Consider the following 141,148-nt stretch of genomic DNA (forward strand, 5'->3'; position numbering starts at 1 on the left):
CTGCCCGCGGTGGGGTTTCACCCCAACCAGCCCGTCGTTTTGGTGGTAAATCCGGATTTATTTGTTAAGCACGGGGACAAGCAGGCAGCACCAGGCAGGTTGCTCCGTTGTGCTGACTTGGTGCTTTCTGGGCAATGAGTTTGCCAAAGGCCGGACTTTGAACACACAAATGCGAGCAGGCGGCTCTCACAGCCCCGTGGGAGGTTTCGTGCCCAGCGTTAGGATTTTGCTTTTCTGCCTCATGCTCTGGCAGAGGTTTGGTTTCAGGGTCCCTGGGACCCCCGGGCTGGCCCTGCTGGGTGTTTTGCTCTGGCCCCACTGGCTGCAAAGCACAGAGGGCCCTGGGGAACGGGCTTGGGAGATTTATCCGGCCTAGGAAATGAAAGATTTGGGTGCTTCGGAGCCAAGAAGTCACTTTTATTTTAGTGAAGCCTGGCATTTCTCAGGTTCCTCCTCAAATCCTTCCTGACAGATGCGTCTCTCTATCTTATGGCCCTCTAACAATGTATAGAGCAATAAAAATCTGTCTAAAATATACATAATATAAAAATATACTATAAAAATATACAGAATATATTCTGTAATGGACTATATTCTCCATGGTGAGGACAGGATGGCTAATTGCTTTAATTAATGGTAGAGCAGAGATGCACAAACACTTCCTATTCCCTTTGTGCCCCGACACCGCTTCCACCCACGGCCGGGGCTGCTTTTTAGAGGATTTGCTCCTAAAAGAGCAGCGGGGTCACGGCAGGCGCCTGGAGCAGCCGGGGCTGGGAGTGATGGAGCAGGGGACGAGGATCCAGTCGGGTTTCCCAGAACCAAGCCCGTGCTGGGTGCGCTGAGAGGAGGGTAAATTTCATTTGTATTGATCGAGAATCAATCATTTTAAAAGCAAGTAGATGACAAGGTTTGGACAGATTTTTTTTCTTTGATTTTTCCACTAAAATTGAAGCCAAAACCAAAGTCTCTGACTGCGACTCTCCTTGCAGTTTGCTTTGGAGCATGTTTTGTTTGCCCCCACCCATTTTTTTCTTTTCGTTTTTAATCTGGTTCTTGGGTCTCCAGCTCCATGTTATAACTGGCAAATGTTTTTTGTTGTCTGCAGGTTGCGTGTGCCTTTGGGGAGCAGCCTTTCTTGTCACCCTGTGCGCTCGGCAGAAACATCTGGAAGGCAGCGAAGGCTTTCGGAGGCATCCAAAAGCGTTCGGAGCCGAAGGAGCTGCTGGGATCCATCCACGCTCGCAGATGGGGACCTTGGGGCACTCCAACAAGAGGACAATGAGGCTTGATGCCCCTGCCAGACCTGGGGGCTGGGACACGCCGGTGGATTTGGGAATTCACCCGGTGGTGACAAGCCCAGCAGCCCCGTCCCCACCATCCCACCCAGCAGCAGGCAGCGACCAGAGCCACCTGTAGGGCTCCAGGGCCTGATCCTGCCCACCGAGGATTTTTGCCCCATTTCCACTCCGGCTACAGGCAAGGGCACGGCTGTGCCCACCTCTCTCATCCTGCCCTGCATTTTTCCTGGCTGCCTTGCTCCAAGTGCAGGATTTGGGCAGCTGCTGCCACCTAGGGATAAAAACCACCCGCGATGTCCCCAGGACCCTGTCCCTCACCTCCCTGTGCCCACCCGTGTTGGAAGCGGACGAGGGGGGGGGAGATGTGAGAAAGAAATTGCTCCAGTCTGGTGTTTGGTCAGCAAAAGCTGGGCAAATGGGAAAATCCTCTCGCAGAAACCAGCAGTGGTGCTGAGCGGGACCCACGCCTCTACAGAAAACTCTCAGAGCAGCGTCTCCCCTGCGGGACCGAGGGAAAAATTCACTGCCATTCAGTGAAAACAAAACATACGGGGGAAAAAAAAAAACCATTGCTAAATATGCTTCATTGGGCTTCGAGGGGGGTGGCTCAGCACTGAATTTGCTCATTAAGTTTTCTGATCCTTGATTCTCCCTCTGGATGCACCCAACGCCTACGCAGTTAGCCAGCCGCCCCCGTTAGCGGCCCTTCACCTCCGGTGCTCAGCAGATGCGGGCAGCCGGGGCTGTTTTCGCTCGGCGGCTGTGGTTTAATAAGAAAAGCTGTCCCCAGGATTAACGCAGGCTTTTCCTAACTCGGAGACGTGCCCGGCTGCCAAAACAAATACATCAATCTGCTGCGGCTCGGTGCGGCCCCAGACTCTTGCTGTAAAACCCGTAAAAAAACGCAGGGCAGAGGCTCCTCATCGCACTGGGACTCGACCTAAATCAGCACAAAGCAGGGTGCTGCACCACGGTCCGGCCCCTCCTCAGCACCTGGGGACATTTACGGGATCAGATGCTGCACCTGGGCATCAGAAGTGTCGGGGCATCCCCGAAGAGATGCCTTTGAGGTGCTGCTCTTCTCCTTCCCCTGAGTTTAAAAAGATTTCAGAGAAAGGATGTGTCCAGCCCGTCTTCTTCCCGGGCTGCCAGCGGAGCAGATCGGGCTGCTTTATTCTCTTTTCTGTCAGCAGCGCCTCAGAGGGCAGGAAGAAGCAGAGTAGCGATGCTAAAATGACAGCGGGGAAGGTGAAGAGCACTGAAGGAGTGAAAATCTTCGGGAGAAATCCGAGTTTAGATGAGGAGCTGCTGCATTCACCCGGGGGGACGTGGACCTGTAACCCGTGGGTGCTGCTGAGCTAGGTGAGGTGGGACATGGGGGCTGGCAGGGCTGGCAGGGGACAGACCCTCCTGGGTTGATTTTCGGATGGTTTTCCCTCCAGGACCACCATCCGTCTCTCAGCCTGGCTGAATTTTCACACCCCAGGCACATTGCTCTGCTTCCTTCCCGGCTCGACGCTCAGCCTTAACAACGTCCTCTGTTCCTCTGGATGGGAAGTTATTCCCATGACGGTTATTTCCGTAAGTTATTCTTCATAAAGGATGGGAAGTTATTCAGGCCGATGGGTTGCCCCCAAAGGGAGGGGTTCACCCCACAACCCCGTGCTTCCTGGCCATGATTTAAATAGCTCCAAACCTTGGCACCCAGGGCCCCCGAGGCTCTCCGTGGCAGAGCTGAATTTTGGGCACGAATGCACACAAAGACTGGCTGGGGGGGAAGGAGGGGGGTGCTACGGGGGGGGATTTCCCTGTCTTGATCCCATAACTCAGCGGCTTGGTGCAGAAGGGGTTTGTGCACAGCACGCTGCTGTCCCTGCAGGGGTGTCACCAGACACCGTCCCCAGCTGGCCGGGTGGTGAGAGGGCTTGGGCATCTTGTTATCACGTCCAAAGCTTATTTTTAAACTGCTGGCTCCAATTTAAAGCTATCAGCAGCATGTGCTGACTGCAGGACCTCAAAATACTCTTCCCGCCTTCTCCTTCCCTTGTCTTTCTGCCCCATATTTCTGTCTTTTTTTGTTTTGCCCCTCTCCGGGTCTGCAGCATGAGCATGAGCTGAGAAACCTGCTTGCATGAAAGGTTTCATGATTTTTTCTCCTGTTTGGTGCCTGGAGTGCTCCTACACAAAGGTACGGAGCCGGCCAGAGTGTGTGCCATGGGGTGTGATATGGGCTGTCACGGGGGGGCTCAGAAAGGGTGACCCCAAAGCCAGCCCCGTGTGAATGTGCTCCAGAAACCACTGGGAGATGCTGTGCAGAACCCCATCCCATTGCAGCAGGGGGTTTGATAAATGGGAATTTTGTTATTTATGTGTGCTGTTGTGGGGGTACTCAGGACTGCCAGGGGATGCGTGGGGTGTAGGTGAGAGGATGGCCAGTGCCTCGGTGCTTGGAGCCCGGCCACCTCCAGCACACAGTGAGCTGTAAACGCTGAAACACCTGGGCGCAAAGCCCCGAAAACTGATGCGGAAGGAGCTGAAACCCCCACCACAGGAGGAAGGAAACCTGAGGGCATTCACCCTGTCCAGAAAGCTGCCCTTTGGAGGACAACCGCTGCCCCTGCACGCTCTGAGCACCTTTTCCAATGGCCATCGCACGAGCACAGCACGAGGCCCCGCAGTTCTCTCCGGATAGCCCTAGTGCTCTGCAGGGGAAGCAGGAGGAAAGCAGGGCCCCCTCTGCTGCTCCTGTGACCAGCTGGGCTCCTGGGGGGTGCTTTGCCTGGGTGGGCAGCCCTGGTGGCTGCTGGTGGCACTGCCCCAGCCCCTGCCTCCCAAATCGCAGGAGCTCCGCTAGGAAGAAACACCCCCAGCGCCAAGGCAAACCCAGGCAGGCAGCCCAGATCCATACCAATTACCGGCACTGCGGATTATTCGTTCTCACACCGTGCGGGGCCTCTCTGGGAAAAAAAAAAAATCTCAAATTTTATGTCTGGGCAAATGGGATTTTTTTTTTTTTTTTTTGCAGAGCTCAGTGCGTCAGATCCTAACCCGGGGCTTGGGGGGCTGGAGGCAATTATAAAAGGGGTACGGCACCTGCCAGACCCCATAGCAGTACCCAGAGAGAACGGCCTTTTGGGGGGTCTCAGTTATCTCAGATGATCCCAAATCATTTGGAGATGGATTTTCTGGAGGGTAGATCCAATCCTAAATAGGATTTAGGGAATTATTTCAGCTGGGACAGGATCTGAAGGTGGATGGATGGAGGCAAGGCGCTAAACTTCCAGCCACCGCAGGTTTTGCCTGCTCAGGTCTCTTTTATTTCAAATCGCCGAACATCAAAGGACGGATGAGCACTATTTTTTTTTTTTTTTTGGTCCAACCTTGCGGGGATGCACTTCCACTCAGGTGTGACAATGGTGGTGCCCGCAGGGATGGCGGGCGTTGGGTGCAGCCCTGCTCTCCGGCAGGATCCGGCCCGAGCTGTGGCTTTAAGTCCCTCGGAGGCTGGCTGTAAGGTGGCTGAACCTCGCCCCGATTACCCAGGTCTGGCAGCTCTCTCCTCTCCCCGTCCCCTACTATTTATAGTCCGGCGGGCTGTCAGGCTCCGCTGCGCTGCCGCTACGGGCAGCCCCATTTCTGTGCAGGCAGCTTGGTCGCCAGCAAGGCTGCCCTTGCGTAAAAAGAGGAGATTATTTCTTGGCAAAGCACTAAAAAGTGGGAGGGAAGAACAAGGGACTTGTACGCTCATCCCTGCAGTGCATTACCACCCGTGTCCGTCCTCGGCGCATCCAGACCTGAGGCAACACCACCGCTCCTGTCCCAAAAAGGTCTGGATTAGTTTCTTTAAATACTGTTTAAAGCCTTCCTTTTCAAAGCTTCTTTTTACTTTTTCTGGCACTCACTGGAACGCTGCATAAAAGACATCCTCCCTGTCACGTTTCTAAGAAAATACCAGTGAACTCTAACATTCAGAAAAAGGAAGGTCTCCCTTTAAACGTTAATGAGAGGTTAGTACCATTTTAATCTACACGATGTTTAAGTGTTTAACCCTGAGACTATGAACTAACAGTACCTGACTTAGCTGTTAAATTCACTGAAAGATGGTCAAGGCCATGCAATTGGTCTAGACTATTACATAGCTTAATTCAAAATTAGCATTCTTTTGACCTGTATTTGGCTTTGGGACGCAGAAAATTTTGCATTACCTTGTAATTGCACAGCCGACACAGGTATAGATATTCTGACCACGACGTGATATTTTTTAACACAAAGAAAATGTCCTGATAACGCTGAAAGAGATTATTTATGGTTTCCTCGTCCTAGGGCTGGAGCCCCATCCCCTGTTAAATGAAACGACGTTCATAAGCCACAGATTCTCGAGCAAGAGCAATACATATTGCAAGCGCGGGGGCATATTTTGCTCTATTTGTTCCTTGCTTCTCTGTTTGCTCCTGGGCTAATGCGTTTGCACCGAGGCAGAAATGTGGGTCAGTGCCTGCAGGGCTGTGCCCAGGGCCGTGTCCGCCCCGCGTGTGCCCGTGCCGGGACCCCTGCCCACCCCATGCTCGGGGTCAGCCCTCCGGCACAGCTGGCCCCGAGGGGACACAGCGAGGGCTCCTCTCCCCCACCAGTCCCGTAAAATCACCCCCAGGCTGCCACAGGGGGTCCGAGCCCCACTCGGTCTCCATCTGCCCCAGTCCCCCGGATCAGGAGCTCCCTCATTTCCCCTCTCTTCCCAAAAGCCCTTCCTTCCACCTCCCTCTATCCCTCCATCTTCCCCCCTTCCCTCCGTCTCACTCACCCCTCCACCTGCTCCAGCCCTCCACCTCCCATCTTCATCTTCCACCCCTCCAGCTCTCCCCTCTCATCCCTCCGTCTTCCTCCCATCCCACCCCTCTACCTGCCATCCCATCCTTCTCCCTCCTACCCGTCTTCCACCCTTCCATCTTCCCGTCCCTCCATCTCCTGCTCCTCCATTTCCCCATCCCTCTTCCTCCCACCCCTCCATCTTCCCATCCCTCCGTCTCCCTCTCCTCCATCTCTCCTGCATTTCCCCATCCCTCCCTTCCTCCCATCCCTCCATCTTCCCATCCCTGTCTCCCTCTCCTCCATTTCCCCCATCCCTCCCTTCCTCCCACCCCTCCATCTTCCCATCCCTCCGTCTCCCTCTCCTCCATTTCCCCCATCCCTCCCTTCCTCCCACCCCTCCATCTTCCCATCCCTCCGTCTCCCTCTCCTCCACCTCTCCATTTCCCCATCCCTCTCTTCCCCCCATCCATTCTCCAGCCCCCACCCTTCCACCTCCTTCCCTCCCAGACCCCGCTTCTCTCCCTCCTCCTCCTCCTCCTTCTCTTCCTCCTCCTCCTCCCCCCGGCGCGCCTCCTCCTCCTCCTCCTCCTCCTCCCCCGCCCGGTACCGCATTGCCGTAGTGCGGGGGGGGCCGCTGCATTGCGCTGCCGCCGTCGATAGGTGGGCCCCTCCCGGGGAGATAAAGCCGCCGGAGCCCAAGCTGGCAGCCTCTGCCGCCCCGACCGCCGCTCCGGTAAGAGCTCCGGGCCCCCCCCCTCCCCCCCGACCCCGGTAAGAACGGGGGGGGACCGGGCTGCGAGGCGGGGGGGCGGGGGGTGCAGCGCTGCGTGCGCCCGGGGTGCCGCGGGGACCCCCGGGGGGGACCCCCCGAGGGAGGGAGGGGATGGGGCCGGGCCGCTGCTGAGACCCGCAGGTGCCTGATCCCGCAGGTGGGAGGTAACCTGCATCCTCCCCCCCCTCCAAGGCCTTCGGCTCCCGGGGGGGAAAAAAAGAATCTAGAAAGAGCAAAAAAATCTGTATTAAAAAAAAAATTGTTAAAAAATAAAAAATCTGTATAAAAATATTTAAAAATCTATATTAAAAATCTAGGAAAAAAAATCTATATTAAAAATCTAGAAAAAAAAATCTATACCGAAAATATAGGAAAAAATCTAGAAAAAAAAATCTATACCGAAAATATAGGAAAAAATCTAGAAAAAAAAAACTATGTTAAAAATCTAGGAAAAAAATCTATATTAGAAATCCAGAAAAAAATAAAAATCTACACCAAAAATCTAGAAAAAAAATTAAAAAAATCTAGAAAAAATTAAAAATCTATATTAAAGAATCCAGAAAAAAAATACATTGAAAATCTAGAAAAAATCGATATTATTGATCTAGAAAAAATAAAAATCTTTATAAAAAATCTAGAAAAAAATAAAATCTTTAAAGAATAAAAATTCCATAAAGAATAAAGAATCTATAAAGATAATAATTCTATAAATAATTTAAAAATCTATAAAGATAATTCTATAAAGAATAAAAAAATCTATTAAATATCTATTTAATATATGTATATATCAGAAAATAAAAATAAAGCCCTGTTCCCTCAGGGGACCTGAGCCCTGGGTGCCGCAGGGTGCTCAGCGGGCGCTGGGCGCCCGCGGGGAGCTGCGCAATGGCCGCATCCAGCGCTGGGGCTGCTCAAGGGCAGGGGAGGGAGAGCTGGGGGGGGCGGCGGGGCCGTGGCCCCCCGCACGGGTGAATCTCTGGGCGAGCAGCAAGCTGCCGCTGACCTGCTTTGCTTCCACGGGCAGATTCCTAAAATTGGATTTTATTAGACGTCAAAGGAAAGCTCCTAATTGTGCAGGGCTTGGGCAGCGCTGCGGCGCCATGGTAACCCCGGGAGATGCCAGAACAGCTCCCCGGCTCTATCGATTTTCATTTCGAGCCTCCTCCCTCCGTTTTACCCAGATTCAGGGCAGCAGAATTTAACCAAATCCCCCGCCGGGGTCCAATCCTTGTTGCCCCCGCCCCGCTATGCCGCGGACGGGGGCTATTTTTGTCCGCCCCGCTTCGCGGGCACCGTGTTGTCACCCGAACCGTGCGTGGCTTTCGGGGTTGGGGGGGGGGGAGGCGAAGGCACCCGGCAGGGACGGGCGCCCACGGCTCCTCCCAGGACGCCCACGAAACGGAGGAGATGCCCTGGGGCTTGGAAAGACCTAGAAGGCAGCGGCGGAAGGGGGAGAGCCACGCGGGGAGGATTTTCCCCGTGGGAAGGGCACCTTCGAGGCACCGGTGACGCAGCCCTGGGAACCGGGGGGGTCTCCGGGAGGGTGGTGGAGGGCAGACGCCGAAACCGTGGCGTCTTGCTGAGGGTCGGAGGCTGGACGTGGTGGCCAGAAATAGCCCGGCCAGCCTCCTCCAGGGGCGGCTTGGATCCGTCCCAGCACGGACAGAGCCGCCAGACGAAGCCAGGCACCCCCCGGCCGGGTTGGGGCGCGTGGTCCAGCGGGGCGAGGGGAGGAGAGCCTGCCCCCGGCGGGGCTGGGGATGCTGCGGAGGGCAAGGGGGGCTCTGCTGACGCCTGCCTTTTCCCCCCCTGCAGCCTCCCCAAAAACGCAGCTGCGCCCCCACAGCCCCCCCCGCCGCCCGCCCGCCACGCGTAGCCCGCCAGCATGGGGAAGGAGAAGACGCACATCAACATCGTCGTCATTGGGCATGTGGACTCTGGGAAATCCACCACCACCGGGCACCTCATCTACAAATGCGGGGGCATTGACAAAAGGACCATCGAGAAATTTGAGAAGGAGGCTGCCGAGGTGAGGAGCCCGCCCCCTCCCGTGCGCCCCCTCCCCACCCCCAAGGGGTGCCGAGACCCCCCAGCTCCGCGCCGATGCCCCGCAAATATCCCAGGGGCGATGCTCCCCTTCTCCTGGGGCTGCCCTTCTCGTACCTTCTCTTTCTCCCTTTGTTCCCATCACATTTTTCCCCCTCTGTCTCCCCAACTCCCCTGGCTCCTCCAGCCTCCGTAAAAATGGGCCATTTGGGTGCTCGCCCCCCCTCCTCTCTGGAGCTGAGCCCACCACCTGGTGGTCTCCCTGCTGCAAGGTGCTCCTGAAGGGGCTTGGCGAGATTTGGAGGGTGGATTAGGGATTGCAATTCCTAATTCCGGCAGCAATTGCGAGGGTTCTGGGAGAGCCACAAACCCTAGTGCTTCAGGGCATGAAATCCCCTCTAAATTTTGTGCACGAGGAGGAAAAACCAAAGGAAAATCTCCTTCCAGTGCCTGCTGGAGCACGCAGCACCAGCTGGACCCCCTGTTTGATCCAGATTGTTTAAAAAAAAAAACCATTCCCATTCTTCTCTAGCATGGTGTCTGATGTGTGTCTTGATTGGTAGCCTTTAATATAGAAAAGCTTACGTGAATTAGAAGCATTTTAGTTGAATTCTTTTGTTTAACTTGTCTAAAGGAGGCATTTGTAGCAATATAATGCATGCATTTATCAGGCTGTTACACTGTAAAGCACCACCCAACACGTATGGCATGGCAAATGCGGAGATTAAGGAGGAAAAAAATAATCTTGGAGACAGAGGAAAACGCTGTGGATTGGAAACTCCGGGAAATTAATGATGGTAAATTCTAGAGAGGTGGGTGAGGCAGGGAAAGCCGGGCTGTGCTGGTGCTAGGGCAGATCTGGTCTCTCACAAGATGTCTTGTCGTCATCGTTCCGGGAACCTTTAATGCAGACATCCCTTCATTTTTTCTGGCCAAGATCCTATATTAAAAAAAAAAAAAAATGGAAAAAAAAAAAAAGGAGGAAAAAAAAAAAGCTTTTCAGACCTGCCATTCCTGATTAAAATGTTTTGCTGTCTGTCTGTCTCAACCCTTGGAATTTGCCAGTAGCAGCCGAGCTAAACCACCCATTTTCCTGCCTCATTGTCAGCCCCTTTTTGCAGCCCTCCGGAGAAGAGCTTCTTCCTTAGCACAAAATGATTTCTCTTTCCCCCATTTTCAAAGGATTGCTGATGTGCCTCGGTATATTTCCACCCCTTTACCTCCAGCTCAGGTGTGACGTGATGAGGTTGTTGTAGACATGATTGCGGCTATTTTAATTGAACAGACACTTCCCCTGACTTGCCAGAATATGCGGGGACTGGAAGCTGCTATTAATAGCCTATTGACTGAGCTTACAGACTCCATTTTCTGATGCAGGGCTGGGGAAGGGTTTTCTTCCATTAGGTGGCATTCGCAGGAAATGGAGGCCTGCGTGCACCCAAAAAAGCTATCAAAAAAACAGGGTCTGATTTTTTTTTTTTTTCCCCTAAAATAAAAGATTTTTTTTTCCTTTTGACTTCAAGGGCAGGGGTAATAGTATCTCTAAAAGTAGAGCTGTTCTTTAAAAAAAAAATTCATTATTTGTGGTCTCCAAATAGAAAGCTGTCCCTCTGCTGGGGTTTGATCAAGGAAAATCAGGCAGTTTCTGGCACTGAACAGTGAAGGTATTGTGCAAAGCTAGATAATACTGTGTTTTTTCAACAACAGCCCTGGGTAACTGAATATACCCCGTGAAAGGAGGGAAGCTGTTTGCTAAATAAAGGATCTCATTTGTCTTCACGTTACGTCTCTTGGTGCGTTTGCAGAATATAGACAGCTTTTTGTGGGTGCGGATGCCTGCGATTCCTGCACGGGAATCCTGTTTTGCAGGAGCCGGGGTGCGGGGCAGCTGGGTGCCCCCACAACTTGCTGCACCCTGGGGCATGCTCCGTGCCTCAGTTTCCCCACCCATCAGTGAAAAGGCTGCTGATTGCTGAAAGGCCGTGGGGTCTGCTCATTTAGCTCCCGCCTGAGCACTCCCCGTTATTAATGCATTGCGCAAAACGAATTCGTTTTCCTTAGCCCCCCTCCTCAGCTTGGGCAAGAAGCGATCACGCTCGAATGATGCCTTTCATCTCCCCCAGCAAGGGAGGGAGTGGATGCGCGTGCTGCAAAGGGTTAACCTCCCGGCTCCTGCTCTGCCCCCCTTGCTATAGGAGATGCTCAGGAGCAGAGACGTGATTCTGGATTGTTCCACCCCCTCCCCGACCGCCCCTCCTGCAGGCGTGAGAGCTCCGGGCTGGGGCTGCGGCATCGCCCTCTCACCCGCCGTTCCCCCCCCGAGGAGAGGGGAGGCTTGCCCAGGCTTTAGGATTTTGCCTGTAATCCTCCCGAGCGAGCTGCAAAGTCATCGCAGCACTCGGCTGTTACGTAAAGGGACCGATGCCGTTAATTCCCCGTGCTGCACAAGGTACCAGGAACCAGGGCAGAGCGCTGCCCAGCACCCCGCTGTGCGTGGGGTGCGTCCAGGTGTGATGCTGCCTTAGCCTTCCCGGCGAGGAGCAGCACCGGAGCGTTAGCTGCCTGCCGGCAGGATGCGTTTCCCTCCGGAGCGGTGATTTATAATGGCCCGTTAGGAATTTTATGCGTTGATGCTCCAGAAGAAATCCCTGCTACAGAGAACGCGCGGCTCTGGGTGAAGGGGGAGCGTGCTGTAACATCTCTGTCCTTGCGCAGCGGTTACAGCACATTACATCAGCAGCAGGTGACCTATTTCTCTAGCTGAATTCTGTTTGCCATCTTAGAAAACTCCCATCTCAGCCCCAGACCTGAAGATCGATGCCCATTAACCGTCCCTCTGGGCTGCCCCGGAGCACGGCATGGCCAGGGGGGAGCTCGTCCTCCCCCCTGTGAGCAGGACCCCAGCTCAGAGCTGGGGATGTCCGGCCCTTCCCCATGGCACGATGTCGAGGGACACTGAACCACAGGAGAAGCCGGTTCAGAAACGACGTTGTGGTTTTACCAAGACGTGTGCTTTATCACAGGACAGAGATTTTTTTTTGTGGCTAATCTCACCCAGCATGATTTTCTGCACTACAACGTTGGCTGTGATTTTGGCCATTTGGCAATGACAGTTGGTCTGACTGCAGCTCGCAGTAGCTTTCCGTGCGAATTCACACACTCTGTGGCAAAAATCAATCACATTTCTCTTCAGCTCCTAGCAACAGTCTTTGCATTTCATTTTCTTTTAACCCGTTCCCCTGCTGCACCCCTGTCACTTAGGGGTTCCCTCGCTTTGTCGTGCCCTTTCCCTCTGAGCAGATGTCTCACAGGTTGGGATAATAGATTAAAATACAACAATAAGAAGCCTTCCAGCACTGCTGGGTAATTCCGTACCAGGATGATTTCACAGCAGCCATGCAGGGCCCTGACATTTCATGGAGGAGACCTTGAGGAGGCTCCAGCTCCTCCTCATCTGGTCCCACCACAAACCCACGTCACAGCTCTTCCAACGTCTTCTCTATCCCATTAAAGAACGCGTTGAGAACAATATCTGCTTTCACCTGTATTTATTAGTAAACAGATCAGAGCAGCCATTGAATTTAGAGGGTTTTGCCCTCAATGTTTGCAGCGGGACCCTCGGCCTTTGTGGCTATGGGAGCTGGGATGGGTCCTGGTGCCTGCATTGCCCTGGGCTTGCATTTCTCACCAACCTTGCCTTTGTGTTGGCCAGATGGGGAAGGGGTCCTTCAAATACGCCTGGGTGCTGGACAAGCTGAAGGCCGAGCGTGAGCGTGGCATCACCATCGACATCTCGCTGTGGAAGTTCGAGACCACCAAGTACTACATCACCATCATCGACGCGCCCGGCCACAGGGACTTCATCAAGAACATGATCACCGGGACCTCCCAGGTGAGAAACGGTGGCCACGAGCTACTGGAAGAGGGGGAGGCTGGGGCTCTCCAATGAGCCTGGGGTCACGTAGGTGCTGCTGGAGCCCTTCTGGAGGAGGGTATTTGGGCGAGCAGTCAGCCAGAGGTGTTGAGCAGGGTCTATGCTAGAAGCCAGGTGACACTTGGGGACCTTGCTGTGATCCTGCACCTCCTGGATGTCCAGGGAAAGGACCTCCTCAGCACAAAGGATGGTTAATCCACACCATTTACCCTACTTGGATGAGTTGGGGGTGATAGTGACCTCTCTGAGCTACAGGCTGTTATGAGAGGGTGTCTGCCATATTATTTTAGCCTCACACAACTCAGATATACAAGAAAGGTTATGTAGTCCCTTAGCTTCTATTGGCCCAACGAGACTCTGCAGGTCTTTTCTCTTTCCTTTTCCTCAAAACAGCTGTCTTTTTTTCCATAAACCACATGGCCATACTCTATGGTTGATCCTCCCAGGGCAGGGCAGCGTCCCTTCACTGCACTGCGGGGCATTCCTGCCTCCCAGTGCCGCTCCCGGCCCTCACCCAGGGACACTACTGGAAAGACTTCAGTGGGATTTTAGGCTCTACATCCCTGGGTGGATGAGATGAGGTTCTGGTTGGACTCACACAGCCTAAAGAACCCACCCTGATTTCCAACACAGGTTGCAAAACCACACGTGGTTGGCAAGAGTAAAATAACGCAGGTCAGGTTCGAGGTAGATCAGTGGGGTTTTGGGTAGCAGCTGGCAGGGAGCCTGCCCAAGCCGTGCTTTTATCCCACATCCATCTGGGGCGTACTCAGAGCTCTCCGGAGCAGCTCTCTGGGGACAGGAGCAGATCACGAGCTCTCTCCTCCCAGGCTGACTGCGCCGTGCTGATCGTTGCTGCTGGCGTCGGCGAGTTTGAGGCCGGCATCTCCAAAAACGGGCAGACCCGCGAGCACGCCCTGCTGGCTTACACCCTGGGGGTGAAGCAGCTCATCGTCGGCATCAACAAGATGGATTCCACGGAGCCCCCCTACAGCGAGAAGCGCTACGACGAGATCGTCAAGGAGGTCAGCGCCTACATCAAGAAGATCGGCTACAACCCAGCCACGGTTCCCTTCGTGCCCATCTCGGGCTGGCACGGGGACAACATGCTGGAGCCCTCCCCCAATGTAAGTGCGCGCATCGTGGTGGATTTTTTTCCCCCCACCCTCACCCAGGCTGAAGCTGACTTTGGTGCTGTGAAAACCGCAGGCACATTCCGTGCCCCCGTGGTGCGTAATGGCCCACGGTGCCAGCGTAGACGTGTTTGTCACGTAGCTGTGGTGGTGCTGAGCTGGGATGAATGGGCATGCTGTGCCTGGCCACGCTTGTTGCTGTGCCGTGGTCAGATGGCCTAATGACTACCCACGAGCATCTCCAGGAGGTGATCTGCACGGCCGTGCTTCTGGGATGTCAGCTGAGGGTTGCACATCGTCAGCCCCGCGGTGACGTTAGAGCCGTCCGCAGCGATTGTCACGCTCAGCAGGAACACCGTGTGTGTTTTTAGGGCATTGTTTTCCCAGGCAAACAGCACGATCTGGTCGCCAGCTTGGAACAGCTCCCGCGGCACAGCCGGGCTCCTCCGTGCCGAATATCGGGTGCCTTTTCCCATCAGTGTCGTATGCCACCGTGGCAGCAGTGCCCCATGTTCCAGTGCTGCGACCCCGCTCCTTAAGATGAATTTTGCTTGGGAAAGTACCAAATTTCCCACGTGAAAAGCATGGTTTCCTTGAGCACCCATTTAGGGTTGCTCTTTGGCCAGTGGATTCTTAAATGGCCTCTTCCTGCATGCATCAGCGATGGGGATGGTGGGGACACGACAGCAGGGTGCTTTGGGCGGTCCCCTGCCACTACTTTTTATGACAGCAGGGGAGAAAGAAGAGCTTGGAGAGGGATGGGGGCTCCTTGGCACACAAGCTGCCAACAGCAGTTGTTACTTGGGCATTTTTTTTGGAGAAAAAGCTACCCCAGCTTTATTTTTCTAAAGAAATTAGGGGCTAGACAGTTCTGGCCCGAGGAAGGTCCCTGCTCTCCCACTGGTTTCTGATGACCTTGAGCAAGTCGCTCAGAGCAGAAACCCCCAGCAATCCCCTGGAGAACCAAAGGGAAATTTGATGCTTTAGGGGGCATTAGGACTTGTGGGCTAGGGGTCAGAGCTCCATGGCGAGGGAAGCAGCATGTCCGGGTGCGAGGGAGGTCGGGCATTGTGGTCCTGAGCTAGAGGAGAGCTGCAATGCAAGCTCACGGCGACCCAAATTTTAGCTCACGGCCTTGCGCAGGAAAGGCAGCTCCCGGGAATCTTGGTGCTGGCTTGGAACGAGCATTTTTGGGGGTGTTGGGGAGATTCCTGTCCCCTGAGGAACAGGGTTTGGATAAGGTCAGCCGCGGCCATGCCAAACGTGGCCGCACAGTTGCTGGGTGCCTCCGAATCGGGCTCCAAATGTCAGCAGCTGCTGGGCCGGGAAGATGATCCTGAGCAATTCTCCTATTAATAGGCTGCAGAGGGCGGGCATGGAGCAGGATGGGCCCCGCTGGCCCCGTTCTTCCAGACAGGTCTCGGGGCGTGATCTCAACGTGACGTGCTGGCCGGTGGGGCAGGGGCTGGGATAAGCAGCAGAGGAGGAGGCTGGGGGCATCGGGAGGGAAGGAGGGCTGGGCAGGCTGCAGGGGCTGGGTGCTCAGCAGGAGCTTTGCTGGAAGGATGCGGGGACATCCCACGCTGCGGACCCCAGGGGTCCCCCTCCCACTTCTGTGGGGACAGAGCTGGGGACCTAGACCCCCTCCCCACTGCTTCTAGGGAAGTGCAGGCTCGGATCTCTCCCTTCCCATTTCTTGCCTGAAAAATCTCTGATTTTTCTCACTCGCATGCTTCTGGCTGGGTTTCACCGAAGCACAAGGCAGTCGAGTGACGTGTCTGCCCACCAGGGGACTCAGCAGGGAGCCAGGATTAGTGGGGTGGCTGCAGCAGCCCCAGCCCACCAGGGTGCAGGGATCTGGGGCCGGAGCCAGCCCCGCATGGGGGGCTGCAGCCCGTGGCCCCGATGCGCAGCGCCCCAAGGCCAAACGACAGCTGGGCTGCGCTCGCATCCAAGTTTGACATTTACAAGCTTTTTTGGCAAGCAGGGTTTTTGCATCCGGCCAGCTTTCCGCTGCTGCAGCTGACAGAACTGGGCCACTCGGGGTGGGTTTGGGAGGCTCTCCCTCCAGGGGATGCTGCAGCCGAGGGCACCCCGCCTGCGGTGCCAGGAGCGTGGTGGCCCTGCGGCTGCAGCGGCGAGGTCGGGACACGCAGGGGTGCTCAGGGGGTGGCAGGGGGGTTAAAATCAGAGAAATGTGACTGCTTTGTGAAACGAATTTGGGGAGCAGCAGGAGTAAGAGCTCAGCATTAATTAGGGCAGCTTGAGCTTGCAGCACCCGGGGCTGTCAGCGCAGGGCTAACATTTACCCTTTCTGGCTGGGTTAGGTTGGACTCCCCTGCCACGGAGTGGTGGAGTAGGAACAGCTCTTGGGAAGTAGGTATGGGGGTACATGAATAATGTTTAACTTGGGCAGCCCTAGAAGGCAGCACGATCCTATTTTGGTAGATGCTCCTCATCCTCGGGCCACACCGAGGTTTTGCAGATGGGTTTTCCCCTGGGGTGTGTCCAAGTGCTGCCTTAGCCGGCTCTCAGGACATCAGATATTCCCGGGACGTCAGATGTTCTTGGGAGGTCAGATATTCTCAGGATAATGTGTGGAAAGGAGAAGGGATGGCTCCCACAGCCAGGTGCCACGGGGCAGAGGCTGCCGGTCCTCCCTGTCCCCGAGGCGGGCAGGGGATGGGGCGCAGGGGGCACAGGGGTGGCCATGCCCCCCCCGGCAGGGCTGCAGGCAGGTGGCTGCAGGGACAGCTGCTCCCACGGGCGCCTGCTGGCATTTTGGGCCACGTGGCAGCCGGTGGCAGGGAAGCTCTGAGTCAGCGCAGGATGGATGCAAAACAGGGGGGTGCTTCGGGGGACCCACTGCACCCCCGGTCCCGTGCCACTTCCCGCTGGTGATGGTGCCTAAGGGAAAAGCCTCGTCCATAACGCAGGCGGCGTTTTAAATCCACGTGGAAAATACTGTGTAAGCCCCTCTCGGTGGAGGAAGGGGCAGTGGCCTTGCAGGACTCTGATCTCTGGTGTCTCAGGGTGGTTTCAGATCCAGCACCAGATTCTAGCTTGCTGCAAGCCCAGGCATGGCTGCACCTTTCAGATGTGCAGCGTCACTCCAGGAAAGCACCGCGGTTCCCTGCATCAAACCGTGCCCTCTGCTGAGCACATTGCATTACATCTCTGTTCTTTTTTTTTCTCTTTTTTTTTTTTTTCAGCCAGTTTTAGCTTCAAGGATCCAATGTAGGGCAGAACTATTTATGAAAAACAATCCTGCCCCTCATCAGCCTTGAAGAAATTCAGTTCCCAGCCTGAAGGCCGGGCGCTTTGCACCGGGTGAAGGATGGTGTGGGGAGGCAGCATCCATGGGTTAGGAGTGGGGGCTGCAGGTTTGCTGGATTTAACCGTTTCCACCCTTTTTCTTCTGCTCATGGACGTCTTGCTCGTTTCTCGGAGAGAGGGGAGAAGGTGGGTGGAGGTGGAGCAAGGTGTGCAGATGAACCTGCAGGGATGGGGGATTGGAACGAGCACCCCAGCCCCAAATGAAGCCAGGACACATCTGGACTGTGTCCTGGTGGGACACCTCAGTGGGATCATCCCGGGTTGTTGGGGATGGGCACATTCACTGCATGCTGTTGCTGCTCTGTTTCCAGATGCCTTGGTTCAAAGGCTGGAAGGTGGAGCGCAAGGAAGGCAATGCGAGCGGGGTGTCCCTCTTGGAGGCCCTGGACACAATCCTGCCCCCGACCCGCCCCACAGACAAGCCCCTGCGCCTGCCCCTGCAGGACGTCTACAAGATCGGAGGTGAGCAGCAGCCCCACCAGCATCCCTCTTTAACCCCAGCCTTCCTTCCACAGGAATTTGGGAACGATGTTTCCAGGTGTTGGGAAACTGGAGGGGTTGGAATCCTTGAACTTCAGATAAGATGGGGGAGAAGGGTGGTGGCTGCAGGGCAAAGACCCCATTTGAGATTTGGGTTGGAGGTGGACGTGCCCAAAGGTGCCCAAGCAGCAGAGAGGGGCAGCGGCTTTGTGGTCTCACCCCAGGGAACACCCGATGCCAAAACGGCTGCAAATTTGGGTGTCCCAGAGGTCACGGCTGGCGAGGCGAGGTGGAGACCTGCCAGGAATGAGGCCAAGCAGCAAAAAAAGCCCTGGGGCCCGGCTGAGGGACGAGGCCAGCGGGGAGGGCCACCGGTGAAGCCGCTGCGCGTGCCTCCCAAATGCCGGTGTCTGTCACCGGCACCTCCGCCTGCCCAGCTGCGCCGTGGCACCAGCCATGTAGGGAGACACTTCTCCGAGCTATAAATGTCCCCTGGGCTCGCTGACCTGCTGGCACCGCTGGGCAGTCCCGCTGATGGCTGCTGGGCCGCACAAACATGGCCATTTCCAGCTCTTTTCCACATTTTTCTAAGGGCAGGTGTGCTGCAGGAACCAGGCGGGTCGGATGTTGCCCCCGTGGTCTTGGGCATTTTAAAGGTGAGGGGTGGTGGGCAGCTCTGTGTCCTCCCCTAGCTCAGCTGGGGAAAGGCAGGTAGGGTTCTGCCATGGGGTTAGGCAGGTCCTTAGGGAGCAGAGACACTTTGGGACTGGGGGAGGCGGAGGCAATAGGGCTGGTGTGGGGGGACCGGATGGGTCCCACCAGCCTCCCCAGCTGCTTTTCAGGGTTGCTTCTCCCAGTCCTTCTTCACTTGACTCCGAAGGTGAGTTTTTCCAAATTCTCCCGATGATGCAAAGTTCCAAAGGTCCCGTTCATTTAATTAGCCACCCTCGTTCCTTACAGCTGGGATGGTGTGGCCAGCAGGGCTGTGCTGTGGCACACATGCTGTGATGTGCCTGGTCCTCTGTACAGGATGGCCACAGCTGCTGCAAAGGAGGAGTTTTCAGCATGCATGGGTTGCTCAGAGCCTCCTAGCTATGTGCAAGCCCTTTTTTACAAAACATTGGGTAGGAAGGGCTGGTTCATGGTAGTTTTGAAGAACCTGATGCTGATCTTGCGACTAATAACTGTTTTTCGGTTTGGCAAGAGACAAACATAGTCTTTGGTGAAAACCACTGGAGATACCTTGCTTTTATGGCAGCCAGGCTCTGGCCATGCTGCCCAGGGATGTGCCAAGCAGGTTACATTTTATTCTGCTCTATCCTTGCCCCACAGGGATCGGCACGGTCCCTGTGGGCCGAGTGGAGACTGGCATCCTGCGGCCCGGCATGGTGGTCACCTTCGCTCCCGTGAACATCACCACCGAGGTGAAGTCGGTGGAGATGCACCACGAGGCGCTGAGCGAGGCCCTGCCCGGGGACAACGTCGGCTTCAACGTGAAGAACGTCTCCGTCAAGGACATCCGCCGCGGGAACGTCTGCGGGGACAGCAAGTCGGACCCGCCGCAGGAGGCGGCACAGTTCACGTCTCAGGTCAGCTGCGTAGGGTTGAATTCTGTTCTACCCTACTCTACCCTACCCTACTCTACCCTACCCTACTCTACCCTACCCTACCCTACTCTACCCTACCCTACCCTACCCTACCCTACCCTACCCTACCCTACCCTACCCTACCCTACCCTACCCTACCCTACCCTACCCTACCCTACCCTACCCTACCCTACTCTACCCTACCCTACCCTACCCTACCCTACCCTACCCTACCCTACCCTACCCTACCCTACCCTACTCTACCCTACCCTACTCTACCCTACCCTACCCTACTCTACTCCATTCCCATGAGAGGACCCTGGCCACCTCGCACGGCTGAGCTGGAGGGGACAACGTGCTGGGGAGCAGCGGATCTGCCAGGCAAAGCTGAATGTTTTAGATGTGCGTGGCAGGTTGTCCAGGGTTTAGGACTCGGGTTTGCAATCTGCACACCATTGCATGTGAAAAGGGCTCCTTCCTCTCCAAAATTCACTGGGTTCTGGGGTAGAGCAGGACTTGGTAACCTTCAGCAACTGGGTACCTGCACCCACGTACTTCTGCCCACTGAATAAATAAATGATAGCTTAAATGGCATTTTAAACAAAGAGAGGGTTCTGCCATTAAACCAGTTAGCTTTTCTCTGTGTGTGGCATGAGAGAGCATTGATTTCCCCACCCTGCTGGTCCCGAGCTGTGCAAGACCCTGTAGACAAAGTCCCTTTGGGCGGTGGCCCTGACGTTGCTGTGTCCCCCAGGTGATCATCCTGAACCACCCCGGACAGATCAGCGCTGGCTACTCGCCCGTCATCGACTGCCACACCGCACACATCGCCTGCAAGTTCGCCGAGCTGAAGGAGAAGATCGACCGGCGCTCCGGCAAGAAGCTGGAGGACAACCCCAAGTCCCTGAAATCGGGCGATGCGGCCATCGTGGAGATGATTCCTGGCAAGCCGATGTGTGTGGAGAGCTTCTCCCAGTACCCACCCCTCGGTAAGGGAACGGCTCCTTCGTGGTCTCCCGTGGAGGAGCGTGGAGGCTGCATGGGTGCTGACCTCGCTCTGGCCATGCTGAGCCTCTCCCAGTATCCCCGCTGGTCAGACTGGGGAGGCAGGGGGAGCTGAGTGCGTTTCATTGCTCCTCCACGTGCAAAATCTGATGCACAAACGGGGTTAGGGCAGCTGGGCTGGGACAGGCTCTCTGATGAGCTGTTATCAAATGCAGGGATGGGTTTTCCCACTGGGAATAGTGGAGCTTTTCCTCCAAAATTATTGAACCCCAGAAGTGGCTGTGCAGGAACATTTCTCAGCTTCCTTGTCTCTGCCCTAAGAAAACTGGTCGGGAGAAGAAACAGGGAGAGGACACCTTTTAGTGCAGGGATAGTGCTTGCCTTGGTGATGGTGCACATCTGGTTTAGCAACGCAGACAGCAGCTGTGATTTAAATTTAAGAAATAGTCATTTATTTATTTACTTAAAAAATAGTCATTTAAACAGAGAAGGGCACCAGGGCGGTGCTCCTTGGTGGTCAGCACAGGTGCTGGTGGCTCAGGGCTGGTTCCCTCTCTGAGGACAGTGGTAATGAGGGATTCACGAGGTGGGCTCAGCTCCGAGGGGTGCACATCCCACCTGGGGGGGTGGCGCGGCCGCGTGTCGCTCACGTCCCCCCCCTCTCCCCCCAGGCCGCTTCGCTGTCCGTGACATGCGGCAGACCGTGGCCGTGGGCGTCATCAAGAACGTGGAGAAGAAGAGCGGTGGGGCCGGCAAAGTCACCAAGTCCGCCCAGAAGGCCCAGAAGGCTGGCAAATGAATCGTGGGCTCCCAGTGCATAGCGCAGAAACCATCCCTGACACCAGGACGCTGCCACCGTCTCCCCCGGGCGCATGTGTGCACATCAGCTTGTAAGAGTTTATATGTCAACGACTGGATGCTCACCATTAAGGTCCAGTGGAAATTCTTTAAAAGGAAAAGCATGTTCCAGCGTTTGTGAGGCTTCATGTTAATTTTACCAATAAAACTGGTACAACATCCACAGTGGAAAACAAACAAGCAAACAAACAAAAAACCAACCAACCAAAAAAAAAAAAAACAAACAAAAACCACCAAACAAACCAACTGACCCCAAAGGTGTGGAGCTCTGTGTGTGTGTGTGTCATTGAGAGGGGCTGGTTTGCTGGGCTCGTGGAGTCCCGCTTAGGGCAGGTGCTGGTGATGGGCACAGGCAGGGCTGGGACGGGTGGCTGGAGGACGGAGGACCCATGGGCACCCCAGTCAGGGTGGCACCCAGTGCCCAGCCGTTCCCCGGCTCTCACCCCTTGACCAGTGCAGGTGCACGGGCTGATAACCCCTGCATAAAGCAGGGGCTGGTCTTACAGCAGGGGTTTTGCACTCTCCTTAACCCACCCAATCCTCTAATATCAATTATCGGGGACTTTATTATCATTTTTCTACGCAGATTAGGTTTGAGTAAATCCCATGAAGTTAAATTATTTAAAGAGAGAAATAGCATACCCCTATATCCTTGAAGGGCTAGCAATTCCATGTTAAACTATATAATAACCCCCAATTTTGGGAAAAGTGGAAAAAGCTGCCTACCCTTTACACATTTCCTTCCCTCAAGCACGGCAGATCCCCCACTGCGACAGAAACCTTCCTGCCCAGGTGATGCCATGACCCAGAGCCCAGAGGTGCCCGAGGGCTGCCGGGAGCCCCAGACCTCAGGGATCCCACCCAGGACCACGTCTTGACCCCCCTGCAAGCCCAAATGCGGGTGAGGATGCCCTGATCCGTACCCACCCAGCACAGGCTGCTCGAATGCAAAGGCTGCGGGTGCAGGTGCTGAGGGGTGACCGAAGTGGCTCGGAGGGGTAAGGGTGGGATGCCGAGTGCAAGGCTGCAGGAGGCACGAGGGTGCTGCTCACAGTGTGCCACCGTGCCCTGGGGACATTCCCAAGGGCGGTTTCCTCCTCGAAGGTGGGGTTAGCAGCACACCGGGGCACCCTGGGCTCGTGGAGCACTTTTCAGAAGCAATAGCGCCGGGAGCTGCAGGGCAGAGGACGCCACGTGCAGGCTCTGTGAAGGGCGGCACCATGCCAGGTCCTTCCCAGGAGAGCTCCAGAGGCATAAGTATCATTCCTGCTTGTGTTACAGGAGCTCTTAATGGTCCTAATTAACAACTGATGCTCTGCAGCGCTGAGTGCCCCAGGCAGAGCCTCATGCCACAGCTCACCGAGCCGCCTCCCCCAAAACTGCGTGCACAGACCACCGGGGTTCCCCCTCACACCCCCAACACCCACCAGCTTCATCCACAGGGATTTCCAAGCTGGGCAGGAGAACATCTCCACGTGCGTGTTTTCTTCTCCATCCCTCAAGCAGCAGGGACAGGAGCTCCCCTGGGGACGTCCCTGTGCAGGCACCTGCAGCTCGCCGGTCCCCAGCAGGAGCAGGTCCCTGGTGCAGCAGGAATGGGGACACCTTTGGGATCAGATAGATGGCAGAGAAGTGTTGAGGACTGGCTCGCTGCGCGTAATCACATTGATATCATGCAGCTGCAAGATAAGGAAATGGCGGATTACCGCACCCAGCTGGTCTAGAGAAACAAGAGCAAAGACACGTACGCAAGGCTTGTCTGGGAACTCTTGTGAGAGATCCCAGGCAATTAGAAACAATGATAGTAGAGGGCATACTGCCCTGGGAGTTATAGTTAGATTAGAAAGGGGAACTAGCGGATAGAAGAATGCGGAACTAACAGATAGGGCAGTAGATGACGCTTACCAATAAGGAGCTTGGCTTTTGCAATATGTATGAGCTAATTATCCTGTACACAATAAAAGACAATTGAGCTATCCATTAAAGCTGAAGCATACTTAACACTCATATTGAGCGTTTGTGTCTTCCCTCCGTCGACAACAAATGGCGCCCGAACAGGCCTTGCTGGACGAGAACCCTGAACGAGTAAGCTGGTATTAGGCGACGGAGTACAAGGGGAAAGCCGGTTCTGACTACGTAACCTGGAATCCGCGGAACATAAGATTGGGGCGAGCAGAAGGCGACTTGGGAAGAGCGCCCGGGACGAACCCATAGCGGGTCCCGCCGGAACGCCGCGAATGGAAGCTTTCTACGGGGGCAACGGCACCGTGAGTAAGCATGGGGAAACAAGCGGCAATTAATTTACTTAAGTGCTTTTTAGAAAAGCGTAAGACACGCTTTGCACGGGGGCAACGGCACCGTGAGTAAGCATGGAGAAACAGGCGGCAACTGATTTACTTAAGTGCTTTTTAGAAAAGCGTAAGACGCCAGATATAGATTGTCATAAAGAATTACAGGGGTTAGTGGCCTATGGGGTGGCGAAGGGCTGCTTTGTTAACCCTGACACATTGTTTGAGGAGGATGAGTGGCGTAAGTTTGGTGATATATTGTTTGAGGAAATGATTAATGAGAATAAGACGGCTAAGAAGCTGGCAAAACCATGGCGGGCTGTTACGAACGCTTTAACGATATATCGGGTAGAGCAGAAAGTGGCAGCCGCTGCGACACAACGGCTGCGCAAAACGATGAGGGCAGATGAAGAGACCAATCCGTACCCCCTCCCTCCATCAGTCCGGCAATTCACTATGAAAGCCCCCGGGGGAGGGGAGGAGGGAGCACAACCCAGTGCGCCTCCTCTACCCCCGGCCCCCGGGGGAGGGGAGGAGGGAGCACAACCCAGTGCGCCGGAAACTCCCGAGGAAGAGGCGACAGGGGAAGGGAGAAATAAGAATCCATTCTTAGAAGATATGAGGATCGAATCAGGGGGGTCGGAGAGAGCAGGACTCTGGGCGAAAATAGCAGGGGAGGCGTTACGTGAAGGTGATGTGGGGGCAGCGACAGAGCTTGTAGGCGCCTTCCCCGTGGTGTATTCTCCACCAGACGCCCAGGGCCAGATAACTGTTACTATGACAAATCTGGACTGGAAAATACTGACCCAATTGCGTGCCACGGTAAATGAGTCAGGAATACGTGGGGAGCCAACGAAACAGATGTTAGACTATCTGTGGTCCACTAATATACTGCTCCCCGGTGACATTCGTAATATCATGAAGCTAATACTGACGCAGCATCAGATTCTGCTGTTTAATGCTCACTGGCATTCAGCTTGTCAGGAGGCAGTTGCAGTGCAGCGTCAGCCCGGAGATCCGCTACACGGGGTCACGCTGGAAGAGCTCTTGGGGGTCGGTGCATACAATCGCTTGGAGGCCCAGGCTCTAATGGGGCCGGATAAGGCAAAAGCTGCCATGACACTAGCTAGGATGGCATTGGACCAAATTAGGGAGCCTGGAAGAATGCCCTCCTATATGTCCATCAAGCAAGGGCGAGATGAAGCGTTTGGAACCTTTATTGATAGGGTTGCCGCAGCTATACAGGTAGCTGGGTTACCCGAATATCTCAAGGGCCCTATTCTTAAACAATGTGCCCTTCAAAATTGTAATCAAACTTCTCGAAACGTACTAAATACGCTGCCCAGTACTTGGACTATAGAAGAGGCTCTTGATAGATTATCGCAAATACCAATAGGTTCACAGGCCCTTTTGGTCGATGCCATCCGCAAGGTAGGAGAGAGTATCAGCCAGGGATTGCAAGCTAGTCAGTCGCAAGTATTTGCCGCCCTTGCCCCCCTGCAAAGTGGGAAAGGTCCTCGCTCATCAGGGAGACCTGTACTACGTTGCTATCGATGCGGTATCGTGGGCCATATGAGGAGGCAGTGCGGGACAGCGAACGTGTGGTGCCCTCATTGCCAATCCAACTCGCACAACGAGACCGTCTGCCGGAGGAAGGCCCAGGGAAACGGGAAGACCAGCGGGAACCGCCGCCCCGCGATGACACAAAAAGCGGCTTTCCCCTCAACAGCGGCGGCAGCTGCGGAGACTCCAACCGAGACGAATCCTTTCACCTCCAACCAGCCACCAGAGGGAGCCTGGGGATTAGACTTGGCAACCGCAGTAAATGTGACTTTGATGGACAATAAGCCTGTTGGGGTGAAAACAGGCGTTATGGGACCTGTAAAAATTAATAATGAGCCTGTTGGAGCACTTCTGATTGGAAGGTCATCGGCGACATTAAATGGGGCTTTAGTGTTAACAGAACTTATTGATAAGGACTTTACTGGGGAGATACAAATTATGGTATCAGCCATGTTCCCTCCGCTACATATACCGAAGGGAACTCGATTGGCTCAATTCTGCCTGTCTCTTGCCAAAGCGACTGATCCCTTCCGCACCTGTTTGTTCGGGGTCCCAATAGGGAACAAGGAGGAGCTGAAACAACTGTTAGCACCATATTCCGCAAGTACTGATTTGTTCGATCTTTCGTCCAACCTCTCCGACGCCGTTGTGGCGGCGCTAGTGGCTCTGAACACGAGCTTGCCATGGGATCCCCAGGAACTGGATTTGTTGGGATCAGTGGCGGTAGGGAACACCAGTAATAACTGGACACAGACGTGCTTTATGTGGAATAAAGGAAAACAAAGTATGACTCAATGGACTAATGTGACCTCTCACACAAGGGGGTTCGAAGCTAATAGCAGCTATTGCGGGTACAACGACACCACCAACACCACCATGGGGGCATACGGGAACGAGTCAAGCACATGGCCAAGGCAAACTGCTAAGGCCTTACCACCTGGTATATTCCTGATCTGTGGAGATCGAGCCTGGCAGGGGATTCCAGCAAATGCACACGGTGGGCCGTGCTATTTGGGACGCCTGACCCTGTTTGCCCCTGATCTACATAGTCAAGAGCTGCGAAACATTACTCGACAATGGAAACGCCGGACGAGACGCAGTCTAAAAACCTTGGGGAGTGACTGCGATGACCAGGTCGAACTCTGGGGTCCTGCTGAAAGGTTCTTTTCGGCGGCACTTGTGCCTGGAGTGGCTGTGGCTCATGCTATGGCTAGTCTTGGGAAACTAGCTTGTTGGGCTGTAAAACAAGCAAATGTGACTACGCAGATACTCACAGAAATGGCCCAGGACCTGGACAGCCTGCGACACGCTGTATTACAGAACAGAGCGGCGATTGATTTTCTACTGCTGGCACAGGGCCACGGGTGTGAAGAGCTCGAAGGAATGTGCTGTTTTAATCTCTCGGACCATGGCGAGTCGATTCACGAGCAGCTGAAATGGCTGAGAGACCACACCAAGAAGATAGTGGTCCGGAATAATTGGCTTGATAGACTATTTGCAAGTTGGTTTGGGAACATGGGAGGTTGGATATTGGGTCTGATAAAAGAAGGGCTACGCTTACTGCTAATAATTGTCCTAATTATCGTAGCGGCGCGAGTAGTATTTAGTTGCCTAATAAAAAGGCTCGAGCAGTTAACTAGTAAGGTTTTTCTAGCAACAGTAATAGCATGTGTAAAAAAAAAAAAAAAAAAAAAAAAAAAAAAAAAAAAAAACAAAAAAAAACAAAAAACAGAGGGGAGAGAAACTAGCTTGCACATTTTAGGTCTGTGAAATTTTGTGAGAATTTTTTCCTGCACTGGACAGTTGAAAAAAAAAAAAAAAAAAAAAAAAAAAAAAAAAAAAAAAAAAAAGGGAAAGGAAAAACGTGCTCCTTATTGCAATGCATCTCTTTGCTGTCATTATACAAACTATAATAGCATCCTTCCTTGCGCCAGGAGCCGCTCTGCTCGGCTGTGGGATCGACTGTGGAACGGACGCCCCTAGGTGCACCCCGAGCATTTTTTCCTCGGAGGGGTCTCCACTCTCAGCCGCTCACCACGGGAGCAGACAAGGACCTCCTGAAGCTGCACACAAATTATTTTAAGTGATATTGTCTTGTGGTATGAATGAGAAGTGCAAGAGGCCTCTCTGCATGATTGTGTGATTGTGTGATTGTGCTGTGCGAGTAAGAAGCAGTATCGCTGCGAAGCAACATTCCTAGCGCTTAGTGGCTTGTTGACTGATGTAGATTCTAGTAGGCACACTACTTTACAATCGTAGTTCTGCATGAGATTTTTTGACCCTGTTGCTTATTGTACCTTGCTTATTGCAGTGTGTGCGGTGATTGATAGAAAAATCTATAGAAAGCTTTTGGTTCAAAATAAAAACGGGGGAATTGTTGAGGACTGGCTCGCTGCGCGTAATCACATTGATATCATGCAGCTGCAAGATAAGGAAATGGCGGATTACCGCACCCAGCTGGTCTAGAGAAACAAGAGCAAAGACACGTACGCAAGGCTTGTCTGGGAACTCTTGTGAGAAATCCCAGGCAATTAGAAACAATGATAGTAGAGGGCATACTGCCCTGGGAGTTATAGTTAGATTAGAAAGGGGAACTAGCGGATAGAAGAATGCGGAACTAACAGATAGGGCAGTAGATGACGCTTACCAATAAGGAGCTTGGCTTTTGCAATATGTATGAGCTAATTATCCTGTACACAATAAAAGACAATTGAGCTATCCATTAAAGCTGAAGCATACTTAACACTCATATTGAGCGTTTGTGTCTTCCCTCCGTCGACAACAGAGAAGAGCAGGCACAAGGCTGCACCTGGTCCTCTATCGGTATTTTAAAAGCAAAAACAAGCTTGACAAAACCACAGCTACGTTTCCATGGAAATACGCCAGGGGAACTGTGAAGGACGCTTTGGGAGTGATGCACAAGCGGTGTGGTAATTAACGGGGTAGCTGCAGAAAAGGAAAAATTCAAAACCCTGAGGATTTAACTCAACAGCAGGTTCACGTTTTCAGCCCAATTTCTGGGGTTGGTACCCTAGGCAATCTGCAGGGTTTGGAAGAAGAGATGTGGCCTGAAGTGAGACGTCTGCAGTGGCAGCATCCCCTGGTCTGGGACATTTGGGTCGGGCTCTGTAGAAAGCCAGAGTAAACAGAAATGTTCCGATTTAGGCCCATTTCAAAGCACGAGGTTCCAAAATATCAGGTATCCTCAATTTCTAGGAATCTCAAAATGAAATGAAGCCATGACCTGCCTCCACCCGGACCTGGGGTTTGAAGACCTGTCATGGGCTAGGCCTGTTTGTTGTGACCCGATCAGTCACCGATGTGCAGACCTCTGCCCGGCCCCCCAGACGAGGGGGGTGATGCCCCTTTTGGGGCTGGGGGCTGACCCACTTGGGGCTTCTACCCACACCTTGAGCAACCCGACGTCGCTCTGAACTGGGCCGCAGATGGCTTTCGGCAAACCTTGCAGCAAAGTGAAGCTGATTCGAGAGCCATCAACAAAAGCAGGCGGGTGTTGCGTTGCCTGCGGCAGGTGACATGTAGGGCTGTGCTGCTGAGGGGCATCTTAAAACACTTCTCCTCCTGTTCCTGCCATGCTCGGGTGGGCTGGGACCGCGCCGAAAACTCAGGGATACTTTTTTCTAGTGACTTTATTTTATTTTATTATTATTTTATTTTATTTTATTTTATTTTATTTTATTTTATTTTATTTTATTTTATTTTATTTTATTTTATTTATTTTATTTTATTTTATTTTTATTTTATTTTAATTTATGTTACGTTATGTTACGTTACGTTATGTTATTTTTTATTTTTTATTTTTTATTTTACTTTATTTTACCTTATTTTATTTTATTTTATTTTGTTTTATTTTATTTTATTATTTTATTTTATGTTATTTTATTTTATTTTTATTTTATGTTATGTTATTTTTTATTTTTTATTTATTTTACTTTATTTTACCTAATTTTATTTTACCTTTTTTATTTTACCTAATTTTATTTTACCTTTTTTATTTTATTTTATTTTATTTTATTTTATTTTATTTTATTTTATTTTATTTTATTTTATTTTATTTTATTTTATTTTACTTTACTTTACTTTACTTTACTTTACTTTACTTTACTTTATTTTATTTTATTTTATTTTATTTTATTTTATTTTATTTTATTTTATTTTATTTTATTTTATTTTATTTTATTTTATTTTATTTTATTTTAGTTCCTTTTATTTTAGTTCCTTTTATTTTAGTTCCTTTTATTTATTTATTGTATTTCGAGGCGGTTTTTCGTCGCCGTCCTCCCCGCTTCCCCCCCGGCGGCAGCCTCAGCGCTGCCATCTGGTGGGAGCAGCGCCGAAGTCCTCCCGCAGCAGCTGCGGGGGCTGGAGGCGCACCCAAGGGTGCCACCTCTGCAAAACCCGGCCCCGGGCAGGCACGGCACCCACAGCCTGAGCAGGACGCGGCCTCGGGAGCTGCAATGTGCTTGATATTATTTCTCTGGGGACTGGAATTTGTAAATGTGGTTGTATTACCTGGAACGTAAAGCTCAAGGGGGAAAATGCCGGCAACAGGAGGCAGCACGGCCCGTGCACCGCGGAGCTTTGATGCCCCGGTGCGGTTTGCAGACGGGGAAGGGGTGACCCCGTGAGCCGTGGCTGCTTGGCCCCATCCTCGTGGCCCCCGCTGGAGAAGGGGAATGAGTGACGGGCCTGGTGGCTGCCCGTGAGCTGTTAATAATTTAAGGCGAGTTTTGTTAATCCGCCGGAGCCGACCGGGCGGCTCAGCAGGCACTTCGGGCCGCGCTAAAAGATTTATGAGGCTGGTGCAAGGCTGCAAGTGGAACCCGGGCTGCAGGTGCTGAGCGGGGTGAATTGGAGCCGCCCGCTGCCCTTCCACGTTCGGCAGCGGGTTCGAGCAGCGGCTGCAGCCTCCCCAAAGGAGCCCAGCACGGGCAGCGCCGCTCAGGGAGGCTGCCGGCCTCCGGCACGCCCGGCTGGAGGGTTACGTGGCAGCTTGGTCCTGTTCCTGCTCCCTCAGAGGCCGAGGTACGTGTGTGTGCTTGCAGCATCCCCAGGGGACACCACCCAAAATGGCCCTGCCGTTGCTCGCCGGCGGCAGAGGTGCAGAGCCACCGCTGGCAGCTGCTCTGCTCCCAGGCCCACCTCTCCAGGACGTAGAAAATCGCCCCATTCCTGCTTGTGTCTCCTCTCCCTGTCCTTTTTCCACCATGCCCCACTCACAAAGTGCATCACCCCCCCCCCCCTTGGCCAAGCCCTCTCCCGGGGAGGTACAACTCCAGGAGGAAGGAGGCAAGGGCCAGCCCTCCCAGCGTATTTTAACAAGCCTAGGAGGGCACCAGCAGGGACTTTCTGCTCGTTTCCTTTAACCGACTCCCTCTGTATTCCCCCACTGTATTTAAGAGCTGCATTTTCAGCATGAGCCCGGGATGCATTTGCAGCTGGGGTAGCACAGAGCAGCAGCCCTCTGCCAGGGCGCTGCACCGTGCCCAGTCCTCTTGGCCTGTGCTTTCAGCCCCACACAAAGATAATGCTGATCCGAAGGAGAAACCTGAGCTGTAACAGAGCCCAGGGCCAAGCTCCTTCCAGACACCTGCCCCCCACCTCTGGTGACCCCCCCCCGCGAGTGCCCTGAGACCGTTCAGCCAAAACTCGGGTGTTTCACGGAGAGATGCTGCAGCATCTTTCAGATAAATTATTTCAGCTTCGTTCACAAACACTCCTTCCATGTGCCAGCCCGCCTGCAAATTTCGGATGGCCTGGTTTTGCCTAGCCCAAATGATTCCTAATCTGCCCCTCGTCTGGCACTGTCTTCGTGCCTTCTATCTGCTAAATGCTTTTTGCAGTCCTGGCCAGCCGCAGCGAGCGCCTGCCTGCTGAGCACTTAGGAGTGATGAGGCTGGAAGCTGCCAGCCTTCGGGACAGGGCATGCCAGGGGGCTCCAGCAACAAGGGCAAAGAAGGGGGGAATATGACCCCCAAATATCACTGCTGCAGGTTTCTGAGCCCTTGTTTTGGAGCTGGGGGGTTTGCTGCCCTCCCCAGCCCCTGCTCACACGTCAGAGTGACGAGCACGGTGGGGACATCCCCTCCGCCGTGTGCCAGCTCCCAGGGCGCGCAGTTTTGGGGAGAGGCGAAGCCCCCTTCAAGGTGGCCTGGGTAGCTGAGCCCTCGCCAGCTGCCAGCTCGGTCAGGCTACAAACACAGCTCGTTATTTACAACCTCCCTGCCCTGCTCTGCCCGCTGTCTGCACACGCAGGCGAGCGCACGGAGATGCTGAACGAGACATTTTGCAGGCACAGCCAGAGCACGCAGCTGCCCAGAGGACAGGAACATCCTTCGGAGCAGAGCGCGCAGGATGGAGTTGCAGGAACAAAACGGGGGCTGCATGAAAATAAGGCTGGGAGGGAGGAAAAGTCATCCTGCAAACGCAGCACCAGGCTCACCCGGAGGAACCTGCCCCTTGGCACGTCCTGCCTGCCCTGCTGAGCACCCATTTGGCTCGGTGACTCTCCAGTGCTCCCCATTTGGGATCCAAAATGAGCCCACAGATAAAAAGTTTGTGAGCAGCAGGACCAGGGGAGTCCTATGGATTTGTTATGAAAAGACGTGGCTGGGTTCTCTGATGTACAATAATGCTGCATGTTTGCATCGCCATCTCCTTCACGGGAGGGATTTCAGGATTTCCGTCCCCTCTGATCACATTTTCTCACTTGCAGCAACCTGAAATGTCTCCCCCACCTTTAATGAACTCAGACGAAAATTGCCCACAGGCCCCACGGTTATTAAAGGAGGGAAGAAATAGGCAGGTCCAGAGCCGAGCCATGTACACCAGCTTTCCTTAGGACTTCAGGTTAAAAATAAATAAACCATAAGCCCTCCTCCCTTCATGTTCTCTTGATTTCCCAAGTGTCCCGGCTGAAAGACTGAAGCAGGCCTGCAGCAAGGCTCACAGAGCACAGAAACCACAAATTCAGTTCCTTCAGGAGTTTGTCTTTGCATCTGCCAGCTCGTGTGCTGTGACAGGCAGGGCAGGAGCGAGGAGACAGCCGGCGCTGCCTGGGGGCTTCCCAAGGGGATGCGTGGTTAAACCTCGCTGCTACAGGACAGGCCTCTCACCTGGCACTCGGATCAGAAACGACCCTCTTCATTAAAACCACCAGCTAAACTTTGATTTTCAGTATTTTTTTGAAAAGGGAAAGATTAAATGGGAAATGGGAAAGCGAGTTTTTACATTTGGAGTTCTCTTATCTCTCAGTAATGAAAAGATAAAGGATTTAGCTTTAAGCCTTTTCACTGTTGTAGTGATGGGGTCTGGTTGTTTTACTTGTCGAACCTGGAGGTTTTGACATTTCAGCAAGGAAGAGAAAACACTTTGCAGCAGAAACAAAAATAACCTTCCTATGCACAGGCCTGGAGCAGCCCCTGCTCCTCCCCAGGGGCTGAGCTGGGCTCACCTCCGCCAAGCCCCCTCTGAGATCCAGTACCTGGAGCCTCTTCCCTAAGCCCCTCACACGTCCCAGCAAAGCAGGAATTTCTCCTGCCCCCTGTACCAGCCTCTCTTCTCCTACCCCAAGCTCCCTTTCTTTTTTCCCTACAGCAGCTCACCAAGGTTTGGCAGGGCCCAGCTCAGCAAGGTCACTCCCCTCTTAACCCAGGACACCTGGGATCACTTGGAGCCTATTTATTTGGGTTGGCTGGGCTGTTCTCCTTCTTTCTTCACTGCAGAATGAGCAACAGAAGAATCTGGTGTGCTCCTGCGCTTCTCGACTCAGATAAGGTAGATGTGTCAGCATTGTTAGCTATTTCAGTAGATTTTTTTTTTTTTTTTTCTGATGACAGCCTCCAGTCCCTAAATATACATGCAGGTTTCAATTCAGCTTTGAAGTCAGAGGGAGGCAGGTGTTCGAGTGGGATCAAAGCGCTTTGTGGGCTCCGTGAGGCTGGGCCCTTGTGGAGGTGCTGTTACAGCCCCAGGAGGTGCTTGGCTGGGAGCGGGGTCAGTCTGGAGCTGGACCCCGAGCTTGTGGGATCTGGTAGGGCTGGAAGAGCTCCCATGCAAGACCAGGCTCGTTTTATTGCATGAGGCTGTAAGTTGCAAAAAGTAAGGCTCTGGTTTGGAGGAACCTGAAGGGGGCTGCCCATGGGAAGCTTTCCAAGTCACGTCTCTATGGGGTTGTCCCATCAGGAGCTCGTGGTGGCCCCGCGGTGGGGAGATGAGGTCCTGGAGCTGCCTTGTCTCAAGGGGTGAGCTCTCAGAGCCCAGAGGTGATGGCGGTTTGTGCTGCATGGCCTTGGTCCTCGCGGGTGCAGGAGGAGGTAGAAAGCCAAGGAGGCTGAGAGGAACAATGAGAGCGATGTGAGGAACGACTGAGAGCTAAATTTACAGAGCCTGGGAAAAGGAAGGCTCAGGGGCAACATGGTCACAGGCTAAAAATACCCTGAAGGTAACGATGTAAATGAAGAAAGGGAATTGTGTGTGGTCTCAAAGGAGGATAGGGCAAAAGCCAGAGCTGGAGGCTAATGAAGGAGACCTACAGAGGAGAAAAGGGGAAGAAGACCTGGTCGGTGGGGAATTTGTCAGGGGAAGTGGCTGTAGGGGTCGGGCAGGGTGACCACAAGGTGCTGGGGGGAATGGGGAGGACTTGGTCACTCCGTGCAGCCAAGGGGCATCTTTTCAGCTTTGTGCACACCCTGAACCAAACCCAGTTTGATTCAACAGAATTCCCCCCACCTTTGCTTTTCCCCGTTGTCTCCTCCCGTGCACCTAGTCGAGCTGTCGTTCCTTCCAGTCAGGGGTTTCCTTTCCAGTCAAACCTCCACAACACAAATGAATACTGAAACCTCAGCAATTTTAATCACCCGTAGAAAAGAAAAACATGAAAATTCTGGTTAAGAAGAGAGAGCACGTGTGTTCAGTGCAACTTGGAGATTTCTGCCCATGCAGTCAGATGCTCCCTGCTGCAGCTCGAGCCCATCCCACAGAGCATGATTTGTCCTGGCCTTGGCTGCAGCAGCCTCCAACAAGGTAGGTGCTGTCTAAGAACAGGGCAAAGATGGATGATGGCAGAGAATTTTTGCATCCAGTAAATGCGGAATGTAAAATAAGTAGCTCCGTCAGCACCAGATGGAAAGAAACCTGGCTTTTTATCAATGCGTTGACAGCAAATTCGGACTGGAGCATTTTAGTGCCTGGGAGGGGTTTAGTGCCTGGGAGGGGTGGTGTCCTCACGGGCACCTTCTCTGGCGTCTAGCAAAGAGATCACGCTTCAGGATCCCCTTTGAATGGCAAGGGAGGCAGCACTAGGGAGCCTCTCCCTCTCTCTAGGCTTCTAATTGTCATGAAAATTGACGCAAATTTAATTAACCTCAAGGCTCATAACTGTCAAATTTGATTGAAACTGGACAGCCATGTGGTGTCTCGTCATTTTAGGCCGTTAAAAAAAAAAAAAAGAAAACCAGTGGTGATGCTGTGGTTGAATACAAGTGCCAGGAAAGGCTTTTGCTCTGTGCCCAGTTTGGAGCCCCCTTGCTCTCGAGGTGGTCCCTCTGCACAGGTGTCCCCATGGTGGGGGGATTGCTCTTGGTCGCTGCAGCCCCAGGGGCTGACATAACCACAGCAGAAGGCTCAGGCCAAGCCATGGGGAGCTCCAGGAAAGATTTTCAGGTCGGTGAGACAAAGCCTCCACCCCTGTGGTTAACCCCATGACCTTAGTAGCTCTAGATTTATAATGTGCTTTTCGTCCCTTCCTTGATCCCATAAGCAGGGCATAGATCTTCAACCTAATATGAGCCTATTCAGCCAAATTCTCTTACTGAAGGCCCATTTCTTTGTGGCTCAATTAACAGAAGTGATAAGCAGGCTCCCTCCCATTTACTTTAATTTGTCTCATCTAACCACTTTTCCATCATGCTACAAATTTTCTGCAGCTGTGTCCAGCTTTCCCCATCCCAAGGGATGAAACCTCTGCTGAGAGCTGGCTCTTGCTCTATCCAGAAATAAGCATCCCTCTTGACGTGCTCATTTTTCTCCTTTGGAAATCTGCAGATTTCTCCACTTAGGCACACGTATTTATTTTTTTGAAGCATTTCCAAACCATAACGCCAGAGAAGCAGCACCTCCTAGGTTAGCGCACCTGCACCCAAGGAACCAACCTATCCCTCAGGTTCCTGTTTGCAAAATCCAAAATAGTTTGGCACAAGTTGGGAAGACTCCTTGTTATCCAAGAAGCCAAGACATCTGATCAATAACCACGGGCTCCAGAGGGCTGGCTGCTGCTCGGAGGAGAGGATGGGGTGGTGGGAGGTGACACGGGAGGTGCTGCAGCAGAGGACGGAGATGGGTAGATGCAGGCTGCAGAAAGGCCGCCCTGCTTGCAGCTTTGGGTTACTTTTGCTTGGGCAGTGTAGCTGTCTATAGCCCTGTACAGGGAGAGATGGAGCCATCTGCTTTGGGGGTTTGAAAGCAGGCAGCAGGCTGAGGGTGACAAAGCCCAGGCTGCGGCAGTGCAGTTTGCACAAACCACCGGCGGTGGGGCGGGCGTGGAGAAAGGGCTCTGGCTCCGTATTTCGAACAGGAACACATCCCTGGAGTCATTCCATATATTTCACACCAGTCATTTTTTTACTACATCTCAAAAATTGCCAAAGGACAGAACGCTGAACTTTCTGTATCTTCACATAGCTTGATAGATTTCATCTTACCTTCAGGGTCTAAGCTATCCGCCATGGTATTCACATTTTCGAGCCATCAGTCGTGTTGAAAGCAAAGAACTGACTCAGTAATTCTGTTTCTGTGTGGAGACATAATGTCCTTGGATCAGATAAAAGCAGTACTGGGAAGGTGCTTTTATGTACTTCATTAATTCCCATAGTGTTAGTGGCTTGTTAGTGGCTGGCTCTGTCCTTCTGCCCGCCCCCCCCCCCCCCCCCCCCCCCTTCATCTTTTGAAATTACCTGCTGCAGGCTCCGTGGCAGGACATGGCAGCTGATTAGTAGTTATATTCCAGCCGTTCCCAAAAGATGCTGCTCCCATCAGGCTCGGAGCATGTCTGCGTGAGTGCGGCTTGTGGGAATGCCCTGGGAGCAGGGGAGGGCAGCGATGCGCTAGGTGGAGGGGCTGCAGCCCCGCTCGCCTCCTGCCCCAGGAAATTCCCTTTCCACTTGTGCTGCAACTTGAGGTGTCAAGCCATGAGATATTTGTGTAAAAAAAAAAAAAAGAGTTAGAGAGGTCTGTGTAAAAAAAAAAAAGTTAGTGATATTTTAAGGGCCAAAGTTGAAGAGAGGGAAGGAGCAAGGCTAAAGTGGGTTTTCATCCACAATTTGAGGTCTTTTCTACATCCCCAAAACTGCTCTGCCTGTACAAGAGGAGCATCCTCAGTGCCCCTTGCTCGCAAGGTTCTGCTTGCCTTCATCTGAGGCTTCACCTCCCTCTCAAGTGGAGCAGCGAGCCCTGCCAGCTGCCACAAGCACTTTGCGCCTTCCCTGGCATCTCACTCAGCCCCCCAGGGCTTGGGAAGGATGAAATCTCCCCCCCTCCCTGTGCCCACCCCTGCTTTTAGGTAGTCTCGGGGGGAGACGCGTGGCACCCGAAGCTGTGCCGCAGTGTGACGCTGCGGATGACCACCTAATTAAGCAGAGGGGAGTGCGATGAATTTAGATTCTTCTTTAGGGCTCGCAGTCTATTAGTAATCTGGAATTTGTTAATTGCAAATTGCTTCCTCTGTTTGTTGTTGGCCTTTTTGTGGAGGGGGATATTTCCTGCTTTTGGATTGCGTCGCTGGATCTATAATAATGCACTTTGTACATTAGTGCCAGGCACATTTGTAATTGGCTACCCTATTAAAGAACACTAATGATCTTACAAGTGTTCACAAATAATGAATAGGATGGCCCCTCACTGAATTGAGTAATTTATTCACTGACATACTTGCAGATCTGTTTTTCCTTTATTTAACCCAGCTTTAGTTTTCTGCCTGCCTCGCAGAGACGTCTTCTCTTTTAGCCAGGTGTTGGAGAGAATGTGGGTCAGAGGAAACGTACCTAAGGGCAGGGCTGCTCCGTGCTGGCTCGTCTCAATGTACGTGGTGGGATGTGGAGAGCAAACAGCAGCAATTTTAGTCTCGGGGTGCCTCTCGTGCATCACTCGTTGGGATTCTGCTGAGGCACAAAAAGCCAGGACTTGGGGAATGGGCTCTGGAAGACTGCTAATTTTTCTCATTTAAATACGAAAGTCATAAAAAGTCATAAAGACTCCCAACAATAGAGTGGCAGCTGCTGACCCTCACAAGAGAGGGAGCTGGAACACAGCCCTGTGCAGTTCCTGCATGCCATGAAACTTTGGGCAACCATTTTGCTGCTTCCAAGAGAAGCACATCGTGGCAAGGTGCTCTGTGCTGAAAGAAGCAGGTCGTTGGCGCTTGCAGTTCTATCCACGTACAAAAATCCCTGTGCCAAAGCACTATAAACTTGTGAAAACCATGCATAACCATTTTCCAGGAAGGACAATGGTGCAAGGCAGGTATACCTACCTTCTCTCAGGGTTCTCCACGCTGTGTCTCCTCCTGAGTCCTGTGGAGGTGCGTCAGGAGGAAGTATTCCTTAGGGCAGGAGCAAGCCATGCTGAACGGGGGAAAATATTAATGTTCGACTGTAACTACTGGGGTGTCTCAGAGCTGATTTGGGTCAGCACACTCGGAGATGGACATGCTACAGTGGGAGCTTGGTCCTCTGTCTGGCCTGGTGGCCACATCAAGGTGGAGTTTGCCCCCCCCATGAGCCTGGGACCAGGTCAGAGCTCTCCCAGCTCTCCTTGTAGCAAGGGAACAAAACCTCACAGGGCTGTTGCCCGGCCCTTTTTGTGGTTCCTTCCAGAAGGAGCACACCTGCGGTAATTTTTTTTTTTTGGGGGGTGGGGGAGAGGCAGAGTTCGGCTTGGGGGAGTGATGCGGGGGCAGGGGAAGATGCCAGACCGTGTTTTTAAAGGAAGTCACATCCTGATTTCTTGAGACGATGCCAGAGCTTGCTGCTGTGGGGGAGACCAGAACCTGCTTTTTTATTCTTTTTTTTTTTCTTTGAGGGCGGGGACCTCCAGATCCCGATCGGGGCGGGGGGGGGGGGGGCTCTGGATGCTTCCCCCCCCCATGCGGACGAGGGATGCTGAGGGTTAAGGGGGCGGGGGAGCGGGCGGGGCGCGGCGGAGCCGATCGCATCCCGTTCCCTTCCTGCGGCTTCGCCTGCGCCGGGAGCAGCGGCGGGGGAGCGCGGGCGGAGCCCCCGGGGGAGCCCCCGCGGAGCCCCCCCCCCGAGCCCCCCCCGGCCCCCGGGCGGCCGCCACCATGGTGCAGAAATCCCGCAACGGAGGCGTTTACCCGGGGCCGGCCGCCGAGAAGAAGCTCAAGGTGGGCTTCGTGGGCTTGGATCCCGGAGCTCCGGACTCCAGCCGGGACGGGGCGCTCCTCATCGCCGGCTCCGAGAGCACCAAGCGGGGCAGCATCCTCAGCAAGCCCCGCTCCGGGGTGTCGGGGAGCGGCAAGCCCCCCAAAAGGAATGCTTTTTACCGCAAGCTGCAGAATTTCCTCTACAACGTGCTGGAGAGACCGCGGGGCTGGGCTTTCATTTACCACGCATACGTGTGAGTAAGAAAGGGGGTGGGGGGCAGCCCCCCGTGCCCCCCCCCCCCCCCCCGACCCCAAAGCTGCCCTTGCGGCCCACCCCCATCCTATTAAATGCGTGGGGAGGGGGGGGGGGATGCTGCAGGGAAAGGGGGGGATGCTCCTTGGGGAGCCTGGGGGGTGCGAGAGGCTGAGACCCCCCCCCCACCCCCGGGAGCTGCTGCATCCCCGGCCGGTGCCCGGGCTCGGGTATGCAGAGCCTGGGGAAGGGGTGTGTGGGGTGCTGGGCAGGGGGGAGAAGCTGCCCCTGCATTGCTGGGGGGTGGCTCCGCCGGGGAGATGCAATGCACCGGCCCCGGGCACCCCCCCCCCCGCCCCCCCGGCCGCTCCCGCTTGCGGGGGAAGGGGCTGCTCATGCGGTCGGTGCAGGGGGGGCTGGAGCAGCGGGAGCGATGGGTAGGGATTGCTCCTCCGTCTTGCTTGAAATCACCATAGCAATGCTGCGAGCAGAGGAACAAAAAGCTCTGCTCAGGCACTGTCTCTCCTTCCCTCCCCCCCCCCCCCCCCAGCTCCTTCTCCTCCAGCCCCATCTTTGCTGGGTGGCTGCGAAGGGGTCGGGGCCGGGGGTGGTTTTGCAGCCCCGCACCGGGTCCTGGGGGTGTTTCTTGTCCCCCCACCCCGTGGGAAGGAGCAGGATTGGAGATGTGTCTAGAAGGAAATGCTAATCAGTGTCTGGGGCTTCCTGAGCTGGAAGATGGAGCGGTAAACAAAGGAGCAGTCCCAGGGTGCCCGTTTCCCCTCTGCCTCCCCGTTTTTGGCCAGAAATGACCACGTTTGCCCCCATCGCTTGGCGGAGAAATGCCCGGCTCTGAAGGCACTGCTGCAGAAGGCAGGCAGATGACTTCCCGTTGTTTAGAGGATTGCAAAGGGAGGGTCAAGATAAATCGCTGTGTTACTGCAACTCCCTTCCCTCTGGGACTTTCCACGGTCCCACCAGGCTCTTCTGCGGGCCTGGGCTCGGGCACAGCGCAGGTTTGGGCGCTCAGTGTCCCCTCGGTGCTGGTGGCTTTTCTGTTTGCGTGCTTTTCATCGTGGCTAGGGCCTCTGTCAGCCCCAGCAAGAGGATTTTTGGGGCCTTTTGTTATCTTTTTTTCTCCCTCCTTTTGCTGTTAACGCTATTCTCGGGTAAGGTGCTGGGATGCGCTTTTTGGTCCTCAGCCATTTTGTGCGTTGAGGCCTCCGAGGGAGGTGTTGGCGGGACCGCTCGGGGTGGTGAAATGCTGGCTGGGTGCAGGGGGGGGCTTGGTACTGCACTGCAGCGGGCTGGGGTGCTGTCAGCCAGCTCGTCCTCCTGGGAAATGGGAGAGGAGGAGAGGGAGCCTCTGCGGAGCTCCGCTGTGGCTGTGCTGGGCGCAAAGTCCAGCACCAAGGGTCCCGAGCATCCTCCACGCTCAGGGCCGTGCTCTGGAGTTGTAGGTGCTTTGTGTCGCAAAACCCTCCCTAATCTGAGCTGAGCATTCACACGGTGAGCTGGGCGCTTGCCTGCGTGTGCCCCGAGGATGGGGGACGTGTATAACGTTTACCATATGCTGTTAAATACAGGTGAAAGCCCAGCCTGGGGACGCTGGGGCCACAAAAACAGCAGTGGAAGGGGCTGGAAGCCAAATGGCAGGCAGCAGGGGTAACCCCAGCTGTGAGGGCTCTGTAAGCACCTTTGGCTTCTTCAGCTGCTGCCTTAACTCCTGACCCACATTGCTCTCTGCAGTGCCATTTGCTTGGGCAGCCAGCAATCCTTATGGGGCAGGGGCATCCCAAAAAAAAAAAAACCCTTCTGCCAGGGCTCGCCTTCCACTGGAGCCCCCGTTTCCAGCACAATCGCAGGCTGCCAGGCTGGGGTGCCCCTCGGCTCTCCCCATGGAGCCGCATCCCTCCGCAGCCTCGGCAGCTGCATCTCCTCCTGGGCTCGTGACTCCACTCGTACCTGCTGTGCCACCACGTGGAGCCCTGCCCTCCGGTTAGAAACCGCTGGTCTGGGATGCGCTGGGAGCCGGGCTGCCTCCCTGGCTCACCTTGGGGCAGATGCTCCAGCAGCTGGGCAATATAAATGCTCCAAAACCATCCCCTGACCCCCACGCGTGCACCCGCTGGGAAATGGAGGCTGTGCCCAGGGCTGAGGTGGTAACCGCACCGAGGTCTGTGAAGCGTCGTTGATGCGATTAATTTTTTAGTGTGTCGGGATGTTATGTGGATTCCGGTCTTCTGAACTTCACGTATGATGAGGTTAGCCTTGGCAGTTTACTAATATGTTATTTAAAGAGCTGGAGGGTATGATAAACATCATCCAAAGTCACCGGGATAAAGCCCAGCATCACTTTATCCCCTTGTGCTGCCTGGATGAGCCTGGAACCACCCGTGCCAGCTTTGCGTGTGTTTGAATGGGGCTGGCAGGGGGGTTTCTGCACCTAAAAGTCTGTGACCCAGAGAGGACAGACAAAAAGCCTAGTGGCTGCTTATTCAGAGATGTGGGAGAGCGAGGGGACTGGCTCAAGGTCATGAAGTTTGTGTGGAGAGCTGGACTCCCCCTGGTGTCCCCAATGGCCTGATGCTGTGTCCTACCCCCATGGCCAGGTCTCGCTGTCCCCTCCTGCCCCAGACCCCATTTTGTGCCACAGCCTTGGCCACAGAAGCTCCTTTATCCTTTATTTTCCATGCTGCAGGCATGTGAGTGCTGATGGAGGCTGCAGGTGGGGACCCCCATCCTGCCCCTAACTCAGTCCCACCACAACTGACCCCATCCACCAGCACCCCCCATTTCCCTGCTCCTGGGGCTTCCATGTACAAAGGTTTAGGAAATACCTCCAAGAGGAATGAGTTTATGCACTGCCTTGGGATCCAGTGCTGTATTCTAGCTCAAATCCATCTGATTTCTTTTCCTTCTCTCCTTTCTGTTGTTGTCGTTCCTTCCCCTTTGCACCATTTCATGGGAAATTCAGCGCAGTTCCCACCCCTCCAGCCCCAAACTCATTAACTCGGTCTCATCTCAGATGCTGCCTCCGTGAAGGCGCTATTACCTGGGAGCAGAAGCACTATCTTATATTTCTGTATTGTGATTCATTTTTATACTTAGCTCTTCCCACACTGACACAACTGGGTGACCTGCCCATGGTACATGTATTTGTATACAAATTATATATATAATGTTTTGCACAGCCCTATGAATGTCTGAGCCTGATGGGTTCCAGCTCTTGGAGGTCTGGGCCTTTCCTGTATCTCTCAGCTTTTTTTTTTTATATATATATATATATTTTGGCAGAGCCTTAGTGCTGCAGCACGTGGCCTCATTCTGTTCAAGGTTGAGCTGAAACTTGAAAAGTTGAGCCCTGTCTAAATGTCAGGCCAGGCTTTTCGAGGGATGCAGCAGCACTTAGGTCTTGCGGTAGTTCTCTGCACAGGGAGGCATTTTGCTTGCAAAAATTGTTCAGTTTTACTTCTCTTGATAACTCTACATTTTTTTTCTAGTCCTCTTACTTTGGTTATCGTAGCCTGTCCCACGCTCAGTGGTGCTGAGTCTGAAGGGCTGTCATACTTGAGTGATTTTTGTCCCTGCCTTTTTTTGTCACTTAAAGATGTATACCCAGAGCAAATGTGGTTCTTGCATTTCCTACTTTGAATTTACAGCCTTTATGTCTTTTAACTGTGTATAAAAATAGTTTGGGTGCATTTTTTATCTGCATACCGTGCACCGTACATTCAGTTAATTAAGCAAGTGCATGGACTTAAGTTATAATAAGGAAAAATGTTTCCTCCCTGTCTAATTCTATTAAAATTTCCTTGTGCCATCCCCATTCTTTTTGTTCTTCCCTTTTAACCCAGCCAGAAGCCACCTCTGTCTCCAGCAAGTCTCCTCTCTGCACTGCCCGCATCCTGGCACGGCTTGCGGTCGCCGCGGCTATGGCAGCGCTGGGAGGACGGAGCGTTGGTGCAACTGCTTCCCCGAAGGTCTGGGGTTTCTTGGTGCAGAGGTGGCTTCTTTTGTGGCTCCTTCCAGGAGCTAACATGGTTGTTCCATGCAGATCCTTTCTCAGATAATGCTGCCTGGCTTGGGTTTTCGGGCAGCACACGTTTTGTTTTGTTTTTCACACCGCTTAATTTTTTTATACTTGTTTTAAGGGATTGACTAATTAGGAGTAAATTTAGTTTGACTATCTCGTCTATCCATCCCCAATTTGAAGATTGTTTCCTACTAGCAAGTCCATGCTCAGGGGTTTTGCTGGCAGGTATGGAGCCCCCAAACCCAGCCCATCCACCGGTGGTGGGCAGGGACCTTCTGGGTCCCCCTCCCCACGTCCTAGCGTGCGTGGGACGAAGATGCCAGTGTTAAATCTCTTGTTTGTGCTGAGTTTAATGGACCTGCTGGGCTTTGGCCTCTGATGCTGATGCCCTCATCCATGCAGTTTGTCCCCTCTGGAGCTGTGTGGTCCTGGGGACCAGGAGACCTCTGCGCCGCGATGCCTCACGAGCTCCCCTCCAGCTGCTTAGTCAGAGCTTGGTGGGAGCAACCTGATTTCACTCGCTTTAATGTGTCACGTTCCAGCCGTCACGTTCACCCCACACTGACATTATGGAAACGAAAAACAAGCCGATCCCCCAGATGACCTCCTTTCTGTGCTATATCACGCCTCAACCAGACGAGTCTGTTTGTCGTTAGAAGGAATAACCCCAAAAGAAGCCCCAAATCCTCAACTAAAGGGAAGACGGGTGTTGCGTAAACAAAAATGCAGTTTGTGAAGATCAGATTTCCTTTTTTTTTTTTTGCATTGAAGCAGATGGTGGGGACATAGTGGGGTGATACCCTGCAATTTGTTTGGGGCAGGGGGAGAAGGACAGAGGGTTTGCCCATCAGTGAGGCATTAATGGGGCTTCCCAGCATAAAATGCATAGAATTTTGGTATTTGGCATTTAAGGATTTAAGCAGCAAATACTTAACCCCACTTAATCCTTGTTAAGGTAGCCCAGACTTTTAGCTGGGGACAGAAGAGGGATAGATTCCTCTTTAAATTTGTGGTGGCAGGGAGATGTGCTGGTTCCTTTTCCTGATATGTGGCCTCCTGTAGAGTAGACGCAGGAGAGCAGAGAAAGATGGGGAGTGATTCCTACAAAGGATTAAGCTTTGTCTATGGCATGTTTTTGCGCAAACATAAGCCAGTCCCTATTTGTGTGAAATGTCCCCTGTGCATCAGAGAGACGAGTTCTTCAGCGTTGAGCAGGATAAGCCCCTTCTTTCCATGAAGTTCACATTGCTACAGGACAGTGCAATGGCTTTTAGGCCCTAAATGGTCAAAAAGGAATTAATTACACTTCAAAATGTAATTATTGTGGTGGTCTTAAATTAGTTAAATGCACCTAAATGAGTGCATTTAGAGGGAGGCTGTATTGCAAGGTGCTTTGAGTGGCGAGCAGAGGAGAGCAAAGCCAGGTCATGCAGGAGGGAGCTGGGCACGGCTGGTCCTTCACACCCTATGCTTAAACTGATGCCTGCTCTGACATCCTATAGCAAAAGATGGCCCTGCTGCTGCCGCAGGAGCAGGTATTTAAATTGGTTCCTTGGTGGATGTGCCCAGCCACCCAGGCTGAAGGAAAAATGTTGTTTTTCCTCCGTGAAGAACAAACTGTGCAGCACCATCCGCTCACGGAGGCTCCGGGCGCCCTCAGCTTCCCACGCGGTTCTCCCAGCCGCGTTCTGGGCAGGCTGTGAGGGCAGTGGCCTATGGCACACAGGCTGGAGGTGTTTGGGGAGGTCGCTGCATCTATTCTGAAGCACTGCATTACTCACAGCGCTGTCTGTTGGAGTATCCTGAGCAGAAGTCACTGTCTGGGGTGCTGATAGCTGCTTTATTGCAGCCTCTGGGCTTCTTGAGTGTCTAACCGCCACTAAGCGAGGGAAACTGGAGCATTCCTCCATCTATCCGATCTGTCTTCGTACCACTCTGGCCTCTGATGTGCTTTTTAAAAGTGTACGAATCCCTGGTGTTGGTAAACATCCATCCTGTGACTTCTTTTGCCTGGCAGCCAACCCACCCCAAGGGCGACTTTTGTGATGTGCGGGGAGTGGAAGATCTGTGACACCTTCTCACCTCTCCCTCCCTGCTGTAGGGGGATGACTTAAAGCTGCATCAGGGTCACTGGGGCTGCTGGGTGCAGCACCCTCAGCTTTGCAAGCCCAGTGACCGAGCAACCTCTTGGTTTGTTGCAGTGCCTACATTGCCCAGAGATTGTGGGTGGATTTGGCTATTTGGTGATATTTGGGTGTCTCCAGGATGGAATATTATGTTCTGGGCTCCTTGCAGGACATCCCATTCCCCAGGAGCCTCAGTGCAGATCTAAAGTGGGCACATCTGCCTTCTGGAGATGCCCATTTCTATTTTTTGAAGGCAGAGGGAATCTAAGTTTCCTTGTATAGGCTGGGTGGGATGAGTCCAGACCACAAGACAAGAAGACAGAGCCTGGCATCAGTTTGCAAACCAAAAACTGGAGTGGGCTGGGGCGGCGCTGAGCATTTCCCACCTCCTGCCACAGCCAGTAGGAGCTGTGATGTTCAGAGCCAGAACTATGCTGTGGACATCCCAACAGGAAAAGGTAAAGGTGAGAGATGGGTCTGATCCGCACCGAAACGGGATGACCAGCATGTGAGACCCGCATTTGGCCAGCAACTATTGAGAAGTGGATTTGAGAAAGGAGCCTTTACAGCAAACCCCAGTCAACTTGTGGACCTGCAACCCTAGATCCGGAGGAAATCAGATGATAACCGAGCCTTATTAATACCGATTGTAGTTCCTAAGCAGGTTGTGTTCAGGCTCTCAGAGGAGAGTGCCCAGTGGGGTGGTCAGTGTTCATTCGGACACTCTCCTTTCTGAATGTGTCCCCAGGAGGGTGGGACAGGGCCAGGCTCCAGCTGGAGATGCCATCCATCCATCCATCGTGGCTGGCCTCTTTAGGGCAAGGCTGGAGGAGGGTTTGCCTTCGGACGGTCTTTCCCAGGGATTCACAGCTGCTGCATGTGTAAGCAAGCCCTGATGTGCCTGGAAGCCCTGCCTTCTGGTGCGTAGCTCCGCCAGCCCGGGGAGGTGACGGCGATGAAGCAAAATTCGGCCGAGGCGATCGCTGAGCTGCTGCCGCACGCCGCAATGGATGAGCGCAGCAGGACAGGAGATCCTAATGCAGCTGCCACAGATACGCTGTCACTCTCTGTGAAGTTGTTATGGTGCCCAGGGGAAAAGAAAAAAATCCTGACTCAAAGGTGACTCACATACACCTCTCCTCCGTCTCCTGTGGGAATGCAGTAGCTCATGTCTGGGCACCTGCTGGGTGTGTTTGTTACAACTTCTGTTTGATATGCTTGGGGAACTAATAAGCAGTGCAAAAGAAAAAGGAAAACTTCAGTCAAATAACAGTTAAAGTGAATACCGGGGGGGAAAACAATACTCTATTAATATTATAGCAGTGTGCAAGCAGCCCTAATGGAAATAAAGTCTACGAGCCTCTGTTCTGTATATCAGGCCAAAAAGAGCCAGTCCCTGCCGTAACAGCGTACTGTACTGAACAGAAGAGAGGTGAAAGTTGTGAAGCAGTTGCAGGGGAACCACTGGCAAGCGTTAGCTTTGCTCCAGTCATCTTTTTAATGCTGTTTACCTGGCCTCTTATTTGCTTTCGAATTAGTGGGTTGGCTTCTATTTGTGCTCCTTGGGTTTGCAAAAGAAATTGGGGGTAGGCTTTGGCTAGGGCAAAATGTTCAAAGCACGGCCAGCCTGTGGTAGGGGGGAAATGCAATAGATTTAGGAGCTCAGCAGAGTTAACTTAGTCTGGGAGGAGGCAGGCATCTTCCTTGGGAGGTGCTCCCCCGTTGCGGGGCAGTTGGCTGCTTGCTGTGATCTTGCTGCTCATTACGAATGCAGCGTGCGGAGGGCTGTGAGCTGGGCTTATCGGCTTTCTCGCTGTCGGGTGTTATATGTGGCAGCGAAATGACAGCGCTGGGAGGCTTTCTGCCGCGTGTTTATGGGCTTTCACACGACACGGAGTCTCAAAGTGGCCGTTAATTGAGTTTATGCTTGCTCGGAGGTTCGTTACCTGGTCTGAGGAACATAATAAGGGATGTAAGAGCCTTCCGTCTTTCACTCAAGAGGAGAGCAAAGGAGTTAAATATAAATACCTCTGTTATAGCTGGACAAACAGAGTGAGGCTACATTGCCTGCTGCCACTCCAAGCCACATGGTGAAGCCTGAATATTTCCAGAAGTGGCGGAGAAAACCAAAACCTGTCCCCAGTGCTGAGGACCACTTCCTTGGTCTTGAAGCAGGTTCGCTGCATGGAGACCTCAGGCTGGTGTGGCCACTGCTTCGGTGTTGGCCTTTGGTTTAATTCCGCGGCCGTTCGTCCTTCCTCTTGCTGAATGTCTGGAAAGGCTGGAAATGCCATGTGTCGTCCAGTAACCCCCCTTGCTGGGCCTTCCTCCAAGTTTCCTGAGGCTTATTAGCACTGATTTGTGCTTTAAGGACTAGTGAGATTCCTGAGTCATCTCCTTAGGCAGGGAGCTATTTATTTCAGCGTGTGTGTGTTACACTCCATGGGAGTGGGTGTCTCTCTTCCGCTTTTGGATCCTGCCCTGACTCTATATAAAGACTCCAAGCTTGAATGAGCAGCAAAACCAACCCTAAAGCTGGCTCCATGGTTTGGAAGATGCCTGCTGCTGACCCCTTTTTCCCTGGCTGAAGGAGCATGGCCGTTTGGAGCATGGGTAGGAGTTTTTATGGGATGTTTGTCCATCTTGGGGTCTCTAGGACAGCTTGTAGGGACACAGAGCACTGTGTGCTGGTGTCCTGGAGCAGTTTTTGCTCTGCAGTATCTCCTAACCAAGGGGGAAGCATGGTCTGTACCTCCTTTTCTCCCCTGAGGTTGATTTGCTGATGCTTTTGGGTTTTTGACTGGTGTGTTTTTCTTATTTAGCAGAGGTGAGGCATTTCCGAGTGGCTGTAATTTTCGGTTGGTGTTACAGCAGAGACCGGAGGTGCCATGGGCAAATGCAGACGGGCTCCTCTGAGACACTGACAGAGCAGGAGCTGCCAGGCTTGGAGGAATTTCACTGTGTCATTTCTCCTGGGATGGAGAAACGTCTCCCTTTTCAGACGCATCCTGTGCTTGCTCAGTGGCCTCGCAGACAGCTGCCTTGTGTATGAATTTGGGGTACAAGGACAGCCCCTTGCCAGACAGCTCCCCAGGGAGCTGCGAAGAAGCCAGTCTCCGTACGGAGGAAGGGCTAATGGCAGCGTTCGTCCAAAGCTGACTTCACACCCAATTAAACATCACCCTGAGCCAGAGGGACAGCTCCTCATGTCGTCACGTCTTGAACTAAATTGCTGGCACTTCATGAGGGCTCTGTCTCCATAGCCGGAGGGACCAGAGCATTTAATCCGTATCGGCGCTGAAGCAGCTTTGTTAATGTGACCTCGTGGTCTGGTCCTCGTGGCTCCTGGGCGCGCATCGCTGTGGTCTGTTTCTTGCTTATGGCTATTTCTGTAAGGAAGGGAAGAGACTTAGAGGAAAAAGAGGTCGGGAAACTCTCTCTGTGATTTGTCAGACACGATGTGCAGCCGTACAGAATTTTGCACTGAATTGTTCTTGCTTTTCATGTTTTCCCCTCCAACACGTAGATGTTTTTAATGCAATTCTTATTTATCTTCTCCCTCAATATACCAGATAATGAGGGGTAGGGAGAAATCCCACGCTGACCTTTTGTTCCTGCTGTTGTTTTTTCTCTTCTGCACCAGAAATCGGATATAATTTGAAACCTCCTCTGAGCTGCCCCTCCAGGCCCTGAGCGATGAACGTTCGTGGGAGGTGGGAGCATCTCGAGTTGTGCTGGGTGGCCCAGGGCGAGCTGCTGGGGCTCAGTCTGTGAATCAGATCTCCCCTCTGAGCCAGGAGGAAAAAAACACTAAATGCAGGTCTGAGACGTGGTTTTAGGCCAGCGATGGCTTAATCTGCCTCAGTATGGGAGGAATGATTTGAGGAGTGACTATATGGCAAGGTAATGAATGTGCCCGAATAGGTCGGGTGAAAATGAGCTGCCTTCTTACCCGGCCTTGCTCTTTTGGCCCTTCTCCTCACCGGAGCAGCTGCTATTAAAAATACCCCAGGGAAATTCATTAAGCTAATGGATTGCCAGCCCCTGCTCGTGGCCGAGGATGCCCGTCCTCCCCGCAGCCACATCCCTGCGTGATGGGAGTCGGGAGGAGCGGCTGGAGCCGAGCCCAAGCGTGCGCCACGTTCCCAGCCCTGCCAGCACCCCGAGGCCCAGGGGAACAAAACCTGGGGCAGGCAGCGAGGTGCCGGCTCGGTGCAGACCCGGTGGGGTGGCTCAGTTATTGTTCACTTGCTGAAAGCGCAGCAGAAATTAAACAAAAGTTAATTAAACCTATTTTTTTTTCCTCCTGCTTCCTCTTGCCGTTTCTAGGGAAGACCGAAAAAATGTGCTAAAGAGGAAGCGAAGCTCTGAGCACCCTCTGACGAATGCAGAATATGGCCCCCGTGGGACTGCAGGGAAAGGCCCTGTAATTACGGGGAAGGTCCTGCGAGGCTGGGTTACACAACCAGGACGGGGAGCTGCTGCTGCTCCGGCTCAGCAGCAGGCTGGTGATGCTGTAACTCAAAATACTACCTGGCTATTATCCATTCAGTGCTTTTTTATTGCTGTTGGTGTCCTCGGTGCGCGGCGCAGACCACTCGCGAGGCGCCGAGCCAAGGAGGCAGGAAGGAGCGTGCGGGGACCGTGGAAGGGCCGTTCGGTATTTACGGTGACATAATTCCCAGGCAGCTCCAGCCCATCTCGGAGCTGGCTGGCGGTCGTGCTATGAGGCCACCGAGTGAAGGTGACTCCTTCCCGGCTCGGGCAGGAGCAGAGGATGCTCCGATGGAGCGGTCGTGCTGCGGCGGCAGCTCGTGGGCTCCGCACCGGCTGCTGCTGCTGGGTTAGCAGCCAAGTGAGCGGCTGGGAAAGGGGATGTAGCGTTGTAGCAAGTGCCCAGAGATGTCATACGGGGGGAACGCGCACCTCGGCGTGGTTTTGGGCATGCCCTGGTGTCACACGCTGCAGGACGTTGCTCCTGCCTTTGAGCTGCCGTGTGCGATGCTGTTGTTGGCTCTGCTCCGTGCAAGCCCCGGTTACTGTTGTGTGCTGTGCAGTGTCTTTGTGCCAAGCTTTATTCCACTCCAGGAGGATTTATTAATCACTGCTGGCCATGGTTGTGTCTCGAGTTACACATGGGCTTAAACACAGCAGTGCCCCTGTGTCATGGGGGGAATCATTATCCCCATTTTCCCGTCTAGGAGCTGAGGTGTGGAGGAATTCAGCAGCACAGGGTCCCTGCGGCATCATCCAGCATCCCCAGCTACCCCAGCCTCTCCCTCCTCCAGCAGCAATAAGCGTTTCCCACCCAGACAAGGAGACTTCAGTGTGTATCCTTGTCCCGTCAGGCCTTCCTTGGCTTTGAATTATTAAATAATGTCTCTGTTCTGCATCATAAAGGTTGTTAGAACACAGCTACTTATCAGAATAGAAAATAGTCATTTTCCCTGCTTTAGGAGTTGACTTCATCTGCTTGTGGGATTTACAATAAATGCAAGTGTTTTATTTTTTTAATTAAAAAACAAACATGCAGAGGGGCTGAGTTTGGAAGTAGATAAGTAGAAGTATTTTCCGAAAGGATATGCAGTTCTGTGTCCTAGTATCCACATAGTTGGTATCCTTTATCTTCTGACTAACCCAACATCACAGGCAATTGCATTAGCATAAATGGGCTGGAGAGCATTTGCTGCTGTGAATTCCATGATGCTGGACCACAGGTTGCCCTCTGCACTCCGGGGGTGCCCCTTCCCAACCTCCCCATCCTGGGCAGTGACTGTGGATGCTGCTTAAAGCCCCAAGGAGGTGCAGAGGCAGTCGCAGACCCAAGCTCAGTGATGGGTTCCTCGGGTTTCTGGTTATTTCTGAGAGCCCTGCCTGCGGGTTGCTGCTGTTCCCGAGGTCAGATCTTGCCTGCTCCTTGCAAGAAGCTGGGTGGTATCCCCTGCTTCATCAGAGGCTGGATTTGGGCAGCAGTAGCCCGGGCTGTGGCCCTGCTGTTGGTTTTTCTCTTGCTTTAGCAATGCCTTGCCCCATTGCAGGGCACGTCCTCGCCTGGCCGGGCACCATCTGTGCCATGCACCTACAGCATCCCCGAGCAGCGCTGTTTCGTATCACCCAGGCAATCCCCTAAAATTCCCAGGGAATAAATGATGGGAACTCCCTTTAGAGTGAGCTGGGTGTTGGAAATAGGGTCATGCTGCTGCCAGGCTGGGGCTGATTCCCTCTGAGCGGGTGGGAGAGGCCCCGTGCCCTGCTCCCACCCAGAACCGAGCTGCCACAGCTCTCCTGGGAGCAGCGCTCTGATGCGGTGCCTGGGGACTCAGAGCGTGCCTGAGAAAAGCAGGTTAAAAGCAGGTTTTCTCAAGCCTTTGCCTGCCATTTTAAATGGGAAGGATGTTTCCCTGGCAACGAGATGGATGCTTCCCAGCGGAGCATATGGCTTCCATCGACTTTGATTTACCGGCGCGTTGAAATGGCAGCGAGATAATCCCTCCTCAGCTTTCATGTGTCCCTGCGACTTGTGAGCTTTCAAAGACCACGGGTCCCGTCCCTGTGGTGCTGGACTTGCTTCCAGCCCATCCTGGGCTGGGAACCGGCAGGATTCCACATCGGGCTGGGTATGGGGACCTTGGCAAGGAGGGACCAGAGCATCACCCCGAGCAGGGTGGGCAGGAAAACCTCCCGTCCCTGCTGCCTTTCACCGGCTGAGCAGTTCCTCCTCCTTGGGGACTATAACCCGCAGTCCTCTCTTCCTATTCCCCTCCCTATTTTAAATCATTTTTAGATGTTTTCCACCTTTCACCACACAATTGTCTGCCTCCTGCATCTTGCTATTTATTGTTGTGTTTACTGGCACCGGGAAATAAGGAGAGGGAACAAAACCTCTCCTTTGCTGGGCAAGGAGCTGGGGGCTCTGCGGCTCTGCCGAGCTCGTGCATCCTCCTCCTCGCTGCCGCCCAGCGGAGAGGAAGGCTCTGCTTTGGCAAACACGATGCAATTTGGCAAACACGACCAAACGTTAGGTGGAAACGGAGGGAAGCAGCCAGACAGGGCGGTCACATGAGGCTCCTTGCCTTAGGAACGTGGACGAAAATAGCGAGAGCGCTCAGTTCGCCCGGCAGAGTGGTGCTGGGGCTGGTGCTGGGGCCGCTGCTGGCACGTGGCTGCTCCTGCCCAGCCTGTTCGTGGCTGTGGGCCTGGGAAGGGTGGCCCTAAATGGTGCTGGTCTGCGAGCATCTGCACTGCAGGGAACGGGGGAAGATGCTCAACATCCTTCTTTCTCCTGCTGATGCTACACAGGGTTTTGGGGAATCCCTCGCGCTGAACCTGAGCGCGCTGCGCACGCAAATCCCGCGGCCTTGTACAACTTCCCTGGGGGTGTGGAGGGCTGAAGGCGCACAAAAGAGAGGAGTTGTTCCATTTTACTGGAGGCTTTATGTTAAGGAAGAGGGGAATTAGGCCTTTCTGCCTGCAAAACCTCAGGAAATCTGGCTGCAGCCCGGGAAGCCGCTCGTTGCTGTAGTGCGGAGATGGATGGAGAAGGGCTGTGAGGGGCTGCAGCTCCTGGGGTACCCAGAGCGGTTGTGTTATCAGAGAAGTTACACGGAGCTTGGCAAGCAGTTGCTGTGATGCTCTCCCCTCCCTCCATCCCTGAGGTGTAACTGCCTGTTTCAGCAATTTTTTAGGGCTAAAGAGCACTGCCCTTGTAAGCCTGAGCCCTCTGGAGCTCTGGGTTTGTTTTATGGATGGGAAAGGCGCCGAGGGCTGTATCCTGCCACCTCTGCCATGGAGAAGCACGCTGTCCTGCTGACGTGGGGAAGCAACGTGGACCCAGAGCTCCCGAAATGGCCACTGTCCTTTTATTTTTTCCTCTTATTGGACTTTGAGGGGCTTTAATTCTGCTGGCTGTAAAAGTAGCGCAAAGTCAGAGATGGGGGAAGAAAGCTCAAGATGCTCAGAGAGACACAGCTTGTCCTTCGCAGGCAGGGAACCTCAGGCTCAGCTGAAGCTGATTCTGGGGCAGACCTTTGAGAAACTGGCTACTATTCCTGTCTGCAGCAGGAACCAGCCCTGCACATTTTGAGACAATCTTCCTATCTGCAATTAGACCAGAGCCTATTTTTGTATATCCCATTCCCTCGAGGAATGTTTAGATGAGATGCAGCATTACATTTTGCAGGGACATCTTGCTTTTAACCCAATTTGAGAGCACAGTTAAGTCAGGTCAAGTGACTTGCCCAGGTCAGCAAGAGGATTTTTGTTATGCCTGCATGCTCAAACCACACAGTGTAGCCCTTGGCTTTTTTAATTTCCTTTTTTTTTTTTCTTGAGGTAGTGCAGAATAGCAGGGCTTTGCTTTGTAAAAGCAGAGATAACTTAATCGTCATACACAGATAAAGGTCATGTTCGGAAGGCTTGTGTTCCTGTACTCACTGCTAATAATTTCACAGAGGTAGGGAGGAAGCAGAGACTCTTTTCGGGGAATACCCTGTGGAACGAAACATAGGCAGTGCTCAGATTTCAATCTGAATAATACCGGTATTGCATGAGACAGCAACTTTCCCTTGCATTAAAATCAATGAACATGCTCTGAGTAAATGCCTGCGTGGTCGTTTTCAGAATTACTAAAATCTCCAATACTTCATACCGTTAATTTACCTCCTAATGCACCGTAATTGCGCCGTGGTCTTTAGGATTCTGTCCCGCGAACCCTTCCTGGAGCTGCGCGAATTTATTTCTCCCCACCGAGTTTTCACAGCAAACCTCAGGCCAGCAGAGCTGCAGCAGGGACGGGCCCCGCTGGCAGGTGCACCGCCGTGATGAATATTTCGGGTTTTCCTCCAGACATCTGGCTCCTCCGAGGCTGCGTGCACAGCGCGGGGAGACGGCGCAGCCCAGCATTTCCCCGTGATTCATGTTAGAGGAGGACAAAGAGGAACGTTTGTGCTGGAACCGTGTGTGTGTGTGTTGATTGTTTTTAACGTGGCTTTTATTCTGATTTGAGGTGCCTTGAGTATGTTAAATAATCAGAGCCTATAAAACCGAGTGCCGATTCCTGAAATTTAACCCCTTTTCCTGCTGCAAACCTTCAGATCTTGATCTCCATCACCCGCCTTCTCCAGCTGGCTTTGTTCTTTGAGGCTTCCATCCAGGAAAGCTCTTACAGTCAATCTTGCTTGTAAATGTAGAGATGCTTAAGCCTTTGCTGGACGAAGGGCAAGATATGTCATGCAAAATCCCTTTCTGCTCAGATTCCTGCAGTGCATGGGTTCAGCTTGGGTCTCTCCCTGGCTTTGGGCTCTCGGGGCGGACGATGACGTTTCTGCTGTTTGCCTTACAAGCAGGAGGGAAAGGCTGGGGAAGCTCTTCGAGTGGCAACTCTTCAAATGCGATGGATGTTGAAGGAGAAAAAGCCCCAGATCCTGCCCTTGAAGGAGTGTGAGCCCAAATCCTGCCCTTTTTCTAACTGAGAAATGTGATGCCTTCGCAGAGGGAAGGCAGAGGAAGCGAAATTGTGTTGTGAGTTGGTCGTGCTGCTCACAGGATAAAGCTGTGGTGATGTGCAGGTGTTTTGGGGGCAAGCCCCTGTCATGCAGCAAGGAGGGCAGGATGCCGCATCCCTTCACAGCGTCTGGGGACGTGTCCTGGAGCTTGCTGGTGGCAGTGGTGGGACTGGGCTCACTGGGAGAGCAGCACGGGCTGATCGGGAATGCAACCCCTCTGCTTTTCCTTCCCAAAAGGTTGTCTGGGGTCTCTAAGACCTGCTTCTCTGCAGCCTGATGGATTCTGCTATCCTGCCCCGCTGCCTGGGGCTCCCTTTAGGGATGCTGCTGTCCCTGGTATGCTTTATGACTTTGTACAGACAAGGTGCTGTTATCAGGGCTGTTCAGCCACCATCTCAGCGCACCGAGAAGGCGCTGGAGCTATTAACGCTGTCCCAGGGAGGCCTTTGCCAAAGATTTATTTAAATGTGCATACACCACGAGAATCCCAGCCTTGGAGCCAGCCTTCGTGTCACCCATAAACAACGTTTGCTACCGGCATGGGTGCCCAGGGAGCATCCAGCCTCATCCTGCAGGGAGCAAGGTCTCGGCTGGGCCCGGCCGAGCCCCCACTAAGAGCTGCATTTGGAAAGGAGAGCGCCTCTGAAGGCACAGGACCAAAAGGCAGGATCCCCGCTTCTATTTTCAGCTCTGCTAGTGACAGAAGTCGCCTTGGGAGATGGTTTTGGCTGAGACCGAGGGATGTGGAAACCTGGAGCGAGGCATTTAGGCTCGTGTTCGGCCTCATAAATGAATAGCTGGGCTGCAAATCACAGCAGGATTGCTCATGTGAAGAAAGATGAGGGATGCTCCTGGTGAAGGGTGGGGGCAATGCGGCATCTTCGTCAGCCCTTGGAAGTCGTGGCATGGTCAGAGGTTTGCTTCTGGTTCACTGGAGATTCAAATTCTGCAGTGCACACTCCAGTTCTGATCGCAAGGCTTTCTGAGTCTTAAAAGTCGTTTTACGGACTCTGTTTATCCTCAGTCTTTTCACCTTGGTTTACTGTCACTGCTGCATTTCGTGGCCTCTGATTTACACCGCTTTTAGACCCTTGAAAGCCTGCGTTTTGCAGAGACCACAGCAAATGGATTGCTGGGATTACAGGCGGATTGCCCACGAGCATTTTGGTTTTATTTTAGCACAATTATCAATGCCTCGTTTACGTCCCCAAAGTCATTTTAGAGTCTTTTAAATGTTTTAAATTATTTTCTATTGTGCGGCCTTCAGCTGCCTGTAGTAAAATACTCCCTCCCTTCCAGCTTCGCTCCTTCTAATTAAACAAATCATTAATTATTTTCCCACTTCCAGGGGAAGGCAGCGAAGCATGTTACAGACACCGTCACTTGTGCTGCTTCCTTGTGTCCTACCCATCCCCTCGTGTCCAGGAATCCAGCTGCTGCTGATTTATTCTGCTGGTGCTCCACCAGAGGCAGCTCAAAGTCCCTGCATGTCAGCAAATGCTTCCTCAACACAAGTATTTCAGGAATAAATGTATTTTTTTTGATTGTTTTTAAATCTGATGTAAATGAGTGTGTAGATTCCAAGGGGCTTTCTTTGAGGAGCTTCCTTTTGGAAGGAAAATAAGGTGATTAATCTGAAAAGCCTTACAGGGATTTGGTCCTACTTTTATGAGAAAGGGGTGAAAAAAAATCCTGTTTCAAATCATTTTAAATGGTTTATTTTATTTATTTTTTTTGAGATCACTCATTTCTTTTTCTATTGCTAGCATGACATGCAGCGGCTATGAAATCGATGTGCAGATTTTGTGCCAGGATTTATAAGTCGCAAGAAGTTTGCCACGGCTGTTCTAAGTCAAACCTTTGGATGCGAAGCCAGACTTTGGAAGACTTTATCGCTATTAGCAGCGAGATTTTCTCAGCTGAATCTTGGCTGAGCTTAAAGGTGGAGGCACCAGGCGTGAGGTCTGGGTGGTGGGTGAGGAGGCGCGGGGCCACGAGGTGCCGTCCCCATCAGCTCCCCCCGGGGAGCTCGGAGCCAGCCCCAGCCGTGCAGGGCCCAGCTCCCGTCTGCTCGGGAGGAGGACATTGTCTCCTCCAAAGCTCTAAGCAGAATTGGCATCTTTAACGTGGAAATCATTAGGCGGGACATAATTAACGTTCCTTATTGCACATTAACATTACCCAGAGTCAGGCTGCAGACATAATTTGCTTTGATTAGATATGTAGCTAAAAAAATTAGATTCATCCCAACCTCTACGCTATTTATTGGCCTGTTTCCCTTTCACTAGCTATCCGTTATTATCTGGAGCCCTTTTCCTGTGCTGTCTGGGCGGATTAGGTGAAATTAAAGCAGTCAGCCTTCCTGTGCCTCGCTGCCTGCCCTCCACGGGGGCTCAGAGGATGAGCCCCACCACTGGCGTGGATGCAGCTACATGCAGACTCCAACCGCACAATTTCAGTTTCCTTGCAAAAATATTTCATTTTCTTGGTCCTCTTTTAAAGTGTCCTAGAGGTGTGTGGACCGTAGGGTGGAGCAGAGCAGCTGTGCATCACCACGGAGCTATTTTGGGATGCTTGTGCAGCTCACCCTGTGATGAACCAGTGCCTGCATCCCTTGGTGGCAGGACGGTTCCTTACCTGCTGGCCGAACATCCCCACCGGGCCTGAGGCAAAGTGCGTGGGATGGGGGAGCTGCTGGCCCACCTTAGCAAACCAGGGTGTGCAAGGCTGAAGTGCTGATATCAGCACTTCACTTTCAGCACCTCCCTGGGCATTTTATTGTGGCGTTCGGTCACAAAAATACATCCACAATGTCCTACTTCTTCAGGCAGAATATGTAGGGTTTTCCTTTTCCCTCTATCCTTTTCCACGATGTATTTTTATTTTCCTCTTCTCTTTCTTCTTTCATTGATTATTCTTTTGTTTCTCACCCCAGCGTAGGAGTTTGCAACAAAATCTGGGCCAGCCCGAGAGCGGGGCTGCCTGACCCAATTGCAGCTCCTTCCCTTTGTACCAGCAGAGTCTACAAAAACCTCCCTGGGTGAGACAGACGACATCAGGGGCCGTCAGGAGTGGGATTGCAAGGGACATTTCCTTACACTCTGGGGGTTGTTTCAAGTCCCCAAGTACCAGACCGGAGCAGAGGAAATCTGCAGGGAGAAATCAGGGAATTTCCTTACCTGGTCTGTGCTGAATGGGGCTTGGTGCTGATGAAGCTCAGCCCTCGTGGAGATGGCTCTGAAGGTCTGTCCCTTCCCTCCCTGTTTTAGTCTTGCCTGTGGTTGGAATAAATACTGCAAATCCCCCTGCTTTCACTCGTTACCATGATGTTAATGGCCATTGCAAAGCCACAAGCATGACCTGGTGGTGTGAAACTCCTTTTCTTTATATGAAGGAGCTGTGCCCACCAGCTGAACCGTGCCTTATAAATACTTGAAATTCAGTTTGTAGGAATGTGAGACAAAGCCAGACAGATGAATTATTTAACGCTTTTAAAGAATGCAGCTCTTAGCTCCTCCCTGCGCTGGCCTACTTCGTTGTATCAGCAAATCGATTGTCAGGAAATTAATTTCCCTTCTTTTTGTTTGAGTAAGCAGTGGGCAGCGTGGGCTGGTGGAAGCCTTCTCTGGCTGTGAGCAGATGCCAGGACACCTCCGTAGCTGCGGAGCTGGGCATCAAACGTCAGAAGAGGGTCGAGCTCCTGTCACTCATCCGCTGCTTTTTATTTTTTATTTTTATTTAATTATTTTTTGTGGCATGGGCAGCTCGGTGGGGACAGAGCTGGGAATGGTGGCGGGGACGGGGGGTGGCACTGCTGGGGCTGCTGCTGGGACAGCCCGGGGTGGCACTGGGCTTGCAGCACGTCAGTGGGAGCTTAAGTGCATTTTATTTGATGTTCACGTCTGTTAAATCCTTGGGTTTTGGGTAATCTTTGGGCAAGAGGTGCTAGGAAAGCTCCCAGCTGAATTAAATCTGGAAGGATGCCAGCCTTTCTGGGCAGTAAAGAGTTAAAAGGAAAAAAAAAAAGAAAAAAAGTAGAAAATAAAAAAGAAGAGAGTTCTTCCCTGCTTGTCTTGTGCTTGTTGAAAGCAGGCTGCAGTACGAGCTGACACGATGGGGGAACGATCTCAGAGGTTATCGCAGTCCTGTGCTGGAAGGGGAACTGGGTCGGTACTGGCCAAACTGGGACCAGTCCAGCAGGTCCTCCCACACAGTCCTTCTAGCTCACAGAATGAGGGACTTTGCGTTGTCTTTGCACCTCGGTTCTCCCCCGCTGCCCAAGCACGAGACCTGCGACCGATCTGCAGAGCTCAGTGCAGGCAGTGGTGTCCCAGCCCCGGTTGTGAGAGGCCTGGGTGGCCTCGTTACTGTCACCTCTTGTCACTCCAGAGCCAGCGAGAAGCCTCCTTGCAAGGAGGGACAGCATTGTAGCAGCGTGGTAAATACTCCTATAGGAAAACATCCAAAAATGCTCTCTGGACCAGTTTAACCAAGTGCAAAAAAATTCCTTCTCAGAAGACTGACATTCTCTCTCTCCCTCTCTCTCTTTTTTTTTTTTAATTATTATTATTTTTTATTTTTGTGTTCTGTAGTTTCCTACTAGTTTTCTCCTGCCTGGTGCTGTCTGTCTTTTCAACCATCGATGAGTACCAGAACAGCTCGGAAGGGGCCCTTTATATTCTGGTAAGTTGGGATTTGCAAATGAAGTGGTCCATAGCGCATTAAAACAAAGTCAAAAACAACAACAAAAAATTAGGTTGGGAATTTTTAACTTAGGCAAGAACTTAGTGTCACTTGCGAGCCAGCATCTATTGGGACCCACAGCTAAGAAATAGGAAATGGAGAAAAAAAAAAAAAACCTCTTCCTGAAATCTTAAAATTTTTCCTTATTTTTTTGTACTTTTTGAGGTGTTCAGCCTGTATCACCCCCACTCCCAAGGAATTGTCAAGGGAAAATCCAGCAGAAAAAAACTGACCATCTTTCCAAGCTGGGCTCTCCATGTAATGGTCCTGGTGCAGGCAGATCTGCGTTATCATTCCTGGGGTCTGCAGGGTTCGGGCTGTGGTTTTGTCATTAATTCTGGAGCATGTTCTTCACCACACTTCTTTCTAGGCTAATGGCATTGTCCTCTCTGCAGGAAATCGTCACCATCGTGGTGTTTGGGGTCGAGTACTTTGTAAGGATCTGGGCGGCTGGCTGCTGCTGCCGGTACCGGGGCTGGAGGGGGAGGTTAAAATTTGCCCGCAAGCCTTTCTGCGTCATCGGTAAGTCCTGCATGGGATTTCCTGAACTAAAATGGCTTTTACAAGAGCTTGCTTGCACAATGCTCCAATTTCTTGGTTGTGTTTTGGGGATTGATCTTCAGCTGCTTCATGGTCACTTGGAGAAGGGAAAGAGTGTGAAGGCAAAAGTCCTACTTCGCAGCTGTGTTTGTTCTTATTGTACATGAGGCTGCCCTATTTTCTGCAGAGCTGGGAGCCATCCCATTGCCCTGGTACCCCAAGCATCACCAACAGCTGCCCACAGCCGTCAGTGCAGGGTAGGGAGGGGATTTAGCCAGGAGAAGCTGAGTGTAGGAGCTGGCGTCCCATGGCAGGTGTCCAACCCCACATCAAGTCACTCCCAAGTCATTGCAACTCTCCCTGTCTCACTTTGCCTTCCCTTTTGCTGTTGAGCTGCCCCACAAGGGAATTGCGAGATTTAATTAATAGAGGGAGGCTTTCGGGATCCTTGGGTTTGGGATATGTAGAGCAAGGCTTCTTTTCTTGGCCTCTTTCTTGGACTTTCTGTGAGCACCCTAGGATCGTTGTGGTGAACCTGGGGATTCTCATTCCCTGTTTAGATGGGAGTTCACATCTCTGGACAGCGCAGGGTAACAGGCAGCTGCGTTAATATAAAATATATAAAATAAAAATAAAAAAGGCACGTACCTTGCAAGGACTTAGCCCAGTTTAGCCCTGAACCATATCAAAATGCAGTCGTGCAGTATTGGAGGTATTTTCTATGGGAAGGATGACTGTGGAGAAGAAAACTAGAATGGTTGCATCAGGTGTGCAGTTGCTCTTTTTGTCCAGATTAAGATTTCTGCTGTGCCCTTCTAGCACAAGACACAACTCATAAAGTGCCACGTTCATGCACAAACTTCTGCTGCCAGCAGCAGTAGATGCATGCCACCCCATCTGGTAGTGGCTCAGCAGCGCTTCTTCAGCTTTGGATGCCCTCTGTTCCTGCAGACATCATGGTGCTGATCGCGTCCATCGCCGTGCTGGCGGCGGGGTCCCAAGGGAACGTCTTTGCCACCTCGGCGCTCAGGAGTTTGAGGTTCCTGCAGATCCTGCGCATGATCCGCATGGACCGGCGCGGCGGCACCTGGAAGCTGCTGGGCTCCGTGGTCTACGCACACAGCAAGGTGAGCAAGGATACTGCCGTTCTTCACATTTCCCCCGCCAGGGATACCGCCTCGGTTTGGTTCTCCATCCCAAACATCTCCCAGGCTTGGGAGGTTGGGAGGACGCCATGCGGTGATGTGGAGAGCAACGCACGAGGTCTGCATAGGTGTTTGCAAGGAATATCTTGAGCGTGGTGGCCATCTGCACATTTATCTCATTTCAAACAGTTAGCAATTAGCCAGCAGCCTTGTTAAGCGCAGGTGTTGCAAGTGCTTTGTCTAGGATGCCCACTTCAAAGAGGATGTACTTCTGAAAGCATGCCCTGCAAGCAGCAGCCTCCAGCAGGCACAGTTATAGTGCCGGGTTCCTCTGCCCAACGTGAGGCCACGTACCAACCACAGAACTGATCCCTGGTGTTGAGGATTCTTTTTTGTTTTCTCCTGATGGATTTATGACGTTTCTCCTGTTTTCTGCACTTTTTTCTCTTGAAAAGCTTAGATAGGTTATCCAAAACTTTGTAAAAGTCACAGGGAATCTGTGGGTCTCTTTTGTCCACCCTTGTATTAATTTCATCCGAAAATTTTCAATCCTGTGAATTATAAATTAAAACTTCCCTGGAACTGGGGGATATTATTAGAGCAGAGCCTTGCAGCTCCTCCCAGGTAGCAGAAGGGATGTGCGCTATGCAGAGTCCCCAGAGATTTGGGGCTCACATTTCAGTTTTATGCCTGCTTCTTGGTGTGGTCTGGGGAAATCATTTTTTTTCTCCTCATTTCTGTTCCACATCTTTAAATAATGGAGCAACGAATGCGCCTTTTCCTTCTCCTTTTGCTGAGTGTGTTTAGATGATGGGGCCTTCAGGATGGGGGTCACCCCGTGTGCGCTGCAGGGCCACCACCAGCACGTGGTCCCATCTCAGACCTCTCCTTTCTGCACTACATTAAAAACTGGCGCTTCAGATCTCCAGCCAAAGCCTAGACACACACAAATGCAGAGAAAGTTCAGCTCTGAGGCCAACCGCAAGCAAGTAACTCGGCTTTCGGAGATGCACACCAGGATTGCAATTATTCTATTCTGTCCCTTAATGATCTTGCAGGAGCTGATTACTGCCTGGTATATTGGCTTCCTGTGCCTCATTCTGGCCTCTTTCCTGGTATACTTGGCCGAGAAAGGAGAAAATGAGCACTTTGATACATACGCAGATGCACTCTGGTGGGGTCTGGTAAGTAATTTTCATAGAGCAGTTGCTGGTTATTAAAATAAAATGTCCATTAACCCTCCATCTTCTATCACTTATGTGAGGAATCGACTTACAGGCTGCTTAGTTAACATTTTTATTAAATGGCTTCAGGCTACTCCATTTAGCTAAATTCCTTAAATAAAGCTGGTAGAAAATGCTATGGGATCGCGTTTCTTGAATTAGCCGGAGTTGCAAGGCAGGAGGGAACTCGCACGCTTCTCAGCCACAGGCCTCAGCTCCGGCGTGACAGTAGAAGCAGATCTAATAAAGACCCCATGCTACTGGGGGCTTCTATCATCATTTTGAGAAATACAATATTGCTGCCTTTTCATTATTTATAATCGTGCTTGGGCAGCGTGCTGTTAAACGCACCGGGCTATATTTTATAAAATTAATGCGGCCTAAGTACCAGAAAGACTTGAGTGCTGAAAGCGCTCCCTTTTCAAATCTTTGCTGACAAAAGAGGAAAGGGCAATACTCTTAGTTTGCTCTGTGTACGCATGGGAATTATTGGATTACCCGATTAACAAAGAGAATTAATGACGTTCTAATCTTCTTGCATTATTGTTCTTCTGCTCTGACACTGCAGTGCTAGTTTGGCCTTGATTACAAAGCATGTAATGAAAATCCCAGATCTGATCAAACCCCAGTAACAGGCTTGGGGAGGAATCGGCTGATCAAGCAGCTCCTCTCTTTCGACAAAGGGAAAGAAACACTGTTAAGGCAGTAAATTGCTTTTCAAGCCCCTTGGTTGTGACAGAAAATAAAAACAAAGCCCAATTTGACATAACTAGAAAATAAACAATGAGGGAAAATTGACAGCCCGGATCAGAGCTCAGGCTGGGGAAAGCCACGTGCAGATCTGTCCCTGCTTCCTAGGCTGGGAGAGCCTCTTGCAGGGGAGTACATTCCTTATATTCCTTATTTTAGGACATGGAAATACACCAAATTGTGTCGCTCCTGACTGTCTTAGGGTGAAATTTCAGCTTCATTAAAATGAACTGGTTTTGTCATTGTCCAGCTCACAGGTCCAGTATAGACAGATGCTAAGAGAAGGACAAAAAAAGTCAAATTTCACATTCAGAGGTTGTCTCCTGGTCTCACCTCAGTGGTTCCAAATCCTCGTAGTTGTTTACATAAACTATAAAAATTTAAACCCCAACTTTGCAGCGATTAAGGAGAGAACATTGCTTCAACTCGGTGTTTCAGTACGGAATAGCCACACAGATGCATTTTACTAAACGCTTTGTCAAAATGGCATCTAATTGATAGGGCTTTTAGTGGGTCCCATTAAACAGTGCTTTGGGATCGTACTTCCATTTGTTTGCAAGTGATTTTGCTCCAAGTTAAACGCATGAGGTTTGCAACGGCATATCAGCACGATGCAGGGGCTCTGCCAATCCCTGGGGACAGCTCTGTCTATGGGATGGGGACCCTCGGGGTCCTTTGGGCAGAAATCTCCAAAAAGATGTCCCTCATCAGGCCGTCCCTCCCTGCTTTATCCTGTGGGTCTCAGGCTCTCCAAATCCTTTCCACAACCTGAAGGGATGCCTGGAATTTTCCATTTGTGAAGCAGAAAAATCACCTTTTCCTGCAGTTTGAACCTCAGGGGATTCTTTGTCTCCACCACGTCTCTCAGCTCCTTCCCCAAAACACACACACACCAGCTTGCCAGCATCTCTTGGTGCATTACAATAACACCAAGGAGAGGGAAAATATCCCTAAATTAGGTTGTAGGAAGCAGCCATACTTCATCCCGTTGGCTAATGTGCTGTTTTTAAATTGGAAGGGTAGGCTGGCTAATAAACACTGCTGGGAAGAAGAGGAATAAACAGCACCAGCTCTTTATGCATGCAAATAACTCTGCTGTCTGCCGAGACGTCCGGGGTCTGGGGGTCTGGGGTCCCCGGGGTGCACGGGGACCATCCGCTCTGTTATCGGGGAATTTTGGTGGCATTGCTTTATGCTCAGTAAAGAGCTGTGTGACTTGAGGGGTGGTCTCCTTCCCCAGATCACCCTCACCACCATCGGCTACGGGGACAAGTACCCCCAGACCTGGAACGGGCGGCTGCTGGCGGCGACCTTCACCCTCATCGGCGTCTCCTTCTTCGCCCTCCCGGCTGTGAGTAGAGGCTGCAGTGGTGACTGCGAGGGGGCTGAGCTCTTCTTCTGGGGCTGCTGGCAACCCAACGGCTCCATCCCATAGCTTAATGTACCCCAAAAACTCCCAGCTGCTGTTTCTGAGTCAAACAGAGAAGGGAGCAGAGGGGAAACCCCATCTGAATAGCCACAGCGCAGGCACCGTGCCTACGAGCAAATGAGATGGAAAATCTGGATGCGGTTCTGCACAAATGAGATGGGAAATGTTTACTGAAGTGAAACCATATTTCTGCTGCTGTTCCTAGGGGTGGCTGTGCCATTTCAGCAAATTACCCCTGTCCCTTTCGCAGTGCGTTTCAGTGTGTTGCACGGATCTGATTTTTCCCGATGAGGATAATTTGCCAGCATGGTGTGGCTTTTTCATATTCTGTCAGCTGGCTGGAGGTGGTTTGGTAAATGCAGTCGTTTCAGCCAGCACCAGCAAAGTTCCCTTTTGGGGATGCCTCAGATTAGGGCTGCTCCTTCCTTTCCCCATACATCTGAAGCAAAAAAAACGAGACAAAACAAGCCTTTGGAGGGAAAGCTGGCTGCAACTTCTGGGTTAGAGCTTACCTAATGCTCCACTAACTGCAAATTTTCATCCTTTTCCCCAGGGCATTTTAGGCTCAGGGTTTGCTCTGAAGGTTCAAGAGCAGCATCGGCAAAAACACTTCGAGAAGAGGCGGAACCCAGCAGCGGGCCTGATTCAGGTTAGGACCATAGACAGGTTGTATATTCCTGATTTTGGGGTCTTAATGGATGTTTAGAAGCAGGGGAGGAGAAAAATGGGGCCGTGTGTGTAAGGTGTGAGACAGCAGCTGGTGGCTGGTCTTGTCTGGGGATAAATGCCAGGAAGTCAGCCATGGGAAAATAGCATATGTGGTAGGCAATCTGGGGGAGAAAAGGAACGAAATCCAGCCCAGTGCAGTGAGACAAACACACTAGGACAGTCTGTTTTCACCATTTTTTTATTTTTTTTTTAAAGAGAATATTTATACTGATATAAAGTTACAATTGGGAGCATTTTCTTCATGATAACAGATGTCTGCACAGAAGGCTGGCCTTGGTGTCTATCTCGGAGATTTGAAATGAGAGTCATTTTACATTCCCCTGCTCTTCCCTTCACATTTTTTTAACTTCCTAATGTGCAGCAGCACGTGTTTGGTACCCGACCTCCTCCTGACAGCGAGTGCCCGGTACCCACAGCATTTTGGGATCAGCTGTGTCGTGGTAGCACCCCAGATTTCTCATATGTCAAATCAAGGAGAGGGCAAAATGTTGGACCCATCCCACAGACAAGGGGCGAAATCAGTGCTGGCTGAGGTTTATCAAACCGAGGGCACCTCCAGCTGTGCCCACATCCTGCATCCCACCCATCTCCCCCGCAGGCGGCTTGGAGGTTTTACGCCACCAACCTGTCCCGGACGGACCTGCACTCCACCTGGCAGTACTACGAGCGCACCGTCACCGTCCCCATGTACAGGTACCTCCTCCTCGCGCTGCCCGCCTCGTCACGCCGCTGTCTCCATGTTTATTTTTCGTTATCTGGATATACGGTTTGGTTTATTTATTTACTTAAGTTTTTTAAAAATTGATTTCAAGAGCTCCTAAGAGCTGGTATATGCTTTTTCTTTCGGAGTTTTTTTTTCTTTGTTTTGTTTTGTGTTTCTTTTTGACTCGATTTTAATTTCCCTGTTATTTTTTTTTCTTTCCGTCTCTGTGTGTGTGTACGTGCTCTTCTTTTCACCCTTATTTCTCCACGCCCGGGGGTAGTTGCGTTGGGTTGTGACAGTTGCCGTGCCCAGGTGTGAAGACTCCCAAGCTGCCCTGGACCGTAGGTAATCTTCTCCTCGCCCTGTGTGCAGCTCCTCGCGCCCGCTCGGGCTCTCCCTGCTGCTCCAGCCGGTCTCTAATGGTCCTTCTGCCTTTCAGCACACTCCTGTCCCTCTGGGCTGCCCAGGCGCATCTGGCCTCGGTCCCCCTTTCCTTTCCTTTTCCTTTTTTTCTCTAAGAGGAGAAAAACCAAATCAGGATTCAGTGAGCGTTTTCCCATTTCTTGCATTTCATTTATCCATCACCAAGTGTTGACGTGAGTAGGGAAGGGCAGCAGCGCCGTGACGGATGATGCTGATAAAGCACCGCAGTGTTTTACCAGCATCCGTCCTGCTTCCTTCAAGGGGGGGGAACTTGTTGTTGTACCCAGGCAGCTCCATCAATGGAAAGGACCCAGGTTAGAGCAGGGGCTTGGGAGTTCAGAGTCTGATGGATAAGGGAATGTTCGCAGGGTCAGCAGCATCGAGGGGTTTTCCCCAGATGCTACAAAGCAAAACGTGGCCCTTCATTTTCCACTTCACACCGTGCTGCAGCCCGGGCAGGGCTGTGCATCCCTTTCTGGTGTGTTTTGGGGGGCTGCCCGGATCTCTCTGGGTTTGCACAGGAGTTGGCAATGTTGGTTAGATATTCCTGCAGCTTCATAGTCTTTTTGGGGGGTGTGATGGGGCTCCTTGTGGCCCCTACTCCTTGCGGTGCGGAGCTGTTGTCCAGCACCAGGTTGTGCCAGTGCGGGTGTGACTCAAAATCCCCTCTGTGTTTTATCTGTGCGGTGCCTTTTAGCCCTCCAGCAGACGATGTGCATACATTTCCCAGGGTAAGCATTAGCCCATATTTCAAACGCAGCGGCCAGTCTGTTAATCCATCTTAAAAGCCTGTTGGAAGTCACATTGTCGTGGTCAGTAAGTTTTCATTGGATTCATTCCCAGTGTGTGTCTGATCGGTTGTTTTTTTCCCTAAAGAGATTTATGAACTGACTTCAAGATTTTGCTTTAAGAAAAAAAGCAAACAAAAAAACAATCCCAACCACCCAACGAAACAGAACCCAATTGTTTCCCAATAGCATTAAGCCCACTCATCCAACTCTCCCTCTCGGTGTCTGACCTCCTCGCCCTCCGTTCGGGGCGCTGCTTGAGGTCAGCTGCTGGAGAGGACGAGGGTCAGAGCCTGGCCCAAAGTCCACTGCAAAGCTCAAAGCGCCAGGGTTGGCTTCGGTGGGCTTTGTCAGGTGTTATTGCTCTCTGAAAGATTGAACTTACCACGTGGCCAGACATACAGGGACACCCTTTTGCCCAAGAATGAGTGCGTCCTGCACTTCCTGAGCAGGGGTTTCTCTGCTCTCAGCTTCATCCCCAAACCCCAATTCCTGTCTGTGCACAGGCAACAGGAATGACACCCAGGAGGGTGAGCCCCAGCTGCACTGACGGCTTCAGCTATTAGCCATTTTTTATTTTTTTTTAACCAAGAAAGGAGTGAATATCTTTTGAGTCCATTTTGGATGCTAAATTAACTGGAAATATTTTTCTCCTAATTAAAAAAAAGGGGGTAACTGTATGTTCTGGCTGCCGCTTCCATCTCTCTCACACTGTCCATTTACCCTTCCTACCCTCTTCCCTAAGCCAGCTGGTGTGCGCTGACAGCCGTGAGCCCCACACCGGGTTAAGGTGATGGCTGCTGACATGCAGCTGGGGCGCACGCCGTGCTTGGGGTGTGGATAGGAGGGACACGGTGCTCCCCTCTCCCTCCCAGCTGCTGGAGGTGAGCTGCAGTCACCGCTGTCTCGGCACCTTTTCTGCTCAACATCGGGCTGCTTATTCCTCTTGGAAGGAGCCCTGTGACTTGAACTTGTCTTCCCAAGGCACCTCTGAAAAGACTGGCTGCTTGGTATCCCAAAATGGGTGCACGTGCCCTGGAGGAGTTCACGTCTCCACAGAACATCACTCAGATCACTGCGGTAGAGCTGGTCTCACTCCTCTGGGGAAAATATGGTGGTCTCCGAGAGAAGCTCAGATTGGATCTTTCAACTCAAAACGTGGTAGAAGCAAACCCGCAACGTGCGTGCGGCTCCTGTGTATGCAGGTTCCCTTTGGGCTCGTGGTGCACGCACAGCTTGGCGCCCCTGCACATTTTAACCTGATACACATCAGCCACTGGATTTGCTCAGGAAAGAATCTGCTCTTTGTTATCACTTGTGAGAATAAGGCCTTGATCTTAGCTCTGTTGATATATTGGTTTTCACTGGAAAAAAGCTACTGGAATATGACATTGGAGTCATCCGTCTGGCCCAAGGAGACCCTGGCTGATGGGACTGAGGGCTGTGGATGCTTCCCAAAAGGTCTCGGAGGCCCCCATATTTTCCTTGCCCTGTGGTGTCCATCTGCTTTCAGAGCAAGGTGCCAGCAGCCTGTGCCCAAGGGTGACAGCGGCGCGAGGGCTGCAGTGGGGAGCGAGCTCAGCCCACGCTCAGTGCCCACCTGCACGCCTGGTCCCAGCGCATCTGCACCAGGGGATACTCTTCGTTCATATGCTAATTTTCTTTATTCTGTTTCTTTTCTCCCCTCCACTCCCATCCCCCCCTCCCCTCCGAACCTATATTTCTTTCTCTTGTCCCTTTGGTTTTCTTTGGTGAAAACACTTGAAAAGCACGCAAACGCAAACGTACGGTGCCTCCAGGTATGAAGTGCATGTGACTGAAGCTGTGTGTCATGTCACTCCTTGTTCTTCGTTTGGGACTGTAACATGCAAAGCCCTTTTTAATTAAAAAAAAACGAAACCAGAAACCTCTGAAGATCAGTTTTTTTCAAAGGAATGAGTGAAAGTGCAAACCAGGCTCCCCATCCTGCTGCCTGCAAACTAACTTCATGCACCTCCATGCACATTTTAGCTATTGGTACACACAAGTGTTGGGAAACTGTCTGCCAAAATGTCGATTTAAGGAAGGAGAATGCGAGAGTGCTTGATAAGCTTGCTTTTTTTTAAAGGATGATTTCTTGATGGTCTTACCAACCTCCTCCAAATCATAACAACGCTTAACAAGAAACCTTCCCTGTTCATACTTCTATTTCCCTTCTTCCATCACTCAAGCGTGTTCCTCTTCCCCCAACCTTCTTTTCCCATCCATCGGTGTACCATTTATCTCACTTCATGCTGTAGGAGCTGTGCCCACCAGGTAACACCACACCTGCTGCCTTTGTTTTTGTGAAAGGTTGTGGTGGCACCGTGGGACACATCAGTGGTAGTGCAGAATAAAATCACAGCAGTGGCCGTGCCTGCTCTTGAGGAGGAGGGAGAGACTGAATGCAGGTCGAGTATGCTAACTGAAATGATCGCTCAGGATTTCCCCCAGTAATCCAGTCTGAGGTTTGAAAAAGGGATGTTCCACCTCAGCAGGATTATTGTTTTAGTTTTTCCTTCTGAGACCCAGAGCCAAGCAGTTATTAGTCCCAGGTGTTCCTTCTGAGACTTAACTTTTTGGGGATCTGTCCAATCGAAAAGACGTGTAAATGGCTGGGTAAGATTTATTACAAATAACATTATCTCAGGTTCTGCAGAAAAGAGTATATCAAATGATAGGCATATTTTATATGAGGTAGTAGATATCTGAAGGTGTAGTAAAGTCAATATTTGAAGATGTGGAATAAATGCAAGCCATTAATTCCACATCTTCAAGACTGTGGGCCAAGCTCTGTTCCTAGAGCAGTTTAAATCTTCACTGGATGCATTAACACCGTTAAGGCTGATGTGATTTAGTGCCTGATTTCCAAACCTGGTTCCAGTTTTCACAGATGCAAGTTTTACCACCTTAGTAAATCGTACTTACCGCTTTGTCTGTGTGCTTAATTTATAGCAAATTGCATCAGTGATTGCAAGTATAAGATTATGAATGCATGCTATGTTGTGCAGAACAGCAGCCTGCTTTGAGAATTGGGCATTTTTCTACTGCTGAAAGGAAAATAAAACCACAACTCTTCCATTCCAGTTCTTACATTAAAATATTTTATAAGCTTCATAAATGTTCCCAGTTATGAAGAATAGCTTAGGCTGGAGACATAAAGTCATGGTGAGGGTAATAACTGGCTCCTCATAGGAACTCCAGCACAGCATGGAGACTCATTTTAGTTCCCATCCCAGTATCCATCTCCTTGTCACCCTCTGCTTAATCGCTCATACTGGGGCTGTTCAAAAAAATCATCATCGTCTCTGTGTGCGTGTTGTGTGTGTGTCTGTGTTTGCTCCTGCGCACTGTTGTGTGCTGCTGCCCTCTTTGTGTTGTGGGGTTTTGATGATGTCCTGGCCGGAGGCATGATATCCCCACTGTCCCCAAATGCTTGAACGTTATCTGTGCTACCAGGGATAGCAAATTCGCCTTCCCTTTGGCTGGGCGAGCCTATAACTGGAGTTAGTGTGGTGTTTCTCTGTGCGGTTCTGGGGTGGGTGATGGGAAGCAGCTATAGGTACCGCTGAGTCCCCTGCAGCAGCCGGCGATGCAGATGTGCTCTGGTGGGTAGCATGAACTGTGTGTGCTCCTGTGGTGTGCAGATCTTCTCACCTAGCTCCCCTTTAACCGAAACTTGCTTCCCTTGCTAACAACTGACACACGGACTGGGAGGAGAGAGAGAAAACGTGAGCCGCCCCAGCTGGAGGTTCTTTCTCCTTGCCTTTTGAGGACACGATGACACCTGCTCCACCTGTCCCTGCGTGTGTGCACACCAGTGCAGGATGCGCTCTGTCCAGCGTGTTACAGCAAGGCTCAGCTAAAGTGCCTTGCAGAGCCCTTAGTTAACAGTCTTTTCTTTGAGGTTCTGGTGAATTAATGCAATACAATAGCAGTTTTCCAAGCTGCTCTTGTAATGGCAGGTTAGACTGGGTGCTCGGTTCAGATTAAATTTTAGGTCAAGTGTGTGGCTGAATTAACACACTTCTTTAATAACCATATTTTCAGTAAAGCATTCTTTTTTCCATCACACATCTCTCATGCCCACCACCTTACTGCAGAAACAGGGAATTTCCATGTTTGCTTGTGTGTCATCACCTTTGCATAGAAGCTTCTGTGGTGGCCTGAGACCTTGTCACCTTCAGCACAGTGCAGACTTCATGTTATGGGCTTATGCAAAGAAAAGACCCATCTGGGATCCTGAATCCTTCAGCCTAGTGAGCTAATGAGGTCTTGAGCTCTGAGTTGCATCGGAGTCCTGTATTTGTGATCCCAGCTGGAGAAAGTAGGGCTGCTGTCCTGTGTTCTGCTGCGCATGGACTTCTCTGGGAAATTAACTCCCTGAAAAAAATAGTTGTGTCCCCTTCATGCACTTTGTGCATGATTTTATGTACCACCTTCTCCCATCTTGGAATGAAGCTGCAAGCCCTGTGGTGGGTTTGAATGGAGGTGACAGCCCAGCACTCGCACACTGCACCAGTGCACCAAGGTCAGCTTCTTCCTGGCGTCTCGAGTGAAGAGGATCATTAATTCATCGGATCAGGATGTGCTCTTCTCTGGGTGGAAGTGAACAGAGCTGGACTGGGGAGCTGAGCCAAAATTTTCAAGCCTATTTTTATTCTTTTCTCCATACTTAGGGTTGGAAATTTTTTTGATTGCCTCAATTTTGTGAACACCGAAGCTGTTCTGCTGAACAACTGCATTTTGAGTATGTGCTTTGCGCATGCAGAGGAAAGGCTTTTCCAGTTGCTTTTTTTCAGTTAGAAGAAAACTGTAAAACTGCATCTTAATGGCTGGAAAAATGTGGGTATAAATATCCTTGCCTTTATTTTATGGTTAGCAACAGCCCCATTTCTTACAGCACCACAGCCAAGACCAGTCTGCGAGGGGAGTGCAAGCGCTTGCAAACCTTTCCTTCCAGTCCTCAGCTGTGGTTTTGGGGCAGTTTGAGTAGACCCTCCTTGCTTTCATTAAAACCAGCGTAGCTTATTTTCCAGCAGACAGAAGCAGACCTTACCTGGGAGTTGTGGCCCTTTAGGCCATCACCCCAGCCACACAGCACCCCCTCCAGCCTGCATCCCATCCTCCTGCTCGCCTGTCCCAAGCACAACCAGAGGCAACAGCTCTGCTGACTTCGCATCCCCTGGACCAAGTCATGATGTGTGGCACTTCAGCACTTTGACATTGGCATGCTGGTGGCACAGAAAGGAACTTGCAACAAGCCGTGGGCTGGGCCCCATAGGCCTCGACCCCAAATGCAAAGTCCCCGAGCAAGCTCTTAAGTCGGTGCTGCTCTTCCCCGCCATGTGCAGTGTTCTCCATCCTTCCCCAACACCTCCAGCTCACATCGCTCCCAGCTGGGGCCTGACTAAGGATATTTCAATGCAAAATGTTTATGGAGCAAGCCCCAGGCTCCTCAGGCCTGAAGGCCGCAGCACGCCCTCTGCTCTGTGCAGTTAGGCTTCCTCTTCTGAACCAAAGAAAGCAAAGGTGGAAAAGGGAGTTAATTTAGTGGCTTTCAACACAAGATAAGGAAAAGAAAAACAGTGTAGTAAATTGTTTTTATTTTGATTGTTTTAATTGTTCACCAGGATTTCCATTGTCAGTCTCTTTTTAATGAAAAAGAAAAGAAACCCCGCGTTCCTCACAGATCCAGATGGCAATAATATGTGATTATGCCTCTTTTTTGGGGCAAAACCTGACACAGACAGCAGGGAACCAGCTAATCTTCACCCAGAGCACACTGCCTTTTCTCCTGGGGTGCTCCTGGCCTCAGGTCCCTGTCTCCTCTGCCCCTCAGACTGCTCCCTCTCATCCATCTCCCTGCTCCCGAGAGCAGCAGGGTTGAGTTTTCTCATCTGCCCCCAGCACTGGAGCCTCTCTCCACCTGATACACAGCCAAAGCACTGACCTCCAAACAAACCACTGCCCACAGGCAGTAAAACAGCTCTCCTGCCAAAACACCGCGGTGCTGCTCAGAGACCCTGGCAGCCTCTTTGGGAGGTTAAGAGCCCGGTGCAGCAGACAAGTTTCTCTCTCTCTCTTGCTGTCCCTCTCTCTCTTCCTCACCTCTCCGTTGCAGGGCACTGCTGGAAGCAGCAGGCAAACCCCCTCCACCCTTCCCCAGCTGTCCCCAGTTGCAGTCGGTGGCACAAAGCTGTTTCTAGTTGAAAGGATGGGGCAGCGGGCAAAACTTCCAAGGTGGGAGGCTCTGAAATCAGCTCTGCCTGAATATTAACCACCTTTCTTCTCTCCCTCTAGACTCATCCCGCCTCTGAACCAGCTGGAGCTCCTGAGGAACCTGAAGAGCAAATCGGGACTAACGTTCAGGTTAGCAGCAGAGTTAGGAGAGCTTGGAAAGCTCACGCTTCACTACCTTTTTTTTTTTTTCCTTCCTCTTTTTTTTTTTTTTCCCCCTTCCTGCCTTTTGCATATTGACAACCTTGAAGATGTGAGAGGTTTTGGCAGCTGATCCCCATGGGTTGTTCAGCGACCTCCTCCCTATCCCTCTTCCATGCTGCACATGCATTTCTTCAGCCTAATTTGTCTCTGGAGTAATGTTACAGTGCTTGGCTGAAAATGCAAAGTTGTATTTTCAGAGTTTCAGATCAAGGTAGTGTTCCTAGTTTTCCTCTGACCTTTCTGTTCTTCACCACGCTCAGAGGAGACTCAAGCCCACGATGTGCTAATTCATTCCCTGTTCCCTCCAACCTTTCCTCACCTCCCCCTGAGAGGAGGCAAGATGTTAGTGGTGAGAAAAAGAAAAGGGACACCCTCATAGTCTCTTGCCCCAGCCCATACAGCATGTCCTGATTTCCTATGGCTTCATAACCAGGTTAAAAAATCACAGATCCCACCGAGTTGGAACACAGCACATTGTGGCGGTGGGTCAAACACGCAGCGCTGCTGTGAGCATCCTCTGGGAAACCATCTTGGTTTCCAGACCTGCACTGTGAATCCATCAGGCCAAGCCTGACGTGTCCATGTGGCAAAACAGCCACCGCAGCCATGCCCCATGCTCTCTGCTGGTCACACATCATCTCTGTGGGGGGATATCAATCAATGTCAGCCAGAAGCATCACCTCATTTTTGCTAAATTTGCTGTGGTGAGGTATAAATTACTGCCCCGGAAGGCAAGGCATCCTGCAGCTTAAACAAGTACTCAGGAAGGCTCATTTCTTGTGGTTCAAGCAAGCCAGGGTACCCGTTTGGTGAAAGGGGAGTTGTAGACCCCTGGGGACAAAGCAGAGATTCTGGCCTTGCTGCAGCAGGGCTGCTGGGCTGGGACGGGACCTGCCCCAGGGCTGCGTGTCCCTCCAGGGCACAGAGATCTGGAGGCCCATGGGTCTGATGGCAAACTTTAAAGCGTGAGTATCTAAGCTAGTGCCTGGGGCCGGGCTTTGAAGCTGGGCTGAGCACAGAGCAGAGGGCAGGGGGGCGTTTTTTAGTCTCTACAGGCTGCTGCCTTCAGCAGAAGGGACAGGGCTTGGGGTCTGTGCAGATCTCGGGGGTCTAAGCTCAGGGTGAATGCAGGACCAGGGCTTGTAAAGCATCACGCTGCGAGGCAGTCGAGCTCCTCCTGCCCAGCTCTTCTTGCAGTCCAGTTTGTCCCCACCAGAGACAGTCTGTGCCAGGTGCCAGAGGAAGCAGACTTTTCTGTGCTGAGACACACAATCTGTTCCCTCTCTTCTGGAGTTGCAAGGGCAAGGCTGGTTCAGGGCTGTTTTTTGCAGTTTCCTACTGTGAAGGTGTGAATAGTTGAAAGCATAACAAGTTTTCCTCATTGCTGCAGTGAAATGCCATTAAGCTGCCTGGTCAGTAAAAGGGTTTTTTTTTTTTTTAATGTGGCCTTATGTTGGCTTGTGGTGCTATGTCTATCCTTTTGCAGGTGATGATTTTTCAGGACAATCAGGTGGTTCGGGATCTCAGTAGGAGAATGATTGTAAAAATTGTGGCTCCCCACTCACTCCACAGTGCCTTTGCCGACTACTTTGGCAAAGTATCTGCCAAAAGCTTTGGAGGCAGAAAGGATGCTAGGGGTGCCAGGGCCTGGGGTCAGGTGTCTGTACGCCTTCCCACCAACACCCCCCAGTACTATGCATTAGCACCGGGAGCGATGCTGTGCATCAGCAGGTCTGGCATTAGCTCTGTCCTGATGGCCGGGAAGGATAAACAGATACCCCAGGGTCACAGGAGATGTTCAAATCCTTCCCCACGTGCAGAAACCACTCAAGGCCATGCATTTCCAAAGGAAGGGGCCACTCTCTGAGCCCACAGAAGTCCTCCTGTGCTCACACAAATCACACAGCCGTGAGGTGTCTCAGTCCTGTGTAGGCACAAGGGTGGGTTGGGATCAACTCTTCAGCCCTGTGCATTGTATGTGTCTTCTCTGAGGTTGTGTGAGTCTCCAGTGATCTCCTGTCCAGGCCAGAAACTCCAGGAATTAAGCGCTCCTTTCCCTCTCTTCTGTCCACAACTTCCACTTAGTTGTATTGTTTGGTATTGTCTTTTCGTTATGTTTTAACAGTGAAGCAGCAACATCTGTTGCCACCTGACACCATGCTAATGTACTATTGCTTCTGTTTAAAGGAAAGAGCAGCAGCCCGAACCATCGCCAAGGTCTGTATCACTGCCAGCACGCCATCCCCATGCATTACCCGTAGATCTCTATGTACGTGTGTGCGTGTGTGTACCATGTCGTGGCGCCATCGAGGGAAGCATTCTAGGTATTGACGTGCTTTTTCTGTGCTGTGGCAGTCCAATGTACCTACGTGTAACGCTGGACCTTAAATCATATCTTCCTTCCAGTCTGCCTGGGGCTGTGGCTACGAGGATAGCGAGGTTGTAGGGGGAGAGGGACAGCGGTGGGCAGCACGGGGAGAGCTGGCAGACCTTTATCCGGGGCGACAGCAAGGCTCTGGTTTATGCTGCTTTTCTTTTCTGTTGCTGCTGGAGTTGTAGCTGAAACAGTTTAAAGCAGGCTCAGGGAGTGGGTGATGCCTTGCCTGTGTCCCCAGCACCCAGCGCTGTGCCCGGTGGAGGGGATGTGGGAGCATGAAGCCATCACCACCCCACCGAGATGGCAGCTCCCGAACCCTCTGGCTGCACGGCACAGAAGGGCTCTCTGACACAGCACCACGTTGGGTGGCAGAGACACGCCGCCCTGCCCGTCCCTTTGGCCTCCCAGCCTGCGGGTGAAGCACAGCCCCTGCCCTGTCTTTGAGTCCACGTGCAGAGCGTGCTCGGCTGGGCGCCTCTGAGATGTGGCAAGCACCTTCCCAGAGCAGCCACGAATCTGACCTCAGGGAGAGCTTTGTCTATTCACATGTCCCAGGGAAAGCGACGGGTCAGGAGTTTGGGATACTTCAGGGATATTTTTTGTCCTACTAGAACTATTTAATTCTGGAGGTTTTCCTTTATTTTCCCACTTCTTTCAAGAAGCAATTCTGGCATTCAATCTCTTTTTTTTTTTCTTTTTTTTTTTTTTTTCCTCTTAGGAAACAAGTCACAAAACTGATGATCTGTGGAGGTCATCTGCTTGGCTTTCAGATCTTCCATCTCATATCTCAAAACTTAGCTTACAGCTTAAATATTACAGATACTGAATATGTGTTTCAGAAGCGTAACTACAACCCGGCATTTTGCAGATGTAACTTTCTGCTGTGCATTTTAGCTTATCAGAGGACAGAAACTAATTTTTTCCTAGCACAAAATCCAACCAAAGATGTCTGGGCAGATACAGTGCCAACTAAAGGAAAGAAATTTCATCCTTCCTTCCTTGTTTCCCTCCTCCTTCCCTTCCTTCCCCACACCCTATTCTTTTTTCTGTCTTTCATTTGAGCTTTTCTTTGCAAGCAGAACCTCCATAGCACTCCATCCACTCCCTGCCAAATAAATCAAATCACCAAGATCATGTTTCAACTAGCCAGAATTTTTATTTTTTTTTCTTATTTGGGGTGTCTGCTAGTGCAGTGAGAGTGAAGGCAGCCTCCATCCAGCTTTATTAAAACAAGGAGGTGTTCTCTGGGAGCAGAGCGAGGCTGAAATCTTGGCCACTCGCCCTTGGCATCAGGAGGGACAGAATTTTAACCCAAGGGTCTGGCTGCTTTGCTGCCTCATCTCAGCCAGTGCATACACTGGCTGCATCAAAGGGTAAATCCACGTTTCTTGCAGCCACATGACTGCAGTGAGAAGAAATCTCTCTTCAACCCGATCAGCTCCATAGCTGGAGACATCTGGGAACGGATGGTCCCTCCTAGGGTCACACCAGCCTGCGTCCCTGCAGTCTCAGGCACTGGTCTTACTTCTGCGGGCATTTCCCTTTTTATCTCTGCCCTGCCTCACAGGGTTCATTTTCAGCACTGAGTACAATAGGTTAGATGGAATATTTCTTCACAGAAGTTGCAGGTTTTTCCTGTTCATTTTCAAAATTGCTTTCTTAATCTTCTGTCACAGAAAGAAGTAAAAATAACCTTTCACTGCCCTTTTTTCAGAGTATTTCTTACTATGTATAGCTTCTTCATCAGGGTCATTTCCAAACGCTGCTTTCCTGCTCCTGCATTTGTCTCTGGTGACACCGATGGGTGCTGTTGCCCTCCCTTGTAAGATGCTAAACCTGGATCCAGGAGTGCTTAAGCTGAGGTCTGTGGCTGCCGTATATGTGACCATAGAGGACTTTCCAGATTGTTCAGTTCAGCTGACAGAGCAAAGCCAAAGCTCTTTCCTTCTGTGCTTCATTAGGACAACCTCACTTCTACCTGCTCCTGCTGCCCATTTGTTTCTGATAATGTCTCAGACCTCAGGAAAGCATTTTTCACAGAGGTCCTTATATTCAGGTCCCTGTATAAATAGGGGGCCCAGGCCAGCTATTTTCCTGAATAAGTCTCTGAATCTTTTACAGTCCCACCTGCTTTGATTTCCAGCAGCCTCACAGTGATGCTCAGTGTGTCATCCTGCCCGTTTAGAAGAAAACTCACCCTCTTTGCCAGCCCACCCGACAGGGTATGACCCAGCCATGGTCTGTTTCACGTGGTGACCGTTTCATATAGGAAACTCCTCGGGTTGAGTCATCTCTCCTTGCAGACCCCAGCACCATGCTATTACTGCTTTGGCCAGTGAAGGATTTACCACTTTCCATTTCACTAAAGTGGTGAAATGTATATTCTCTCATCTGGGCATAGCTGCATCTTCCTCCGATTGTGCCTATGCGTAGGGAGTGGCTGATTTCCTATATCCACAGCAGACACCCTGCAAAGTCCTTACAGCAAACAGAACAGAAATGGCTTTTCTGCTATGCTGATTCTTACTATATTTGAAGTCAGAACAGAGATGCTGGCCTGGCTCGTGGGAACACGCTGTGCAGAACAAGCATTGCCTCGTCCGATTCGGGAACATCCCCAATGCCCTGCCAGCCCATAGGGTCTTGCCTCTGTGTCAGCAACGATGCTGCCCTCTGACTCCAATGCTGCTGTGGCTGTGCTGATTTCTGTCGAGGCAGCACTGGGAGAGCTGCTGCCTGGGCTGGGAGGACACCGGGAGGTGACCGGGTTAGCGTGGCGGAGGCTCGGGGTCACCTGGAATGACTCCGGTGGCCTTTGGTTGGGTCTTGGCGTACACTGGGGCAGCCTGTCTGGGAGACAGGTTATGACTTTTCTCTGTCATCTCTGTTTTGTTTCCCACCGCAAGCTTGTCTGCATCCATCTCTGACCGAATGCTGGGCAGCCGTGTGCTGACCTGCTCCGGGGGGACAGGAGCTCAGCTCCCATGACGTGGAGCCCAGGCTGCCATGAGCAGAAAAGATGCTGGCATTTTGCTACGGACCCCTTCACCCTTCCTATTTTCCTCCCGCTTTTAAAAACTGCTTACGGAACCTCCCCTGTTGGCAGTCACTTTGGGCGCTGCATCCACCCGGTGCTGTGCATCGGCCGGGAGGAGCAGCCGCCTGCTGCACTAAGTGAGCAATTCGGAGAGGCTGACGGGGTTTTGGTTACTCATATGCTAATCGGGCTGAAAATTTACTGTGGCATCTTGTCTCTGTTTATTTTGTCTTCTGATTGTAATGTCAAAAAGGCAAACGGATGGTTAGCCAGGGCTACGGAGGCTCCTGTATGAAATGTGTGCTCCAGATGCTCCTTCCCAGATGGTTTGGTACACATCTGAAGGCATCCATGACCAGATTTGTTCCTCTCGTGTTTTCCAAAATATGACTGGGCAAAAAGCTAAAAATTAACGAACCAGATGATCACAGTAATACATTCATTTCAGAAAAAAAAAAAAAAAAAAAGAAACAGAAGGATTCCAGGGAACTAGGAAGCTAAAAGTCAGATTACTTTGTCCAGCATGAGTTAAGTTCTATAGGGAATGGGAGGAACCTCTTTCAAAGGTCCTCAGCTGTGGTTTGTCCTCGACCCTAATGAACCCAGCAGGACCGTGGCCGTTACATTGGGTGAATGCTGGACTGGGCTACTTTGTAATGTGTATGTATATCTGTGCGTATATATCTCTATATATCAGTGTATGTATATGTCTGTCTGAGATACACACGACACTAATAGCTCTGCTCAGGGGTGTGATTAAGGCTTTTGTACGCACTGGAGGATGCCTTTGGTTGACTCATTGGGCCCCTGCTCCCCCAGCCTGGGGTGGCACCAACCACTGCTGCCCGTGGGAGCCGGTGTCAACCCTAGGAGCCCGCAGGGCTGTGTTAGCCTGGGTCGGTGTTTGGCCTTTTAACCGATGAAACCGGTGTCAGAGACTCATGCTGGGACTGACAGTAATCTGGAAATAATCAGTTGCCTTTAGGGGAGCGGATTATTTGCACAGAAGGGACCGCATCTTTCTGTAGGGACTGCAGAGGAGGCTGAGAGCCCGGGTAACCCATCCGTCCCCCCCGGGCTCTGCATGCTCAATATCCTGCTCCCACACCGCGATGCCCGGACCCCAGCTCCAGGACAGCCCCGGTAGTGCCACCAGTCCTGGGGACGTGGGGTCCTGTTCTGAGCACCCGAGGAGTGCCCGGGAAGGGGAGAGTGGCATCGCCTGAGCTTGCACCTACCACGAACCAGTAGGAATTTCTACAAATTCCTTCTGTGCATGCCCACGAGCTCTTCCAACTGCTGAATTCAAGCTGAAAACGAGACTGGGTTTTTGTGCCCTTCAGCCTTTTCAGTCTGCCTGTGAATTCAGCAGGGAACACTGGTGGGCGGCTGCGTGCTGGTGGCTGGGGGGGGCAAATTGGGGCCACCCCATCACCCTGCCGCAGGCAGAGGGCTGCTCCGTGGCCTGGAGAACCCTCATGGGTGGCAATCTCTTGGCAGGGCTCACGGAGCCGTGGTGGGGTGTCCACAAAGCCAGGATCACCCCAAAAGTGTTAGGGGCCATCAGACAAGCATGACGAAAACCAAGCGTGTGAACGCTCATGTTCAAATGCCTTCCTGTAAAGGACCGCACCACACTCCATTTTTATGTATGGATTTTTTTTTTAATGCCAGGCTTAATGTAATGCTATTACCTTTATGAGTAGTGCAAATAATTCAGAGATTAACTAGCTCACTTGGTGAGATTTTTTAATTTTTATTTTTTTTAAAGAATAAATTCAAACATTTCAGGTGTTGCTGGAGAATACAAATTAAATTTTTGGCTCTCCGTACTTTAGAAAATTAAAATATGGTCTTTTTAAATCTATTTAGAGGAAGAAGAACATACTTTTTGTTCCCAATGCAGTTGAAAATTGTCTTCCTGCAGGACTCATTCAATTGTAGATGAACTGATGCCACCAATTCAAAGCAGGATGCGTCATTTCTAATAATGACGTTTATTGACCACAGCAAGACAAGTTTCAGACACCCCCTTAATTACGTTTTTTTAAAATTTAATGCTGAAGCATAAAAATCCTGTCATGAACCTGGCCCTCAAATCAGCTGTCTTTTAAACCTAGAGTTAGTAATCAAAAGTTTCCTGTCTGGCATTTGCTTCCAGGTCTAATTTTTACTCTCCCCTCATTTCCAGTAAAAGCAAACCGTGCAGGGAGTCACTTTGCGGATGCTGCTCAGGAAACTCTAGGTACCACGGGAAATGCGTCGCACGGAACTAATCAAAAGCTGCACGGCTCATTCTCCCTCTACCCTGCTACCACCCGTTCTGATCACTTCTCTGCTTAATAGAGGTACTAGATGAGTAAAATAAAAGCGAAAGAGCCTCCCCATTGCCCGCTCAGAAATTAGCGGCTTCCTTGTCTGCTTATCATGCAGAACTCATTGAATCGCAGAGATGAGGATGGGGAATTTGGTCTGGGCTAGCAAGCCAGTGACTGTTCAGCAACAAAGGAGGCGAGGAACCGAAGTTTAACAAATGATGGAAAACTTAAAAGATAGTAATCTTTTTTTAAGAAAAAAAAACCAAGACCCCTTCCTCCCTGTCACTCCATCCCTCCTCAGGGTCCAGAGAATCCTTGCAAACTGAATTGCACTGTACAGCAATACGAAGTTAGTAGCACGAGAAATGCCAGCTTCCCCCTCCACTCAGTCACCATCCCTTTGGCTCTCTGAACACTGCAAATTGACCTTTCCTAGTCGTGTGGCCTTTAGAAGCCACGGCTTGCCTATCTAGCACCTCTACTACGCAGCTAGAGAAGGACTAATCTTAGCCTGTCCCACCAGACGTAGGGGTTACGGGTTCTCCTTAGCTTTGACATTGGCCTTGTGAATGGGTCTGTTTCTAGATTCAGCGGGGAACAGATAGCTAGAGCAGAACGATTCGTATCAGCCCATGTTTTCATCTTTTTCATCGAGTTGACAATTGCTAGGTGGCTTCAGAGAACTCCCAATGAGCATCCCTTAGTGCACCCATCTGATCACCATGAGGGCACACAGATACATGTATTATTTTCCTTGTGTATAAAAATATCTACTTTTGTGCCTGCACTGGAAGAGTCTCTTCCCCTGCCCCAGACATCGCTTTTCGGCAACAGACATGCACCTTCTTGAACTACCAATGCCCAGAGTTTGCATGCTTTGAATGCTGGCAGGTGAACCCCATCAGCTCTTCCCCCGAGGCCAGGCAGGTGAAAGCCCAGGAGGGGCAGGGCACTGAGTGATGCAGCATGTTTGTGAAACCGGATTTTTGCATGCTCTTTCTTGGAGTCCATTTTAATTCTCAAAATCACCAGTCTCTGTCTCCGTCAGAAAGCCGATAAACTGCAGTTATATCAAAAAAAAAAAAATGCATCTCTGATTTTCTCCATTAATTGTTCCAACCTATATCTTTTCCTTCCTTGCTATTTTTTTTTTCCCTTGCTGGTTACTTTTATTACGTGTCAGACTAGAGGCTAAGACTCATATCTGAGACTTGTGTGTACCAGAAGCTCAGAAGTAGTGTGGTAAATCCCATCTCTGAATGGGTAACAAAGAGTCAGGGGGCGTGATCTAGATTTTATGACAGCAGTTCTTGTTTGATAGTCACGATGGCAGGTTTCTGGTAGGAAACTCTGCTGTACCTGGATAAATAGCCTGAATCTTTGAGTTAGCCTCCTGCTAGGTGTTTTAATGGTACTTTAGCACCCCTTGAAATTTATCTTTGAAAGGACTGGTTTAAATATTGGGTAATTATCAATTGCACAGACAACATTTCAATACATTTCCAAAAGGCAAAGATTTATTTAATAGCCGAGTTGGAAAGTTTATCATACCTTCTGTAGTGTTTCCATTTGCCAGGTGAGGTTGCTTATCCTTGGAGGATGAAATGTAATGTGGGCAGGGACTCCTCCCAGAGAAAGGCTCCTTTCATTGCTTAGCATTGAGGTTGGTTTGGGCAGAGTTTAAGACAAGCAGTGATGTTCGTAATGCTCTCCTCTCACCTGTCCGTGTCCAGTTCTGTTTTCTGGAAAATCAGCCACTCTGATCTTAATGTCTTTCTTGCATGTCTTTCTAGGCATGAATTTTTAATTGGTAAAGCCAGTTTTCCTATGTTCTACTGAATTCCTTCCTTCTGTGGTCCTCATTTCATCTCCTCCATCTTGAGTTCTGTGAGGGAAAGGGAGGATGAAACAAATTATTATCTCAAGATCTTCTTAATCCATTGGAGACCTTGCAAAGGGGGATTACGGGCTGTGCTTCTTCATGCCACAAAGGAGTCTTGAATTTTGGAGTAGCTGCAAGGGCATCTTTGTTACCTGCATCCTGAATATAGTTTTGTACACACTGTGCTTTAGTAAAACTGTAGGTCAACCCTAGAGGGATGTAAAAGTAATTCAAATATCTGGATTTCCTGGATCCTTGGTCTACCTGCCTGCAGTCAGCCACTGCACAGACTCGTAGGGGCAGATGCCAGCACTTCGATGCATCTAAGGCTGAGTGCTAAGGAGACTTCATCTAGGATGCATATAATGAAATAACAGTGAACAATGAGGCAATCATTGAAAACTCGGTGTAGGTAAATTAATAGAGAACCTCTTAGGAGCCATGGTTTTGTAACGTACTAAACCAATGATCTCTGGTCAATAAACACAATAATGCATGCATTTTTAGACATCAGTATAATTATACCAAGCCAGATTAGTAAATCTATCATATTCTGCTTTGTAAGAGACATTTGTACCTGATGGCAGGAGGAAATGGCACACAGACAGTTAAGGAAAGGTGTTTGCAGGGCCCTTGACTGGCCTGCAGGTCTGGGTGCAGCATTTCTTAAAGTCCTATTTAAGAAATAATCAGCCAAGCTTGAAGACGCAATCTAGCTGTTTTTCTCTGCTCCTGAAATGCAAACCGGTTGAGCTGGCGAATAGCTAAAGGCTGCTGGAAGACGCAGGACATGTGCAGTGTGGGTTTTAACAGTGCCCAACACCACTTTGGGAAAACCAAAACCAAACCAAACTAAAACAGAAAACCTTCCTGTGTTAGGAAGAGAAGGGTGAGAGCATAACAGAGATGCTGCAAAATACCAAAGACCAGCATTAATGACGTGTCTGGATCTGGTGTTCTTTTGCTTGCCCACGGTCCCACATCTGGCCAGGCTTATGTGGTGGCTGCAGGGACAGTGCCAGTCTTTCCAGCTGTGATTTCAGTGACCTCCTTCAACCCAAGCCCAACACCCTGGTTGTGAGGAATAGGATTACTCACCATGACATTGATCATTGGCTGAATTTTCTTTTTGTTTTTCTTATGCCCAGGTTGTTCTGCTTCTAGAAACTGCATTCGCAGGGCCGAGTTCACCTTTGCAATGGCATTTCTGAAATCGCTGGAGGTAAATCAGGCTTGAGCCTGCTCCTCTGGTGATTTCTGCTCTAGCCATGGCAAGCCTTGCACACACAGACATACTTACCTTGCCTTAATGTCCCCAGTAATTGGTTTCTGCCCAGTGAGTCATAAAGGCTATCATTCACTCCTGGCTCTCCTGCCTGGTTTTAACAAGCTATTCTCATACGCCACGAGCTCAGCACAAGCTCCGGATGGAATAACAGCCTCATTTCCCAGCAAGAGATAACCTGCTTCTCCTGGCCATAGATTTACAGGAGAAGAAACACTTTTCCTGGCTGAGCTTCTATGCAGAGGTGGATCTGAGCCATGACAACCTAACTCAGTTTGGCCTACAAAATAAAAGAAGAGAATGAAACAATTGCTCAAGTGCAGTTTGAAATCAATGGCAAGAAGTTACAGGTGATTGTTCTCATTGATCCAAAATTTCTGCTAACATTGTAATCCACATTTTGAAAAGTGCTGGTTTGATACCACAGAGGACTGTGGAATGAACCCCCGTACAAGAGAGGGGTTCAGATAGGAGCTCAAACCCACAGCATCCTGAGGAGGCTGGGTGGCAGCTCATTAAAAGGTTAATTCTCATGCATTTTCCTGCTGAGTGCTGGGCTGTTGGACCTAACTGAACCTAAATGCAAAGGGCACTATGCAGTGAGCACCCTTCTGTCAACTGCTGGGGCTAGGGATCGGTCCTTACACATTCTTCCCTTGGGGGCTCTCATTTTTCTGCCTGGCCACAGAGAAAAAGTCAATTCAGCTTGTATCCTTTGTAAATTCAAGCCAAAAGCTGAAAGTCTTGTGAACCTTCCCTGAAGTCAGACCGGAAACATCTTTTTTTTTGGTCATTGAATATGCTTTTAATAGCTGCCAACTTAAAGTAGTTACGAAGATCCAGGAAGTAAAGCACATCCTATTATGCTGTTACGGCTTCCCATAATCTCTGATTACAAAGCCATGGCTTACTTTCCCTTCCCTTCCCCCTGGAACGAGCAAGGTGCGGGCAGTGTGCTCACGCTGCTCTCACCACCATGATTGCAAGCTTTGGTTCGTGTTGTGTGTGCCTGGATTACCGCTCTCCTTGTGTTCATCTCACCAACACATGTGCTGTCTGCAGAACTGAAGTCCATTTACCATTGAGTGACACCTGAATACCACTTCTCTGGCACACTCTGTGTCACTTTGCATGGCTTCCTGGTTAAACGAGAACATGATCTTGGATTAGCTGACAACACACAGCTCCCTGTATGTATTTGTTTCTTTTGGACTCTTGCCCGCCAGCTCCTGCAGACCCCAACGGCATCCCCCTCTGCAGGGATTGGACTTGCATGTGAATTCCAGGTGTCGTTTCCAATGAGGGAACTGCATGGCAGAAGGAAAACTGCAGTGAATTGTTCATATTGTCTCATGTTGTCCTTGTTGAAACAACAGAGTGCCGTCAGGTGTCGGGTTTTTGTCTGAGTAGTGAGTGCTCAGGAACAAAACCCACCCAGACCCTAATTGTTCGTCAGATTTCTACGAGAATTTTTAAAACATAAAAGTATTGCACCTCGTGCTATCAGGCTTGAAACCCTTCCCTCAGATTCCTCCCTGAGCCCAATGCTTTCTTTTTGGCCTTTTGTGAGTCTTGCAGTCATCTGCAGCACATTTACTGTGGAAATGGAAAGGGGCCCCAAAGAAAAGGCCCTGCTTTACTCAGTGATAGGCAACTGGGTTTGTGCTGAAATTGGTGATGGGAGCATCAAGGATGAGGCACAAAGAGATTGCTTTGAATTATGAATATTCATGTTTTGCTGATTCTTTTGTGTAAAACTTATTTTTAAAAAGGCTGTATAGTTCAATGCATTAATGCCACTGAAATGCAGCAGATTCCAGGAATATTATTTTTTAAAATCAACTAAAATCAAGAAAAATATCCAAATGGCCTATTCAGGATGAAACGACAAATAAAATTTCACTCTGGCTTCTCACCCAGGAAACGCAGGGTGAGAATTGCTTTTCAACATTTGGTTGCTGTGTATGGTGCTATTGGTAGCATCAGGGCCTAAAGCTTACGTCCAGAAAGGTATTTAGGCACGTGCCTGCTCCTGGAGTCCTGTATGGATTTGTGCCTCCCGTCTGATTTTCAGCTGTGCTGAATGTCTGCTGGCCCCTGGCTTTCAGATGCATTTTGCACTTTGCAGGTGGCCGGTGTGCTGGAAATAAAATCTCCAGCACCTATCTCTGCAGTTTCACTGAACTAAAAATGCCTCGTTAATTGGATGCATTTTTCTAATTTTCCTTTTCTACTTGAAACTTGGTCATGAGCAGATTTTATTTGCATCTGTCAGCCTGCAGTTGTTGCCCAGCCAACGGTCAGAGGCAGCCCCGTCCTGCACTGGGCAATGCCAGCAAATGCTGCCTAAGCACCTTTCTGCCCGTGTAAATGTTCCGTGTCTCACAATGTGAAGTGACTTTGTAAAAATAGCACCTTCTTACTCAACAAATCTGCTCCCCGTGTGTCTTCAAGTCACGCCTTCTTCCTCTCCTGACAAAAACAAATGTCTGGTGCTGTCAGCGCAGCGCGGCTGGTACAGCTGGGAGAAGGGAGCTGCAGTTTGCTTTGCTTCAAACAGCAGCAGCAAAGTCCTGGTTGAGGAACCTCGTGCTGGGTTTGAAGGCAAAGGAGGAGTGTTTGCTTCTGAGTTTTAAGGTGGCACTGCCGAGAGACAGAAAAAAAACCAGGCCTTTGGTTGGTGACCTGGAAAGCTGACATGGAAATCAAAATTCCGGCAGTGTTGTGCCTGCAAACTGAGGCAGAACGTGTGCAGCAGAAGGATAAGAGGCTGCTGCAATGGTGCAGAGTATTGGAAATGAAATCCTTGGTTTTGCTCCGTTTTGATTCGCCTGTTTACAAAATATTAGCTCCACGCACAAGTGCCTTGCAGTGGTTGTCAAACCTCTATTCCTAGATTGTAATAATCAATCAGTGTTCAGAGAATATCAGATTATCCAGAACCCTTTGCAGTTGGGTTCCCCCAAGGCTGTCTGTCAAGAGATGGCCCCTTCATAAAGATTCATACTAGCTTTTTGTTTGCAATTTTGGTGTGAAAATTTGTCGTCTTCATTTGGACGAAAGTTTTTATTTGCAAATTTCAGAATTTGGAAAATAATTAAAGCTGACTGTTTCTCAGTGACCTTCTTTTCAAACCATTATTACACATTATTAAGGAAATTGGATTCTAATAGAAAAACATCAGTAAATTGCCGTATTTTGAAGCTGTAAAATTCTGCTTTGCATATTTATGGAGCCTGTAGCAGACCTGCAGCTAGGTGGTAGTGGGCTTTGAGATGGAATCTTTATAGGATATAAAGGAGTTGTATATTTAAGTGTTCATATTTAAGTATTTAAATATATGACTGGAAAAATACTCTTTGGAAGATCTAAAAGGGGCAGATCATATTTTAGGAGGGCGGAAAGCCAAGGGCAAATGAAGGGGGAAGGACAGGTTTGAGCACCAGAAATGAAGTGTTTCCAAGTGAAGTTAAATATCTAAGGTAAAGGCTTTTTTATTGGTATTTTCTTATCAGATATAGGGTTTTGGAAGGCAGTTGTGAAAGAAAAGCTTCCTTGCTCATGATCGGAGCCGATCAGTGATTTAAGGACTCATAACCTCATCGTTTAACGTCATTCTGTCCCGCCAGCCCTGGCATCCCACGAGGGGCTTCTGTTCAAGTCCTCATTATTTTTTCTCTCTTAATAATCATTTCCATTTCACTCATTATGGCGGAAACATTTCTACAATGCTTTCTTAAAAAAAAAAAATTTAAATTAAATAAATATATATCTTAAAAAAAAAAAAGAAAAGAAAGAAAAGCCAACAGCAAAGCTACATCTCACTGCTGCTTGGAAGTGCTCTTGGTTTCTAATGGCTGGTGGGGAAGGACTGCGTGGTTTCCAGAATGACTCCTCCTGCTGTCTCCTTTTTGTCTTTGTTTCAACGTGTTTCTCTGAACAGTCAGAAGGTCAGTTTGAAAGATCGTGTCTTCTCCAGTCCCCGCGGTGCTGGCACCAAAGGGAAAGGCTCTCCACAGGCTCAGGGCATCCGGAGGTCCCCCAGCGCTGACCAGAGCATCGAGGACAGCCCGAGCAAGGTGCCCAAGAGCTGGAGTTTCGGAGACCGCAGCCGAGCCCGGCAGGCTTTCCGCATCAAGGGAGCTGCGTCACGGCAAAACTCAGAAGGTGTGGGCTTGGGAAGGTGTGGGCTTGGGGTCCTTTGGGACCTTGAAACCCATGGGTAACACTGACACTCTCTTCTCACCGTCTAGGAAGGGCAGAGCTGCAACCTGGGGTGCTTAAATAGGTCCGTGACCCCTTCCAGCCCTTTAGCTGGGTTACAGGAGTGCAGTGAGAGAGGCAACCCCTTGCTGACATCCATGGTAATATTATATTTATGTAGGGCTGAGGAAGGAGGAAGAGTCAAGCATCTAGAGGTGGATGGGTCCTGCATTGCTGGGTGTCGCCTTAACGTGGCTGGGGATGCTCTCACTGGGATGCTCAGCAAAGAGCTCTCTGGTGCTTCCTCCGGGGTTGCTGTTTGCAACCCAATTCCCCCTTCCTTGCCTGGCATGGGGGAATAGTAACATGCTGTCTTTTATTCCTGCCTCTCCCCAACGCAGAAGCGAGCCTCCCCGGAGAAGACATTCCCGACGAGAACAAAAGCTGCAACTGTGAGTTTGTGACGGAAGATTTAACGCCGGGACTGAAAGTCAGCATCAGGGCAGTGTGGTAAGAGAGGGAGGGGGGGAAAATGGTCCAGAAAAAGAAATGATAGGAAAAGAAAAAGAAATGTAAAGTCCATGCAGAGATGGCAAATGCTGAAATGCCTGTGCTGCGGGCTGTTTTTCCCCTGGGTGGCCTGCCCTCCTTTACAGAAAATTCTGCCAGAAAGGGCAATTTTTGCTGAGGGAAGGAATAAATGCAGAAACAGGAAAATCCCCTGCAGGGATGCATCCAAGCGATCGTTCTCACTAGCTCTGAGATTTAATGCTGACATTTATAAAAGTGGCGCAAAGGGGAGACTTGCACAGCTGACAGGCTGGGGGGGCGTCGGTGTCCCCTGGTGCAGACAGGACTTCAGCTACGAGCCCCATCCCTCTCCTCTTGCTGCATCCTCCCCCAAGCTCACAGGGTTGGGATTCATTCCAGTTTCCCTCACCTCCCTGCGTGTTTTTTATTTCCCACTGCGCAGGCCAGGCTCCAGCCCAGGGACTTGATTTTCCCTTTTTTCTCCCTCTCCTGCAGCATTATGCGATTTCTCGTCTCCAAGCGCAAGTTTAAGGAGAGCCTTCGGCCCTACGACGTGATGGACGTCATCGAGCAGTACTCGGCCGGTCACCTGGACATGCTCTCCCGGATTAAAAACCTTCAGTCCAGGCAAGAGACCCCTCTGCTTGCTTCACTTTTTCCCTGCTTTTTTGTTCACCACGGGGATGTTGCCATGAGAGAGAGACACTTTCCTTTGCAGCTAAAACTGAATTATTTTCTTCCTAAGAGGGAGCCTAGAGGAAACATCGCTGTTCATGGCTGAGACCCACGGGGGTGAGCAGGGCAGGGAGAGCACGCAGAGCAAGCGCTCTGGTTATACCAATAAAACTGCCTTGTTGCCCACCCCAGGACAGCCCTGGCAGCTCGTAGCAAGGTTTCTCCCTCTTCCAAAAACCACAGCATTCGCAGCTCATCCCCCTGCAGGCTTTGCTTTAGGAGTTTCATCCAACCACCACTCCCATGTCCTGTGTTGAAGACCAAACCCCGAGCCCAAGCACCCCGAGCTGTGTCAGCTCAGCAGAAGGAGCCCCGGCTCTGCTGAGCACAAGAACACCCAGAGCAGGAGGCAGGGCTTGGCCTCGGGCTGTCTGCGATCAAAATAGTTCACCATTTACTTTTACACTTGGATAACAAAAGTATTTCCCTTGATGGCTGCAGCAGCCAAGCTTCCTCTGGAAGCCATTGGGAAGGTTTTCATTTAATTTCCAGCCCATTTAGGTTCTTGAAAATGTGCAAAAAATAAATGTTTTTAGGTATGCAAGCAGCTAGGTGTGTACCCCAAGAATTGGAAATTTGTCTTATGTAAAAGAGGAATCTCTCTTCTCCTCCTAATCTCTCAGAGACCCTTTTAACGTTGCTCTTTGTGATGTTCAAGCAGTGGAGGCAACTTTCCCAGTGTTGCTGCACCCCATACATTTCTTATTTCCAGCTCTGTTGCCAGAAGGTAAATTCTCCCTTGTGATGAAGACTAAAATATCCCGGAGAATTTCCTCTCTTTGAGCCTCTCACCCCCATTCAGTACAAATTCAGTGATTATGGATCTGAGATGTGCAGCTGAATCTGGAGGGGGAAGAGGAGGAGGAAGAGATTGATATTCCTTATTTTAACAAGCTGCAGCATGAAGCCTCCAGGCAGCCTCTGCAGCTGGGGGCGAGACAGTGGGGTTGGCATCTCCACTGGCTCCAGGGGGTCTCCGGAGTTCTCAGCCCCCCAGGATGGTGCAGCTGGCCTTGCCAGTATCCTATTGACCTACTGAGGTGGTGTGCTGTAAAGGGAAGGTGGTTTGGTCAGTTGTTTTTTTTTTTTTTGGGAGGCAAGGAGTTGAAGCTTTTGAAAGACTGAACTGAATTGTTCCCAAAACTGCACCAGTGGGATTGTGAGGCAGAAATCCCAGGGACAGGACTAGGCTGGGACAGCCACCGACCCCATTGCAGGGACGTTAGGAGGACCAGGAGCTGTTTAAAAGCCACATGTGAAGTACCTGGATTTGGGATCCGGGGCTAGTGGGTAGCATCAGTGGTCTCCCTGTTCCCCCCGAGCACGAGATCAGTGATGGCGATGGGAGCAGAGCCCCTTGGGCTGACCTTTTGAAGCCTGCATCATAGCAGAGATGGACACATCCCCTGGCTGCTCACCAGCCCAGAACAATGGGAAAGGGCCCCCCTGCAGGAGAGGTGTGTGCCTGGGGTGCCCATAGCCAGCACTGGGGCAGGACCAGCTGGTGCTAGAGTGTGGTGTGCCCATATACTGGAGCCCAGGGAGGCTGTCAGGGGGCAGCTCAGAGGAGAACGTATATTTTTATTCCCCTTTCCTTCATCAACCAAAGCGCTGTGCTCTCCCTGCCTGCTCAGCTCTGCGGGGCCAGCTGGGACCTCCCGCAGCCAGGGCTGCGGAGTAAAGCTGCAGTCGAGCAAATTTCCGGCGTGTTGACGTGCACTTTCCTCTAACCATGAACGCCTCTGTCACCGTGGTGTGTCTGTAACGTGCTCTTTTCAGTGTTGTGTTCACACCGTCTCGTGCCTCATCCCGACACCTTGCCAGCCACGGATGTCTCCCATTCATTGAGTTGCACGGTCCCACAGCGTGTCTCGCCGACCCCAACGGCTCGTGCATTTCTGAACTAGCTGAGGATGTGTTATCTAGTGGTGTAACCTAAAGGAGAATGAGTATTTGTTGTTTCTTGTCCAACCATCTCAATGGGATATTGCTGCAAATATATTCCAGAGGGTAAAGCATGTTACCTATAATATCTGGGATGGGGGGGGGGTCTCCTAATCAGCAGTGATGTTTCCGCAGTGCCAAAAATCTCCAAATCTTACCCCAGGGTGGGTAAGATTCTGGTTTTCACCGACGACAGGTGGTAGGAAAGAAACCTCTGTTTCCAGCGGAATATATTTTCAATTTCTCTCTTTCTCTCTCTGTCGTTCTGTTTTTCAGTTGTTTCTTTCTGCAACTTTCTGACCAACTTTTCTCTACATGTTGCTTCATTATGCATTTTGCTGGTGTCTTTTTTCTTATTTACTTTGCCAGGATAGATATGATTGTGGGTCCCCCGCCCCCTTCAACTCCCCGGCATAAGAAGTATCCAACCAAAGGACCCATGTATTCTTCCAAAGAATCTCCCCAATACTCGCCTAGGTTAGGATTCACAAAAATGCCGCTTTCTCTGGATTTTTCATTTGCTTAATGTCAAACCCCTTTCATGCCAGTTATATGACGGCATTTATCACTTAGCAGCTTGCTAAATCGTGACTCAGAAGGGCTCGCTACTCTGGGTGTGCTCCGGTTTACTTTCAGTAATGAGCTTTCACACTAGGCAAGCCAAAGGAAAAAAAAAGGGACATCCATACTGTCATTAATAACCATCAGTTTCTTCAACTAGTGTATTTCCAGTCTTCTTCTAGGTGCTGGTGAAATTTATCTTTTTAAAATCTCATATTTTATCAGACTATCTTCAAATATAAAAAGCGGAATATTTACCCACAAAGCCAATATAAATGAGACCATCTACTTTCCAAAAGAACAAATGCCCTACATTCAAGTGAAGGAGGCTCTGTTTGCAGCTCTTCGGACTGTGAAATGAGTTCATCTCGGTGGGCAAAGTAAGAATGAAGTGTTTCATGCCTGAGAAATGCAGTGGTCTCATTTTGCTGATGCAACTCTAGTGACCACGGAGGTAAAAACCATTAAAAAGTTACCACCATGAGACTCGCATTCAGAAAAAGGTCCTGATTTTGCATGTGAAAAGAAAAGGAGTCTAACAAAGCCCTCAGCCACTCAGTGAGATTTTCTTATTGCCCTTATTAAGCTCTCACTTTAGATAAAACCGTACCCAAAACTGATGCCAAAGCTGAACCACCTCTTTTGAGGCTTTCTCAGGTCGTCTCTACCAGCAGAGAGCTGAGTAGCAATTTCACCACGTATCGAGACCACTGGATCACAGGGCAGGTATAAATACTTGCCAGAAGGTTATTTTCTGTGTACAAATAGTAGGTGATTTTAAATGCAGCAAGCTTAGCCTCAGCTTTTTTTTTTTTCTTTTTCTAAATATACTTGCCCTCCCTAACAGCTAATACATGACAAATCTCTTGATTTTTATTTAAGCTTCTCTGACTAATCTTCACTAGAGGAATGTGAGTAAAAGGAATATTGAAAGCTTACCTTTCCCACTCAGCCAGCTCAAAGATTAAATAAAATAAGTAGAGAATTTTCCAGAAGCCCCAAGCTTTATACTTGGGAAAAAGATGCTTTCAGAAAAGCATTTTTTCAATTTCTTTTCCCCAAATGATGATGCCTCAAACAGGTCTTTAAAAATGAAATAAATTTCTTATTTGTAGAAACATTTTGAAATTAAAATAAAAATACAGATTCAGATGGATGATTGTTTTTTTGATTTACCTATAAGGTTAGGTGGGCAACAGGCCTGCAATAGAGATAAGGTTTCGACGTGAAAGCTAGTGCCTAGCACACAGAAAAGGTGATGGATGGGTACTAGGGGAGGAGATCCAAAATGTCCCAAGCTGAGATATTTATTTTTATTCACTCCAAGCCTGTTGCTTTATCAGCTTAATGTTAATGACTTTCTCCCCCTCTCCCTTTATTTTACAGTGTCTAACACTAACTGTCAGATTAAAGATCTATTTGCAGTTGCCCTCTAGGCTCCTGCGACATTAAGATATTTGGTTTATAACTGCTCCCTTTTTAAAGGAATTTTCCCATTTCTTTACTGAGCTGTGGCTGAGAGGCTCCAGCAGGCAGCAGAGTACAGGAGGCTGCTGAAATCTGTTCCAGCCCATTAAAGGACTGATGCTGTCCTTAATTTCAGGCAGCTGCATCCTCCCACAGACACCAGTGGGAGTTGCGAGGTGCTCCAAGAGTCTGATGGATGTGTCCCAGAGCTCTGAGCAGCCCCAGCCCCAGCCCAAAAACCCTGGGTCAGCTGCTGTGATCGTCTCCATCATCTCAGTGTGATGTGGGGTCCCCAGGGGCTACAGCAGCCTCTCCTTTTTAGCCTGCACATCCCTGCTTTAGCCAAACAGTGCCCAGATTATACGAAAACACCCAGTGAGGGAAGAGAAACCAAATCCGGTGATGTCCCCTGAGCTATCTCAGCCCCATGGATTGCACTGTGGTGCTTTAGTGATGAGGGCTCAGTTCAGCCAAACTATTTCTGCAAATAGCTCCCAGCAAAGGCAGCCGGACCCTATTGGATGTCCGTGGCTGTGGTTTGGCCGCGGGTGTTTGCTCCCTGCTGTGCACACAGAGAATTTGGATTAATTCACCCGGCCTGCTCGTGTAGCATGGACCTGTTCTGAAATAGGTGTAACCTCAGCTGGAGCTTTTAGACAAGAGATGTTGGTCAAAATACGTCTAGAGCAAACTTTAATGAAAAATGAGGAGGTAAGTAGCCAGTCACATGACATGGATGAAGGGGGTTTGGCTTCAATGCCTGGATTGTGTAACAAACTATAAAAGATAAAGAAAACAGAAAATAACTGAATATATATCCCCAAACAATTCATTTTTATCTCATTTGAGCTGTTTGACCTTTTGATGTCTGCTTCTGGCCCGAGGGTGACATATTACACCTCTTTGCATGTACTGTTAGCATGAAGCATAATGAAGCATGAGAAAACCTGCACTGTGGCTGATGCAAGAATTTACATTTTTTTTGTATCATTAGAAAGAAGGAAAGATATCAAAGCTCACTTTAAGGAGCAACCCGCTTCTCTCCCCCTCCCAAGCTAAGACCCAGCAGAGCATATATCGAAGGCAGCAGATGGCATGCTGTCATGCGTCGTCAGAAATCTTTGAATTCTCTTTTGCCATGAAGGGAAAAGCATGGGCATCTTCCAAAGCCCCAGCTGAAGGCTTCCCTCCACACGTTTGTGTTCAACACATCCCAGATAAGTGTTGGGAAGGCACAAGGCTCCCAACGAGGTGTAGTGCAGAAGGGGGATTTGGCTTCTCTGGGAAGATTCGTGGTCCCTTGTCACGCAGTAGGAATATGCACTATTCCTCACTGCTTGCAAAGGTAGAATATGATCTCCCTTCTTCATCTTGTGAGCTTTGCTGCCCAATTTGAACAAGATCCCAGACTCTTTCATAACGGCTAAAAGGGCCTCCTGCTCTTTGCTGATGGCTGTGTCCTTGTGGTGCTCAGATAGGCACAGCTAGGTTGTGAGCTCATGGAGAAATTTCTCTCTTCTCTTTTATCAGACAAGACACAAATGAAATCTCTGCACTTGGCTGAGGGTAGGAGCACTCTCCCCTGGTTTCTAGCCTCTTCCATGGGAAGCAATGAGGTGGGAGACCTCGAGCCTGGTATATCCCCCCCAGGCAGCAAGAGAAGGGCTTGGTCACCTTCATCTGCCCCTCTCTGCCCTGAGGCCAGTGTCCCCCAGCTGCCCACCGCACCGTGCTCGGTGCAGGCCCTGCCTCCAAGGTGAGATCTGGCTCTGGTTTCTCAGAGCTGCACAAGATGACCCCTCAGGGCTGGGTTACAGTACAGCCAGGAAGGGAACGATCCCATCAGGAGGAGTTCCCCTAGGCACTACTATCAAGGGCACATGGGCAAGGGCTTCTGAATGCTTTATGGGTCAGCTCTGTGAAGGGCTTCGGTCCTGCTTTTAAATGACAGCAGGTCTAGGGGCAAGTTGTCTCCATTCTGATGGAAGAAGTCAGTGTTTTTCTACACGATACTGTCAATCCCTCTGCCTGTGAAGTGCACCTTGCCCACCGTGCTTCACGTGGGTCATATGAGCTCAGTACGGAGAGCTCTTCTCTTAAGGACATGATAGAGAGCAGAAGTCCTTCCTGAAATTCTGCAAGGTTAGAAATAGGGTTTCAAGAGGCTCTTTCTGCTATTAGGATACCCAGTAGCATGACTATGTTCAGTTTTCCTCTCTGTTAACAGTCTGTCCTGCCTCCCCTCTACTCAGCACCTGTTGAAGGACATCTCATGTTTGTTAGTACACACGTTTTGGTGGTAGCATTGTGCTAGGTGGGACAGAGCACCCTGATTTTTCTTGGCCTTCCGAATTACTCAGTAGTGATTAGGCTTTGAGCCTCCTAAAATGCATGTTCATTGCTTTACTAGTTTACTTGCTTGTGCATACAGGAGAGGAGTTCGTACAGTGGCTGTACCACGCCTTGACTTGTGATTCCAAACCAAGGTAGCCCGAGGTATCCGATTTCATACCTCTTTGCTTACATGGTAGCAACATTGTCTTAGGATTCCCTGTGCTGTATGTCATGTCAGTAATTGCATCCCTTGTGGGGAGTTCCTGTTCATGTCGATAATTTGCTTCTCCCGTTACAAGAGAGAAATAAGGCATGCATATTCCTCACACTTGTAATTATAGCACTTGGTGCTCCTTGTACTCCTGTGCTTATATTGCTAAGCAAAGGATCAAACATGACTTTTTAAATTGAATGGTATTCTGTCGCATCCCTGCCCAAATGAAGTATCTTCTGGGATCAAAGCTAAACTCCAAAATAATGGTTGGCTTACATTTTCTGTCTTTGGTGTGATGTGCTCACCCACTTCATCTCTTTGAGCCAGACCTTCTGGTGCTGTAAACTGCTGTCGCTTTAATATAAGCCAAGGGAGCCACACTGGTCTATACCCACTGATATCTGTCCCTTTATGTCAACAGCCAACATATGTAGTAAGTCCCTGTCACATGTGAAGAAAACAGATGGCTCTTGTGTTGAAATAGCCTCACGTCTCATTCCTTTCCTTGGTTTTTGTTTGTTCATTTTCCCCTGTCTGTCTGTGTTCAGCTCCTTCCTTTTCCTTCTCCTGGTGCATGGACCCATGGCCCACACGGCAGAACTGCGTAAGAAGCATTTTGAGTTTTCCACTCAAGATACCTCAACTTGGTTTCAGTCAGATTGATTAACCCTTCTTTTCCCCTGCCACCCTTACTTTTGGTGCATTATGCAAGAGTAAATTTTGCCTGGTGTAGAACTGGGTTATAAACTGGGCTGTCATTAACAAGCTATTCCAAAACTGGTTGCTCCCTGGATTTTGGAGGGATCAAGCCTCAGGGCTTACTCTCTAGAAAATTATTCATTTGGTGCCTCAAAAAAATTTGACTTCCAGCTTCCAGACTGGCTCTGCCCTCCTTCTTCCTCTGCACAGGGAGCTGTGTATCAGCTCAGGTGCTTCTAGACTGGGAAGAAAGAACTGCAAATGTAAAATGTGTAAATAACTTGGTGCCAAACATCGTGCCCAGTAGATTTAGCTGCTGATGTTGCAAGAATATCCTCTGCTGTTAGCAGCCTGGAGCCCTGCTAATAGAAAATGTCTGATGATACAGGTGCGAATTGCAGTAGCATTGAGATGAAAACAGTTTGGTACTGTTTGGTGGGTTATGACTAAATTCAGCCACAATGTAATTCCACTAAAACAGTTAGCACCGCGCCTGTTTGTTTGGGTCTTAGGGCAAGCGGCTCATTTTCATGGACACGGGAATTACACACTTACATTTGCATCAACGAGAGGAAACTGCTGCAAAAACTGAACAGAATCCCATTGACATACGCTAGACAGAAAACTTGATCTTCCCCCAAGATAATAAAGCCTCAGTGCAAATAAAAAGTTAATTGATTTGGAAGAAGGCCAGTTACAGAAATTGTTTGCAGTGGGTAAATTTACTGTGCATAATGTGCCAGATTTTATCCGTATAAACAGAAATGGATAATTTCAAACTCCGCTAATACTGCTCTGAATTTTGCATCTGAATTAACACTTCAGTGCCACCGCGTGTCTGTGAGTAATTTGGAGTGCTATTTGGGAGAGAGGCTGTTGCTTTGTCCCCCGGAGGCGCGACAAGCGGAGCCCCCCTTGCCTGCTGCCTCCGACTGACTCCAGTCCTTTTCCGGGGGTGGGGGGATTTTCTGATCCCGGTAGAGTTGACCAGATCGTTGGGAGAGGATCCTCCATGACCGACAAGGATCGGACCAAAGGGCCAGCCGAAGGAGAGATGCCCGAAGACCCCAGCATGATGGGCAGGCTTGGAAAAGTTGAAAAACAGGTATACTGGGGCAAGAGGGGTTCTTATCAGAGGGCATGGTATACATTGTGGGATTATTGTCATTGTTTTTTTTTTTCTGGATGCTTTTCTGTTTATTTTTTTTTGTTCCTGTGGGATATCAACATTCAGAAAAGAAAAAACAACAAGAACAACAAAAAAAGCAACAAAAAACACACACACACACACAAAAATAAGAGCTGAGAATATTTTAAAGAGGAATCAAGATGGATTTTGTGAAAGGTCACTAAATGTCTTAGAAACCCCTGTGCTACATTCAAAGCAGATTTAGACACTTTGGAGTCTGTTCCTTACTGACTTTCTTTTTTGATGAGTCTACCAAAAGTCTACATTATTTTTGAAAATGGCACAGTGCCACTGTGTTAGACATGTTCCAAATGAGTCCGTGAGCCTGGCTTCTGCAGCTGCCAGCCTCGCTGAAGATGAAAATCCTTCCAGAAAAAAAAAGGCCCAGCAATCCCCATGACCAGCTGAGCCCAGGCAAGTGCCAGAGGCAGTAAGGAGCTGAAAGCCACCGGCAGGATGCGAGTGTCCTCCAGCTCTCCTGGAATTTGGTGCATGCCAAAAAGATTATAGGAGCTTAAGGAAAACCTTGTGACAAGGTGGAGAATGAAAGGTTGTTTCAGAATAGGACAATTAAATATTTACTAAAAGTGCCAGTTCGATGTAGGTCAGTGTAGGCAGAGGTCATCTATGAAGTCCAGGCCCACATTTTGACTGGAAATTGCTCATGCTCAGGTTGTTAGATTGCTTCAGCCTGCATGCAGCATGTAGCACTGGATCTGTGGTGTTTTGCAGGTTCAGTCGATGGAGAAGAAGCTGGACTTCCTGGTGAACATCTATATGCAGAGGATGGGCATCCCACCAACGGAGACGGAGGCCTATTTTGGCTCCAAAGAACCCGACCCGGCACCTCCCTACCACAGCCCCGAAGACAGCAGGGAGCACATTGACAAGAACGGCTGCATCATCAAGATCATCAGGTCCACCAGCTCCATGGGTCAGAAGAACTTCTCTGCCCCGCCGGCCCCGACCAACACGTGCCCGCCCTCGACCTCGTGCCAGCAGCAGGCCTACCAGCGGCAGAGCCACGGCTCCTCGCCCGTCGGAGACCCCGGCTTGCTCGTCCGCATCCCGCCGCCGCCCTCCCACGAGCGCTCCTTGTCGGCCTACAGCGGCGGGCACAGGGCGAGCGCGGAGTACCTGCGGAACGAAGACATTACAACCAAACACCACGAGAGTGCCCTGAGAGACAGCGACACCTCCATCTCCATCCCCTCGGTAGACCACGAGGAACTGGAGCGCTCTTTCAGCGGCTTTAGCATTTCCCAGTCCAAAGAGAATTTGGACATCCTTAACAACGGTTGCTATGCAGCCGTGGCCAAAATCAGACCCTACATCGCAGAAGGGGAATCGGACACCGATTCTGACCTCTGCACGCCCTGCGGGCCTCCTCCCAGGTCAGCCACGGGCGAGGGACCCTTCAGTGACATGGGCTGGTCAGCCCCCCGGCAGTGAGGCCTCCTCGCAGCCGCCGAGCCACATCCGAGCACCGGCAGCTGCCCGCTCCGGCTGTCCACGCGTCGAACTTCTCAAGGAGATAGACAGCTAAGGGTTTCCTCCTTCTAGGACACCCTTAGCTGGCGGAGACTTTCTTGCAGCTTACTCTGGGGGGGTTACGAGCAGGTCCAAGCCTGCAGTTGTGGAAGAGGTGACGGTGGTGAGCGAACTGGAGCCGGGAAGTCCGGATTTCTTTCATATGCTCTTTCTGAGATCATTAGGTGAAATAATTTCATGGTGCAGGATAGGCAATTTGCATTTCTTGGGAATTTTCAGAGATGCAGGGCAGGAATAAATCACCCGGTCAGGGCTTTTGGAGGTCGCAGTGACTGGTGGCTGACCAGTGTTATGTGGGAATTGCCATCCCATGGCACTGGTGATGACACCTTTAGGTATTTTGGAGTTGTGGAATGAACATTTGTCTGTTTCTGGCTTAGACTTCAGGTCGCTTGAAAATTACTGGGGTGTTTTTACTCTGTGGTTCCTCACTGACCATCAGGCAGGTGGTATAATTCCAATATAATACATGGAAATGTTGCGTAGGCCTCTGGAGGAGAGGGGTAGGGGCTGGAATATTTGCATGATCAGAAGACACGGCCTCAGAGCGGGACAGGTTCTGAACCAGAATGGTTTGGAAATTGTCCTTGTCAAACAGCTTAGGAAACTGAAAAACTCAGAAATAAGAGCTTGCGTGCTCATATTTCATACATATTTCTGAGAAAACCCAGAGAGCAGAGAAATGAGACAGAGAAAGAGGACAAGAGACTATGTGGCTGGAATTTTGTATTTTAAACCATGTATTATATTTAATTATCTCTCCTCCTGTTGACATGACCTGGAGATGCTTTGGAAGCAAAGGCAAATCAAAGACAACCCCTCAGGAGGGCTGCCGTGATGTGGAGCCGTTCTCATGGCCAGCAGTGCTGTGCTGGAGTCCCAGCAGCACCAGCCCGAAAGGAGAGGGCGGATATGCAAGATGCTGTGGTCCCCGTGTTGCTGCGAGTTACGTGCTGAGCTCCATCCTTTTGAAGCCCTGTTGGCCAGAGTTGGGCCCTTTTCTTAAAGTTTGCATTGTGCCTGAACACTTTTGCACACACTAAGCCCCATGAAAATCTTCCCCGTCCTCTTCTGCCCTGCCACGAATCGCACACCCGTGTCCTCTGGACATCGTTGGGTTGTTTGGATCCCTCAAGCTGAGTTAAGAGGTACTTCTTCATTTCTTCACGATCTTTCAGAAGCCTCTTCTCTGTGTGTGCCCACAAGTTGTGCCAATCCAAGTCTGTCCCATTTTGCTGGTTTTGTTTGTCTTGGAAAGACCATTGTGTTGCTATCAGGAACCTCAGCAGTGCATTCAGCTGGGGGAAGGCAAGGGGAAAAGTGATGCTCAGAGTTGCTTTTGGCACCAAAACAAAGCCACCAAGTGATCTTTTACATGGATAGAGATTTTTTATTTTTTATTTATTTTGCAAGGGGATGGATCAGACAAAGTGTATTGTGGGATCCATCTCCAAGGCTGGGACACCATGGCCAGTGTTGTGCCTCTGAACCCTCCTGTGCACCTACAGCCCAAATCTCATGTGTGTTTTCTGCAAGAGTCAGGGCTGTATCTGCAATTTCAAACCCCATCTCTCCCGTGTGTACCAAAAGCTTGTTAAGGATATTTAGGTGACAGCTTCATTTCTGCATGGCCTTTGAGAGGCTGAACTTGTTTGGGCAGAAGGGAGAATCACAGCCTTCTCTCCTCCCGTTTGTTTAGCAGCAACCAGGGGAGACCCAGGACTATTTTGGCCCTAGAGAAGATATGGGAGCAGTATGAGAGCTTGCAGACAGGAAATAAAACCATCCTTTTGCTAGTGCTCAGGCCTAACACACAGGTCTTCGCATGGGATTGAGGAGTGGGGAAAGGCTCTGCACAATTTTTTCTGCCATTTTTTGTCATTCAGAAGGGAAAAACATTTTTCTTAGAGGGAACTTTGATTTCCAGCCTTGCTATTTCCCTCCCTTCCAACTTGATCCTTTTCCTTCTGCAGTTTTTCCCTCTCTGCTTTTGTTCCCAGACTCCTTTTGGCTCTGGATTTCTTTGTGCAAAGTGAACCCAGTGATGTCCTTGACTTCAGTACTGAGACCTTTCGTCTTTGAGGGCAAAATGGCTGTAAATTGTGCAGATTTGCCCTTGGCATGTTGCAAAATTAGATACCTTCTGATAGAACAAGAAATGTTAGCAGGTCCCACATCAGACTTGGAGGCATGTCTTTTCTAGTGACCACAAGAACGGAAATGGCACTGGGTGAGGCAAAAATCAACATTGGTCCAGCCTGCCTGCTCGCTGTGAATTTTGTCTAAATCAGAGATTACAAACATCTGTTATCTCTTTTTGTTTTATTTTATTTTATTTTATTTTATTTTATTTTATTTTATTTTATTTTATTTTATTTTATTTTATTTTATTTTATTTTATTTTATTTTATTTTATTTTATTTTATTTTATTTTATTTTATTTTATTTTATTTTATTTATTTTTTATATTTTTGCAACTACTTTTTAAGGCCTGCTGGAAATTTGGCACATAAGTGTACAATATAAAGGCAGAAGCTGCAGATGAGGATGAGGATGATGTTGTGCCATCCTATTACCATGAAGGTAAATGCCTTGTCTTTAATATAGGAGGCAAAGTCAACAGGACATGAAGGCACAATATCTGTGGGATATAATTTTCATCGTGTCCGAAATTTGAAGCTTTATTGGCTCTATTTTGAATGTGCATTTCCCAGTTCTTACTGCAAAACCCTTTTCTCTTGCCTAGCTGATGTTACACCCTTGAACACACATAAAGCCAGTGTGTCCTGAGAAGCAGTTCCACTGTGTCCTCCGAGTTTTCCACATGCTGAAATCTGTCTATCTTTTGCCTCCTTTAGGGACTGCATAGGAAGAATTGTGTTTTCCCTCTTCAAGTAAGTTACTACACTAAAGTTTATAAAGATCTCCTGACTTGTAGATTTAAAAAGGTGTTAGATTTGTCCCACATGATAACAGAAAATGGGTTTTACATCTGTGCAGCACAGATTGCATCTTGCTGCTACAAATTGCATAGAGAATCGTTTGGAAGAGATATGCAATATTGCACCCTTATCCACAGCATCATTTCAAAGAAATTCTGACCCCCCCTGCCCCATCCACAGCCATGCCATAAATCACCACCTCTTATTCATCCAGGCAAAAAGGCTTGACCTGGATTTTTGGGTTAAATTATACCAGAATTAATTCGGGCCTGTGTGAATAGGAGCAGAGCCTGCTCTAACTCAAGATTTTGTTCCTTATCAACAAAAATCATTTTATTCCTGTTCTAAATCATAGTCCAATACTCCCTGCAAAGTCTTCAATTTCAGTCCCTCAATTTCCCCATGACCATATCACACACTCCTGGCGATAATCTCCCTCCCAAAAGTCTTAACCACTAGCTTAGAAGCAAACAGTTTGTTTATGTTTTGCTAATAAGGCAGTTCTGGTGATAAAGACCTTTAAAAAGATGTGCAGGCCAACTTTGTCCTTCTGCTGAGCCTCTCTTGGGCTGGTCTTTGCTCCCCTGTTCCTGCCGTGTCTGGTTCCCTATTTTTTGGCAGACACTGAAGGACCGAAACAAGTTTTAGACCATGCCAAGTGTGGACACAGGAGAGCTGAAGAACACGTGAAGGCCAAATTTCCAGCAGGCCGTCTTGAACTGCTCCAGGGGTGTCGGTGCCCACATGTGCACAGAGCCTGCTTTTGAGATGCAGGAGGTGAAGCTGTGGCCTTGAACCAGAGCCCAGAATCTGGTCTCTGAGAAACTTCTGGACTTTTTTTTTTTTTTCCAAAATCTGGGTCTGGGTAAAATACTACAGACTACCCTGCCTGTGGGATGGGGCAACCCCTGAGACCGGGACCTGAAGTCCCAGTCAGTTTTTGGGTGCTTCAAGTCCAAGCGTGAGTTCAAGTGGTCTGAGGAGGTCGTGTCTCTGAAGAGGAGATGTGGCCGGAGATGTTGCAAGCTCTGTGCAGGTGGCCTTTCATAACGTGACCCTGAGACATGAGAACAAAGCACTAGCCATAAGTCCAATTTCCCAACATTTGGGAAGAGACTTTAATGTTACTCAAGTGCAGATTTTGTATGTGAATTTCCTTGTTGACTCATTTTCTTATCAGTAATTTTTAAAACAGATATATCAAGGAACTCATTGAAAAAAAACTCTTGTTCAGCTCAGAAAGCCATTACTTTTCTTTAGACAGACTATGCGACAGATCAGGTTTTCTAAAAATGTATTTTGTTTCAAACGCTGCTTAATAAATCCAATTAAATCCTGCAGGGCCATTGCTATTTACAGATAAATAGGTCTATTTTTACACTTTTAATTGATTTTTAAGATTTTAAATTATGTGAATTTTTAGAACAAGTTTGTATAATCTACCTGAGAAGCCAGAGTATCGCTGCAGATACAAGTGCTCCCCTCCCTAACAGTTACCCAAGAGAAAGGAAAAACATATTTGTTCATATATTTCTCAGGAGGGAGCTATTGCAAACCTCATTTCCCTTATATCCTCAGACCATTATGATCGCAGCAACATTATTGCTAAAAACAAAATGAAAGCATTAAAAGACAAACTGGAGTTTCTGTCCTGAAGAGGCCAGAGGAGGAATCCAGGGTCAGGTTGAACCAGCAGGTACCCACGGGTGCAGTCACCTCGTCGGGGCCAGCCAGGCTCCAGCTGGGTGTTCAGATGGTGGTGTGAAGTAGGATTTTCTTGTTTCTCACCCAGAAAGGCTTCCTCTTGCCTGAACAGCAACTGCTATGGCCTTGTGAAAAATTCATCTTACAGGAGAGCAGGAGATGATACTGGCTTGCTTCAGGACTCCCCTGAGAAGAAATTCCTTGGGAATATATATGAGTTATCCCATATAAATACCTGTAGTGTCGAGAATTTTATCAAGATCCCATTACAAAGCCCAGGAGCAGGCTGAGTCTTTCTGTTTCTCCATCCACGCTCGTGTGAGCCTTCAGGTTGAGCGAGCCACTCGCCTCTGTCCTTTCCTCCTTGTGCCAGCAGTGCTCCAAGCCTCGACCGCGTGCGCTCTTCCTCCCGCACCCGCTCCCTCTTTTGGGTCAGCATTTTCTGTTTTGGTCAGCTTCCTTTCCATGAACCGGGAACAAGGAAATCAGATACAAAAGCTCCTTCACCTGCACGTAACATTGAGGCTGCGACGTGGAGGGATGTGGCATGGCAGTGTAAAAGCAAACTCTTGCTTTTAGCACACAAACTTTTCTGCGTCGCAGCGCAAAAGCTGCTTAGGGCAAGGCTGTGGGTTGGTTGTTTTTTTAAACAATAACAATAGGGTTTTTTAAATAATAATGATAATAATAATGCATAGGAATCTTCTTTAGTATATCCTTAGTGTTTGATGCCCCAGTGACACAATACTGCTTGCCTTATATTAGTGTCTAGAGGGAGAGGGATTACACATGTTTTGATACAGTATTAATCACGCTTGTAATTTAGGTAGCGGCAAGGAGCGGCTGCTGCAGGAGGAGCAGCCGAGTCCTTTTTAATGTACGAATGTGCTTTCCAGACTATCTCACTGACTGTACTCTCAATTTTGCCTGCTACTGCATGCAGCCTGAGATGAGTAGACAGCAATACGCTCCAGCTGTATCTGCACTCCCAGATTGCTGTAGTACCTGAAGAAGTCACATTGCCAAAAGTATCACTTTGGGGAGACGCCATCCTCCCAGAGACCCATCACGTAGGGTGCTGCGGTGCTTCTGTAGGTAACACTGATATACCAAGTGTCTTTCATGCTGCAACCGATCATTGTCCCGTCCCTGTGATACAGCATGCACAAACTCCACTTCTACTACTTGTTAATAAGGGGTGAAAACCACGTTTGTCGCCTGTGGTTCATTGAAATGTGTACATGGGGAGAAAATAAGAAAATAATGTGAGTTGCATTGGCTGCACATAACAAGCTCCTTTCCTCCCAGATGCCTCGGAAGAAGAACATCTCAGATACGCTTTCTTGAGAGGCTGGAGGAGCAGGGAGAGCAGCGCAGGCGATGCCAAGGGCAGAGACCTGGCCTTCATTTAAGAGATGCCATTAGATCCCACACATTTGGGACTTGCCATATTTCTAATTCCCATAGGGCTCTCTCACCTGCACCCAGCTCTGGTGTACGTGTGCATTTGTGCCCACAGCCCAGTCCAAGGGGCAGGGGGATGTGACTCTCAGACTTTGGAAACCCTCTTTGGAGATTTTATCGATGCTTGTCTACAACACTCGGGGATCTTGAGGACCCTGCAGCTGTGCCATATCCGTACTTCATGGAAGCATCTCTTCCTCTCGTGGAGGGGCACTGAGCTGCCTCCCTGTTGCCATAAAAGTTTTGCCACTCTTCTCCCCGCTGTGTTAGCAGAATCACGAGGCCTTCAGGATTTGCCCACATTGCTGTTGTTGCAGTCTTTTGTGTCTCTTGTGCTGCTGCTGCAATCTAGTTTGACACTGGTCCTGTGTCCTCACCTTCCTTGTCCAGACCATGTACAAGCGAACATGTAATGCCAGAACTCTGCTCCGAGGCTTTCTTTCGGGCTGGCATCTCTAGATGCACCAGAGAGTCTTTATGTCTTGTTAGCGTGACAGTTTTGTTTTTTTCTTGGCAATTTATTTGCTTCCCTGTTGAGCCACCATGGCCTCAACACATCCCTGGTTTGTTCTGCTGGAGCCTCCAGCGCAGGGATGGATGGGGTCTGTTTTGCCCCTCTGTACAGTACCTCGTCAGGGTTTGTCCCTTTGGCTAGAGACAATTGCAGTGAAGTAGGGATGGGGGTTGAGTCCTGGTTTTCATGGCAAGTTGAACATTTCAGAGAAGGGCTCACAGACTAACAGTGTCGATGCTTTTGGTCCCTGAAGCAAGAGCTGCCTTCTAGACCCTGGTCTCCTTCAGCAGTGCATGCGTGTGGCTTTGCCTGCCACGCTCCAGCTTGGTGAGAGGGAGACACAGAAAGCAGCTAGTCCAAGCTGTGCTATTTCCAAAGCTGCCAGCGAACCTGAGAGCATCTTCCCTTCTCCTGATTTCTGTAAATACAGCCTCAGATTAATTGTTCAAGCAGCATCTCTTTGCCTAGTCCTGAGAAACTTGAGCTAACTGCAGCTGCAAAGCTTTCAGAAACTCAGTGCCAAGCTCAGGCTAGATTTCACCTGCAGCTATGCCTATAACGTTAGGGCAGGGCTAATGGTTTCAGGTACAAACCATGCCAAACTCTATTTGAGACGGTTCTGGCCCAAAATTAGAGCTGAATGTCACGCTGCCGGTGAAGCCTCCCCTGGAATTTCAGCTCCATTTGACACTGCTGACTGTGGATGCTGGGGTAAGCTCCCTCCTTCCCACTGCACACAAGAAAAGGCTGGCACAAACCTTGCAAGCCCAGATGAGAAAACCCCTCCACATTTTAGCATGCCATGGGCACTTCCCATTAGTAGAAGCAGCATTTCACTGTAACACACAATGACCATGACCCGGTATTTCACATGTGCAGTGATGCTCATGAAGGGCATTTTTTTACAGATGGGAATGCAGAGGGCTCATTCCTCTAACATCTCTGTAGACATTGAGTTCAGTCCTTGCTGATAGCCTGAAAAAGTCATCAAAGCTGGTGCCAGGTCTCTTTTGTCCTGCCTGGCTACCCACACAGGTCCAGCACCTTCCTGGAGCTGAAGTTGCTCCTGTCAGCAGGCAGGACATGGACCATTCTGCACTGGTTACTTTTCCCCACTACCTGACCCCATACACTAAAATCTGAATTAGGAATTTTCTTCCTTTTTTTTTTTTTTTTCCTCCAAAAAATCACATACCTATGTAGAGAACCTGAGACTTTCAGGAACAACAGAGGCAAAACAAGATGCAGCTGGTAATTAATTAACTCAAGAGCAGATTTTAAACATAGTTGCAGTTGCTGCAAGCTATATCAAATGCTTTAGGAGATTCAATAAATTATTCTCATAAATGTTTTATTCTTTTATCAGTAATTCCTATAGGTGGGTGCCACTGTTCTTATACAGCAATGCCCCGTACACTAAAACTATACTCCTGTTTCTCCAGTATAGCCATTGTATTTATAAAATTTATCTTGCTTGGTGTCACTTTGGCACGGTATCCACATATTCTGCACACAGATTGCACATTACATGCCAAATGCTGATAGGTATCCTTACGTGAATGAGCCTATGTGTGTTGAAGAGACACCAAACAAAGCGTTACCTGCCTGTTTAGTGGTGTGACTCAACATAACTGGGACAAGAGGAAAACGAAGGTCCTGTTTTGTGAAGAAACGCACTGCATTTGAATGCTTCTTTAACCAGATTTTACCAGGAAGCTAAAATAAACAAGATTGTTTCTGCAATGTTACTTAAAAACTACCGGAGCAAAACAAAAACACACAGCCCTAAAATACTTAACTGCTGCATTTCTATATATTGTTCATTGCTGTTCATCTGAACTGTAAATTCTGTACAGGTTGAATGAAGTTCACAATTCGCCATAACGCGCAAGATAAAAGGACAACATGACTTTGGCTGCAAAAGCGTGCATGCGGTTTGCACACGTGCACGTGCATATTGCTGTATGTGTAGGTGTGTACAGACACGTGCACATACAAGCCTTAAGGCAGACAATTTTGCATCTAAGATGCACAGGGGAAAAGTTCTTTCTTTGGTGGCGGGAGAGCGGGTAAAACCAAATACAAAATTTTTGATATGTTTGTTTATGAAAAAGGAAGATTCCGATTGCCCCTATACTGAGGTTTCACCCACCTCATCAAAAGATTCTCCCTCTAGGATTTAAATTTGCCCTTATTTTCACAGATACAAGATTGGGTAGAACTTATCCTTCAGTGTTTAACCTAAATCAGACATAAGCAGGAAGAGCTAAATTTTCCAGTTAAATTCTGCTGAATGCCACTCAAAAAATGGTAATCCGATTCTTGCTTTAGCCTGAAATTCATCTCTAGTTCCAAAGTTATCAATTATAAGAGCCATTTAAGTCCTGAATGTTTTTTTTTTTTCCTAAGCAAATAATATGCTCCCTGCTGGAGCGTGGTTCTCTAATACTATCACAGTTTATAGCAGGATCGGGCTCATTTGGCTTTAACTGGGCTAGAAACGGTTCGTGCCCCTGTCCTGATGATGAGCTAAGAGGTGAATTTTGGGCTGGGATGGGCTGTTCTCGTGTGGCGTGAGTGCAGGTGCTGCACGCCCTCGCCTCCCGCTCGTAAAAATCTCAGGCTCAGTTGAGCACTGAAGTTTGGTTGTCCTTTAGAAAGCAAAGGCAGCCGCTGCTTTGCTTCCTTTAATTTGCTCTGTTGCCTTGGCTTTTTTGCACTTTTGTTTCATCTCCAAAGAATCTCTCATAATGCCTTTGGTACTTACGTACGATTTTCAGACATTTTGTATGTATTGAATGGTACACACTTTCTCTTGTAATATAGCAATCGGACTTTTTTTTTTTTTTTTTGGTGAATGTGTAATTTCCTCTGTACATTTCAAACATGACTTTGTGCAATGTACATTTTATAGGGACAGATGCCAAGGGAATGACCTGTAGTTTTCTAAGGGAACAGCTAGGAGCCGAACGACACAGACAGAGATGGTTTTACGTTAGCACTGTGGAAGAGCAACATAGCCCAGACTTTTGCACAGAAGCACTGAGCACGACACAGAGTGTACCTTCACACGAATGACTGTGGCAGCTGCAAAACTGTATATGTGTGATAGAGACAACAGCGACGGTGGCAATCAGAAAGGAAATGGAGGAAAATTAAATAATCACACTCATTAATTTAAGCCTCAAAGCATCAGAATGGAAAATTTGCGTTCAGTAAAAATACTGAATTAATGATTAATGATTTAACCTTCATGAGATGAAATACACATTTATTTTTCTTTGCACTTCTCCAGTTTACTTCATTTGTTTGTTTCTGGTGGTTTTTCAGTGCCTTGGTGACATCTTTAATATAGGAAATATTCAGGAGGTGTGAGATGGTGACCGAGGGTCTTGGCATTAAACCTTCACACTTCGCTCTCTTATTTCTAACTGTAGACAACACTCTTCTTTCTGATGTCTATAATCAAGCTCAGAAATTTCAAGTACCTTCAGAGACAAGGACACCGGCCATTTGGAGTCCTCTAAAATTATTGATTTTCTTAAAGCCTGACATCAGCCATGTTCTGACAGATAAGGGATGGTTCCTGTAGCTGTTCACCCCCCCTGCCAGCCTTTTATCACCATGCTCAAATTGAGGCTGGTGTCATCAAAGTAGGCTCAGAGCCAACGAATGACACCTTTATCTGTCTCATGAGTTATCTTGCTTAGCAGGCATCAGTCCTAAATTAAGAAAGCGCATGCTGGATTTTGGAGTGTTCTCCCTATGGACGCAGTGGATGGATTAATGGTATTTTCCACAGCAAGGTTGGCTGATGAAACAGCAGGTTCCTTTTGCAAGAGAAAAGACAAAAAAAAAATCCATCCCTCCACACTGATGTTTTTCCAGAAAGATGAAGCAGGAGAATCAAGAGGAATGAGTGCTTGGGTTTTAAAAAGCCTGCCAGTCACTTGGACGAGGCAGGGAAAGGAGCTTGGCAGAACAAACAGCTGGCTTCGGGCACGGCAGCCGCTGCTTGCACCAGACGACTTGGCTCCAAGCCTTTAGCAGCGCCCATCCTCCCCGAAGTTATTACAGAAACCCAGGTGCGAGCATTTCTCAGATGATATGGCAAATTAAGGTCTACTTAAATAACATCGCTATATTTTATCTCATCATGTTTCTCACCAGCGAGATATAACAGGAAAATGTTCAGCTTGCTAGATCACATTCCCCTGTCATCTGAACAGGCTTAACGCCAGCCTCTTCCCTGATGCAGTCAAAAAAAAAAAAAAACCCTTGTAATGTATACACAGTGTGCTTCCTGCAGGTTTGCACAAACAATATGCGTCCAGGGGATTTATACCATCCCTTTAAATAATCAGAGAGCACCTGCAGCTGCTCATCACATGCACTGTTCAAAAACCCTGCGGGTTGCTGTGGGCTGGGCTCAGATGCTGCCCCCATCACAGTGAGGAGGGGTGGCTGTGCTAGAACCCACCTTTGGGGAACTTTGGGGAAGGTGGAAAACTCCTCCCTGGAAGAGGGGTGCTGGTGGCACACGTGGTACCTGCGGTGCCAGCTTGTCCTTGCTGCGTGGGGATCTCAGCTGCCACCAGGGCAGTTCTGCTTTGCACCTGGAGCTGGTTTGTGCCCAAAGCAGCAGCAGGGCTGGAGTCCTTGGAGCAGTTCATGCATTCAGCAGACCAACAAGGCAGAGTGTGCAGGAGGAGATATTGCTAGTCCTTGGCTATTGGCATCCAGCACCCTGCTCACCTGGACTGGAGGAAAAAGCAGCCGGATCCTTTCCCATGATGTGGTAAGTGCCACTTGTTGTGGGGCAGAAATAGAAGCTGGGGCCTTAGCAGAAGTTCTCAGGAACATAAACCATCCAAGTTCCTTAGGATTACAATTGTCCTGGCAATCATATGAGCATGTCTACCTGGTCTCCTCACAGCTCCAGTAACACAAAGACATTGCAGTAACTCAGGGGTGCTCCTGTGTGAGTTTACAGCCTGCTGACTCCAAAAGCAGCTGCTTTGAGAAGACAAGTAAAAATCGTTTTTCCAAATGAGCATCGTTATTTAAACACCTGCAGTTACAGGGCATGAAATTCTCCAGGATGAACTCATTGCCATGAACTCAGCCAAGGTTAAAGCTCTGTTCCTAACAAGATCCCAATGCTGCTATCTCTGTGCCTCATTCACTGACTAATTAAACTATATGCTATTCTTAACAGTTAAAGAAAGATTTATTCTTTGCTTACTGAGCAAGTACAACTGCTCACTAGAGGAAGAATCAGGCTGGGCTATGTCAGTCTTAATTTTGGGCACAGAGCTTAAAGCACTTTAAGGTGAAAATGGCATCTTTGGCTTTTGATCCCACTAATGCACCTGAGTCCAGCACTTTGGTTTCCAACCCCAGGCAGAAACCACCGTTATGTGATGGACTCAATTTTCCTTTCTGAAACTGTGCAATAACTCAGTGGCAGAACCATGAATGAAATCTCAGCAGTCCATTTAGCATTACTCCATCACTGCTCTGGAGCACAACTTCCCTCTATCGACTTCTTGGCAGCAATCTCCTATTTCCATCAATAGTAACGTAATGGTGGTTTGGGACATAAAGCATCTTTCTGGAAAGCAAAACCTTCTTAGCAAAGGTGGTTGCTGTTTTCTTCTAGCTGCACTCCCATTTTCTATAAGGAAGTTAATAATGCATAGCTGAACAGAAAGACAGACATCAAATGGAGTGGAAGGAAGAGGAAGAGGGCAAGGGACACACTTTAAAAGCTAATGTAATTTGGCATGAATAAGGATTTCATTGAACGTGATCTTTCACACAAAACTCATCAGCAAGTTTTTATCTCCTTGCCCTTGATAGACACTTAACAGGAGGCAATTCACAGGTGAGATTTGTGGTTATAACTGGATAGCCTGTGTGGCTATGCTTTAAACCAATGAACTTAGCTGTTAAATCAAACAAGGAAATGTTCCCCAGCTCTTCTTTCTTGGTTTTCAGGAATTTGTCAGCTTCACCTGAGTCAGTGCCATTCTTTACAAAACACCAGGTACTCTCCCATGACCAGGCCTCTTAATTATACATATTTTTTAATGTTTTATTGAGCGGATGCTTTAGCTACACTGACTCATTATCACTCCAACTTTTGAGTACCTAAACTGAGTAGGAATACTTGTAGTTTCTTTGTCTCCCTCTGCTCAGCACTGCTGTGAGTCTCTTGTTGCTGAAACAAATTCTGTTCAATTCCTTTTTAATCACAAAAGCAATGTGTAGGTTTGGGGCTGGTTCTCCCCACTAAGATACAAATGAAGTTCCTACATCTCCTCATGTCCTAATTTCTTCTTTAGAAGACAAATGCTAAAATGTGTGGCTTTTTTTTAAACTTGTGACTCAGCTGAAGCTTTTACTGAAATCAGAGCATGAAGGAGCCAGTGAATATTAATGAATTAAGGCAACTTTAATTAAAAGTGGTTAAACAACATGCACCAAATCAGTGTGAAGAAGCCAGGAAAGCGGCGTGCTGAGCAGTCCCAGCTCCCTGCCATGCACAAAAGGAGCTTTGTAAGAGCAAACGCACAGATGCATGCTCTCCTTGGGTGGAAAGGGTTTGAAATAGCAAATAAAAAAAAAGCCACCCTAGACAAAACAGCTCTCTTAGCGATGGAGGTGGTGATGCCTCCCTCTCCCAGCAAGCCAGGCAGTGGCACCACTTCACACCCACCTGCGTTAACTCATCTTGGAGCTGCACACCGGGGTGCGTTGCATGCATCGAGAGCAGTCCTCAGGGCTGGAGTTTGCTCTGCAGTGAGTGCTGGAGCTGGCCGCAGAGCCTGGACCCTAGGTGGCAGAGCGAGCCCGTCCTGCTGCTGCCGCGAGGAGTCGTGGCGCTGAGCCTCCCGTTCCCAGGGGCTGACAGCAGGACGAAGCACTGCGAGTGAGCCTCTTCGCTTGTTTGTTTGAGCAGCCAGAGAAATCACGTTGCTGTTCTGCAGTCTGAATTTCCTCGGGGGATCCCTCAAGGCTGCTAGGAAGCAGCGGCAGAGCTCATCACCTAATTAGGAGCAGACTAATTTGCTGTCTTTGGCAGCTAAACCTCTGTGTCCATCAGAGTCCAGAGACCCGCTGATAGCTGCTAGTTAATGTTAATTAACCACCGGTTGGACAATCACAGGGGAGTTTCCAGGGAGTCTCAGGAAAGCACCTCTTATGACCGTCCACCTCAGAGCTGCTTCTTCTGAGGAGAAGCAGGAGATCGCGCCCAGTTTGTGCTTGCCCCTGCTTTTAGGAGGTCTCCCACCAAATTTACTGTTTGCAGAAGAGAAGCAGCATTGCTGGCAAAAATAAAGGCATTCAGTGAGACTGGGTTCCTAAACGGGGCAAAACGTGTATTCTTGTAATGAAGGGAGTGGGGAAACTACAAAAGACTTGAGTAGTAACACAGTTACAGAATTATGGGATGCTTTGGGCTGGCAGGGCCCTTAAAAGCCCACCCAGTTCCTGCCCCTGCCGTAGGCATGACCCCTCCCAGCAGCCCAGGGGCATGCACAGGTCTGTGCTGACTTTCATGCTAGCTGCTTCTAAAATGAGGGGCTAAGAGCTCCTCGGGCCTGGCTCAGGGGTGGTGTGCGGGCCAGCTGCACGTCACGCCTCGTCCTGCTCCAGCCACATCCCTTTGCTTGCATGGGCTTCAGGTTGGTAACACGGGCATGGGGAGGAGGTCGGGCTGGGGCTCCCCATGGACAGCCCCACACCAAAAGGGTTGCCCCTGGGCTGGTGGCCAGAGACGTCCCCTCAGGAGCCCACCCTGAGCCTGTCCTCATGCATGGCACTGCCTTCAGGGCTCCTTGCTCGCCCGTCTGCAGGATGGGGATTTCTGCAGCATTCTGAAAGCACTCCCTAAAATCTCACAGATGTGAATTACCTGGTAGGTAGTCGGTATTTTCCTGGTAAAACAAGTGTTTCTACGTTCATCTCCTTTGACAGGGTGGCATTGGTGTCAGGGCTGTGCATCCGCGACCCTCTCCCAGCAGAGGGTGCAGGAGCTTTATTTCCAGAGCCGGTAGCACATGGCTTGGTTAATTTGGGATATTCATTAGCGTGGCGGTGGTAAACAGGCCCTGCCTGCTCCCACTTGTGTTGTGCCCTGCAGAGAGCAGGGGCTGTGCTCATCTCATCTGGACCCAAAGACTAGGACAGTCCTGTGAAAAGGGATCAAAGCTCCCACGTGGGTTCAGGTGTGTTTCAGAGGGAGGGAAACATGTACTATTTTCCCCATCTTGCATTATTGCTTCTTTGCCTGCACTGAGTAGAGCTATTTAGCTAATGGACATAGAGAGCTTTGAAGATGTATAGCGCTTCGTAAAGTCCTGGTATGATTACTCTGCATTAGTCATAGGAGACAACGATGCAATTCATCTCCCACCATGGCATGGAAGCCTCTGGGACTGGCTGAGAGCTGATTTACTTCATCTCCTCCTGATGGAGAGAGGGTTGGGAGGCTGGGGCTAGCCCTTGAAAAGATGCTACTCCATGGATATCGGTATGGTGTTTGATGTAAAAATGAGCTGGCTACAAAGTGGGCAAAGTTGCTTTATCTGGAACACCAGAGAAGCAGTTTTAACAGGTTGGAGTTTCCCAAAAATGGGAGTAAATACCCCTTGTTCTGCAGAAAAAGGAGATCCTCACTGGTCCCTTTTCCCCCACTCCTCTGCAGCTCTCAGGCTGCCTCCTCCCGCTGCAGAGCACCCTGCGAGCTTGCACCAAGGCACAGGGACAGCACAGGGATGTGGGAAGGCTCTGATCACTGCCCGGCACAGAAACTTAGCTTGGAGAAGGGAGGAATAAGAGCCAAGTGCTGGATCACTAACACAGAGATCAGCAGCATTTGGGAATTTTATCTGCCATGTGATTTTTTTTTTTAAGAATAAATCTTAAATAGGCTTTTCACTACATTGCCTGTAGAAGAGGAGACTTGATGAAGAAAAAGGAAAGCAAGAACCTTTCCCATTCATTCTTATTTCCAGGACTTCCAGTAATAAGAAAGCAGCCTGTTCCAGCTGATGGGATGAAAACACAGTGCAGGGAGAAAACCCCTTCGAAATGTGGGGAATGGATGTGCCAGGTGCTAAGCTTTATTCGCCACTCACCTTCATGCTGCAGTGGGAGGAAATGAGAGACACTGAAAGAAAGGAGCTGGCTGCAGAAGGGAAGAGAAGTCAGCCTTGGTCTGCAATGATAAACCCCGTATCTAAATAAAATACTGCTGGAGAGCATCATGTTCTTGCCCTGCTTCCAAGTAGTTAAGGTTTGCTTCTCAAAGTCTGTTTTTTCTTTCAGTCTTTACAGATATTGATCTCTATAAAAATGGATTTTTGCAAAGAGGAAGGGAGAAAACAACCCTGTGACCTTCACATTTATTTAACGATCGGAGGCACGTGAAAAATATCTTGATTATAGGCTAGCAATTTTCTCCAGCTGCTGTGGAGCAGAGCAGGAGGGCATTGCCTGCAACAGAACTTGCTGTAACGTGCGGGAAGACTCGTTTCAGAGTGCATGGAGGGGTTTCTTTGTCCTATTCAGCTCTTTGGACATGGAGTTCAGATCTCTGTTTTTGTATTAATAGGTCTCTTGGTTGTCTGCTGCCCAGTGGGTAATCTCTACTGGAGCTGCTTGTGTTTATAAGTGCTGATGAGTCCCTTGTTATCCCCACCCAGATCTGCTCCCTAACCCACACCATGGGGGACACTCGGTGTCCTTTGCAAGTGTCACGTAGCTGGGATGTGCCAAGGGACACTGCAACGCCGCTTGTGGGACGAGGGAAGCACTCCCAAGCACTGCTCACATCCCGATAAATAAACCAGGCACTTCCTTTAGCAGGCTGTGGTACATCAAGGGCATAACAAGAAACCTGAATGGACTTGTGATCTAGTGACCATCACTGAGCATAAGCGTGGTTTGGGGGCTCCTGCAGGTAAGGCACCTGATACAGCCAGCCTGCCAAAGGCAATGCACAGGTTCCTGCTCACCATGTTTTGGAAAAGTCTTAAAACGTTTCTGGTTAAGGAAGTTGTGTTAAAGTGCAGTCAGAAATTTCTAGGCAGCTCACAGATGTGGTTGCTGATGAGATTGATATCAGACAGCTGGAAATTCTTGTTCTTGTGAGTCCTTGAGCTCTAGCTTTTATTTTTGTGCAAGACACTGTTTGTGCTAAGCGGGGAAAAAAAAAGGCACAGCGACTTGTACAGAGGAAAAAAGAGGTTATTTTCTCTTGTCTTTGTCTAAGGTATCTATAATAATGTTGGCAAAATAAAAGAGGAAAAAAAAAAACACTGAAAAACAAGCTTTCTTTTTCATGGACAGGTGGGCAGACAACCAGAGGCTTGTGAAGAAGGCTCCCAAGTGCTGGTGCCCTCTCACTCCTCAGCACAGGGACCTGCCCCTTGTCTGGGGTTGCTGAAGTAGCTGTTTTCTTTGCAAAGCTTTTTGTAAAGCGTTTAATGAGTTCCCTGTGCAGAAGTTGTATGCCAACATAACAGCATCGCAGCTGTGCAGGCCTGCTCTTCACCTCTGAAGAACAACATCTCCAGCACATCACCCTCTCTGGAGCAGTAAGGTGGGGCACAGAAACAAATATCCTAAATACCTGTCAGTTCTGGCTCCCCCAGCCACCAGCTGCATGCAGTCAAGCAAATCTTCCTCAGGGTCTCTGTGGGGACACTTAGTGCAAGAACAGAAAGAAGCATTTTGTTGGAGATGCTCTCATTAATTCCCCACGTATCCAAGACATGCACAAACTCTAATAGCTTCTTCAGATGTCGAAGCTCCCATTTCGTGCCCTCTGTAGAGCTGCAGATGCAAAGCCCTGCCCAGTCGCTGTCGTGCTATGATTTGCCGAGTCAATTAAAAGTCTGTCCTTATCGTGGGCGCACAAAACAAATGTTATCTATGCAATTAGACTGTTAAACCACAGCACAAGCTACAGTTATTCATGATAATAAAATAGTGCATTAACATAAGTCAATCAAGAGCAGATTTTAAAAATAATTGGTTTAGATTTTGAGCTAACATCTGCTTTGGTTATTAGCTCTTGGACACTTTGTTTTTAATTGGACAATTTAAAGAAAATGTTATCCAGTGCCTCCAGGCTTCCTTCAGTAGCAAACTTCTCTTTTAAAAGAGCTCTGTGCAAGTTTGCCTTTCTGTAAAGAAAAGCATGTGGCTAACAATGTGTGCAGCAACAACGGTTGCAGCTATTATTAATTGTAAATGTGGCGAAGGCAGAAAAGTGAAAGAAAGAGGAATTGGGCAGCGGTTCTGAAAGCTTTGAATCCCCCCATCCAGACCTAAGCAGGGTGTCGGGGAGGAGCCCAGCACCCTGCAGCTCTTGGTTCCTCTGTGTGCTGCAGATGCTGCGCCACGTGGGGTTGTGTTTCGCAAAGTGGCACCTGGGGACCTCTCGCAGGACCCAGCCCCTGTGCTCACAGCATCCTGAGCTGAGGGCCCAAGCTGGCAGCAGGGAACCTGTTGTCCCCTGCACAGCCGAAAACCAGAGAGGGAGAGCTGCTAGAAATGGCCCGTGAAGTTTTCTGTTACAGAAAATGGATCACATGGACAGTTCTTCAATTTAGAGAGCTGGAAGCACATGCCAGATGGAAGGGACCCGTTCGTGCCAGAGCAGGACTTGGCAAGTGGCGGCTGAAACTGCTGAGATAACATCAGCTTCTGTTTTATTTGAAAGCTCTGTTTATTTTTCCTTTTAACCTGAAATCCTGTTGAAAAAAAAAAAATCAAGAGATTTTAAAGCACAAGAAGATGAAAGAACAGGTCACAAGCTGAGACAAGACCCTTGGGCCCTCCTCCTCCAAAGCCCCGTGAACGCTGGCCCACCCCTGCTGTTTGTCCTGCTGCTTTTCCAGCCACAGCCTCCCCATGTTCCCAGGCACCTCCTGGTCTCCCACTGCTGCTCAGCAAGTCTGCAGCCCAGCTCTCAAATCATCTTCTTATTGTCTCCATACATTTGGAGCATCCTTTGACCACTTCTGGTGCTGCAGTCCATCCTTGGGAACCCCGTCATCCCCAGCTCAGCCTTGGGGGGTTCCTGCAAGGTCCCTCGTGGGAGGTCAGAGCCCCCCAAGGTCACTGCTCCTGCAGAAGTGACCAGAGACCTCCCAGACAACGTCTCCCTTTCCAGCCCAGGTCCCTGGAAATAGCAGCCTGCCCACGTCTGGACACCTTGCCTGAAAGGAGGCAGATGAAGCCTGTAAAACTCTCTCTGACATTCAGAGCTGCTAATTTTTAATGCAAACTGTTGCCTTGGTATTTGCATTTGAAATGAGTTTGCATTTCCTTAACTCTGTTGCCGCCCCCTCTGCAGCTATATAGACTCTGTAATTTTGCAGGAGCGTACAAGATGCCAGGCTGTCCCTGGGAGCTTTGTCTGCGTCCCAAGATGAGCAGGTCTTGAAGCACCTCAGTAAAAGGATGCTGCTGCCTTCCCCATCGCTGCCAAGATTCATCCCCCCAAGAAAAACTCAGTCCTCATAAACCAGTGGATGGGGAAAGGACCATTTTCTGTCATGCTTTGCATTCCTAATCTCTTTTTTTCCCTTTCTAAGTTTTGTGTAATCAAACCGTTTTGTTTTCTCAAAAGTGCATGAGAACGGCTGGTCATTCAGCATGAATAAACGTCGATCAAGCGTTAGATCGTGCAGTAAGAACAAGTGATAGCATAGCTGATCAAACAGACGTGGTCTCCTCTGCTTGCAAACAGACCACCACAGGAATAAAGCAGAAATGGAAGGTGATAGAGTGGTTCTTCTTCATATCAGGTTCTTCCAACGTTTAAAAAATATTGGAGTTTTAAAGAAATCAGTGATGTAAGGGAAGGTGGGTGCTACTACCAGCTAACAGAAATGTATTTATGCAGAAGGGTGTCATCAGTCTTGAAAGTTTAGATTAAATCTAGACAAAAAAACAAGGAGTCACACACAGTTCAGCGCAGGAACAACCTGGAGTGTGAAGTTTCCAAGGGACAGCTCATCTCCAGGCTTATACGTGCCAGCATTTGCTTGAAAACAGAACCCAGTTTATATATGAAAATAAGGATTTGATTGCACAAAGCCTACCATGTTTGCTCATCGTATGAAGACAGATTTACAAGACTGAAAGTTAAAGGGTATTTCGTCACTCTCTTTTGTAAGGACTTTTACTGCAGTAAGTCTACCAGGGCCCTCTGTTACTACAAACCTGCACAGAAACTCACGTCAATGTCTCACTTTCTTTGGGGAAAAAAAAAGCAACATTTGCATGTGGGTGTTCAGTGCGGGTTGAAAGCGAAGTGAAAGGATTTAGTGCCAAGCATGAGCACATTTCTCATGAAAATGAATCAATTCCAATATACTCAGGGTGAAGAAGGAATTTCATGCGTTGGTAACCTTTCCTGATGTAATTTATATGGGCGCTGTCCCTGTAAGCACTGGATTGCTGACATGAGAGCTTTTCCAGAGGAAAGCACAGCTCCCTTCGCCTCCGTGACACCACCCAGAGAGCCACCGAGGCTGGCAGCACCTTTGGGTGCCTCCTGCTCCATCCTTTGCCCAGGGCAAGGCCGGCTGTGATGTTATGTCCCACTTTGAAGTTAGAGGAGGTTGCTCGAGCTCTTTTGCAAACAATTAGTGAATGTCTCCAGGGATGGAGACTTCACAGCCCTCCCTGGGCGAGGGAACCTGCAGCTGAACAGCAGAAGGGTGGACAAAAAGCTGATTCTGTCAATGACCCCGTGGTGACCATTTTCATCCAAATAGGCATCAGCTCACCAGCTGAAGCAGAGTAGGAAACCTTATATGTGCTTTTATCCCATCGGATGGTGAAATGTGTTTGTTTAAGCTTCTCTCATTAAGTCAATCTAATGCGCTCGTGTTAGCTGGCAACCCGCACCAGTCTATCCCGAAGCAGAGGTTAGGATTATGGAAACAAATCAGCACTCTCCCCTCTGTCCTTCCCTTTTCCTCTCCACACAGAACAAAACGAGACAAGTAATGCAAAAAAAATAATGTAGTTTTGTCAGGTGTCAGGATCATGGGAAAAGTAGGTGCTATTCCCTTTTACAGGATGATAAGCACTGAATATGGCAGAAGTAGATAGCCTGTGGGAAGTAAGCAGTGATTTGGGAGCTTTAATTTACTGCTTTTTGCAAAAGATAGCACAATCCAATCCAGTATGATAGCATCTGGACGCAAATAATATAATTCAGGCAGACTGCTAGGAGAAGAAGATACTTTACTGTCCTGAAAACCACAATATGATGTGATTTCAGACTATGATAATCAGCATGCAGTTATTTTGTCACACCAAGAGTGATTGCATTCGAGCCTTTTACAGCGTTATGGTTGACAGATCTGGTCTCAGAGGGAATCCAAAGGAACTGAGTCAAAGGTCAAAACCCATCCCCTGTGGGTAGAAAACAAAAACTTTTGACAGACAAAAAAAATAACCTCGATAATATCTAACCCCAAAGAACTGAGATTTCAGCTCTACAGGCACTGGCTACTGGGATTGCCACAGCATTTTGGAGCTGGCCAAAGGAACCTGAAAAGCTCTCAGGTGCTTTAAACTCTGCTTTCTTAGCCTAAAGTACATGTCGTGACCTTTTCTGTTAACAATTCAGAATCCTAGACCTAATTTTTAGATTTAAAGAGGAGTCTGTAATGTGTGGCTCCATCTATAAGACTGTCCCTTGTGAGCTTCTGGGGCATCCATCTGTCTGTCCATCTGTCCGTCCGTCCATCCATCCATCCATCTCAACTTTTCAGACCATTTAAACAGCGTCTCCAGGTTTTGGGCTGCTGAGCTGCCTTACAACAGGTTAAACACCAAGAATACCTCTTCCATCTCAATTCTTCATTCTCAGGAAAGAGGTTTTTCACCTAACTGCTCTGGTTTAAAAGCAGCAAAATTTGGAATGTGCTGACTTCATTAGTGATCACTGAATTATAGCAGTGTTGGATGGAAAGGGCTTCTGGAGGTCTCTAACCAAATCTCCAGCTTGAGGCAGAACTACGGCCAATACTTCATCAGGCCAGCAATGGCTTTAAATCCCTGACCTCTGTAGTTTTATCCCTGCCCTTCACACTGTCCTATTTCCCCGTATTTTTCTCACTCGGTTAGTATTTGTATTATTTCTCACCCAAGAAGCCCTACTGACATCATGCACCACTGTGCAAAAAAAAGATGCACAGATACATAATAGATGTGACTTGTCTGAAAGCCGTCTAAGCAAGCAGAAGCTAGCACTATCTTCATTTTGCAGATGGAGATGCATGAAGGTACAGCTCCACGCATTCTGTGACTCGTGCCAGGTGAAGGGCAGAAGGGACAGGAGAAGAAGGAAGGCTGTGACAAACAAGGGACTGAGCTTGTGTCTCGGGACACAGACTTGCTGGTGGGTGTGATGGATGGGGAGCACGCACACAAAGTGTTGAGACCTCAGTATCCTGATGCCTGGAACAAATTGCCTCATCAGAGTCGGAAATCATCGTGGCTCTGCAAGACTCATCCATTGCTCTCTCTTGTCTTCTAGACTTCATCACAGCTTTCATTCAAACCAAGAAAATCCCGCTGGCCTCCCACTCATTTCCCACTACAACTGCATCCTCAGCCAGGGCAGTTCTTGCTCAGTTATGTCACCTTGCAGCAGCCCATGGCTTTCTGCAGTGCTTTACTCACCAAAGCCCCTCAGAAGCAGTGGCTGCAGGACCTGGCTTGTAATTTACTCCGGGAAAGGAATCCATCTTCATTAGTTCTGGGAGCAGCCGTGTGCATCCCAAGGCCTACGTTAATAATAACCAGTCCCACACTTGATTAAAATGGAGGCACAAGTCCAACACTCATTAAATGCAAGGGCCCAAATCCCATAAACATTCCTGGCGCCTTAATTACAATAGATCAGAGAATAGATAGCAGATAGTCATGTACTTTTTGACAGACAGTAGCTCTGTATTACAAGGGCATAGGGAATAGAGACCTTATTTGAATGCATCACGAAACAGCAGCCCTCAGAACAGCCTGAAGAAAATGTCTACCATATTTTAATGATTTTTTTCAGCTAATTTTCCACTTAAGCAAGGGAGCAATATCAGTTTACAATCAGCTGAGACTCTGACACTAGCTCCCAGTGCTTCCTTATCACATATACAATAGCTCTTTTGTATGGTTTTGGTGGAATTAGCATTCAGGACTAGCAGCAACTCAGGCTCCCAAGCCAAGCACCTGTACAGGATCGGAAATTAAAATCAGGAGCCAGAACTGAAAGCCAGATCTTGCATACAAGCAACCCAAATCTCCAGAGATGTCGTGTATACTGGAAGATTTCATGCTGTGTTGAGCATGAATGCAGCCTGATTTCGATGTCCAAATCTGCTCTTATTACAGGGGCAGAAAGCAAGGATAACCCACAAGGGTTATTCAGGTCTGGGGACCAGGGCAGTCTGCTCTGCTGCAGATTAATTTTGATCAATCACTTTGTTTTTCTGCCCCTCAGTTCTGTGTAAATTAAAAATGACATCGTTTCTCCATCTACTCTAAAGGCTGTGAGATGCTGAGGTCTTCTGGGTGGGAGAGGGAAAAGGAAGTAGACAGCAGAGTTGTTTGGATAAGCTACCCAAATGTAAAAACAAACAAGCAAACAAAAAATTTAGTGGAAAGTACAAAATTCTCACTTAGAAAAAAAAGAAAATATCCCTCCTTCACTAATTATGATGCAACTTCATGGAAGGAAAATCCTGCCTGCATTTGTGAGAAAGTCACTGGCTGAGCTCCCTGCTTTCTCTGTTTCATGCACGTGCATTAAGTTACCCAAATACAAAGCCTCTGCATTTATCCTTTAAGCCGTGTCTGGCCATGCAGCACAATCCAGCAGTTATCTGTTGCAGGCAGGCAGCTCACAATGGCTCCCAGGTCTCTGTGCCCGTTTCTCCCTCTATTTGGAGAGAACAATGCTGATCTCCATCATCAAAACTCTGGTCACCGACAGCTCCCATCAGCTCCCCAAACGGGGCTCCGCTATCTGCAGGCTCCAGCTGCAGTCGGTGCCTCTCTGTCCCTCCCACCAGCAGGGCTACCCCCAGACACCTGGCTGCTGCCACGACCTTGCAGGCCTCTCCTTAGACGTGTGAGGAATAAAAATAAAATAAAATAATAAAATAAAATAAAATAAAATAAAATAAAATAAAATAAAATAAAATAAAATAAAATAAAATAAAATAAAATAAAATAAAATAATAAAATAAAATAAAACAAAATAAAACATAAAATAAAACAAAATAAAACAAAATAAAATAAAATAAAATAAAATAAAATAAAAAATATAAAATATAAAATAAAATATCAGAGGCTTTATTTCACAGCCATTTTTCTTCAGAATCAGAAAAAAAGAAGCCCTTTTCCACCTTGTAAACAGGTCAAAGTCAAGGAATCTGCCTTGGAGACTTCACTTTGCACTCCGTCCTGAGCCCAAGCAGGTTTCCTTTCTCCTAGTGGCGGAGACCACTGGGTCCCGGTGTTTTAGCTGGGCACATCCCTCTGGGAGAGGGGAGGATGCAGCCTTCCTCCCAGTGGGACCAATTGCTGAGTTTGCTCTGTGCTCTGAGAAAAGTCCACAGGACTTTTACAGACGACGTCTAATTTTTGGCATGATTTTTTTTTTTTTCTAGGCTGGGGTTGCATGCTAGAGAGGTTGAAGAGGTTTTTCTGCCAAATCCCAGGGAGAAGGTGCTTTGTGGATCTGGGCTGTGCAGCTGAGATGTTTGCGTCCACCACGGTCCCGCAAGCAACAGGCAAGAGGAGTGGTTTGTGCTTATGGCATTCGAGGCATAGCACGTGGTCCTGACTGTCTGGGTTGGCCCAAAGGGAGCCTGCGATGAGCTGGGGGGTCTGTCTTTCAAGGGTTACGGTCTGTCATCAAATTGGAAGCATTTTGTAGCACAAAGACCCAAAGCCCATCTCGGAAAAGGCAGGCAGGACCCATCTTAGGGCTGAAAGAACAAACATATTAATCTTCTTCTCACACCTTCCTGAGCGGGGCTGAAATGTTTGCCAATTCTTAGTTTATACAAGGTAGATAAGAGTCTGGAAAAAAACGATTATACACACCGAACACTTCAAAGGCAAGTGGCAATGGTTTCATGCAGCAAAACCGGCTCTGCCTTTCCTGCACGTGCAGCAGGGTGATAGGAGCACTGTGGGAGGGGAAGCAAGATTCACTTGTCCCCATCCCTGTCCCCCTCCTGTCCCTGTCCCTGTCCCCAGGACAGCCCTGCCTGGCAGTCTCTGCCGTGCACTTCTCCACGTCCCCAAGCTGCAGGGGATGCAGGGCAGCAGCTCCCTCCTCCAGGAATATTAAATCTGTATTTTGCTTCTGCCTGGTGCTTTCCTTTCATTCTTGATGGCACGTGGTTAGAGTGCTAATCAGCTATTAGCTTATAAACACTGCCCCTAAGTGCTGACCACCCCATAATGTGAAAAAGCAAAAGGGAGGAAAAAAGCACTCAGTGCATTGGCTCATTTGGGCCATGCAGGTTTGCATGAAACAATTGACCAGATTCCTTTTGATTGATATTTTGTCATGAACGATGCCATTATTGACACCTTGGATTAAAAATCGTTATGAGAGCAAGAGCTATAATGTGAGGGGAAAAATATTCAAAAGGGTTTGGGTTCATTCTTTTACCTTAAGCAAAGAAAATAAAGGTAAAATAAAATTTTACTTGCTCCCAGCCACTATTCCCACCTCCGCAAGCTCTGAGTCACTCTGATATATACAACCTAAGGTGTGTCAAAACCTCCTTTGGTTACAGCAAGATCTCAGTCACATCCACAAGTTGTCAGGAAGCAGCTGGATTTCATCATTTTCGTGGCGATGATGCTGACTTTTGTCCCTTTGATGGTCTGGCCATACCTATGCCAGGCATGAGGCAGAGAGGGGTTGGAGCAAGTGATGGGATGCTTCAAGAAAACTGGAATCCAGATAAGACAAAAAAATACCAGAAGCTAACGAGGCAATCAGGAAGGCAGAGAACAGGGAGAGCATCCTGTCTTGAAGGGATTTGAAGAAAGGAGCACAATTACAAAGTCAGATACAAACCTGGTTTGGCTACACCTCATTCAGAGGGGAGAAAAAACATCCCATTAAAGCAAAACGGAGAAACTTGCTTAGTGCCCGAAGCAAGGAGCACCACAGATGTGCACAGCACCTCTCACCACTAGGAGCAGGGCTCCTTCCCCCAGATTGTTCATTGGAGCTAAATTCAGGAGTGAGCCCCGGAGTCCTTCCAGAAATAGGAACAACCTGCCTGCAGCTGGTTTTTAGGTTGGGACGTGAAATGGATAAAACATTCATCTTTTTTCCATCACAGATTTGTCCTTTCTCCTCCACCCCCAGCACCTTTGGGGTGTTTTGTGTCCCCGGCTGTGCTGCAGCCTTGTCCCCAGCGCCGCTGCTCCGCTGACGTGCTGCAAAGTGACAGCGCTGGTGCCCAACACGTCTGCGCCCAGCAAGCAGGTTCTCCTTTCTTCAGGCAGCTCTGCGAGGAAAAACACTTCCCGTTACCAATTATTTCCTCCTCATTACAACTCGGAAATCTATTTACTGCCACATTGTCCACCTTCAGCCAGGCTACGCTGAGAATCACTTGTTGGTGCCCTTTCCTAAATACAAACTCCCTCCTGCTATAGTTAGAAATGTAGTTAATATTCCTGTTTTAGAGGGGTTAATCTAAAATTCACCACTATCTGAGGATACTCTCTGTCTTGTTGGGTCATGTTGAAATAAAAAGAAGAAAGGATGTCAAATCTCAGGCTACTTTTGAAAGAGATAATTGATTCGTGTAACCTAGGTCCCTTGAAACACCAACAGAAACCCTTTACTATACATAGCTTAATGGTTTCTCAGGATGTCAGACAAATCAGATCTGCCTCTACAGGTAGAGTGAATGTGTTCGTATGATATTTTATTCATACAAAGCTGCATGGACACAGTACTGATAATAAGACATGTCCTTCTGACAGCATCCTGGAGGGCTCAGACTTTTGCACAGCCCCTTCTGGGCAGGTGTTGCCCTCAACCCCTACCTGAGTTCACTTTTCATTTGCTACCAGAACTGTCCTATGAATAAGAGCCTAGTCTAACCCTTCAGACAGCTGATCCCGGCCTCCTTCCCAGACTCCATAACTCTGCCTGAGCATCTCCAGATCAGAAATTGGTATTAGCATGTCCCTGAAGGGAGGTGTGGAGTTGTTTTGCCAGGATAGAAAATTTAGAGTTAAAGCTATGAGATGTTCCACGTTTTGGACAGCCTGGGAAGCTGCTTCCCTCCCTCTAATGTGCTCGTTTACACGTCATTCTCATTACAGAATCTTAAATGAGAGCCACCTAAGGAAAAGCATATGACCTTAAATTTAAAAATATGTCTAATCAGAGCTAGCTGCTAAGAAGGGCATTATTACACTCTCTAAAAAACTGCCAATATAACCATGCATTTTCTCTTCTCCAGCAAGAGTGGCAGTGTCTCTGGTCAATGCCATTAGACTAAGGCTCCTGGAAGTCTTTGAAATGTTTTTCTTCCACAATGAAAGGGAATGAGTCAGATCAAAGTTGGTTAATGCAGGCTAAAAAGCCCCTCTTTTCCTCTTCCACTTCCTAATTAAGATTAGTGTGTAATCTGCATGAGGACTGAAGTTCAGCAAAACCAAGAAATGGAAGTGCTGCAAATTCAGGGTGAGAACCTTTCCTTGCTAATTGAAGCTTTTCAAGTAGCCTCCACAAGCCACAAAGAGACAAATTATCCTCCAGGACTGGTTGAGTAGGACAAGGAGGATCTCTGAAGACAAAAGCAGGAGGAGGAGAAAAGGAAAATAAAATATTCTGAGTGATATTTCTGATGGGAAATTTCCAATTTAGCCGTACTGCCTGTAAAAACTTTCCAGCTTTTTACTTGGCCTGGGGTTGGTGACATTCACCCTAATCATCAGCCTGAACACCCAACCCAGCCGTTTCCCAGCTTTAGAGCAGCCTTTGAAGGAAATAACACTGGCTGTCCTTTTGGGGCAGTTAAGTGTTTTGCACATGAATATGGTCATTTCTTCCAGAGCAAGCACAGTGCTGAGAAAATCGAGCAGCTGAAGATGCAGAAGGTGTTTGCTGCTGCCTCTTTTTGCAGGCAGAAGTTAGGGAGCGGAGGCAGTGCTGGGTGCTGCCGACCTACCTGTCTGAATGTTTGCTTGCTCTCTGCTTGCTTGGCAGAACAATTTGTCACAGCAAACCAGAGCAACCTGGGGGATGCTCTAAATAGTGCCGCGTTCAGCCTGGGGTACAGAAAAGGAAGAAAACCGTGTATTGCAATAGTTCACTGAAGTAGGGACTTAGTCCTTTTGCCCTGCTCTCTCAAATCATCTCTACTATGCCATATTGTATCTTTGCACAAAAACTGACCCTGACTCCTCTGCTCCTAGCATCTGGTGGGTATTAAACGGTGGCCTTGTGGAAGTGAGGTGGGCCAAGGGGATAAATAATTATCCTTCGGTGTGGCGAGACGGTCTGGGGGAAGGGAGGAAGAGATTAAAATAATCTCTTTGGAAAATGGATCAAAAAGCTCTAAGCAGAGATTATCCACAGCCCAAGCCAGGCCCAACACTATACATTAAATAAATAAAAAAAAAAAACTATTAAAATGAAAAGTTGGAAGATTGACATAAACCCCACAAAATACAGATATTCGCAGCTAGCTCACTGTCTGGCTGTTCAGGCCAACAGCAGCAGCAGAATGACAACAGCCAGCTTAGACTCAGCAGGGCACCCTGTGAATCTGTTCCACTAATCACCTCCTCCCATGGGCTTATTATTATCTTGCGTGGGTAAAATCAGCTTGTTCCCAGTATATCCCGGCACAGGGCTACCAAGAAACTCCAGCAGGGCTTTTCCCACTGGTGGCAGATTAGGGCAATCCATCTCTAAAGAAGGTCAGGAGCTCACAGGTTGCACAAAAGATGGTGAGTAGATGGTTTCATGATTTCCAAACTCATGACAACAGAGTTTTCTGCTCCTTATTTATTTATTTTAGCATAAGAGAAGAAATCCACAGAGAAAGTGTGCAATTACTAGTTTCCCACCTGGTGTTGGGGAACCCCAGCAGAGCCAGGGTGAATTTTTGGGACAGACAGAAGGTGAGAGGGTTTTCATGTCACCAGGAGCATCATGAGGGGATACTCCCTCTCACTTCTCACACATAAAAGCCCCAATATCTGGAAAGTGAGGCTGCACCTACCACTGCTGGTAACTCCTGAGCAGCTCTCTCATCCCAGTGAGAATGAAGGGGGGAATTCAGAGGCTTGAATGAGAAATGGGAACATGTTATTGTTTCCTTTCAATTTCTAGATTCCAGAGAAGAAGAAGAAAAAATAGACAAAAAAAAAGGAAAAAAAAAAAAAAGATAAATATTTCATGACTCTGTTTGCTTAAAATAAAATGCTGTGAGTCAGAGGGAGATTGGCAGCAAGTTCAAGTGGGCAATGCTGAAAGATGCAGCCACAGCTTGCTTCAAGGTAAAATGCTGTGGAATAAAGTGACTGACAAAGGATGCTGGAGTCAAGGTGACAACTGACCATTTCAGAACACATAGATGAAAGCTCGAAATGCCCCAGTTTCTTTTTTTATGAAGGAATTACGCTTCAGGTTACATGCAGAGAATGGGCCAACCCCTAGAAACTTCTTTGCCTGCATGTTGTGGACAGGATCGATAGAGGGGCTGTCTCGTCCGTCTTCTCCATGCATCCAGGCAGAGGAAATGAAAATGAAAAGTTCAATTTTATGTTGTCGGATCATTTTCCCTCCTCCTCATCTCCCTGACTTGCTGCTGGCTTTGTTTGCTCGCATCAGGCCGTCTCCTAGGCACGGATCCATCCAAAGCCTGGGCGGCTCATCTGCATCCCTCTCTCACTCGAGGAGTGAATACGGCCCTTCTCCCCCGGCTGTGCTGAGTCATTATTTCGCCATAAAGGACAGTCTGTTCTGCAAAAGGAAAACGGGTCTCGGAGGGGCATTTTTCTACGCTTTGTCAGACACAGGATTTGTATAGACATGCGTGTAAACAGAAAAGGCAGCGTTGGTCCCAGCAGGGGTGAGGAGGAAGGCAGAACAAAAGCTCAGACGTCAGAAAGGATTTAGAGCGGTCGGGAAATGAAAGGAAGGACGATCGGAGATGAGGAGAGGGAAGGGGAGACGAGAGAGGGGGAAAAATGTGGGGGCAGAGGGGAAAAAAAGGAGAGGGAAGGGAAGGTGGGGGAGCAGGCAGGCAAAGGAAGATGAATTTGCAGAGTGATTAAGAGCAGCCAGGCGAAAGGCTGTGTTTGGGGGAGGAGAAGATCCAGCATTTCAGCAGACAGAGCCCGAGTACATCTGGGTGGGAAGACCTCCGTCGAGGCCTAGCCCGGCCTGGCCTGTAGGCAGAGCCAGGGCAACAACTGTTTTCTGGAGAGCTGCATTTCAAGTTCTGCAGGGTGATGTGGAGGCCAGAACTTAATTCCCACTGTTTTCCTAGGGAAATCCATGACCCCCTCGTCTTATGAAGCCATCTCTGCCCGAAGCAGGGGTGCAGTGAGGTGCCCCCCACCCATGGGGCTGGCAGCAGGGCTGGGGCACAGCACAGGCAGTGTAATGGGGGGACAGTCAAAGGAGAGCAACCTTTCCCTTTCTATTATTGCTTATTTTCTCCAGTAATGGAGCAAGGTTACCTAACATAGCAAAAGCACAAGGTTGCTTTTACTTCCCAGCAGAAGCAGCTCCTTCTCCAGCATTATTTCTGCTATAAGTCTGTGGCAAGATCTCCGGGGAACCCAGCAGGTCCAAAAGTGCCTCCATCCCCATCTATATGCCTCATGCAGGAGGCCAGACCTGGAGGTGAAGGAAGACTTTATAGGAATCCCTCCTGCAAATGAACCCCCTGCCCAGCAATAGCAGGCAGGGCTGGAAGCAAACCCCCTGGGGCAACTGAGCCCTGTGTGCCTCTGAGGTAGCAGCAGGCTTATTTTACACCAAAGACTTTCCCCCTGTGTGTTTTCATGGTGCCTAGCCCTGTCTTTTAGCTCTTGAGACATAAATAAATGACTAGAGTTGGTTCTCTCCTGCCTGCATGTTCCCAAGTCCCCTGCAATAGGCCTGCCACCTGCCTCAGCCCTTCGTACATTATGTAGTAGCATAAAACTGTTATTTTGTACTGCATTAAAATGAGATTCCTGGATTATGTGCGAAAAGAGATCTTAAAGGCAAGAGCATGCACGAAGAGCAGGGGAACAAGGAAAGATGTGCGGCGCTCACAAGGCAAGGAGTTAGACTCAAGGTCAGTAAATCAATCACCATCCGGGAGGCAGAGAAGGAATTGGACAGCGCAGAGCCTCCCTGACATGCCGATCCTGAGCACAGCCATCTGGCCTGGTTCCAGTAACACAAACAAAGGGTTTCATTCCCCGTGGCACCCTGGATGCTTCTCCTTTCAGCACCTGGGCAATGTTTCTACCCACAGCTGGGACAGCTTTCATAATCTGTCTTTACACTTCCTTGAGCCTCTTGCCCATCCATCACACACGTCAGCACCCACAGTGTCGTGGACGTCGCATTTCACATCCCTCGGACACGTCCTTCCCCTCGCATGGCTGACTCGCCCTCGGGTTTCTGTCCACAGCATGTCAGCACCATAAATTATTTCTGCCCAGGGAGAACTCGGGGCTGCTGAGACAGCCCAGAGTCTCTCTTCCACCATTTACCTTCAGTACTGTGTAGCTTTAACTTTCATCTAACAACTTAAAAAAAAAATAATGATCTGCTGCTGCCTCTTGTTTTTGCCAAGACTAGAGCTGAAACGTTTGATTGACATGAATTCTGTCTAACATATGTGTATTTATTTAAAACACCAGCCTGCCTGCCCTCTGCTAAGAATAGTTCCTGTTGACACCAGCCACACTAATTGTATCTGCCAATGAATCCAAAAATAAAAATAAAAAAAACCAGCACATAGTCTTTACAGGAATTTTTAGAGCCAGCCAGGTAAAGAACATGGGGGATGTATTGTCCAAAATCATGTTGCTATATAAAATTGGTGCCACTATTTCATATCCCAGGGGAACATGATTCATAAGACCATATCACTGCACCAAGACTTAAACATGTCATACAATTAAATATGATTAACCAGCTTCCCCAAATCAATTCAGTCATCTCATTTTAGCCACTTTTCAGCATGACAGTTGAAAAAAAAAATAAGCCACACACACTCTTATTTTAAGGACTCGCTACCCGTGGGGGAAGAGGAGGAAACATCTTCATTTGTTGCTGGAACTAATTAGCTGCCTAGTAGATGGCAAAGACTCAACTGGGCATTAATGCTGTCCGACACCTGCGGTCAGGGCACGGCCAACTCTCCAACCGCTGGGACCACATGGATTTTTTGAGGGCGATGCCAACCTGCAGTGAGCATTGCTTGAAAGACTTTTCTTGGTGTGAAAAGACTTTTCTTGGCGTTGAAAGCCAAGGGGGTGCTGCTCAGGCTGCCTCAGGGTCTGGTTGGGCTTTACCCTTTCCACTTCTTCCCTTAACTCGGTTTCCTTCTGTCTGCAGGACGAGCAAGCCTTGTTATCCCACTGGCAAGTGACATGAGCAAAGCTTGTGCCAGTCCAGATGACGTAGGAAGACTTGTTCCAGCAGACCCCACGCTGATATGCTGCTTCAGAGCAAAAGCCAAAAATTGGGCCCCAAAAATGAAACTGTAACTGCATTTCCAGCTTTTCTAGCTTGCTCTGCTTCCCTATTTTATTTGCTCTTGACCAAAGTCATTTTGAGAAAAAAAAACACCCTCCTGCTAAGCACTGAGACACGAGGACCTGAGAACTAGCACAGTCTTTATTTTCCAAGGTGAGTTAATGATAAGTGAAGAACTTTTGACCGGGGGCAGTTTACTTCAGAATATATGTTTTTTTTTAAGCTGTCAGTCAAAAAACGTTTGCAATGGGCTTACCAGTGCCCCTCTGCCATTCCCCTGCATAAACAACCAGCATGGCTTCTCTTGTGAGACCTCATTATGCCACACGGAGTAAAGATTTCTCCGTAATCTCTACCAGAGTGGCCTTGTGCAGGCAGGCGACTCGGTGGTGTTCTGCTTGGCTTGCAAGACAGGCCCACTGGATGACATCCTTCAAGGCAAACAATGCCTTCAGAGCCTTAAAGAACTTGAAAAGAAATTATTACATGTATGCAGGCAGACTGCACACCTCCAAAGTGGTGCTGTAGGTCCCTGGGAAATTGCCTGGAGATACTGGCTGGAGTTTTCAGGTACCTGTAATGTGAACTGCTTGATAAAATAAAATAAAATAAAATAAAATAATAAAATAAATAAAATAATAAAATAAATAAAATAAGATAAGATAAAATAAAATAAAATAATAAAATAAAAAATTAAATTAAATTAAATTAAATTAAATTAAATTTATATTAAACAAACAAACACGGTGAGGAAAACCCTGTACAAATTGGTACTGCTAGGTGTAAAAAACTAGCACAGGAGTGACAGGCAGATAGGGATCCAGCAGTTAGCTGGGTGTGTGAGAAATTCTAAGTGCTGCTGTGCAGGAAGAGAGCTCGCTGCCCACCGAGAGCAGATGCCCACTGACACCTGCAGATGCTCAGAAGAACACGGGGGAGCTCTGGGACCTTCACACTGTAACGAAGAGCACATCTGGGGGTTTCTTCATCGTTCCTCATGTGCCTGCTTCTCTTCTCCATGCCTCCCCATGTGAATCCTCAAGTCTGTAGTAACTTGGCGCTGCCCAAACGCTGTTAGAGAGGTTTGGGAACAGATAACCCACTGCTCCCCCTCCTCTCCCCCCTCAGCTCCCATCCTCTCCTGCACATCTTGAAAGCCAACATGGCACAAATTGCGAGCAAAAGTGGCTTGGAGAGAGCACAAGCCACGTCTAATGACACCACTCAGCCCCTAAATGGTTGTCACTCCCTTACAGAATCAGTCCTGACAAGGAGTCATTATCCCTGCAGTAAACACAGGCAGAGCCTGCAGCAGGCTGTCGGAGCTGAGAGAGGCTCCCAACTTTTTCCCTCTGATGGTGGTGCTCAGGAGCAAGCTGATGTTGGTCACCTTGATGAGACGCAGCGAAGACGATGGTAATTTTCCAGTGGTGTTAGCAACCCCTATTGTAACCTCACGCCGAGCCACAAGCACAGGGGCTAAGCGGCTGTTCCTTCCTGCCATAAATTCACCCATTTCTTTCAAGTATGACCTATTTTCTTTATTGCAGCCCGTTGCTAGTAACCAAAGTGCTCTCTCCTTGGTGCCTGTCCCTCCTCCATCCCCCAGTCTCTTTACTCTTTCCTTCTCCTTTCCTTTCAGCACTCATCGCCACCGAGCTGAGTCTCCTGAGTTGGTGACCTTCCTACAAGGGATTCAGGGAGGGGAAGAAAAGCTCTACAGCATTAGATTTCATCTTTTCAGATGTTTCCTGCCTTCACTTCATGCCACCAAAGCTGTTGTTCCCTGTGAAAATTTTGTTCTCCAGTCTTGCCTTCCCCACCCCCCTTTTTTTTTTCCCTTTCCCTAATGGAAAAATTAAGAGAACAGAGATTATTGTCATTATTATTTGTTTAAATGTCTAGATTTTAGACTTGGATCATGCTGCAAAAGTCAAGGAAGTTGGTCATACAGCTGTCAAGGGAAAAAAGACTAATTTCTGGTCTCCATGTGCTCATTTCACTGACCCTGTCCTGTCTGAGTACTTCCAGCTCACAGCACATTATAGTTAAAGTATCCAGATAAAATATTTTTCTCTTCTATGTGAAGAGTGCAGAAGACCTGTGTTGACAGCTGAGAAATGTTCTTTTTGGAGTCTGCTCTTGGTCACTTGTGATTTGAAATTTTAAATTTCATGAGGAAAGGAGCAGCTGAACCAGTTTCCATCCATCACCTCCTGTTTTTAGCGCTGAGCATGTGGAATGGATCAACCAATCCATCAGAGCCAGCCTTAATCTATTTCTGGCAACTGACTGAAATTTAAGGCCCGGGCTCTGACAAACTGTGGGTTAAATAATTAGATGCCTCGCAAACAGCTTTGGTGTTTTGGATTGCCAAAGGAGATCAGCCAGAAATGTGGTTAGCTGGTTTTAAGAACTACTTTTATCTATTGCTGCCCAAACTCTCTTGAAAATTCTGGTTTGGCTTCCCTATTTTTTCCTTGCTAAATCACAGCAAACAGATAATGAACACATGGTTTAAAGCCAAGACTTCCACAAAAATAAAACCTACTGTCTCATAGCAAGCGTGAGGCTGATGAATGGCAACGGATACGTCTGTGGGTTTCTTCAATAACCTTCCCTAAGTGAGGGATCCGGTGGGTTACGTCATCCAACTTCATTTAAACAATTTTTTGAGGCTTTCATTCAAAAAGAAAAGAATGAAACAATGAGTTTATTATAGGGTTATTATCCCTATTTTGCACCTATTAAATAAGCTGGGTGGGTAAGATGGGCTTCCAATGCCAAAAAACAATTCTGACAGATCTCAGACAGATTTAACAATTATCAAGACAAGAATTCTCTTTAAAGCTATCACAGCATGCCAGGCTTTTGGAAGGGACTGAGACATTAGCATAACAAAACATAGAGCACTTTTTTTCCTTGTTGTTCTTATGGACTGCTCCCCCAAATACGTTCTACAATGGTTTGCTTTCCAAAGTAGGTCTGAATATGGCCAGAAGAAATCCTGAGCACTTATCCTGACTTTGCTACTTTTATCTACATATTTTGGGGCAAAGGTTTTGCTCAGATCAGTGGCTCAGACTTGACTTAGACATCAAGTGTAAGAAATTGCTCCAGTTTCCTAGAAGGAGTTTACACTCTCTAGTTCATTGGTAAGTTTCTTTTTGTTCTCTGAGGTCCAATTAGTGTGCAATGAGATATATTCATCATAGAGAAAGGTTAGAGATGATAATGTGGGTTAATTTTAGTAGCTGGCAGTCTTTGCTGGAAGCTTTATTCCCTGCGATCAGGTAGAAATGTTGCTACCCTACGTGTAGCGATGTGCAAGGTGGCTGAGAGGGATGGGAGAGCCTCCCCGTTGGGGAGGGGAGGATGAGAAAATGAACAGAGAAATCGGATGGGAAGATGCTCAGCAAGGAGGGGGCTTACGTACAGTTGTCTGCATTTGACAGGAAGCACCTGCTGCATGGGCAGGGAGAAGGACGCACTCTTCCAGACTTTGGGAGTCCTCTCACCTACCCTCGGGCATGATCGGCTCTGCTGAAACCATCTGCTCATGGTCCTGCTCATGCGGAGCCGACAGGAGTCAAAGCTCCTGAACAGGCACGTAAAAATACCCCAGAGTCCTGCTCATCTTACTGAGTTTTTTTCTTTGCATGCAATAGTGGAGCCTGCAGGGAACTTTATGGACAGAACTCAGTGAGTGAAAATACCCTATGAATTTTATGTGTGTGTATATATGTATATATATATATATATACAAATATATATATATATACACACTTTTTTTTTAAGTCAAGCTTTAAAGAGTTTCTACTGCCTGCTTAAAAAGAAAAAAATATCTTTTAGGGGAAATGCAAACCCATAATTTTTTGTGACAGTAAAGTTAAGTTTCTTTAACCTATTTCGTGTGCTGACTTTCAAGTCTTATCCTGGAGAAAATGTTGTGCCAATGCATAATCATTTTTTCACAACTTGGACTTTAAAAAAAAAATGATCATCCATGTGCTATTTCCTTAAATCTTCATAAAGTTTAAATAGCATTTTTCTGCCTTCATCACTAAAGCGGTTAAACACTGGCTGACTAAACGCATGAGCAGAAATATCTCATTTTATTCGAGCTTTTAAACTCTCCTTGTCAACAAATGATTTGAGCATCTCTGCACAGTGTAATGTCACTTTTCTGCCATCTGTCATATGTCACTCTTTTGCTCTTACTCCCCAAGGAGAAATGTCAGTCGCTAATTTATAGTTCATGTTTTGCTTTAAAAAGGAAAATCCTCTTAGGACACAAATTAACCGAGTTTTGTGGCTCTTTTTCAACTTTGCAAGGGATATTAATTGTTCTCTTCCAGGCACAATGTAATTCCTCTCTACTGGCATATTCTATTTGTCTCTATTTTTTTTTTCTTTTTCTTTTTTTTCTATTTTAGAAACCATACCTTCTGCTCATTTTAAAGGAAGGCAAGCATAAAAAAGAAATACTGATTTTGTTGATACTGGTGGGAATAAGCGTCTGTGGATAAGATATTAAATTAGAGGGGGAGAAACAGTATATTAATTACTCAAGCCCAGGCTGACCTCAGACTCTCAAGGTTTGCTTTTCAAAAAAAAAAAATATTTTGTCATGGATGATTTAAAATCATTCCCAATTAGCTCTCGCTTACTGTGGAGTAAGGGCTCACATATGGGTAGGCCAGAACAGCTGCTGTGTTCAGACAGAGAGAGACAGAATTAAGATAACGTTTGATTTTAAATCTAAGGAGGAGGGGAGGGAAGAGATCTTTGTTTTTACTGCCGTATATTTAAATCAATCCATGCAGGGCAAGGGGTAATGGCTTAAAACTGAAAGAGGGCAGATTTGGATGAGATACAAGGAAGAAATTCTTCCCTCTGAGGACGGTGAGGCCCTGGCCCAGGCTGCCCAGAGCTCTGTGGGACGAGAGGTGACAAGAAGAGAGGCAGCTGGGTGCCAGCAGGGGACACCCCAGCCATCTACCCATCCCAGCATTTAAGCTTTTGAGAGAAGAAAGCTTTAACACAGCAAGTGAAGAAAAATAATTTGCTAATTTTAGTAGTTATAATGTGGGGTGAGTTGCTGTTGTTTTGGTTTTGTTTGTTTGTTTCCTTTCTTTCCACGTTCATTCAATTGTTTCTTTGGAGAATCCTTTGGAGAGGCCTGGAAGCAAATCAGGAGCTCAGCCAGCCTTTGGATTACTCCAGTATGGTGTTACGACCCCCTAGCAAAGGGTCTCCCATGCCCTGTGGCCCCATGCTGCCCCTCTGTAAGTATTTTCCTGCCAAACCAACGCTGAAACTTGAAGTGAATGGAGGAACAGGATTTCTGAGCTGGCCATCTTCAATAAAAATAGTTGTAATGTTCAGCTAAATAACAGATTAATAATTTTAACAGAAAAATGTAACACCTTGCCTAGAGGAGCCCTGATGATGTCATTACACGGTCCGTGTGCTTGTGCTGATGTGCCATTTCCAGCAAAAGGTGAACGAGTGGTCACTCCTCCGGAATCCTGCATCCTGCAGATTGGATCCAGATGAGGCTGACTTTGATTTAAACACCCTTGCAGAAGGAACATCCGTGAGCTGTGCTTCAGCTGATTAAACTTTCAGCCGTTCACCTTTGCGAGAGCCTAATTAGCTGAGATTGTGCCTTCTCTATATTTATCTTGCGTGTCTTCCAGAGATGCATGTAGAAAGGAGGTTTGATTTTCAAGTTATGCAACCACAAGCATGCAGAAGTTCTTTGGCTCATCTCCCTGGAAGGATAGGTGCTGTGGAAAGGTCTGTGCCATCATTTTTGGCATGGAACCTGAATATTCAGAATACCTGCATGGTTTCAGAGATAGGAGTCTCATAATTCTAGCTACAGTTGCACAGTGAGATGTGTCAAAGCTATTAATGCTGAAATCACAGCAGTGAAGCTGTTGCATGTGCAGACTGAGCATCACATATGAGCTCTGCTGGTATTTGCATCAGGAGCATGAAAAACAACTTTGGTAAATGATCTTTACTTCCAAATCACGTCCACTGTGTTTAAAATCAAGTACAAAAACCACTGAAATCCCACCACATCCCTCTGCATAGCACATGCCCTGCAGCAACTTTAATTCTTGCCTGGATTTAGTGATGTTGACTTTCTCCCTCCCTTAATCTCCTCCTTGCCCATGCTACTTGTTCAGTCTTTCCAACGTGGGAATTTATGTGCTGGTTTCCAGCACAGATGGGGCAGTTACCACCTTTACTGGGGGCAGCCTGTGCTGCTGGGTGGGTGGGAGAGGGACAAATGGCTTGTGCATTATGCCTTGTCACCAAAGCCATGCGTCAGGTCCTCCAAAATGCCGAGAAAAGTTTAAAATGCTGAGATATGTTTTCATGCTTGATTTGGTTCTGAACCTCTTTTTGACTTTAGCTGCAGGATTTTCTCTGCAAATATCAGATTTACAAATTCACACTAAAAAAAAAAAAAGAGAGAGAGAGAGAGAGAGACCTTCTGGCTCCACTACCTGTAATTTTAGAGGAAGGGCATTTCAAAAGCAAGGCTCATGAAAATACCGTGAGTATTGGCTGAGACTGGTGTTGGACTTAGGAAGTTTTATGTAGGAGTGCAGTGTTTTCTACATAGGTGAAATGCAGGTATCACTAAAGACCCTCAAAACCTGGCCCTGATAGCCCAGACCAAATGCCAGCAACTCAGCCTTGCCTTCTCTCTTCTGAAGGTCTCACGGCCCATATCCCAAACACGTAAGCATCATTAAACCTGCAGCAGCTGTGACCGCGTGATGTGTGTTGCTGTGCTGACTTGCATGCTCTGGCTCCTTCCTGAGAGATTGCAGCCTGCATGATATTGCATGTACGGCCCAGGTTACAAACAGAATTCCTCGGTGTATGTCCAAATCATTGTAGAAATAGCAGGTGAAACATGATGTCCATTAAGCTCAGGAAAGTCAGTGCTATTTCCTGTGGGCTGAAAAAAAAAAGAGATAAGAACACCGTATAAGTGTCACAGCATGCTACAATTCAGGAATGAATTGCTTTAATACTATATATCACTCTCTCCCCCTAAAAACTACCACTTGTCTTGGAGAATACCTGCAGACAGTCCCTAATAGGGCAATAAATATTCAGCAGGGCTTTGGTGAATGGCTTTGGAGGATTTCTAATTATCTTTAATTAGGCTTACAGAGCCTCCCTTGTGTCCACTTATCTAACTCAGACTTTTCTGGTTATCATTTTTTTCCTCCCCTAAAGGCCAGCTCCCTGCTCCGTTCACTCACAGCATCCTCCACCAGGAGAACAGGGAAGGGAGGTGGTGAATTACAAAGGGCCCTGAGGAATAGGGACCGTCCTGACGGAGGTGGGGGACAAGCATCAAGCCTGGGCAAAGTTCCTTTTTCTTCCTGCCTTTCTTCCCCAGCAGCTGTTGTTTTTTTTTGTTTGTTTGTTTGTTAGTTTGTTTGTTTTTCCTTTTGCTTTTCAGATGGGAGCAGCTCCCTGCACCTGGCTTCTCCCTGTCCAACGGCTGAAGTCAGAGTCAAGCCCTGAGCTGAGGCTCACTAAGAAAGCCCATGGGTAGCTATGTCACACTGAGCACCGACCGTGGGTCCTTCCCTTGGTCCCTGCTCCCAGCCAGTGTCCCAGAAATGCCCCTCTGCTTTGCGGGGTGACACCAGAAGTTCTCCTTTTAATATCTCCACCGTGCCTGCAGCCCCAGCGGGCAGCACCAGGCACAACCCCAGCCTCTGAGCTGAGCTCCACCTGGGAGGGCTATGGCCCAGCCAGCGTCCCAGCTTTTCTGGGAACCAGACCCTGGCAGTAATTTCTTCCTGCATCAGCCACCACCAGAGGCATTTCCCTGTGGCTTTCATGCAGGGCAATTAGCCTTCCTGGGCCTTCAACGTGCTGCAATTAGTCAAACCCCAACACAGCAATGGCAACATTACCTGTCACTATGTGATTAATGAAGGTCTGACAGCCTTGGGGCAAAACAAACAAAAATAATAACAAAAATAACCATTGAACTGGCTGCTAATGGAAGCAGTGCCAATGCCTGGAGCCAGGCGGGAGGCACCCTGCAGAAGTCCCAGGGTCAGGTCAAGCATCTTGCTCCAAAGGGCCAACATTGCTGCTGGTCTTGGCAGGGGTGGGATCTCTGTGTCTCTCTGAGACTTCATCACCTTTCTGAGCCAGGGCTGAATTTCTACAGTAGTCATCTTTCTCCCTGACTTTGCCTCTCACTGAATCACTTGCATCACTGAATTTGACTTTAAAAGATGCTTTTTAAAAAGACTCAGGCTGGGAGCTTTCAAAGGAGCTAGAGGGAGTCCTGTGGATAACACGCCAGCCTTCCTTAGCAAGAAAACCTTTTAGACACAAAATAAACCTAGGAAAGCATCTCTGGGCAAGTGCTTGTAGCTCTGTCCCTATTCCCACAATCTCTGTCTCCAGCTCTGCGGCATTTGGATGAGGGTCCTCAGAAGTGTGTGGTTCCCTTGCCTTGTCTCAAAGCACCACCAGCCCGACTGCCTCCCAGGCTCACCTTTGCTCAGGGCTAAACATTGAGATATGTTGACCAAACTGAGATATGTTGACCATTGATACTGTCCCGTGGTGGACACTTTGCTTCGTGCTCCCATACTGATAACGGATAACATATACAGATAACAATACCAGGTACTGCTCCGGGCTGGTCTGGTGGGAACTTAGCTTCAGAAAACAAAGAAAGGATGTAGCAAAGAGCAGCACTTGAAAAGACAGGTCAAAATGGTATTGGAAAGCTTGGCTGGGTCTCTAGAGGTGGTGAAAGGAAAGGATTTCTAAGAAAATGTCTTTTTCTGCAATTGATTTCTTCTGGCTCTGCCTCTGGTGTGCTTCCACTGCACTACGGCCTTGGCATTTATTAGCTGCTGACGCTGCTAGCCAAGAGGAGATCATTGCTGCCGTGCAGCAGGATCTGGTGGCACGGCTCCTTCCCCCATCTACCCTGTGAGGGATGCTTCTAGCCACCGAGGGCCAGCTCTA

General features: G+C 49.2%; 2 protein-coding genes and 1 long non-coding RNA gene across 14 annotated transcripts; 2 read left to right on the forward strand and 1 right to left on the reverse strand.

The window, feature by feature from the left end:
• The first annotated feature begins 6,385 nt into the window (after positions 1–6,385).
• EEF1A2 (eukaryotic translation elongation factor 1 alpha 2) lies at positions 6,386–21,421 on the forward strand. 2 transcript variants are annotated; one of them, XM_080558000.1, is made up of 8 exons: positions 6,386–6,843; positions 8,698–8,911; positions 12,641–12,820; positions 13,693–13,989; positions 17,643–17,793; positions 19,144–19,400; positions 20,152–20,386; positions 21,074–21,421. In XM_080558000.1, exons 2-8 carry the CDS (start codon positions 8,768–8,770, stop codon positions 21,199–21,201), a joined length of 1,392 nt encoding a protein of 463 aa, XP_080414126.1. In that variant the 5' UTR covers positions 6,386–6,843; positions 8,698–8,767; the 3' UTR covers positions 21,202–21,421. The 2 variants fall into 2 exon arrangements, with proteins under 2 accessions (XP_080414126.1, XP_080414127.1); XM_080558001.1 differs by lacking the exon at positions 6,386–6,843 and adding an exon at positions 8,172–8,387.
• Positions 21,422–34,165: 12,744 nt separating this feature from the next.
• On the reverse strand, positions 34,166–38,228 carry LOC308178860. Of its 2 annotated transcripts, none has more exons than XR_013940007.1 (4): positions 37,659–38,228; positions 37,171–37,284; positions 36,085–36,302; positions 34,166–35,921 (listed from the first exon to the last, which is right to left on the reverse strand). It is a non-coding gene; the product is annotated as an uncharacterized lncRNA (long non-coding RNA). The 2 variants fall into 2 exon arrangements; XR_013940008.1 differs by having other exon boundaries at positions 37,171–37,287.
• A 76-nt stretch (positions 38,229–38,304) lies between these two features.
• Positions 38,305–109,594, forward strand: KCNQ2 (potassium voltage-gated channel subfamily Q member 2). 10 transcript variants are annotated; one of them, XM_080558010.1, is made up of 18 exons: positions 38,305–38,761; positions 59,015–59,105; positions 59,561–59,687; positions 60,657–60,832; positions 61,909–62,034; positions 64,064–64,174; positions 64,806–64,901; positions 65,580–65,674; positions 68,665–68,694; positions 73,217–73,285; positions 75,545–75,574; positions 80,963–81,016; positions 88,200–88,423; positions 88,861–88,969; positions 89,486–89,617; positions 92,039–92,146; positions 97,926–98,049; positions 98,866–109,594. In XM_080558010.1, exons 1-18 carry the CDS (start codon positions 38,466–38,468, stop codon positions 99,583–99,585), a joined length of 2,718 nt encoding a protein of 905 aa, XP_080414136.1. In that variant the 5' UTR covers positions 38,305–38,465; the 3' UTR covers positions 99,586–109,594. The 10 variants fall into 10 exon arrangements, 9 of the variants coding, with proteins under 9 accessions (XP_080414136.1, XP_080414137.1, XP_080414140.1 ...); XM_080558011.1 differs by lacking the exons at positions 80,963–81,016; positions 92,039–92,146 and having other exon boundaries at positions 38,311–38,761; XM_080558014.1 differs by lacking the exons at positions 80,963–81,016; positions 92,039–92,146 and having other exon boundaries at positions 38,311–38,761; positions 88,236–88,423.
• The last annotated feature ends 31,554 nt before the right edge of the window (positions 109,595–141,148 follow it).

The sequence above is a fragment of the Anser brachyrhynchus genome (genome assembly GCF_964034855.1).
Source record: "Anser brachyrhynchus genome assembly, chromosome: 16".
NCBI lineage: Eukaryota > Metazoa > Chordata > Aves > Anseriformes > Anatidae > Anser > Anser brachyrhynchus.

Coding starts and splice junctions, on each gene's coding strand:
- EEF1A2 (XM_080558000.1), top strand. CDS start 8,768: ATGGGGAAGGAGAAGACGCACATCAACATCGTCGTCATTGGGCATGTG. Junction 12,821..13,692: donor TGATCACCGGGACCTCCCAG/GTGAGAAACGGT, acceptor CTCTCCTCCCAG/GCTGACTGCGCCGTGCTGAT. Junction 17,794..19,143: donor GGACGTCTACAAGATCGGAG/GTGAGCAGCAGC, acceptor CTTGCCCCACAG/GGATCGGCACGGTCCCTGTG.
- KCNQ2 (XM_080558010.1), top strand. CDS start 38,466: ATGGTGCAGAAATCCCGCAACGGAGGCGTTTACCCGGGGCCGGCCGCC. Junction 88,970..89,485: donor GTCAGCATCAGGGCAGTGTG/GTAAGAGAGGGA, acceptor CCTCTCCTGCAG/CATTATGCGATTTCTCGTCT. Junction 98,050..98,865: donor TTGGAAAAGTTGAAAAACAG/GTATACTGGGGC, acceptor GGTGTTTTGCAG/GTTCAGTCGATGGAGAAGAA.